The sequence below is a fragment of the Achroia grisella genome, unplaced genomic scaffold, assembly GCF_030625045.1.
Source record: "Achroia grisella isolate CSIRO2021 unplaced genomic scaffold, CSIRO_AGI_Agris_v1 utg515, whole genome shotgun sequence".
Classification (NCBI taxonomy): Eukaryota; Metazoa; Arthropoda; class Insecta; order Lepidoptera; family Pyralidae; genus Achroia; species Achroia grisella.
The window spans coordinates 1409358-1536701 of record NW_026712908.1 but is presented as its reverse complement, the minus strand read 5'-3'; the positions used below and the strand labels follow the sequence as shown (position 1 = coordinate 1536701).

The window sequence follows — 127344 nt, the reverse complement described above, 5'->3', positions numbered from 1 at the left end:
AACATGACCATCACTGTCTAGATAACAAAAAGGAAGTAAAAAAAGTAAATTATTGCGCACGTAGGACACCCGAGTAATTAGCTGCTCTTGCGTCCCGAGCTCCCATTAGTGAGATTACCTTCACAGAAAGCTAATATTTTATGAAAGCGTCTCTCATTCCGCTCTCCCGAGTCGGATGCATTAGTTATGGCGCGAGATATTATATTAGGTACCTACGTATCTTATTTTCATTTCAAGCAACTTAAAAAAGTGAGTTAGTTATTTATGTAGGTATTACTAAGTAGATTACCCCGTCATCTATAACTCATTTCAATCCATTTAATTATACAAAATTACGAGCTTTCTATTTTTTTTTATATTCAGCTAAATTTTAGAGTTCTCTCTTTTTATTGTTGCTGTGTTAGTCTTAGTATAAATCGTTACCGCTTGGTTGATAATAAATAACATGGTGCTCCCTCATGCACTGACAGCATTATTGGAACATGATTACATAAGAATAAAGTCAGATCAGTTAGTACACTTCAGGAATTTAATAAAGAACTAAGTACAAAGGTTTTCAAACAGCTACATGGATGTCGTTTAAACACAGAAAGTTGCTATCAATATCAGAAGTTTTCCTTAATAACAAACAAAAGGGGAAAGTGAATTGTTAGTGACGAGGACTAGTGGAATCATTACATTGTACCTTGTTAGGTCTACCTCCACGAACTCTTGGAAACCTGTTGAATTCGCTACCTCGCTGGACTTAACATCATCCTGTTATCCTCCACGGATGTCCTACTAGTGAATACCACAGAGCACAGGTGGTTACACCATTCACTAATTATCCGTAAAAAATAAAATAACTAACCTTTCAACAGTATATTTTATTTGACCTATTTCAAATTTAATAATTGTATTAATCGCCTCTGCACTCAACCGATGATTTACTATTTTCTTAATTGGAAGCATTTTACGGCACAAAAGTTTATAGTTAGCAGCATAGTGCCATAAAGAACACGGACTGAAGTTTACGAGGCTTTTACGATTTTGTTACCGTACAATTTGTGGAATGTATCCACGAGTACCTACTGAAATGTAGATATGCATTCGCTTATTGCCTTGAGAATACTTAAATTTTCCGTATTAGGGTACGGTGTAATCTGTCAAAATTGCATACGTTTCGATATGAATATGTAGCCAATTCTTTGATTGTATAATTAACCAGAACCGCAGAACAGAACTTATTGATGATAATTAAAAGACAATGAACAATGAATATCATTTATATGCCGCCATATATTCTATTCATAAATTTAATAATTTTATTATTTAAGCCTTATTAAATTAATAAATTATATTAAATATTTTTTTTAATATCTTCCCAATTCCTGATCCATTTTTATGAGAAAGCTTACGTACAGATACATGTAGTATTTGCCACGTCACAAATTGACAATTTTATTACATATAAATAATTATAGGAGGATTTCTTACTCACAAGAAGTTTTTAAACAATATTTCAAGACATTTAAGTTCAATATCCATTACGATATCGCTTCGTCATCATTAGGGCGTAAATGTATATAAATGTCTACGGCTAGGCTTTATTTTCTTTATGACTAGATACCAAATGAGATAATTAAGCGAATGCTTCGCGAAAGTAAATTTACGCTTCTGATTTATCGGTCAGGTAAATCTTAATTTAGTTTAATTCTTACCAAAATATATAAATCTATATATTATATAAACTATAATATACATATTTAAACTAATAAATATTAATAACTAATTTTCATAATTTATTTATTCACATACGATACAATCAAGACTGCAGTGCCTACTAGTGAGTGACAGAAAATTATTTACAGCATCTTATAGAATATCTGGATATATATAACTTTGCCATAAGCACTTCCATTACTTTTTATTTATATATATTTTTTTCCCTTTTATTTGTTTCACAGTTTTTTTAACGTATATATTTTGATTTATTTTAATTCTTAGGCTCCCGCTGCGATTTGATACAGGGGAAGTTTTTAATAGAAGTTTTCACTGGAGGGATATATATTATATTATACTATTTTCATAATTAAACATATATTATACATAAAATATTATATTATTTATATTTATTTAGTTGCGATTACTAAAATGTGCTATTTTAACAACCAGTAAGTAGGTCCCTATTTACCTAATTCTAAATTGAATAGGTCTTTATATAATAGGTGATAAATCTTGATAAGGAATAATCAAAACAAAATAATGCATACAACCTTCCTACTACGCGTTTTATTTAAGCACAAATGTCATACAAATATGTACATTAAACCCGCTACATAATTTCGTAGTGTGTATTGAATTTTTAACAAAAGTAAAGGAGACAAGATAAATTTAGACAGATGCCAACTGAACGAAATAAAAATAGGTATAGGTAAAACACGAGAGAGCTAATATTTTATAGTTCGTAGCACCGCTCCACGAAAAAGGTTCTATTTCGCGCAGAAAGGGTAAGTAATCATTTTGTCTTTATCAGAAGCCATTGCTACGTTTAATTATGATTTCGGTTCGGATCAGAGTATTTGTGATCGGATACAATGTTGCTGGGATTATACATATAACGGAATACAATAACATATTATATCTATGTATTGGTGTTTATTCAAATTCACTACTTTCTTCTTTTGTTTACTTTTATTTGATTAATGCCAACGTATTTTGATTAGTGATATAAATTTTTCAATTTTGGTTCACGCATTATTTATCTGGTTATTTTCTCGTTATTTATTCATAGTTTTATAAATTCCTAGAAACCAGTCCCGCGAAGAAATATCACGGATACAATATTTTCAGTGTGGTTAAATTTCAGTATAATATTTATTAGAACTAAACAAAATTATAAATATAGGTTACATAGATACTTTAAAATTCTCTCTTTAAATTTACCTAAGTTGGTAAATATCGCGAAAGAGAGAATTTTAAAGTAAGGTACGAGATCAATATCATAAATAACAAATTTTATTAAATATCTGTTTATTACTACATAATTATAATTATAATTAACATAATAATAATAATAATGGACATCCTTATTACTCATGATAATTAAAGAGAAAATAAAAAATAAAACACTTGATTTTTAAACGGGCGTCCCATGTCAAACAAATAAAGGTTTTCATAACTTCGAATACGAATTTTCGTGACAGGCGGGACTAAATTATTTGCATAACATGTGAATTTTAATTTCGTTTTTAAGTGAGAAAATTTTGAATCCCTTCCTACCACAGAATACTTAAATGAGCTCGACCCGACAGGGTACATAGTTAGGAATGGTAGTACTAGTGGATACGAGATGGGAGTGTAGGAATGGTAACAATCTCTACCCTCAACCAACCGTAATCTAATGATTACGGTTGGTTGTGTAATACACAAGGTCCGTTTGCCAATAACTATACACTACTAAATTAAGTCTCAAAAAAAAGATAAATGCTAACAATATGCCGTATTTATTTCCACAGTAAACAAAACAAAGGGGTAGAGGTTCATCTACCAAGTATACCTACTGAATTATATAGCCTTAACAAAAAAAAAGATAAGATACATTTATGTGTAGTGGCACTGATATATTAGTCATAGTTTTTTTAATGAGCTTTTCTTAATGTTTTGACTATTTAATGGCAGAATATATTAACCACTATTTCGGTAAGTCCTTATATCTGAAGAATAAGAATATTTAGAAGAAGGTTCAACTGTGTGGATGGAAATCTGCAGATAAATATAACATATTAACTGCTTTTTGGGCTATAGGGCATTAAGTGTGTGTGTCTGTGGATACAAATCGACAGATAAATATGACATATTTACTATAATAGGTCATTATTTCTGTTTTTATATAGGTACAGGTGTAGCAAGGTCTACAAAGTAGGCTATCATTGATTTTACACGTAATTACAGGTTCTTTATACAGTTATAATATATATGGAAGTAAAGGAAAAATTATTTTTAAGTAAATTATCACGTTAAAACAAAACATTTTTATTATTTTTATAATATTTTGGCAGTTGTAGGTACTAAGAAAAAGTCATAAAATTCATGCTATGGTGATTAGAGCTATTATGGCGGTCGGTCATATGAGATGTGCTTCTGTTGAAACTACGAGTATATGCAAGTTATGACGACGCAGTACATACAGTACACAGTTATTTACTAACTTGCAACATTGCTAACAATTTTATATGAAATAGTTGCTGTGCCCTCGACATTGTCCTACAAAAAGTTAATTCTCCATAACCTGTGTGATTATTATAACCCATAAATTAATTAAAAAATGGAATAATAAGAGTATACACAAAATGCTTAGGCAGTCTTGATTTATTTTTTAAGCAGACTTTTTATTAAAAAAATTTTAGATACCATAAGATACGTAATTTTAAAAAGTATGGTCATATGATATTAAACTAGGTTATTTACTAAACCTCAATGCTAATGAATCAACAAAGTATAATAAAAACAGAGTTATAAATGCCTTTTTAAGTAAAGTAAAAAGGAAAAGAAAAAAAAGTTCAAACATATTGCATAGGTATCATTGCTTAGGTGTTTAGGTGTAATCATAGTAAATATCAAACATTAAAATTTTCAGTAAATTTTTCTTTCAAAGAGAGCTAAATTTGAGGTAACCACTTAAACTGGCTTTAGGTTCGTATAAAAATTTTAAGCTCATAGAAGTTTCAGTGCTAATTTTCAACTCTCGTTAAAAAGTTGGCCGTTTGATTTTGTAAATATAAAGTTTTTATGCGGTAAGTCGACTGAACTTCAGACTGTGCTCAGTGAGAATACTTTTGTAATATGCCTGTTCAAATGAGCCTTACGAAGAACATTATGTCGATAACGACCGCCCTTAAATCTTTATAGAGTTTCACTTTTAATAAGTAAAGTTATTCCACATTTACTCTGGTACATACAGCATTATTAATATTGAACGAAGCATAGGCAGATTCATAAATATATTAGGCAAAATATACAAAATAACATGTTTCATACGTGTTATTTTGTATATTTTGCCTAATATATTTATGAATCTCATAATATATTTATGATTAAATTTCAATTTTCGACTTTAAAATGAGAACTTATAAAATATTGTCACATAACAATAATAATTACATATATTGTATACAAATCGGTGTAGAACATACATGAATACTCCATGAAATGAACATCTATTGTATATTTGCCTTAGATTCAGTACAACAGTAAACAAGTCAACACAGAAAAAGGATAATAATAATCATATTTTTTTTTCCAAATGTATTGACATGATTTACAGTGTTGTGATGACGACTCTTCATTGTTCTTCTTGTGATACTGCTACACTCTAGTAGGGTCACTATGCGATGACAGCGATGTTGGTTGATGGTTGAGTGAAACACTTGTGTATTCAAATTCTTACATTTTGTTACTCTGCTTTAGTTTTAATTAGGTATTACAGCTATACATCTATATGACTTTAGACAATATCTAACGTAAACTTGACACATTCCATGATGTTTAGTGTGGTTATTTACCTAGCATATCACAGTGTAACAAAGTCTGGACTTGTAAAGTACACGACAAACAAAAATTTGTGAAGAACTAGTGACTATACTAGGTATCTGAAGAACTTATGTCATGGGTCACCAGATCGCCATTATATCTTACATAATTAAGATATAATAGCGAAGAAGTAACATAAATAATGAAAAAATACTAGCTACTATACATGAGACATCAGAAGATTAGGCTAATGTAAATAATATATGTATGGTAATAAATATAATATTATCCAATTGAGAGAGAAATCTGTATATCTGTATCTTACCTTAGTCTTACATATTATGTTATCTGTGGTCTTACCATATGATACATTTTCGGATCGGTGAAACAAGGGTAAACAAAAAGTAGGGTTATTAATTACTTACTAAAAAATGTTAGTTCTTCGGCTAGGGTTAGGTAGAATATGTTTTATATAGATATACTTGTCTGTTTTTTAGATTGGTGTGTTGTAATATCACAAGACTTAAATGGGCTCCAATATTGACCCTGATTTTAGTGTCGTGTGTAGACCGTTTTAGTCTTGCGACGTACTGGGATTTAAAAGGAGTGTGTGACTATAATTCTCCAACATGCTATCTACATGAATATAAGAAAGAGATTAGTTCATTATTACTACGCCCTCAGCGCGAAATGCCTATCAAACTCAACAGTGCAGATACATACGAAATAAAATGTACATAGATATAGTGTACGTATATAGGTATTATGTAGATTATGCTTTAAAAGTAGATTGGCCAACTCTTATAATGTAATTCTCGGGACTAAATGGATAAACAATGAGTCGCCTTTAATATTATTTTTCATAGTTGATCGTCTCCGACTCTATGCTTCTTGAGCTAGGTTTTATTGATGATGTGATGAGACGAGATGTGAGTGCTACTAAGAACGGATATTGCAGAAATCCCTAAAACAGTTTGCGTCCTGTCAGTCCTTTCTACAGATCACGGACACAGGTGTTTGAAAACGGGATTAAACCGGATTATCCTGATTAAATCGGAACAGTTTGCAACCCTACTCACGACATACAATATAGAATCAGTATCAATCAATATATAAGTATACATGAACCAAATATATAATATATCTACTTCGACCAATTTAATCGGATTACGAACCAATTTCACTTAAGGTCGGAGACGAGTCTTAACAGGTATTATAAAAAAATTACATATATACTTAACAATGAATATGGTCATACCACGACAGTTTTATTACTAAGAGATATTAAGACTATACTGTTCTTTATTACACGGATAATAAATTTCAAAAATTTTTCGACTTGTAATAGCAGGTAACTTTGTTGTATTATGTGCATTTTATTTTCTTCACATTGACAACTTGTATTAAAAAATAATAAACATATTATAATCATAGTACCAGTTATCATATTTACAAAGTTGGTATGTGCACTATAAATTATTATCTTTTTATTAAAAAAAGATAGCTTCATTTTGTAATTGTACATGACGCGCTAAACTACAGAGCAGTATCTTTGCAAGATATTTGTTATTGCTTGTACCTATGTCAATACACTTTACATTCGTATACATATTATATTATTACATAAATTAATTACATAATTATTACTGCGCTATAATTTTTTTTTAACTTTTCAGGAAAATATAGCTCTTTTAATTTTGACTTTCCATTTTATTGTACCACACCTATATTATTGGAACCAAATATCCCATTGTTTTTTCTCCGTAATGCTTTGATAGCTTTCGGTAAAATTTATTATTATTTACAATTTACTATAGGATAGTTATCTAAGTAAGTACAAAAATTAACTAATTTTTTAAATTAATAGCTATAATCCTTTACACTGATATTAGCGGTGTGAAGACTGATTTTAATTTTAGTAGTAGGTACCTGATAAGAGCCAATACCACATTATTTCCCGAAGGGCCAGATTGACAGGATAAGCTCCGAGCCACAGCATCCCGAGGGAATGTACCGAGTTCTTTAATAAAGCGTAAAAAAGGTTTTATTAGGGTAGGCAAATAACATGCCTCAGATATTCATGATGTTTACATGTTTTTTACAACTGCAGTTTATGGTAAAAATCACCTTCAATTAATTATTATTATTTATCACACACAATTAAAGCTGTGTGTTTGAAATAACAAAGAATACTAACTGAACTAACAATATAGTTTGTTAAAAATTGAATTGTATCAGTTTGTTTTAACGGCTATTATAATACCACTGTTTTGTATATTGTTCCTGTGCACCAGAAAATGGAAGGAATAATTAAGAGACTAGTCGTGGCTCTTTACAAATATATATTTTTTGAAGTATTTACAGATGGCGGTTTTGTGAATTTGTACATATTATTAATTTGAAATATACCTAATTGAAGAAGAAAGGTTTCGGTCCATAATGGCAGTTTTGTTGATTCTTGACCTCAGCATCGTAACTAGCCAATGGTAGCACCGTGCGACGGAACTAAGTTCGCCACAAATGAAAATGTAATGGTGCTCCCATTTCAGTAACGTTATACGTTGTTGGAACATCAATGTAAGATGAAGTCATAGCAGTTAGTCCTTCGTAGTCAATTCGCCAAGAATTCACTACGTTGCGTTGGTGTAAATGTCAATCGTGCATTTCAATGAGACTAATATTACTATTCGCCATTACTAACAATCCCTTCCTCTACGTTATACGTTCTTAATGTGTAATTAATCTATTTTAACTCAGTATCAAAATAAACTTACGAGATAAACGTGCGAGACCACAGAATACAGCTAGTGAATAATATCTCTTTAATAACAATATTTTTTTGTAATCTTACCTGGTAATGCGGTACCAGGATAGCATATCCAACAAGTAGCTCGTTAAAAAAGACACGCCGCTTTGTCTTTGTAAAGACCATATTCTGTGGAGTTCCACATGAAACGAGTATATACATTATTCACTACTAGTCCGCGCACGTCGCTGCCGTCATTTAGGGCAGCCACATACTAGTACATCGTAATACTTTACGTGATATGTTTTAATGGAAGCCCAGAATTGCCACTTGAAACTGCGCTTTGTTCGCGACATTGGTAGATAATGCAATCTAAAGATTAAAGACACTAGTGATAGTAAAATATTGCTTCTGACTCTGTGCTGCTTTGTCTCGTCGCTCCATTTTCTGTTGGACACCCGAAGGTTTCTAATTTATGTTTATATGTGAAGTATTTTATATGTCGTTCTGTTATAAAGTAGTTTTACATATAATTATAATAAATAAATAGTAAAATCATTACGATATAAAATCTGCATGTTCGTTAGTTAAGGTTTAATAGAAAAACGTCTAGTATTAAATTTTCATTGAACATGTTGATAAATACTTCCGAGGGGGCGAAATCATTAGTTTTGTTATTCTTTTCAATACGGCACCTAATATTATATTAATTAATTTATTAGTAAAATAGATGACATCTTGTAGATATATTTTTTAACTATCGTTGTTTGATTATTATGAACTAGCGATCTGTCCCGGCTTCGCACACCCGTGCGTTATTGTTGTATGCGTGTATTACAAATCTTTGAATTTCTGGACATATTCTATACTATAATATGCATGTATTATACATTTAAAACTTTCTCTAGAATCTATCTATTACATATTTTAAAAGATATAAGCAATACAGACAGGCGGCGGTTTTATACTATGTGTGTCTACGATGTATTTTGTATTTATGATGGCTAGTCATGTACGAGTAACAACTAGGTTATGTAATAGAAATTCCATTATTTTATAAACAATTGGATTAAATTTAATATATTAGCGGATAATCGATAAATGGGAACTCTGCCAGTTCGCCAGACGTTCGTTAGTTATACTTTTAGTTGTGGTTTAATTTTCTTTTTTTTTATTACACGTTGATGATGATGTAGTTTTTATTTTTGCACACGTAAAAAACGTGTGCAAAAATAAAAACTACATCATTTTCTTTAAAAATTTAAGTAAGATACTTACTTAAACAATTTCCATTGCAGTGCAACTAAATCGTTTTTAAACTAACTTGCACTTCAGAAGAAGACGGCAACAGGTTGCATGCTTTAAAGACAATTGTTTTTACAAATAATATAGATAAGTGTTGTTGGAAATGAAACTGAAATAAGAATTTACCGGCGACGCAACTGAAGCTTGTAGCGCTTTTAAGTTTCATTTTATAAGTCTTATTTGTGCAATTTAAAATTGACTGAATAAATTAAATGGACTAAAGTTCTCATAAAACGGTCTTATTCGTAACGATTTATTTTCTTTTGTTATCTGTACGTACTTTGGGACACCACCAGACATGGTGGTCCCACTGAAAATCAGCGCTGTGGTATAACTTGGTTATGTTACAGTATGAATACTTAGGGAGAGAGAATTTCAGTGTTACCAGTATGGTTTAACTTTTAAGTTACATAATATATAAATATATATAGCACAAACATTATTCTACTGATACTTATGTAGTGCTGTATAAATGTCTTTATTATTATTAATAAAAAAAAAATTCAAAGATACATTTTAGTTATTATGTTTTATTCACAATGTGGCAATAATCTATACAAAAGAGGACAGAGCTTAGGTATAACGACACGGCTTCGTTTCCCTGAAGATGCACTTATAGACGGCTTTATCTGGAATATAATATAATTGTTATATGTCAGAGTTTGTACTGGCACCCTTACTTTTTAGCCTTCAGTTGGGAACCAATCTTTTCATAGTTTCAGTATATCTACAATGCAGCTACTACTGTATTTAATAACCGTAAGAACATACGAGCAACAAAATTGGACTACTGAAATTCTACATATACATCTTTTTTTTAATATAGATATTTAATAATTAACGTATGTTTTATATACATATGTCTATTCGCTTATTGAAGTTTGTAATAAAAAGTCTCCGTTTTTATTACAAACTTCAATAAGCGAATAGACATTTTTACTCCTTTGTAAGTAAAGTGTAAAGAGGAAACCCAAAGTTAGAAAACTCTAATACAAAATTAGTCTAAGAAAAAAAATTTTTTTTATATAGTCTTATAAGTAGCCATGGATGCCATATTATACTTATAGTAGAGAAAAAAATGATGATTCCAATACAAGACTCACATTTTTTACAACTGACATAAGAAATTGAGGTATAAGAATTTGAGGTGGGGTATTTTAAAAAAATGTCTGAAAATCATTAAAGTGAACAACTATTTTCGGTTTTACAAGAATTTTTAATAATATATACAAGAATAATTCTATAAGAATCAATTTAGTCTGCAGTATTCCTTTAAAAAAACAACATTGCGTGCTTTATTATGTATTGTATATACGTTATTAAAATATATAATATAATTATAGGTGCACTTTTTAAAGAGATGATGTAATTTGTAAATTATATTAATTTCGTTTATTCTACCTTTTAGGTTAGCTCAAATTATTATCTTCCCAAGTGGAGTCTTAGTTCTTATCTCTTAACACAAGTCCCATTTTACCGAGTTTATTAATTAAATTAATTAAAATTCCCTCAGGCTGCGAGCAGTTTGTTGAACTTGGAGTACGTAAGGGTTAAGTTGACGCAGCGTAACTTGTTGATACAAACGTGAGGTATGCATATATTTAATACGAAATACTTGACATCCTTTCCCAACCGACTTAAAAAAATAGTATCCTCAATTAGACTATATTCTTTGTCGTTACGAAATGTTTTGATTGTGTATTTGAAATGTTTACTATATTGATTTATGATCGCGCCCGAATTTGAGATATATAATATAATGAAGAGAATATATCTTTTAGGCTTGCAAAACGGAATTTGTAACAAAAATATTGTTTAATATTGTTACAAACAGTTCATTATTGTTGCTTTAAATTATAAAAAATGTGGAATGTCGTCTTATATTTTTTTTTATTAAAATATATTGTATATATTGTATATTTTATAAGGCACAAATATTAAATAAAAATATCAAAATTTAATATGACTGTTATCTTTAGACTATTTTCCAAAAATACCCACTTTATATATAACATAAAAGATAGGGGAAGACATTGTCGTTGAAAAAAGGATTAGTATTACTCTAGAATTTGTGTAAATATTGCTATAGTTATATACGTAAATGAATAATAACCATAAACATTATATTTAAACAAAATAATATTCTAGTTGTTTTAGAATTTGTTTGAAATTACAAGTGAACCATATCCAATCTCTCATGTTTGTAAGACGTGTACCTTCAGCTGCATTGGTGTCAGCATCAACACTCTATAGGTACCTATATATTCACACCTCATGTGTACTTACCTATTATTCTCGCTAACAAAGCGCTTCTCTACAAGAGGGCACACTTCCGAGCAACTCGCTTCCACTCCAAGTGCCCAAAGTAAAGCCAGAAACCCGATAGTGACATTATTATATGGCACCTAACGGACAAGTGTAGTAGAAGAGAGAATAGAGGTGAATTTCAAAAAGATACCAGACTATAGCTTTTACCAGCGACTTCGTATGCATATTTTTGGGATAAAACTTATTATACGGGTTTCCGTCTTTGTGATAAGTACAATCTATTGCATATATTTGTATATTTTCGTTAATTTATAATATAATAATAATAATAATTTATTTATTTCTCCTCACAAACATTGATGGCAACAAATACATGTAGTATTTTTGCATAAATTTACTATTACCACATATAAGATAATATTATATACAATCAATTGCAGTTAGAAGCTGTATAACCTGTAATACATATCACCACCAATTTATATCTTCGTTACATATATTATAAAGTACTTCTTTACTAGCAGGTTACCTAGATGTTTTATATTTATATCCGTTACCATACGGTTGTCTTAAAAAAATGCTTATAGCATATCATTGTATTTATACAAATATATAGATCAATGGTTAAGTGTACTTTTTATACAATAAATATGCAGATTTATTTTATTTATTTTGGATATAAATAGTTTTCTAAACGTTAGTTTAATTATTTATTATGTCTAATAGGGTTATCATAAATTTAAATGAGAATAATGCAAAAAAAAGTACATTATGTCTGTCTATCTCTAAAAATGTGGTTATGTTGCATATTCATAAATTAGTGTAGTTTATGCTGACAATTGACAAACATGGTGAAATATGGCGTAATATATATTATATCGGAAACCAATAATAGGGTGATGATAAATTTATTGATCTGAATTGTTTTCATACGCGTAGTAGGTTTTATGTTCTTTATAGGCTTCATAAGCTGATTAGATTGATTAATAACATGCTGCATATACAGAGTTTCAATTTCATATTAAAATTAAGGCAATTAACCTACTGTGAATACCTGACTCATAGATAAAAGTCTTTGCTTCAAAAGCATATGCTTAATTTTAAATTTATTTATTTAACAACACTTTAATGCATTAGATGTATATTACAATAAATATTTATATTTATTATATGAATATTCCGAATAACTAAGCCGTATTAGCAGGCACCTACCAGATTTGGCAGGGCAGGGAGAGAAACACGACCGGTAAAGTTGAGCACTGACACACACCGGGTCACAAGTCCTGGGAACTGCTCGGAGATTCCCTCTCTTCCATGGGATTGTACAGTAGGTTTTTCTACAGATAATGTTGGAATGAAGTTAGGACAGTTAGCCCATCGTAGCGAAATCATCAGAAATTAAACGTGACAATTTCCATGGGGACTGGGCGGATGTCGAGCGGAAATGTTAGCAATATAATAATAATAATAATAATGATAATAACTCACACATACATACACGCGCACACACACATACACACACTCTGCACTTACTTGGTTTCGGCCCGTAAGTGTGGAGAAAACCAGCAATGGCTGAGAAAAAATAAAGAATAATAATAATAATAATAAACTTTATTGGCCAATAAAACACTTTTACATTTAATACAAATTACGGCGAACCACACACTAGCATGCAAGTCTGTATCGTGTGGTTCAGAGGATATCTTTAGACAGAATTGATATGTTAGGTGCTCGGCTGTCTTAATGAAACAACTTAACAATATCATGCAACACTTATGGCGTTATTTTACGGGTTATATATAACGTTATATATGGGTCAATAATCCCAGTAGACGTACCTAACTACTAGATGTCATTGATAATTTAAAACGGGCTAGAAATACCTAGCAATTATCAGTGATAATTGCTAGTAGCTAATGATAATAATGATCACTTTTATGCTACCATGTATTTAATCTATACAAGCCCTATGTTTTTTCAAAGAAGTTAAGATAATGTTAATTACAGTTTTAGATATGTATGTAATAATATGGAAACTCCATTTAAAGGGTTCTGATTACCCTTATTTAACTGTTCTGGTTGTAATGATTTCCTCTTCAATTAATTTCTGTTCGCAGTCAAGATCTATTGTATCACAGTTCATTCTCCTAATAGATCTTCTTCTATCCTTATTTAAAAAATCTATATTTATATAAATTTAATTAGGATTCGGTCAAATGTTTTAATGAGAAAAGGAAACGAATAGGGTTATGTATAGACACTATTTCGCATCTCATCAAGTTAACTTCTACGCGGACGAAGTCGCAGGTTACAGCTAGTTAATACTATAATATTATGGGCAGGACACGGAATTTCGTTAGAAGGAATGAAACTCGTCACATCCTATCTATCGTATTGGGATGTTTTATGTATCAATAAAATAAATAATACTTGTGTATTATTTATTTTTGTATAAAAGTAGATATAGCATAGATATGTGATATGAGACGATAGACATCATCTTCGAGTGTATGATTGAATTCATATGTCAGTTATATGAAAGGGCTTTTCAACATGTCGGTATTTCTCACACGTTATATAAAATAGGATGTGACAAAATAAAACATTACTTCTATAGGTCTCATTACAAAACTAGTTGTTATCTGCGACTTTGTCTGTTTTTTAATATATAATAGCCCGTATTTGTGGTACAATCTCTCTTCACACCAAATTTCATTAAAATCCAGACAGACACACATTTATAGTATTAATGTGGTATTAGTAATAGAAAATAGGCAATTGTATTCTTAATATAGCATCTATAATTTATTAACCTATTTTTAGCCTGTCCTATTTCCCATTATGTCTCAGGCCACACAGTTTTAGGACTTATAGCAATTTATTAACTGATACAACAATATATATAGCTTGACCGTATATTGTTATATAGTTAGCTAATAACAATAATTAATTGATAATTAATAAATTCACCAAAAGTCTTATAAACTTTTTTTAGCTCTTCAACTGTTTTATCACATTCTTATTAAGTATTTCCTGCATTTGAAAAAAAAAGGAAAAAATCACTATAACAGTTTCAATAGGTTTTATTTTTAAGAAAAAGAAGAAATATTAAATCTCTTGTATACAAAATGACTTTTAAAATAAATATTTACAAGTTAAAATTTTCCTTAAAGTCACATCGGACAAGTAAGTACACATTGCTTTACTGAATCGCGATTGCAATCCGTTGACCCAAATATAGACCTGTCTTCTGGTCTTGAGACTCTTTTATCAGTAACGAGTTCAGTTATTGTAATACTATACAATTTTGAACTATGTAATATTAAAATTGACTTGTATATTTAGTTGTATGTGAATATATTGGTGTATATAAATATGTGTAATTATTTATTACAGTAGAATCCATTTATTATGTCTCCGCGTATATAGACCAACTGCTTATTAGAAGTAATTTATGTAATTACTTCGTGAAGTTTGGTTTTCATATAAAATTCTTTATAACTTGTCAGAATCTGTTCTTTTTTTCTCATTATAAGAGTCAGAAATGACTTCGCTTAGTGACATGTAGTGATATGTCACTTATTGTGACCCATTTTTAATAAATGGCGTCCAGTTATAGCAGTTATTGTGACCGACGTGATTCCTAACACCTTCGGTAGTGTGTGGGATGCCTGCACGTCTATTTTTGTTTTGAGTTTGAAGCTGCAAAATTGTTATCACGATTTGTTTATAGCAATAATATGAATTATAATTTAATGATCGCGATATCTTCGCGACGCGGACGTCCGCTTTGTATGACGTATTTGTTATTTCCCTACATTGTCATTATAAACGGATTCCACAGTACGTGAATAATAATGTTAAGTATTTGTGTATTTTTTTATACCACGTAGGTGGCAATGAAGCATAAAGCCCATCTGATGGTAAACGGTTACCGTAGCCTATGGGCACCTGAAACACCAGGGATGTCACATGCGCGTTGCCGACCCTTAAGAAAACTTAACCGTTCTTGAAAACCCTCATGCTGTAGTCTCTTATTATAATTATATTAAGAATTATATATGAATGACATTGGCTTGAACATAGATACACTTAAAAAAGTAAAGTATAAAAATACAATAAATAATAATAAATAAATGATCCTGGACAATTAACACAGCGCCATCTAGTCCCAAGGTAAGCAGAGCTTGGTACTAGGTAACTGATATAAATACTCAGATATTTTTTTTTGTAAATACATACATAATACAAATAAACAACCAGACCTATACAAACTATCATACTCATGAATACAACAGTTTGCACCGTAGGACAAAGCGAACCCGCGACCATCGGAAGTAAAGCGATATGCTAAACCGCTGGATCAGCAAGGCCGACAATAAACATTAGAAAGTAAAGTATAATAAACAGTAGAATATTATGAGTTGGCGACTACATTTAATTTGATTAATTCCCCATAAATGTACTTAGTAATAGCTTTTAGTACCACATGAACATTATCTATACAAAATTGGACATGACAAGATAAGATAGATCTACGTTCAATTAATTCTGTTGCCCATTCGATGTCGTATAAAGTTAAGTATACAAAAATGCAATAAAATTACGAGCGTCCTTCTTTCAAACCATGTAAATATATTGTATTTATTACAAGTCAAAATTTTCACGAGAGCGGCGCGAGCCGCGACATTAACGTATGAAATATTAAATTCATCACGTCTCAGTAATTTTACAGGGAATTTCACATTGAAAATACGCTAAATACCAAATCTGATTTATATACTGTTACAATATACCGGTTTTCGACATGATTTAATACAGAAAAAGGATGAACACACAATGGTTGAATTAAGATAGGCAGTTATAGAAACTTTTGAAATACTAGGCACATCTAGTGAGCATAGTGTTTCTATACTTTGGAAACGCATAATGGTATAAATATATACCGTTACGACTCAGGGTCAGAGACATTGTCAACGATATTGTGAAGAACGCAATATTTGATATTATTATTGACATTTCGCTGTATATTTGAATCTAAAGCGATTTTTTTGCGTTTCCTTCATTAGAAATTCAGTCAGTCAAAAATATAACATGACGTAGAACTTATTTTTATTTTGTGTCCGCTACATTTAAACTTACGATGTGTTGGATGTAATTGATAATAGTAAAGTTCAAGGTGAAATAGTAATAGTTATAATAATAATAACAAATAATATCTATGAAAATAACCTAGTTAAAATTTGCCAACGTCAAATGCTTGGTGTCAGGTATACAGGCTGATCAATCTTTTGACGGCATTCGGACCCGCATCCCTGAGTTAATTCGATTCCAATTACCACTACACCAACTCCAATTATCTTTTACTGGGATGAACACTATCCCTTTCAGTTTGTGATCAATCTATGATCATTTTCCATCCAATTAAGTAGATATTTAATTGACTTTAATACAAATGTCTATATTTACAAAATTTTATCTACCTATGAATTACAGGCGTTTTACCTTACAATAAAACGCTTATTAAACATACTTACCTTATTCGAAACCCAATAAAACATGAGAGTAGCATTTCCGTTTCCGCTTTCTGAGAATATAGTGCCTATCTCTTCTGACTAATATTTCTGTCCCTTTCTCTCTTTTCCCTACCACTGCCACCACCAGCGCCATCTAGCGAGCTAAGTTTAGAGGGAGCGATATTTTATTGTTCATTGGAGGCGAATGTTTTCCACCTGGCAGTATTTAAAAATATTGGGTTTCGAATAAGGTAAGTATGTTTAATAAGCGTTTTATTGTAAGGTAAAACGCCTGTATTAAACAACTTGACCGTTATTCGAAACCCAATAAAACATGAGAAGTGTCTGTTATCGCCTGGTGGTGGTATATGTAAACGCCAATGTGACTATGTATATATATATATATATATATATATATAAAGTTATACCTATTCATATAAAGTTACATTTCTTTAGATATATATATCTAAAGAAATGTAACTTTATATGAATAGGAATAAGAAACAATTGCAGGATCTAGGTGACCCAAAGTTCCAAGATTGAAGAATAAAATAAAAAATGATTTTATCATAGACATTTACTTAATGGAATTAACAATTACAACAAAATATTTATACTCATTTTAATTGATATAATCGAACCAAAATATAATCTTTCCAATCACTGCATTATTGTACTAAAATTTATTTATTTACTGGTCTGAATAAACGCGTAATCAACTGACTATTTCGTGATGAAATTATTTCTCGGCGGTAAAATTGTGTAAAGGTATTTTCTGATCGCCAGTTTCCTCGTGCAAGAATATCATCCATAGCAAAATTTTCTGCCCAGTTCTTAGAAGCTACAGCTGATCGGAAGCTTCCTGGGGTGGCGTCGATACCGGCTTTTTTCAGCAGCTTTTTTAGCCATCCCCCAATGACGGTGGTCGAAGCTGGTTTAGTTAATCTTGCTGTAGTAAGAAATAAATCGTTGTAATTAGTCGTATTTCTTCTTGTTGCCGAAAGCTTTATTAGTTGCTTTATCCAATGAACAGGATCCAGAGCCCTATTTTGTTGATTTGTCAGTAATTTCCAACCTGATTGTTGATAACTAACTGTATCCGTTTTGGAGCCATAGACGGGAATTAATATAACATCATCATCTGAAACTATGCAGTGTTCATTAGATATTCTTAACAATGTCAAATCATGAACGCGTCGTCCAGAGCATAGCAGCAAAATCGCTGCTGTTTGAGCAGATGTTTCATACAAGCTAATGGTATCAGGGTTCTGTTTCGCCAAGAAGTTGGTTAAGATATCGATATCCCATGTTGGAAGTTTAGTTGGTTTTGGTTTAGCTAAAGCTATTGCTTTTAATATTTGTTTCACAAGAAAGTGTGTGCTTAGTTTATCCCGCTTGTTTGGGCCGCAAAAAGTTGACACTACAGATTTGTGAACAAGTATAGTGCTATAGGCTAAGTTTTCTTTGTGATGTAGATCCGCTAGATATTTAGCCAAATCTGCACCTTGGTGTTTATTAAAGTCTATCTTATTAGCTTTTGACCATTTGAGCCATCTGTTCCATGCTGAGCGATACGTGTTTAGGGACGACGTGCGCCAACTAGAATTTAATAATGATATCTGTTCTTTCGTCCAGTCGTTGAGGTGTTGCGTCCACCCCCAAGTTTCCAGATCTCCAGACTCAGATCCTCTACATTTGGAGGTGGAAGGCCCGTAGAAACGTCGACTAGTATCTTGTTCAAATGTTTTATTGTGAACGGAGCTGCTAAGGCTCTGGATTTCAGATCTGGTCTGCCAGTACACTTTGTCCCACTTCGGTACTACCATAAGGTACAGTCCTCGAGCTCTGTTCAGATGTGTCAGGACTTTTGGGATGAGATAAGGAGGAGGAAATACCCATGCCAGAGGAAAGTCCCAATTCCGTCCCAATGCATTGTACATCTTCGCCTGACTGTCGTGTCTGTCGAGTGTGCAATAATTTTCTACGACATGAGCTGTCATTGACGCGAATAAATCTATTTGAGGTCTTCCCCATTTGGCAAAAACTATTTCTGTTAGTGCAGGCAATAGATGCCACTCTGGAGATACACGGTTCCGAGACAGTCGATCGGCGTCGCAGTTGTATCGCCCCGGTATATGATAGACTGTCATCTGAATATTGTGTTGATCCAATATTTGAAAAATATCGACCGTTATTTTCATCAAGGCTGATGACTTCGTCCCGCCTTCGTTGCGCAGATAGGACACAACTGTTTGATTGTCGCATTGTATCAGGAGACCGGTGTATCGAAGCTGATAGCCGTATTCGATTAGGACGTTCCGGACTAACATTTCTTTTTGATTGCAATGTAAATAAACCTGTTCTTTTGTCCAGGTCCCTGCTATACTTATTTCGTCTAATTTTGCACCCCATCTCGCATCGCTTGCATCCGTTGTTAGGTAATGCGAGGGAAGTTCGGTGTGAATGGGCGAACAATTGCAGCCACAGGGCTGCAATTGTTTTTCCACCATATTATTTCCATTAAGCTGTCTTGTGATAATGTAATTGTTCCCGTCTCGTCTAATTTCCAAAGCAGATTGAGTTGGGTTTGTAGGTGTCGGTAATTCAACCGACCCCTTGGTACCGCGAAGCTGGCAAAATTCAAGCTTCCGATCAATTTTTGAAGAGTCAAGATTGAAACTGTCTTTTTGGTTTCTGTTGCAGCCAATAGATTTCTTATTTTCGTGATTTGCCTGTCGGGTAAGTGTTTTATATTTAGTCGTGTGTTCCAATTGATTCCTAGAAACTCGACGGATTTTTGCGGATGGAGAATGCATTTGTCCTTGTTTACATACCACCCGAGTAGCTTTAATGTCTGTAGGGTTAATGCAATGTGCTTCTTTAAAGTTGCTGGATCCTGATGGGCAAGAAGAAAGTCGTCCAAATAAATCAACAGCCGTACTCCGTTTTCGCGTAAGTATTGACCTATCCAGTTTGTGACGGATGCAAATGTTCTCGGTGCTGAGCTTAGGCCAAACGGGAGGCAAGTCATTTCGTATAATTTTCCTTCGTACATCAAGCGGAGGAACCTTCTGTGACCCACTGAAACTGGTATGTGAAAATACGCTTGATGGATGTCTATTTTGGCTAAAAAATCTCGAGGTTGTAGAAAGTCCGGCACTCGAAACACGTTTATCAGTCTGAATTTGCCTGCGTGAACATACCGATTCAGATTTTTCAGATTGAAGATTGGACGGGGTGATCCGTCGCTTTTTAATCTCAGAAATATTGTGGAGATGAAGCTTGGTGAGTTTGGTACTGCTACAATTACACCTTGAGCCAATAATTTGTTTATGATGGCAGACATTTTGCTCGATGTTTGCGTAATGCAATCTTGGAGAGTTGGCATACAAAGTGGAGGCTTTTTCATGAAAGGAATGCCGTAACCTTTTATAATTTTTAAAACATGGGCAGGAGCACCGAGGTATTCCCATTGAAAAACGTGATGTTGTAGGCATCCGGCAAAAAAGGCATAGTCAGTATTTTCTTGGGTTGCTCCGATCCCGGTGGGATACTGGGGAGCGTGTTCGTTGCCCTCTATTGTGTGGTATCTCGCCTTGATGCCCACGGTAGGCAGTGCCTCTTCGGGACTGAAATGTGTATCTCCTTGATTTGGCTCCTCTATTAGCTGAGGTATTTTTTGTAGAGCTAAACTGCTTCACTGGTGGTTTTTGCGTTTGTATAGCGCGGTGGTCGCGATTGGAATAAGAATCGTTCTGCGGTGCAGAATTGCGATCCTTCTGATTGTTCCAGAAGATGCTCTTTGTACCTCCGGCCTTCTCTAGAACAGCGCTGAATTTTTCCGCTTCAAAGAGATTATCTATTGACGGCGGTATACGACGAAATGCGCTTTTATGAAAGGGATCTTTTACCGAGGCTAGGATCGTCTCTCTTCGTTGCTGAATTATTTCGGCCCTGTGACCGCAAACCAATTGTAATGCATCACTTGAGGCCTTCATATATTCTCCGTTGGAAAATATATTGTTGAGTTTCGAGTGTAGACTCATAATTAACGTTTTCGGTTTCGTGAACCCAGTTTAAGAATAAGTTTATCTCATTCTGTAACGCATCGCGCTGTTTCAATAGAGCATACGTTAAACCAGCAAATGCTCTTTCCATATTAGAGGCGGTCCGTGAAGTATCGTACCTGGTGATCTCGTCATTTGCTCGTAAGTTTACAAAGCCTGGTTGATGCACGTATTGTTTTTGCACATCCGCGTAACGAACATTCACCCATTCTTCGTTATTGAAACGCTGCAATAGCTTTAATTGTTCCACGTATGCAGGCGGTGCCTGTGGTACGTGAGGTTCCTTTGTTTTTGTTGTAAGCAATATGTTGAACTCTGTCCGGCTACCGTTGGTAAGCGCGGGTTCATTGGATATAGCTGTATCCGAAAGAGCGGTTGCACCAGTAAAGTTACCGCTGGATTCAGCATAATTGTCATCGCAATATAAATCTCCACTCACATTTGCGTCAATACCGTTATCACACTCGTTATGATAGATATTTTCTGCATTAGCAGTGTATGACTGGCTAACCTGTTGTTTAAGTTTAGAAATTTCGTTAAATAATTGATCGAACTTACGGTTTTTATTCTTCTTCCTTCGTTTTGTTTTGCGTGATTTCCGACCCTTACAATCACTGCATGACGAAGAAGAGCTCGAATCCTCTGATGAGGTGTTACTATCAGATGATTCAGATAATCTTTGTGTTTTTCTTTTATGTCTCGATTTACCATTCACAGGTGGTTCATTTGAAGCTTCTTCGTTACCTTTACTAGTGGATGGTATCGGATTATCCATTATAATATTTTATTTCGAACGGTAATACCGTTTAAGTCCCCTAGAAAAATAGATATATTAAATAAACCAAATTTACACAATTGTAATGATTAATACACCTAAACTAATAAAACTTGTGGGTAGGTACAGAATTGTAATAACCAGTACACGATTTACTGATTAATATATCTGAAATAAACCGTAACTGTGATTACAAAAATAATAATAAAATATGTGGGTAGATTCTTACTTATATTAAAGGTACACGATCCAATATTTCAACTGAGGCACTAACTGGAGTCGTCGAGCTATTAGTAGCTGCCGTCTGCACTCAACGGGAAACTTAACGCCAATGAACAATAAAATATCGCTCCCTCTAAACTTAGCTCGCTAGATGGCGCTGGTGGTGGCAGTGGTAGGGAAAAGAGAGAAAGGGACAGAAATATTAGTCAGAAGAGATAGGCACTATATTCTCAGAAAGCGGAAACGGAAATGCTACTCTCATGTTTTATTGGGTTTCGAATAACGGTCAAGTTGTTTAATAGTGATTCGCTCCGAATTTGCACGGGTTGAATTATTATACGTATTTCGAAGTTTTTATAATAAAATACCGATAATAATGTAGCTTCCTAAAGATTAAAGAAATTTAACAATTGGTTAACTATTTAATTGTGTTCAATTTATTGCAAACATCAAATAAAATCTTAAAAATGTATACAAGTACACAATATTAGACTAACGTTTGTTAACGATTTTCTCTAAATAAAATATATAGGAAGCGACCGCCTTCTATATATTCTCTTCTATAGAAGACTTTCTATAGACATTATCATTGCCTTTTTTATATATTTATAAGTTTTCCATGATTTTAGTTATTTTTATGATTTAGACATTAAATCAGGTAACTGGAATAATACCAGTGTTATTTACATAGTTAGAAGTAAAACATTGATAACTGAATAAATTTATGTGTTGGTAATTGAGTGTATCTACACAAAAGTAAACAACAACCACTGTAATTGCAGATCTACATTTCAGAGGTCTACTGCAATTTTGCAGTGAAAATAGTACTTGACATGCCCACATTGCTCTGATTATATTGTGTCTACACCTTGTTACTGGAAAATTGTTACCAAGTTGATCAAGAGTTTGGAATCATTTTTATTATAAATTTCACTAGGAACTACTCAATTCTACAATAAAAATTATCTAGTCGTTAAATTTTTAATATGAGAATTTTGTTTCATAACTGGTCTATTCTCACCTTTAAGTTGATCAAGAGTTTGGAATTCTTTTATTTTAGAATGAACTAGACTCAATTCTATAATAAAAATAACCGTTACTAAAGTATTTTGTATTATTGTAGTAAATTGCGATTTGCCAAGTACTTAATCAGCAATGGCAATTGATTTACCTGGCTATAAAGCAAAGGCATTGTACCCAACAATTTGCGGTAAACCACATAACGTCCAACTAGCAACACAATTGGTATTGTATACGTACCAACAAGAACATACATCTATAGCAGTCGCCTTAGTAAGTGTGCTATTCTGCATACATACGCTAAATTGCGAATTAATTTGCAGACATTCAGTACCCGCATTTTGCTTAGTGGTCTACAGTGAAATTATCGGTTTTGGGATGTGCTTCATAATTTGTTGGATCGTTTGTCCCAGTGCCAGTTCTGGGGTCCTTTGCCTACCCGAGATATTTTATTTCAAAATTATATAAGGACTTTGGCGTCATTCTTTTAATAGTTAATAGAGTTACATCTTATCGACTTATAAGATATACTTATATACATATCAACGTGAATATACTAGTTAAGTAGTTCGTAAATTAATTTTTATTTTCTATACATGATAATTTTTATCCAAGTATATTACGTTTCCATAAAAAAACAAATAGCGAAATCTCCTGTGCTAATATGATAGGTACTTTAGTCTCTAGGTACTCTAGCAGTTATCAGTGAAGAATGATAATTAAATCAAATACATATGAGGTAGTTTCTGACATAAGGGACAAGTCGCCAGGAATTGAACACAATAATTACTGTGTGGACTATTACGTAATGTATACTACCTGACATAGTGATAGTAATGGCACCAAGTATTTCCATTGTTATCAACTGCCTATAGAATAACATTAAGGCGTGCACTTCGAAAGCTGCTATTCTCTATGGCCTACACTCGTCACCAAAATCAGGGCAATATCGGAGCAGTGGTGAGCGGTATGAATTCGCTTTCTATATCGCTTCAAGTATAAAGAATAGCAATCTCTAGATCGATTTGTGTGTGCCAGCCGATGGAATTTTATCTGCACCACCCTTGCTCCGATATTTCTCATGATTTTAGTTTCGTGTGCAGGTCGTTTAAGTTGAAGACAATAAGGCAGCGCCGCTTGGCTAACAACATTACCTACGTAATGGCTTTCCACCGACGTAATTACGCTTCTACACTTTAGAGTAAGTACCCATCTTGCATCAATATATCCCAACTACGCATCTACATGTAAGGAGATACTTAAGATTGGGTGAACTAGCACTTAAAATAATTTAGTTCAAGGGTCTAAGGAGATTCGTGGCTACTTAGTACGAGACCTCTTTGTAATTGGATGTTGGCAACAGTGTATGACGTAGGGTTATGTATGGAACTAAGAGCTTCTTTAACTATGTCTATGTTGTACAATATACCATAACTTAAGTTCATCTATGTTTCAAATAGTATATGAGATAATGAAATAGATGCAGTGGTTCCAAATATAACGTTAATACACAAACTTAAAAGCATAGATTTCTCTAACCTAACTTTTTAGAGCCAGTTATCACAAAAATGATTTTGGAAATCTATTAAAGGTCATCCATTCTTTCAACAATTATTTTATTAGTATATAAAAGCTAAGATTCTTAAACATAAATAAATATTCTACTGTTATATTTTATACCCGTTCCGGTATCAGGTATGATATAAAAATCATCTTGCATTGTATCACAGAATTATTAGAATTCTCTTTTGAAAGATTACATTAAAATAATAACATCGTGCTTCCTTTTATTAATTCTGACGCGAAGCAAAGGAAACCGGGAACGTACTTTATTATTTTATAAAATAAACAAGTAAAATGAAAGCGTAATAAATTTTAAAACTTACAGCCTGTGAAACTTATCCTCATAATAATAGTGTAAAAGTGCGAGAATTACTCGCGTCTCGAGACTTCCGCTGCGCCATAGAGATTGTATAACAATTTTTTGTTTAACAAAGGTATTTGTCATCGTGCTAATATGTACTTATTATATAAATTACTAGTGATGGTAATAATTTAAATATGCGTGTACATTCTACTGATGGTTATCAAACGGTATATATAATAAATAAAGTATCTATAGTTCAATTACATATTTTATTGAATTAGTTAACAAAATTGCAGGCATATTAAAAGTTTTCACAAAGTTAATATTGCCCCCTTTGGAGGATATTTTTCTCAACTTTCTTTAGTTATAGACTAGTAAAAGTTGACTTTATTGGTTGACCCATATTTAGCTAAAACGGACAGTTTTCGAATCGTCACGATTTAACCATTTCATTATACATAGTAATAATTGTATATTAATAAATATATTATATGGGGGGAAGGGGATTGTTAGTAATGTGGACTAATGATCCCATGTACCGTGTCAGATCGACCTCCACGCGGTTTCCCCTGGAAACCATCGTGATTCCCGGTGAATTTGTCATGTTGGGTTAACTGATCTGTCTTCATGTTATCATCCTCCACTGGTGCCCCGCCAGCGTATACCGATAGCGCAGGTGGGAGCACCATTCCATTATCATCCTTTAAAAAAATATATTATATGTAAGGATAAAGATAAATTAGTCGTAAGTATTATTAGTGCCTGCTACCAAAATCTTGAGAAGTCTCTAAAAGCGGATTGAATAAATTGACTGAACATCAAAGCAAAATCATATTTAATGCAGTAAACGTTAACAGTAGATACGTTGTTTAATCTTCTTCTCAGCTGCGATGTGTGTTTATCTACTTAAATCATATCTCAGTAAATTCATGTGGGGCCTAATTTGGCGCGAATTTATGTTTATGGTTCGTTAAATCGGCAAAGATGAACGGTACAAAAACAGTGCATTATTATTCATAGTTATAAAACATATCTTGTATGTAATTTAGGAATGTAGTGTCTCAGATTATTTTACACTATATAATATGATATGAAACGAGGTACTAAAAGAACATTATAAAAGTGAGCTGGCAAAATCTTTTGTTTTAGTTAAGCTTTATTATTATTATAATGATAAGTATTGTTTAATACAAGGTACATATATGTATGTATTCTTATTATTTCTTATCTTTATAGGAACCGTACTGTAGAAAATATAAAATTATCAAAAACTAATGTCGTATACATGAATTATTTTTTTGGTATTGTATAGGTAATTCATTTTTAACGTAATAAGATATTATGCTAAGTGTTTATTGAAATAAAAATGGCATCGATTCGGCGTAAATCATATATTGATATTGATTAATTTTGATTGTGATCTTAGGAGTTTAATTATATTATTGCATTAATAAAAATCAATTATTAAATTAAATATTTTCTCATACCTATACCACATTTCTTTATATTTTAAGTATTTTGTGACCATGGATTTCCATTTACAGTCCAGATGTCTAATAAGTAAATAGGTACGTAGCAATTTAGCAATAATTAACATTTTACACCCCCGTTATTGTAATTGGACACGTTAAATCACGAGAAATGTGCACTTGAGTCGACACAGATTGCAAATTAACAGAATTTATTCGACCGTTTAAGTTCCCATCAAAATGGCGTATATCTCTACTTATACTAAGTTTCAGGAGTATACAGGTGACAGCAGATATTTTTAAACACATTATAAATACATATACATACATACATGAAAACTCATTGGACTCATATTTTACATTTTGCAAGTAGGTAAGCAAGCGCATAATTAATATTGTGTGAACTGTTACATTTTTTAATTATAAATGAGTTATAATGAAAAAATTAAGAGTTCATGAATTTGGCATATAGCTCTTTATATATATATCTTCGATAAAAATAAAATTTTACTTAAATTATTAGATTTTTTATTCTTTTTGAAGCCTTGTTAATCTAGTCTATATTTAAGATGAAGTGGTGACATATGTATTCAAACACCGTAAGTCACGTCGAAAAATATTTCAGTTTTTCAAGTCGACTAAACTTAACGTAATCGGCTTGCCTACTTCTCAACATTTCTCGCTCATCTTGAGTAGGGCCAAATTTCCTGGGAATACTTTGAGAAATCTCGACCAGACTATACTTACTGTGAATAGGAGTATGTAACTTATGTAAATTTCTTTTAGATAATTTAGGAATAGCATATACAGAAAATACGCAGGTTTACGATAGAGTTCTAGTAAGTTAGCAATATATAAGATAAATTGTATTATTAAAACAAGAGAAAGGAATGAATTAAATTGTATCCTTCAACTTCAAACATTCAGTATGTCAATTATTCATGGCGCGCTTCGAATATAAAATACAAGACGCTCTTAGTAGAGATATTGTTTCGAGGAATTAGAACGGAATAACAAATCATTTTCATTTGCTGAGTGTTATAAGCCGATATTATAATTTGGCTTTAGGTAAGTAGATAGACAAATACCTACTAAGTTATATAAAAAAATTTTTGGTTTTCACAATTTTTAACTAGCCAAAAAAGTGATAAAATGAGGTACTAAATATTATAAACAATATCAACTTTATTTAAACTGTATGTTTTTTATGCTACCATGGTGGCAATCAAGCATACGACACATGTTATGGCAAACAGTTAATATGGACGCCTGAAACGCCAGAGGTGTCACATATGCGTTGCCAACCCTTAAGAAACCAGTAGAAAACCCCATACTGTAGTCACTAAAGAAACCTTCGCTAGTAGTTCATTCCAAAATTTTAGTGTACGCGGGAGAAAACTCCTCTGAAACCATACTGTAAACGGGAGAAAGATCCTTAAGACACATTGTCTGACACCATTTAAGATCCAGCGCGTGTCCTGTCAAGTTCATCCCCACAAAACATTGATTCATTCTAAATACGAAATGACAATATGACATCTGTGGCATTACTCTTGTACGAGTATAAAGGCAACGATTCCCACTTTCCAAGTAGGCCGTCAGCATTTCCGATCTGAGGAAGCATAGTTTACTATGAACAACAAAGTTATTTCTATGACAGAAACAAAAGTTGTCTCGTTTGCGTAGCACCTAAGCAGACTTGTGTTCACGTCATGACTATAGCGATACATAGTATTCGGTAAATTATATATTAATTGAAAAGGAACAACAAACAGAGGAAATTCTAAAGCTACAAACTTCAACAGTCGACTAGGTCCTTCTGAGTGTTACTTACAGTTATTGCCAAAGTTAGCAAACCGCCCAATTCGAAGCTAAAGATTGAACTAAATTTCAATGTCGAGCCAATTGGTTGTGGCAAAACTTGAAATAGTTCGGAAACCGACAATGATCCATTTCAGACTATATAACAAGAACACTTAATGTCTTTGACCAATTTGATAGTAACTACCGACGATGAATATCATGGAAGTGGACATGAAGATAGTCGACACTATTTATTGTGCAAAATTAATTAACTTAGGAACAGCAGTTTTGTTGTTATTTGACGTTCACAAAGTTTTGTCTTAAGAGATGGTAATAGTTATCTGAATCGATACAATATGCACGTTGTTATTATATGTGTGAATACATAAGAGAAACGTTTTTTTATTAAAAAACATGATTGGTATTTAAAAAAAAAATTATTTTCTCAATTCTTCAAGTAATTTGTTAGTCTTAAAGTCGTTAACATTTTCGAACATGCTTCGTTTCCAACAAATGCTTATCAATCAGATAAATATTGAAGACCATCAAATCTATATACATGAGTAAATACTAGTACAAAACTAGTAAAACACAAAAATATCTAGATATTTGGATGTTCAATACTCAATAATAATTTAACGTACTTCAATGAATGGCCAACACAACTAAAATTAATTGACATTTACCCAAATGCAGATTTATTTTATTTTTAAATTATGCAGATTAATTAAAAATAGAAAAATACGATTATATTCTTGTATCCTAAATAATATCTCTTCGTGAAATGATTTCGAACTCTTATCCGTTATTATTGTACTATTATTATATCCGGAATTCCACTACGACTTTTGTAGATAAGCCTCTGGGGAGAACCGTCATAAAACTATCCAATGAACAAGGTACTTCGATTTCATGTTGTTTCAAGTTAGAATTTCACATAGTAACACAGCATTCTAAATATAATATTGTAGTACATTTATTTATCTTTGTTTCATCCTTATTTCACCATCGCTCTAGGACATCACGATATGAGGTGATGGCCGTAGTACCATTTGTGTTGCCGTGCTATTTTTAGAGTGGAAGTGATAATACTGAAGTGGAATTGATGATATTGTTTTCCCAATGGAGATCAATCTGATTATGAGCACATTGTTGTTAATGATGCCTATTGTCTTCATTTTGTTAATTGCTATTTTTTAATACTATATAGTATATCATGTGAGATGGAATGGGGATGAAATAGAACAATGTGCAAATGGCAACAAAGAGAGAATGGATTGAAAGTGTGTAAAGAAGTGGAAGTAAAATAAATTAAATTAAAATTACTTAAATAAATATAAAAAAGATTATTATTTTATCGCACCAAATTAATTAATACTTGACCTGTGACTAATATAATCATAAAATATGTATATTCAATCATAAAAGACATTTTTTTCTAATCTAATTGTTGTAAAGTGGCTCTCTGACGGACAACCGAAGGATTTCATATAACGCATGACAAATTTCAAAAACAAACCCTACAAAAGGGACAGACCAGTGAATTATGAATTTTCCGCTTTGAACATGATAAAATGTTTTCCTTCATACCACTCATGCGTGGTTGTTTGTCAGCATACCCTCGTTCTGCATAATTTATGCCGGTTGAGATTCGATCCTCAGCCGGACGGACAAATCACAGGTGCGTCCATTAATATATGACGTCTTCGATGGTTTCGTGGTTTAGCATACCGCCTTCCTTCCGATAGTCTCGGGTTCGAGTCTTTCACTATATAAACATTTGTCTAAATGAGTAACATTGTTAATATTTTTTAATGCCTAAATAGTACTTATAATGCACCCAGGGCATTATAAGTACTATTTAGGCATTAAAAAAAGGAAGTATTCCTATAAATAGTTTTAGGTTCCATATTACAAGATAATTTTTTACTAGATGACGCAATATGAATCGTACTATGTTACATCATTCCAACATATAGGTACCATAAATTCGAGTTGTAACCACAATTATTTAACTTCTGATTTCTGTGTGATAAACAGGGGATGCATAAACAGAGTGTCAGCTAGAGCACTAGCTTTACAATGTAGTATTAATGATGAATACGAAAAAAGGTGTCATCACTCCAAAGGTTTCATTGTTCAGAGTAATCATGTTTCTAAGCAATTTTTAAAAGTATCTAAAATCAGTGCTTGTAGACAGGTCTTACCTGTATTCATGTAATCATGCAATCGTGATCTTGTTTGTTGCCATTCCTGTATACTCTAAGTCTAAAACCTTTTTGTTTCACTGGCACACTTCGTTTTGTAAAAGTTTCACGTCACTCCAGTTAAAATAAAACCAAGTGCGATGCTGACATTCGCGTTAACGGTTCTGTGCTACATACGCAAAATGTATATGACGGACAATGGATCTATAATAGTTAAAAGGTCCCGTTATCACCCTTTAAAGGTACTTTTAATTTCAGTACTAATAGAGATCTCTCTATATATAAACGTTTATATAGAGAATATCTCTATATAAACGTATTGTTTACACCCCACTGTAGAATGCTAATATTTTTTTTTAGTTATGCATGGAAATTCCATTAAATCAATAAAAAAGATATAAATTCAAATATATACTCTCTTCTTTATTGTTAAAATTGAGAATAGATTAAAATTATTTGTCTATAAACTTACTTCATGTTAAATTAATTATAGTTGAATTTATAGTATTTCTAAATAAACTAATATAAATACCTCTTGAATATAGAATAGGATCAGGAATAACACATTACTACTGATGGACGTCCTATTCAATTGATAAAATGAGATTTGGAATGTAGTATCACTGACGCCGGAGATCTTAGATATCCTTTGTGACTTGTTAGGAGCCTACATCAGATCTAGTGTAATTTGATTCCTTATGTGTGTAGTCTTGTAATGCTTTATAGTCCAAATCTTTGTTTTCCTTTTTGTATTATTCGTCTCATGTATGTACATGATCAAAAAAAAATTCGTATGCGACCTTTCAACTCCTTATACACGTCTTTTTTATCACAATCCCTACCGATATGGTATTTATATATAAAATATTGTGAACTAAATATTAGACCTCATGCTTTTTAAACTAATATTAAAATAAACGCTTATTTTAAACTTAGTTTAAAAAGCATGAGATCTAAATTCTATTGCTTTCAATATGTTGTGTAGTTGATTTTATTTCAAGTGGAACAATAATTTATATTAATATTGTCATATTAGATCGTACAATCAATCTGTTAAACAATTGAGTAACGAAAATTATTTTCATGAAACTAATTCCGAAAGTTAGGATCGCAAAAATAGAGTTGCAGTAAAATCTAATGGAGATGACCTCAGCAGCGTAAAACTTTCGCGACGTTAGTTTACCTACATGTTAAAAGTAGATGCATGTCGCCAATTTTATTAGCAAGTTGCTCTCGGTATGAAGCTTTTGGTTTTGTACATTCATACAGTAAACTATTACCACTCATTTCAATGGCCAAAGTAATTACATTATAAACTTATAATAGAAGTATGTATGAAACCTTTCATTTAAGTAATTAATTTAACTGCTTGGAGTTTCCCTCTCTACCATTTCTCTTTATAGAATTAACTTAGGTTTGTAGTAATTGTTCATCTGTATAGTACTAGTACTATTACTAGTATTACTTTAGATGACAACAGAGACTACTTAGACTACATATAAGTCAAATGGTTGTTGTAATAATTTAATAAAAATTGCAAAAATCATTTATTTTGTAGGACATTTTAGTCTCTTATCTCAAGTCAAGTTTTTGTATTAATGTTTTTACCTCCAATCCTCTTCAGTCTACAGATATAATTGAGAAGAACTGCCAAAAAATTCAACTGTATATTTTTTTAAAGACTAATTTGTTAATATTATTAACTTCTTTAGGTTGTTCATGCACGGGATTTATATTTTATGTTAGAACATAAAATGACAAATCCCGTGCATGAACAATTATTGTAACGCATATTTGTCATAAGTAATCGTTCAGTGGGGGGCTTGGCTCAAGTGTTTTAACAGTAGTTTTAGATTTATATAAAGGTAATTCCAGAATATTATTTGATGTTTTATTGTACATTTTTGTACCTATTACTATAAAAGATCTGTTGACTTTTCGAAACTTTATATACAAAACTGGACTTTGGAATAATTTCTGTAAAATTGTGATTTGTCACAAGGTGGTACCGGAACCGAATTTTATAACGTCCGAAGTCGGAAACATTACGGAAATTCCCGTCTAACGTTAGGCAGTCACTGGAGGATTCTGGACTAGAGACAAATTTACTTTCATCTTTACATATTATAAAATGAAGTCACTTCTTCTGTCTGTTCGCTTAGACATTTTAAACTACACAATGGATTTTAATGCAGTTTTAGTAATATATAGAGTGATTTAATAGGAGATTTACATGTATAATACATGTACAACCGTGCGGAGACAGGGTGGGTAGCTAGTATAAAATAAAACAAGTTGTGTGCCTTTGGAAACGTTAATAATTCTAATATAATTACATTTGCGTGACAAGTTCAACAACTTAGTCTAACTTAAAATTTAATAATAAAGTAAATTATTACTTTATTAAAGTTGTGGAAATACATAAAGCAAGCCATAATGGTATTCTGGTTCTAATTTTAGCTGCTGTAATATTAGTCTTAGCATTATATATTCTGATTTACCCCAAGATATTTCGTAGTCTGGTACTCATATTAATAAAAGGTTTCCAAGTAGTCTTTAGTCAACATTACATATTAATAACTATAGAAGATTTATTACATTTTTTACTCGTTAGTTAATTTTGTGAATTATATTGTTAATTATATACACCTACACGTAGGTGTTCACGAATAAAATTAAGATACTATTTTTTATGTAATTACATACAAAATATAAAATAAATATTGTTGACTAAAAAACAATATTCTTATCTTTTTCTCCTTTTAACATTTCGAGCACAGGTTAGAATTCTACTAATATATTATATAAATGCTATAAAAATTTGTGAGGATGGACGTTTATTACTGTTTCATGAATAAATTAATAATCAATATCTAAACGGATTTCAATGAAATTTGGTAAACAGACGGTCGATTATATTGTTGACGAACATATGTGCTAGATATTACACATGTTCTTGATAAGCACTCTATATTTTTTTATTGTGCACCAACATTGATGCCATGAAAAAAAAAAATATGCTTTTTATCTGAATTAATAGATACAATGGCGCAGATTAAAGTTAGATATGTGTATTAATGTACAGTTAATTTTTCGTTCATTAAATTTCATCAAACTTAATATTTCTAGTAGTAGTTGTTACAACAAAAATTATTAATATATTTTAAATTACAAAATATACAGACATACAGTCTTACCATATGCAGTCTGTAAACAAAACCTATATGAACAAAGTAGGTGTCAAGTTCGGCAAGACGCTAACTTAACCGAAATTACGACGGTTAAACTTGTTTTAGTTTGATGCAAAAGCCATTAGGAAGTTTAAACGCTTGTCTTGAGTTGCTCTCGACATGAACGCGAAGTCTGCATTAAAATAATGATAGTAGTTGTTAGTGGTATGGAGGAGCGAGTATTCTGTAGACATATTGTGTCACTGAGTAAGATTAAGCTACTGTTTTGTCCTTTATAGCCATTGATGTATTATGTACTAACGTGCTTGAGATGACAAGACACTTAATGCAGACACGATGCGCCATTCGCGGGGAAATAGATGAAAATTTAGGGATTCCTTTACACTTTGTCGCTGAAATATGTTAATAATTAAAAAATATGTTGGGATATAAGTCCTTTTTGAAAATTGAACAGCAAATAAGCTGATGGCCCACCTGATGCCAAGTGGCAAATAGGTATGTACTCGAGAATAGAACCAAAAACATTATGTTATTATGTAACGCCCGTGGTAATGATCTTTTGTCTTGTTTGACAATTGACAACTAAGCTTACTTACTTACCTTACATTGTAATTTAATTTATATAACGATCTCAGTCCTTTACCGATTTAATATACTGCCTTCTTTCAGTGTCAAGGATTCTATCCCAGCTCAATACAAACATTTAACATTCAACAGCAGGTACCTATGTTTGTATTTCTTATGGAAATTTAGCATGAATGTAGAAAATAGTATATCTATTATTAAATTTGTACATAGAGTACAAGCTTTCTTTGTGCTTTATGTGGGATTTGATGGCGCTGTATAACATGAGAAGATAATGATTTTAATTTCATTTATTTCATAATTTCGGCCTGCATTTCTTTCTTAGAATGGCTATGATATAGATATCTGAATTAAATAATTTCCATACAGATAATAAATAAACTAATATAGCGAGTGACTAAGTGCGGCGATATAACCGCAATTATGGTATCTCTAGAAGATAGTGACCACAAAACAGTCTCTTTACTGTGATACCGACAATAATACGTAATGCCGTATTCTTTATAGCTAAGATATCCAGCCAAATTAGCTAAAGATGTACAGATATCCAATTACTTTAGCTAGTAGTAGATGATATTGCCTCGATATTGCTAGTTATTTTACGACCAATATTGATATGAGACACTTTAGTAAGCCATTTTATCTTTTATTTTATTTTTTCCGCACGTCATAAACAGTTTTATGGAGACAGATTGTGATAAGGTAAGATTGCTCGATTGATATAATGCGTTTAGAAATATTTCTTTTATCCACAATTTTTTTACTTACTGACCGAACTTTTGTAACATTACTTGCTTTTTCAATTATTACAGAATTATTGTTTTGTGCATATACATATAGTATAAAAGACAAAATTCAATATGGATACATATAGTGTTGATAGAATTTTATTCACTATGCCTACTTTGATACTTATACTCATACCAAAAACTTTGTATACCTACTCTTTGTGAGTTTATTACCCAACATTTTACCTTCAAATAAAAATAAAAATTAAAATTCAAAAATCATTTATTCATGTAGGACATATGAGCCGTTTATGAACGTCAAATTTTTTACATTATAATTTAATTTTTTTCCCTACCGTCCAGTTCGGTATATAGATCCAATTGAGAAAAACTGACAAGAGACTCAATTGAATAACTTTTTTTTTAAAAGCCAGTTTATTTATATAGGGGTCTATGTCTAAAATTAAATGAAAATCCCGTGCATGAACAACTATTACCATGCAGGCTCGTCATTCAAGTAATCGTTTAGTGAGTAATAGGCATTGCTCAGTAAATATGATTTAACAGATGTTTTGAATTTATTTAAGGGTAATTCCAATATATCCTTTGGTATCTTATTGTAAATTTTTATACCTATTCCCGTAAAAGACCTATTGACTTTTTCTAAACGATACTTGGGGACAGCAAGTTTGTCTTTAAATATAGTATTAATATTACCTTTATACTCTTCTAGCTGGTCCCGTGATGTAACCCGCGTGAAATTTATAGCCTATGTGTTATTCTGATGTATAAGCTATAAAGTGTCATTAAAACCCCTTCAGTCTGTTTTTGCGTGATAGAGTAACAAACATCCATCCCATCCATCCACTAAACATCCGCTTTTATAATATTAGTAAGATAATAAAGCTATATTTATTTACACTGCGGATTAAACCCCTACAGCTAGCTACATTGCTGAAAGCAAGCTTATTAAAAAATAGTAGTAGTTATTAAAAATATAAAAAACCAACTTCATTCAATATAGACATTCGAGCAATCGAATAGATGAATTGTACAATTCTGAAGCGCCCAATGTACCCACTCGTTCTGCGGCGATGGCAGATCCAATCACGGCGAGTGGCTGTTCACAGCGGCCTCTCGTAATCTCTGATCGAACGTAAACAACCCTCACCCGACATGCCGGGACATGTGGCAAGTGGCTATATTTAATGTTGTTGAGTTTTATTTGGAGTTTATTTATCGGTATTGGGCAACTCGAAACCAAATGGTGGAAACAAGTCGATTAACTAGCTAGTACTAATAGTATTTAGGCTAATGATTAATTATATTATCGTCTTAGGAAATAGAGCAGTTGTTGTTGTTGTTAGTACTGTAACGTTTATTTAATATCTTTTAATTTTAGTACAAATAATAAACACATGCCAGTTCAGTTGTAACTAAAATTGTGATACATTCAAGTTATGTATTTTATTATATTAGTAGCGAATAATACTAATTTTCTAATACCAAGCTGTTGCCCACCGGATAGAAAGCAATAATCATCGACTATAAACACAAACCACAGCACGAACATTGAAGAATATGTTGGGATATAGTTGCTTATTGAACTAATACAAACACAATACTCAATACAATACAATATATAGAGATACATCTACGTATGGGAATAATAAAATTATTCATGTTGTCCAGTTCGATTAATTTTGTGACATAGATATAATCTAATTAGATATAAATAAATCTAATTTTCAAATATTAATGTCAATTTATATTTCTAACTTTTTTATAACATTCCAGCAGATTACGGGTTGTAGTGATAGAATTGCCTTGAATTTATTGGGCGCAAATTTGTGAAATTTATGACCTATGTGTTATTCGGATGTATACATCCGAAGCTTATAAGCTATATTACTTTGAAATTGACATTTACCATTATATTTCCTCTGATTTACATATTATCTTTTTAATTTAAAGCCTATGCGTTAATCTGATTTAAGCTATATTACTTGTAAAGTTTAAACAAAATCCGTTCAGTAGTTTTTGCGTGAAAGAGTAACAACCATTCATTCATTCATTCATACTCATAAACTCTTGCGTTTATAATATTAGTACGAAGTGTTTAAAAAAATCGACAACCCTATTTCTTCTGTACTTACTTAACAAAGGACACTTTTATGACATACTACGATAGTCACCTCGTAAAATCTCAGTAGGATTTCAAAACCATGTGATATGTGCGTGTCTTTAAGTTGAATAACGATTTGAATCTCCTACCTATATGTTATGATACCGTATATATACTATAAAGCCCTTGTTTGCTTATTTTTATAGAAGTACCAACATCAAATATTTATATTAATTTAACTGGTAGGATCTATGCGTATGTTAAAAGCAAATAATAAATAAGTACTAAGTGTAGTACCAACATATATTTTATCGATTGTAGAAATAATCACAGAAGTCGATGTATACTTGTAGTCACTTAACACACAAATAAAAGAAGAAAAAAACAATAGAATTGCTAGATATTTTCTTACTAATTCCTGGTGGTAAGGTTTATGGTTGAAAATGCTTTATGGATTAAGTCCGCCATATGCACCTTTATTTTTAATTATTTTTAATAATATTAATAAAATTCCTAAAATAAAAGTATTCTAAGATACTCCTCATAGTATTAGCTATTTGCGAGTGAAACTCTTGTCAAATTCGTTCCAGCTATTCCATAGATTCACAAGAACAAATAGCCAAACAATTTTTTTTAAATTATTTTTTATTTATTTATCTGCTTTCATATGAAATTACAAACAGGTGCTTAAATTTTATTTATTTGTATAGATATACACAAAATCTCTGAGGCTTACCGTTTTATTAAATCCACGGACCGTACCTACTTGGTTCTAATTTTGCACTAATTACTACCCAATTTGGGGCGGCGCGGCGTTAAGTATATTTCCTGTTCAATTAGTGGATTCGTGTCACGTTATTACATGTACTAAATGGTTTTAATTATTAAGTAATAGGTTTACCTCGAGGTTAAGTGCAATATATTATATAGAGGTAAGCTGAAATATTTTAAACATATCACATACGTACATGCGGTATTAAGAATAATGTTAAAAAATTTTACGTCCTCGGTGGTCTATCAGTTTAGCACACCGCTTTACTTCCGATGGTCGCGGGTCCGATTACTTGTACGATTTAGATGTTTTTTTATGTATATTAGGTATGTATTTATAAAAAAAATTATCTAAGTATTTATAGTAGCTGTCTAGTAATATAGGCTAATTATGTAGCTATATTAATTGTTTAGGGTTATTTATTTATTTATTCAGTAGAGTTTCGGTATGTCTATTATTAGTAGAGGTTACAATAATGTTTGTACTATATATAGCTTTAAAGTTAAACCTACTAGTAACGCTGAATGTGACTCCCACACAGCATTTATGCTGAAGCATAATCATAGCGCTGATTTTCAACCATATTTGATATTATTACTAATTTTCTAGCAACCATAACACAAGCTCTGATTAGATTGGGATTAGATGGCGTTGTGTGAATTATGCTCAGTTATTGTTATGATAAATAGTTCGAACTTTGTGGGCTCACTAAATTTGGGGATATTATATTCATTTCAGAACATAACTATACTAATCAGATACTAATTGATTGTTGTATTTCCAACCAATTTTTCCCTAATATAAGTATAGTTAAAACAGATACAACAGATAATGGAATATATACTGGATAACTTAAAACAATTTTCGGATATGACTTACAAATTCTACTGTTATTTGATTCTCTTTATATTCTATGTGATGAAGTCAACGTTATACCTATGTACGTTAACTTCGTCACATATGTTGTAAAGAGAATTGTTCTACCTTTATGTGATTAGCTATATACATGTTGTTTGTGACAATAACAAAAGATATGATAAATTGTTATTTAATTATATCTTTGGTATGTATCTGAGTAGATACATGTGTATAGTTCAGAAAATAAAGAGAACTATAAATTTTAGAATGGTTTATTCAGATCTTTTAATGAATATATAAAATAAAACTAAAGCTCTAACACTTAACATAACGAAATATTCTCACTGTAAGCGTCTCTCTTACTATACGCATGATATGATTAAAATTTATTCCCAATATTAGAGTAACTAATTTTTAGAATTAGTAATTTATATTCATTACGATTTTAACCACAATTAGCACAGGGGAAAGTATCGTACCATATTCACTGATATATATAATTAATAAGTTAGTAATTATCTATTATACAAGTTCTATTTGACTGTTTGATCTCTGGGTAGTGGTAGTGGGCGTAGGTTTGGAATGATTTTTCCACATTTCCCTAGTCTTTGTATTTCCAAAAACCCAGAAAATTATAGAAATTGCGCAATGGTACATTGAGAAAATATTACTGATATTTATCACATATGATACATAATTTCTTAACAGTGCGACGTAAATGAATTTATATAAATCAATTACAAGCTGTTGGAAACAAAACATAACAATTAAAATTACCATTACTATTGTAATTCGGAAATTATTCTCGACTGAGCGGTTGTTGTTTAAAATCGATGAGAGAATCGATATTAGCATGACTCCATTCGCTGTTAAAAGTGGCCATTTAAGTAGCAATAAATACGCCATTTGTAGGTGTAAATCTACGTCAGGTTTGAAATAAACACAAAAGTACAATAAAACGGACGCGATCATTGGCGTTATCCACGCAATTAGCGATATTTTTATCACCTTCGGGGGTGTATCGGTGAAAACTCTCACCAAACATTCATACATGTGTACAGTAAACACAAACATCCATGTAACCATAACCATTTCTGAGTAGGTCTTCAATATAATGTCCACGTAAACACCACAATTCACTTCACATAGTTCGTTTAGAAATTTTATGTAAATGACGATAGTATAAAAAGTTCTCGCTAACATGAATTGAGTAAGTAACTGATTTTTGTAATTTCGCCTCCATTCGGCGAATACGATTGCTGTAAGTACTAGGAGTCCAAATGCAGCGATTGATAAAATCACCCCAATAGTGTTCAATACAACAACAAAGATTTCCAGAAATGTGGTTCCATTGTGTGGTAAATTTGTATGTTTATCATCAATTTCCTGTATAACATCCATTTTAATGTCATTTCAATGTTTATTTGACTTCATGATTTATTAATTAAATTGATTTATTTTTCTCTGCACCATATTACATTTAATTAACAATGACTGAATCATCTTTTGTCACTTCTCAATACACCACGTTTATTTTTAGGGATTATCTTTGGATTAATTATAATTAGATATCTCAAATAATTTTTTATACTTATCATGCTCTATGCTGAATAATTCGCGTGTTTCGAAAAAGTAACTACGATAGCTTTGGTCAATGTGGGAAATAATTCTGTACTAAAATTAATAGAAAACAAGATAGTATATTATCTGCATGCAGGGTGATAAGATTGTATATTACAATGTAATGTTTAGTTTATATGAGAGATATTACCGTTATTGGTATTTTGATTACCATAGCACTCTGGGTGGTCATAATATTTACTTATAGCGACAGAATATAAGTAATCTTCTATGTATATGAATTTGATTGTAACGCTCAAAAATTTAATTTCATAATAATTAAATTCGGTTAATCGAAAGGTATGTAATTGTGCACAATGTATATTATTTTTTTACCATTGTCAAAAGATGTATACGATTGTATTTGTTGGTCTGGATAAGGTCTATGCAAGGAGAAAGAGGATTGTTAGTAACTAATGACACCATTGCTTGCGGTCTCCCTGGAAACCATCGTAAAAAAATCCTGGTGAATTTGCCATGATGGCAAACTGACCTCTCTCGTGCTCACTTAGGCCATTATAATTCATTAAAAAAAGGCTATGCATATTATCATTTGTATCAGTTGTTTAGTACATGGATAGGCTTTGTTTAGTTACTGCATGGCTACATGATTTGTATTGTTCTGAGTTGTTATTATTAAATTCATAGCCCGTTTTCATTTGAAGTAAAAAGTCGACATTATAGGTTATAAATAAAAAACCAATTTAAGAAACACAGAGAATATATTTCCAGATATACCACGATAGGTCAAAAATAAAACTCACACAAGTGAGGATTAAGAAACGATAAATATATAAAACTCTATACAAATAGTTAACAAGGTGACAGTGTCTAATTATTATAATAACTTATTGCATAGCCAACTTGAAGACAAAACCTTTGATATGTTTGAATAAAATATGAATTATTGTTTAATTCTCATATGCACTTGTAATGAAACGTTTGATTTTGTATGAATATTAATCATTTTGAACTTCGTATTATATTCAAAAATTTTGCCTTCAAATACAAACATTGAATTCTCTTTTGATATTATCAATCATTTATCCTTCGACGTGTATGTAACTATTTTAGAAAAGTTTAGAAGCGTGTCTACCATGATCTTGTATCTAATTGTGTGTTGTGTTATTATCTTCTCCCACTAAGAGAATTCAATTTTAAACTATAGATACTTAGCTATAAGTAAGTGCAACTACTTATGAAATATTATTGCATTTTCTAGTTAACGTCTAATACCAACATTTAGTTAGAAACTCTACTCATTAACTTTTATATTTTCTTCTACAAGCAATTGTTTATATTAACATAATTTTAATTAAAACTATAATATATTGCAACATTAACATAATGTTTTGTAGTTCAAAAATATTCAACTTTGTACTTCTGGCAAATTATTTTACTTAAACTAAAAAATATCAGACATAGATTTAAATAGACGATGCACATGAAATCATTTTGTAATTTCAAGGGTCGGATGACTCTATGTTTACTGCTATAATCTTCGGAGTTTTATCAGTATCACTTTAAAACCAGAAAAACGATAATTAAGCCGAATGTAGGCAGGCTTAAGAGATACATAAAAAATCATTATAAATAGATTGTATTTTTGTATAGAATTCAATTTACTATAAATAAATGGCCTTGGTAATCAAGCCTGAGTATTAAATTGTTTCCATAAATCCTTTAAGATTTATGTGAATGTTTATAAAACCAATTTTAATACGAGTTACTGTATAATATATTTCTTTTTAACAAAAATGCTATAACATATGGCGGTGGTCACTACGTTCTCCGTAATTCAGTTCTTCTTAGCTTTTCGTGCTAAGCACTTCAAACTTATGGTAAATTTGGCATATGAAAAGTGTAATAGACCTAATCAATAAAGGTATTTTGATGAGATTGATAGTAACTCCCATTCAAAATTTAAAATGTGCAATGTTTATAATGTTACTTTCATTATGTAAATTGAGTTAAAATAGATGCAAATCATCTATTTATATCTATGTCTATGAAAATAAAATTAATGTGAGTCCAATATAGAGACAATAAAAATACAACAATTGATGTTTATCTAAAAACTACATACAGTCAAATATTGACCTATTATTTCAGTGTGTAACTTAGTAAAAAATCCTTCTAATTTTTCTATTTATTAATTATCATGAATACTACAGCTATAGACATATAAATATTGTAACGGTTGGATTATAAAAATATTATATAGTTTTATAACCTGATAGGTCGTAATATTGAAGTAATTTGTTCTAATGAATTTAACAAAAATTGTTTTTCTGAATTGCACCTATAAGTTACCTATATTTGTAAACAATGCACGTAAATAACTAAAGTGTTTTTTTAAACAAATCACGAATTAAATTGTATTCATAAATTTTAGTACATATACAAGAGGTTCGTTTTAATAACATCCAAAATGTTACATTATAAGATAAATTTTGTTACTATACTTTTTTTTGAAAATTGAATAGTGTCACCTAATGTATAAGCAATGTGGTAGATATACATGTGTATATATCTAAATTATATAAATTTATGATATTGAAATTATACAATATAAAGCAATATATTAAAACAGATTATTATTAGAATTAGGTAATTATGATATTAGTAATAATTCTAGTTAATCGTAAGGATATTGAATAATGCATGTACCTATGTAGAAGTCTTTATAAGGGATCACAGTTTGGAAAACACTAGTTCGATACATCGGGGACAATATATCTACAACTAATTTCTTTAAGAAGTACGTGTAATATTAATATTCTAATGTATAATAATTACAACTATACTTACAATTATTTTAGTGTAATATATATGTGTTAATAAATAATAAATACATGTTTGAAAAGCAAATAAAATATGATGAATGACTAGAAAAATAATGTAATAAAACCCGCCATTTATTTGTACCTATTCTTAATAATTCTTGAAAATTTATTATAAAAATGTTTGAATTCAATAATTCCTTTACAGAACTATGAATGTTTATTAAAAAAGATAGTGGTAAAGTTCAGGTAATTGATGGTATTGAGTCGCGTTATAATACAGCATTTATTGTACATACAGATGAAGTAACCATATTCTATTAAACATTAAGTTCTGTATGTTAGTCTATTTAATATATTTTGGTAGGTGAAGTAAACTAGACATTTTTTTTCAATGTATTTATACTTGAAATAGAATAATATTATCTTCATAGAGTTTCATTGAATACGACACTCAAAAGGTATTACGAAGATATTGTGTGATTTTCAGTACAGAGTTTAAATCGGCTTAGATCTCTATAATCGGTTTCTTTTGCCGCAACTCTAGTTTTACCCTTTATTTCTGAATTTGACAGTATCATGTCTCTGAATTATTTCATAGTTTGTGAGTTAAGCATTATAATATTGTATTCTATAAATTAAAATATCATTATGTATTCAGTGATAGTGGACAATGTTACTGAAGAAGCAAGGCGGAAAATATTTTTTTTAATATTCACATAAACTGCATGAATACGTGATCAATCGAATTTTTGTAAATTTCAAAAAACTAAGTATATATAATTTTCAGATTGATACTTAGTTTCTTGCTGAGTATTCTATTTATTCGGCTTTGTTATATTATAATAATATAACAATAACCGGCTAAATACCCCTGATTACCTCAAACGGAATTATAGTCGTTACTGTATTTTTAATTTGTTGTTTTATGTTTCCACAAAAAAATAAAAGGTTACAAATATATTGAATGATTACAAAGTAAAATTTAATACATCAGATTAAGTGCCATACTTATTTGTATTATTAATGTTGTAGTTAAGTAAGTACCTACACCATTACCGTACTATTAATTCTACTTAAGACTATTTAGAATATATCTATCTTAAATAAGAGTGAACAATATTACGGTAGACTAACATAAACAGGGACCAGTTTCTATATGTTATAAAATTATAAGTTTTAGCTTTTTTATTAATTTACTTATTAGCCACACACAACCACCCTTGCCCTCTTAATTATAGTAAAATAGATATTTGGAGAATAATTATTAACATTCCAAACATGTTCTTACTAGAGTAGAAACGTTACAATGTAAGATTTATAATAGAATTTGGATTAGATAGTCAGCCGTTGAACATGCACTAATTCGGTAATAGGTATTAATAACCTCAGCGAGAGGGGCTTATTAAACTAAGAGTTACACAAAGGAAATCTTATTATGATTCGCATTACTAGACCAAAACTTACTAAATAAATAACAAATGATTCTATTTGTAAATTTAATTACGATCCGCATGACATTTAAGAAAGAAAGTCATTCTTTCATCTGTACCGTTCTTTTTCCTGTCTTCAGGACACGAAAGGGTTTTATTAATGATATTTTAAATATTAAATATACAAACAGTGGCCTATTTTTGTTTGTTATTGTTAATACAGAAACATTAAGGCATAAACCGTAATGGATTATAACAGACTGTTTTTGCATATAAAAGATTATATATACGAATTGCATTGCAATTGTATGTGGTCAAAACCGCTATGTGATTTGTGTTGTAAAGATTAAATGAAAATATTTTTGGTGTACTTAAATTTTCTATTTATACTATATGCAGTATCAATATATACTAGTTTACAAAAAATAAGTCTATTAACTAAGACCAAATTACGAATCCCCAACAAGAGATTGTACACAAAATGTAGAACATTTTTAAAGTGTAAAATAAAGCTTATCAATGAATATATAATATAGGATTCAAGGATGCTCTTCCCAATTGAATCGGCCTTGATGGTAAAGTTAAAAAATAATATAAAATAGTTACGTCCTTCGGGTGATTGAAAGGTCCATTGTGAATTAATACTTTTTAGTTTAACCTTCAATAAATAATTGTATGTTATTAATGTATAGTAAAAGCAACGTACGTTAATGTCTTAGTATTTTCATAAACTATCATAGAATATTCATTAACGACAGTAGTTGTTATACTGGTACGTCAGTGGATGACAGGTGATCTAATTCGCAAGCTTTGACCTATATTTTCTTTCATTAAAACGTTTGAAATTATCGGCAAATGGAATTGTTTGCCATTTATAAAAACAAGGAAATAGACTATATTATATATTTGTATAAAATATATAGGTTACGGTTTTAACAATATATGGCAGATAATTTTATTATTGACCACAACAAAGTGGTACGATATGTATATATTGAGAATGTTAATGGATATCACAAAGAGGTGATTTTATAATTTATTATTTTGACATATAATTTCACTTACATTATATGCGAGCAATTAACCTATTTAAAAAGGTATTTTTTATTGAAATATGTAACATAATATTGCTCGTAATTATTAGCAAAAGTTTAATAGATATTATTAAAAATGAATCAGATTTACACGCCTAATTACTTTTAAATTCGTAAATAGATCTCTCAAAATATTAATTTTGATTTAGTTAGAATAATTTTAATGTTATTATTGAAATTACTTAGAAACTGGTTCCCTGAGAGTAGAAGCTACATCTAGAAGATCACATTGCGTATAGGCTGGAGATTTAAGAATACGTTTTAAGTATATATTTATAATCACATAGACATTCGAAACCTAAAGTTATGTATATAATGACCATTGTATACATTTATGTATAGATAAGTAAAGAATATAATGAAAAAAAAATATTCAGTAATTTTGTACTTCAAACAAAATAATTATAGATACAATCATGTAAGATAAAAAATCCATGTCTATTATTGTTATAAGAGAAGATAAAACATTTTGATATAAATTATACATTTACTAGAAAATTATTATAAAGGAGAACATGTTATATTTTAGAAATAAATTTAATATATATTAGATATAATAATTTGTAGGAATCGCAATAAAACAATCAGTAATTTTGAAACACAGTGATCGTTAGCAACTGAGATTAAATTTCGAAACGTTTCTTTATATGTACGTTTATTATTATGTTTTATTAAAATTATACAATACCTTCAACAAAATATACACAAAAGCGATCGATAAACCGATAAAAATAATAACGATAATTAATGCCTAAGCGATATTGAAACCCAATAGGATAATTTGAGACCCGCTCATTAAAATAATTAAACCTCATAAAATTTTACAATGCAGAGACAAAATATAAACGTGTTTTGCCGCGTAATCATTCTAGTGAAGTAGACGCCGCAAAATAATATTTTTACAATATCACGAGTAACATAATAAATTCAAATAAATATTTTTAATATTATTCATCTCTTCATTCCACCATGTGTTCTGTAAACGAAAAAGAAATAATCGGTAATAACGTATAACATTAATTTTAAAAAATATACAAGAGCATTGTTGTTAAAGAACTCACCTTGTTCTTCAACTGGTGTGTGTTCTTCATCTGAAGAATCGAACCTACTCTCAATTAGGGAGCTTTGTTTTGATAATGACTGCAAGAAATAAATAAAATAGTTATATAATACAGTTGAATATATTATTGTTTTTAATACATTTAAACACATACTTATAATATTTAAATGCTCATTGATTGTATACATACTTATGATGTTACTTATGTATCAGATATACATAAAAACATCGTAAGTATCTATGGACACTTCTTATATTTTTTCAATTAAGTAATTAATAAATGGAGAGTTATGTTAATAGAATTGCTAATTCATTTTGATAAAAATGAACTTTTACAATCGAAAAATTTATAATAAAATTTCTAATATTTTATATTTGTACCTACAAATATAAAATATTAGAATTTTGCCTAATAACATATAAATAGGTACAGGAAGATACTTAAATTTCTATAAATAGGTATTTAAACCTGAGAATAAGTTCGTAATTACAAAAGAATATACTCATATTACCTTGTTGGAGCGTCGTCTCGGTGGAGATATCTTATTCCACAAGGCTTCTAGTTGATCGAAGTGCTGTGATTGTGCTATTGCCGCTTCCTCCGGTCCCAAGCTTACCTTTTGTACAAATAACTTTATCTATAACTAGGATATCCGGCTTCACACAGGTGTTTATATTCATAGGCTCCCTAATATTTTTTATATGAAATATAACCTATACCTATAATTACTCGTTGATAATATAGTTTTCTAAAGATGGTGGAATTTTTAAAATGGTAAATTTATTCAATATTATTATTTTTACAATATTTGATTGTATGTTTTATCAAGAACGTGAGACTGTTATAACTTTATTATTATTTCATCTAAGGATAATAAGAATCTAAGTGACCCAAGGTAAGGTACCTAAATGGTAAATAATAGTAACGATAGCTCTATTGGTCGCTACAACACAAGTAAGGTAGGAAGAGAGATGGGATCCTTCCCTCTAATCTGATATCCAATGGCTATCAACTTTAATCACAGCTTATGATCTAACTCTGAGCATTCTCTCATCTATATGTTCATTTATAGTTATGAGTTTTTCGGATTCATCCTTGTGATTGCACTATTATGCATATAGAAGATCGTACAAAGTTACGATGTGACATATATACAGACAAACAAAGATACAAATTATAAATCTATGCATATATAAGAACTCTGTTTCAGTATTTGAAATTTCTAAATATAAAAGAAGTATATGTTTATAATTAGTAGTAAATTTCAGTTGGTTGAGGAATCACATGGAGTCCAGTCCCGAAAAAATGATTAGCTCAGGACGCCATGTTATTGTAACAGAATATGAGAAAATCTATATTTAGTAGTGAACTGTGATGTGCTAATATGATGACGGTGGTTGAAAATGGAATATGACCACCTACCTGTGACCCCAGATCCTTATTTTTCGCCTCTTGTATCTTTGAAATTTCCTCCATGGAAGCCGATACGGAGAATCTAGAAATACAATAGTAAATGGAATAAGGCAATTCCTAGAGGCATTGCCAACTTGCCAACAATACATTTTGTTCTAATTATTTGAATTCAACATTGCAGAAGGCGAGCCTCCTACCGTTTCTCGGATTAGTTTGGTTTATTATTGATTTTTTTCTCATCGGAGAGCCAGTAACAATTAAAAATTTACACTCAAAGGGTTTTGGTTTCAGCGAGAGGCTCACGAACTTTCGGCCTATATCGAGATAGTAAACATACAAATATTAAAAGAACGAAGTAGTAAAATTTGAACAGTATAACATAGCTTTATGGATGATGAAGATTCGTGTTATATTTGTGACATTGCTGTTTGTAGTTGTTTATACAATAACAATATAATCTGTGCCTAAAATTGTAAATACAAGATTATACACGTATACATACTAACATTTTTACTAATAACGACAATATTTACACTTTAAAATTATATAATATATATATATATATATATATAGTATATATATTGTTTTAAATAACATAAAATAAGTTTTATATAGCTGTCATTTCCGTTTTTAAATATTTTATAAATATTATTATTTTTGTATATGTATAAATACATAAATGGTTTTCTTATAGTATTTATATGGTACTAACAATAAATATAAATGAAAAACACAAAGTAACAATTGAAATAAATTAAACTAAATTTTGTACAATTTTTGCTTTTTTGATAAGGAAAAAAATGCTATAAATAATTAAATATATAAAACATTGTGTAATTACATACCTTCTCTTCAAACGTTCATCGACCTGCGCCATCATGGCAGCAGATGTTAGGTGACCATATTTCTTCTGCCACGTGTATGTATCCAATGACACTTCTTTCTTGAGGAGCCTCCTCATTGGTCTCTTTGGAGCCAACGGACGAAGTTCTGAATATAAAAGAGTCAGTTTCAGTGTAATGATTATATTGATTGACTGATTTTATATTATATTTGTCGAGAGATAATATTATTACCATCTGCAGCTTTCGTAGGTGCAGCATATGTTGGTATCTTGACGTATGTAGCAGGGGTATTGTGAAGGCATATAATTGGCAGGCAACCTGCAGAAATTAAAAACTATATGTAATTAACTACAAATCTATACATTAATACGTGAAGGAAATACGTTGTACCTCATTGTATGAGGTACTACTTACGTACTCAACTAATACAACTTAGAAAACAAGCTGTTAAGTAGCTTGTTTTGTAGGTAGTATGCAGTGTTAATGTATCGGAAAGAGCTATTACTGGATGTAATAATATAACTTACCTCTGTCCAAGAGATGTACAACAATACGAGCGCAATCACTTGTAATCTGGAAGCCCAGTATAGGCACGTGCAATGCAAGCGATGTCAACGCCAGGCCTCGTTTGGTCTCCCAGATTATGAGCGTCTTATCTTCCGCGCCTTCACAGAAACAATAGAGATTAAAATGTAATTACGACGTTATTTAATTAATTTTAAATTAAACGTTGAAATAATGTGCTGGAAACAATGTGATAAAATTCATATTGGAGAATTAAATTATGATGGGCGGTGAGCCAAACAAATCAGGAAATCAAATAAACTGCCCGGACAGATGAAATACGTGCGTGATGAGGTCAAGTTTAATACTAAATGTGATTTGTTTGTTTTTTTTTCTATTTTTATCACTCACAACGCACATGCAAGTGCTCATAAATCAATCCATTATTACTTGCAGTTGTGATAGGAATAGAATGTATTACGTTTAGAGATTTAAAGTCTCATTAATTTAATTATGAGATTGATTGCCACTCACACTAGAAGAAAAACTTACTACTATAATAAATATAGCGCAATCCATATTAATAATGTAAATTCCAGAGTGTATCTGTCTGTTATTACCTTTTCACGGCTGAACGCTTCAACGGATCTTAATGATATTTAATATGAAGATAGGTTCTATCACGAGGATATACATACTTTATCTTAAAAAAGCAGACAAAGTCGAAGGTAACACAATCCAGAGAGTACTTATTAAAATTAAACAAACAATAAACAAACATATTTTTAATGACTTGTACAAAGACTGATAAGTTTTAAATATATATCGATATAAACGGATATACATATACTATATTTTATCTTAAAACAGCAGACAAAGTATCAGGTAACACTTAGTAAATTATACACTGTAGTAATTGGAAAACAATTCAGAGAGTGATCATTGAAACTAAAAATATTCATGAATTGGAGAAACTAAGATTGATGACCTATAAAAACGCTCGATGTTTACGATAAATTCCTTCTACATTCGATTCTCTCTACCTTAGCTGTAAAGAATCTTGAATATGGCTTCATTATTATAATATCACTTACCTGATACAGCTATAGTGCCGTCACCTGTCACTTTAACGCACGTGACTTTCCCCAAGTGTCCAGACAGTAGATGCAGATCAGACCCCGTGTTGATGTCCCACACTATCAGGTTGCAGTCCCACGAACCCGATACCACTTGAGTCTTATTCGTGATAGAGACTGCAACGCATGTCACTATGTCTGAATGACCGACGAGAACCTTTAGGAAGAAAATGAATAGTAAATCAACATTGCCTTCTCTTTATTCCTTTATCATCTTCTTCTACCGGTACCGGCCTTCATAGCTAAGCTTAATCTCTTATATGTATATCAACTTTCATTCAGTCCATATATATTTTGTTCGGTCGTCCTCTCCCAGTTACATTCATCCGTGTTCAGTTTTATCCATATATGTATGCATCCATGACAATCTGTTACTTAGTAACTTTTCTCTAGTAAGTACATATACTATATAAATATATTATTCTATACTAAATATTACTTTTTACAGTTAATATGTAGTCTATGTGATTCATATATACTTATATATAGTTATGATATTATACCGTAGTAAAACTATAGACAGAATGACGACTACTCATATATATATAGACCTATATCCGTGCCATTTATACTATTAAATATTACGTGCACAGATGTCAGGCCTACACAAGTTTCCCAATGGAATAGACATAAGACTTATAATGTTCTATATTTCTATTTCAAAACGAACCTACGTAAAAAGAGTTGTCACGGTTAATGTGAAAAGGTCATTTGACCTGAAAAGGTCAAATGACCTTTTATTCACTTAGACCATTACTTCACTTGCTTTACTTCATTCATCTTCCTATACAAATCATCAAACTATTGTCCTAAGATGACGTAATGAAAAGTGAGATATGTAATCTCACTCTTCTCTTAATCATTACTTCTTTTTTCTTTCCACTTTTACGTCGTCTTTTAGGGACTAAAAATTAAGGCTATATTTTTTCAATCGCGATAATGATACATGAAGATTGAATCAACCTTTAGATGTTGTTCAAAACTACAAACCTGTGATAACTTGCCACCGTCCAGTTTCCAGACCTTGAGTGACATGTCCATAGATCCGGTGACAACATGTTGCGAGTCAGCTGTGAGGGCGAAACACGTGATTCTCTCAGCGTGGGAGACAGAGCGTTTGTCTTCTCCACTATCGCCGATTAGGGTCCAAATGCGTACCGAATTGTCACCATCGGATAGTACCTGTTAGTATGTTTAAAGTCTTAAAACAAAATAAATTCTCCTACTGTTTTTTTTTAAAAAGACGACCGATACAGCCGATAGAATCATTTAGATCATCATCTTTGAATTTGACCGTCATATAACTTCTTATATTCTGATTATAGTACTGTATTAGACGTTCCATCATAAGAAAATTATTTAGCTTGGCAATTACCATGTTGGCAAAAAATTTCGAGTAGAGATTAATTTTGTTTTTATTTTGGTTTGCCTATATTAATAATTTTACAGTTCTGTGTATTCCATTGTACAATTCTTTTATTGATTTAGTATTTTAATATTTTGTATTAAAAGTAACTACCTATTTAGCTTATCAAAGTGTTCAACCAAAAATAATTGACTGTATTTAACATAGATTTAATAATGAGTGTAAGGGAAGTTGAAGGTAATGATTTAAAGAATTTGATAAGCTACTTATACTATATTTATTAGAACAACATATACTTAAAAGAGAAACACGCAAGTTTCTTGCTTATTCTTCTTGTAATGAGTCTGCGGTCCGAACGAGTAGTAAAGAAAAAAAATATGACTATTCAATGTGCTTAAGTTTATTTAAATAAACTAACGTTTAATTTTAATAAATAAGGAACTTAACTAACTAAAATTTGACAGCCTCCGTGGTCTAGCAATTTAGCACCCTTACTTCCGATGAGCGCGGGTTCGATTCCCCGGATAATACAATTTGTAAGTATGATTTATATTGGTCTGGGTATTTTCTATGTACATTATGTTACAAAAAAATGTATTTATTTATATCAGTTGTCCAGTACCCACAACACAAACTCTGCTTAGCTTGGGGCTAGACGACGCTGTGAATTGTCCAAGCATAATATGATAATTATTTCTATTTCTATAAACTTACAGAGTATTTCATGTTTAGCGTAATGTCGAGACTGGCACTAGGACCAGTGGTGGAATGTAGGACTATGCCAGAGTCTACGAGCCATACATGTACGTTACGGGCACGGTCGCCGGACATAGCACGCCGCCCGTCGGACATCATCAAAAGGGACTGCAGTGCAGCCGAATGTCCCTATACGAAAACAAATAATAATATTTATAAATTTATTAAGCCACAATCATATATATGTCTTAAATATTTTTTATAAACAATTTGTTTTTCAGTTCCCAGCTTATACAATCAGTATAAGCTGGGAACTGAACTAAGTTTGATCAGAACTGACCCCTCGGTTGTGCGGTTCTACATAGGTTTTTAAAATAAGATACACTACACACATTACAATTTACAACACTTTACTTCATCTGTTTACATTTAAGATATAAACAAATGAAGTAAAGTGTTGTTTGGCCTTAACAACAACAATTATAAAATTTTCTTTGATTCATCATACACAAATTTCACTTCACTCATCGCTTCACTGAAGGCACTCGTATCACTTGTCAAATATAAAGTTCCTACGTAGATATCGAGTTTGCTTTTATTTCTAAAAAAATCATGTACCTGTTTTACCTCCATCCTGCCCTAGAGCGTGTGGCATTGTTGTCGCTATCGAGTTTTACAGAAAACCAATGTACAATCTCACCGCAGTTTCCGCTTTCGAATTCGTAAGTGATGCTTACAGAACAGATCTCACAACACGTGTCAAGTTATGAATCTAATGAACGAACTTGCAGTCAAAAGAAATGAAAATTTTACAATTCAAAAGTTCAGCGCTAAAAATTGACTATCTACACTATTGAATAGACTTAATGCTAAGGAAAGGTATATGACAAAATATAATGAAAAATTAAAAGTAAAAGATACAGGTAATGATTGAATTATGAACATAAAAATTACCTTATAAGTTAACGTGGGTGAATTATCAGCAAGCTGCCACACGACTACCTTTCGGTCTTCTGAACCACTGAGTACTAGCAGGTTATTTGGCGAAAAGGTAACACATGTTATGTGCCCCAAGTGGCCATTGAGGGTGGTCTGTAGTCTATGGGTTGAGAGTTGCCACACTCGGACTAGCCCCCGGGCGCATCCACTGGCAGCTAGTTGCCCATCTCGAGACACTTCCAAACAGCTGATTGGTATTAATTCACTTTGTTCAGCCTATGTAATAATCAAGATATTTTTATTAATTTTGAGACTTAGAGATGCATATTTCTGTAAAGTTATCCTACCTAAGTATTTGTTTACACAGTGACGAATTTAAAGGAATTGTTTTTATTACTGCATAATCAATTGTTTATATTATTCTTTCTAATGGATGATGTAAGTTTACTCACACTGCGCTAACGGGGCATCAGTGAAGGATTATAAGATGACCACGAGATCAGGTCAGTTAGCCCATCGTGATTGCGACGGTTTCTAGGGGGAACCGCGTGGGGGTCATCAACCGCGTGGGGGTCATCATTGTACATTGCTAAGGATCTGTCGTCCACATTACTAATAATACCCTTCCTCCTAATGTATATCATATTTATATTTGGGGAAAAATAAAGTCACAGAAATACCTGTTTTATCTGCAGGTGCTTTAAATACTGTCTACGCTTATTAAGTCCTGTATAAACATAGTATCCGTGATATTGAAAAGAGGGGCGATAGTAACAGACAAGGGGGCGATCCCCTCTTCTATTAATATAACTGTACGCTACAATTTCTACGACATACGATATATACGTAATGCATATAAAAAAAAGTAATTTAAAGTACCTATATATTTACCTGTAGTAGCGTGATGTTCGTTGTAGATTTCGTTTGCCGTCGCTTCACTTGTTTCGTGGGCCTAAAGTTTGTCAAGTTGTCCTCCGTGTGAAATGAATAGATAGTCACTCTATTGCCGCCTAAAAATAATGTCAATTATTATTTTCATTGTTATATTGTTATAAAGTGTCAGATGTGGTTGCTTGTACAACTATTTCATATTTATTATATTATTATTGTTAAATATGCTACTAGGGCCTGTATTTATATCCCGGTTTGTTATTATAATAAAATACTTTATTATAATAAAAGAAAATTGCAGTCATAAATAGTATAAATAATAGTATAAAATAATTATTAATTAGGAGTATAATATATATTAGGAGTATATACATTCAGTTCCATTATTCTTTTTCAAGTAGTGGTTTATGATTGGATTATCACCTATATATAATTACTCTGTAGTATATATATATTAATACGTAAAGCAAAAACGTTGTACCCCTGTTTACGAATATAGCACGTACTGTTGTTGATTATATAGAGAAAGAAGCGTGCCAAGATTTAATTTAATTAAAATACATTAACTCTTTAAAAAATTACAGCCCCTACCATGTATTTGATACACACGCGCATACTTACCTATTTGTTTTATTAAAGTCTGTGGTTAAATTGAGGATAGATTAATATTGTTTGTCTTGTCTAATATTGATAAAATTAGAGTAAAAATTAAACTATTGACGTTAATTTGAATGAAATATTACCAGCAGCTAATAGAAAGTGATCCCTGTCAGCAACAGCCAACGCAGCGAGATCGTGAGCAGCTGCCAACGTACGCAGAAGTTGTCCATCATGCAAACTGTACACGTAGATACGTTGGTCAGCGCAACCAACTGCTGCCCGGGATGAGTCGTGGGCCACGCAGAAACATTTTACCTACAATAAACCCAGAAAAATTCACATAACGTCATCTTGTCCCAAGCTAAGCAGAGTTTGCGTTATGGGTACAAGTCAACTAAAATGAATACTATTGTTTTTGTAAGTACATACATACATATGATACATAGGAAACACCAGACCAATACAAACAATCATACTTATTAATACTTATGTTTGTACTATGCGAGGAATAGAATCGACGACCCCCGGAAGTAAGGCGATATGGTAAATCGATAGATCACCGAAGCCGTCTATATAATAATGCATTATTGGAACTGAGTACAATATTTAAAACAAAGAGTATACACTCTTACTTACCACTATTTAGTATATACATACTAAATGGTGATAAGTTAAATAAACCACTGTGAATTTATTATGTTCATAACGGGTATTACAATTTTTTTTATATAATACAGTATATGATCCTGTTAATTCGTTGCTGTGGCTTAGGAGTCATAATATTGAGGTCAATAAAAAACTTACACAACATATATATAAATATCTATACTAATATTACAAAGAGAATGTTCAGAATAATTGCCGTTATCTAATTTTGAAAAATCTTTTAGAGTTGTGTTTTTTTAATTCTTTTTGTGCAGTAAGGGCTTATCCATTGTATCCAGAATGACTATAGGTTATAAAAGGACATGTTATATCCAATAAGAGCGCAACTGCAATGATAAATATTGCAAAAATGGAGAAAACGTGACGCAAAAGAAGTTTCGCGGGTCACTTATTATTATATAAAACTCTCTCGTAGCGTCTGGCTGTCTGGTCGCGATAATCTCGAAACCACTACTACTGAACTGATTTTCATGCGATTTTTATCCATCTTGCTTAGAAATCATTTATTAATTATAGTGATTCCTAACAAGATTAAGATGTACCTAAAGGACGATAAGGTTTTGTGTAAATTAATTGAAAAATGCGTGTTAAGCCGGATTGGGTCACAAGTCATCTAATAAGATCATTCGTAATCCCTATCCAGCTTTTATGACTCCACTGGTCTTTACACTCGTCTGAGTAGCCATGATTCAACGAGGTAAGAATTGGTAACTTCACCTTCTATCTTAACCTAATAGCCTTCTCCATTCCATTTCAAACCAATCGCCATGGAATTTGGCATGTACTCAAAATGCCAAATTTCTTGATAATTAGTTAAACCGTTCAGGCTAGGAAGCATGACAAACAAAATCATTATCCATTAGATAGGGCACATATTAGATAGGGCGATGATGATATTTATTTGATCCTATTTATATGTTAGTACTTAATGATGTGGCTTCAATAGCTGATTGGTACTCACTTTGCATGAATTGCACATTTTGAGACTTTGCTAAAACAGCATAGTCATGATCTGTTGAATTTTCATTATAATCAATATTCCCGTTAGGATTGTAGTTCTATGGAGTAATGTATATCTTCTCTTGATTATATCTCTTCCCCTTTATCTATGTATCCATTATATTTAATAATTTAATATAATTGTTTACAAGCAATACTTTTTTTATTACTTTCAACAAATCTACTTAATTGTTAATTACGTGTTTAGATATTTTCATAGTAATTATGGCGTTACTGCCTAATAATTTGGAATACCCTTGAGGCAGAAGTATAATTATGTTGAATTATTTTACAAAATAAATTAAAAAAATATAATGTCACCATATAACACAACTGGCCTAAAATATTTACAATACAACCAAGCACTATAAAAATGCAATCCCTTTCCAACATAAATATTTTAGCGATACCAACAAAAAAAATATTTATTATAATGTTCAGCATCTTATTTTAATAGAAAGTGTAAGTTATATATACAACATTTGACTTGGAACAGACTACAAAAAACCCGACGACAAAGCGAAATTAAAAGTAACTTTAGAAAACATTCGTGAACATTGTTTCCTTGAAAATGACAGAGAGTATGTTACAAAACTTTACCATCATGTTCGAACCACTTTCTAAACTAAAAACGTTATATCACTTCTGACAGCGGCAGTTAGAACAGTTTCCGATAAATGAAATAAGAAAAGGCGGGGTCTTCAAGCACTTACTGGAAATCGGTGGTAATTTATTTCTTCTAGTATCATATAAATAAGAGCTAAAGCAATTTACCGACCCCCAATTACTTCGACGAAAGGGTCGAGAAGTTATACCTTTTTAGTCACATTTCCTCTATTTGAAAGTATTAATTACAGTTCGTCAAAATGAATTTGGGCAAATATATTTTGTCAAAGAGTATTTAATGTCAAGAGAATTATTTCTTGGAATGTCCATTACAAATTACCAAGATATAAGATTAACGTGATTTTGTCGTAACTCAACATAAAGGCTGGCGGATAAACTTTTTGGAAAGTTATATTGGGTAATACCAATTCACCGATACTTGTATTTATATCAAACTAATTGTTTTATTACACTTCCGAAATGATACACAGTATATCCGAAGTTGTATTATAGTATACCGGTGGTGCCTAATATTTTATACACTTGTACGTCTATAGTCATCATCTTTAGACGATAATTAAATGACAACAATTAATAAGGCATACAATGCCGTATATTATATTAATTAATTAATTAATCATTCTTAATAACATTATAGACGCGAAAGTTTGTGAGTATGGATGGATAGATGGATGCATGATAATTATTCTTTCAAGTAATAACTACTAAACGGAATTTGATGAAACTTTACAGTAATAAAGTTTCTACATCGGTACCCATAACACATAGGTTATAAATTTCATGCGGGTGAAACCGCGGGCACACCTAGTATATGGCGTATTTAAAGTATAATAAGAAAATAAGGGAAAATTACTAATTTTATCCTCCGGAAAGTATTTTTCTAATTTTGCAACATTATTATTTGAAAGTTCATTCTATTACAATTACTACAATCGTTTTATCGTCAAATATTACTAACAGTATAAACGAGGAAGTTTGTGATTGTGGATGGCTGGATGGATGTTTGATACTTTTTCACGCAAAAACGTAGATTTTAATGAAACTTTACAATAATATACCTCATACATCAGATTAAGACATTGGATATAATAATATTAAATAATAAGAAAAACAATCAGTTTTTGCGGCGTCACGATTTTATGATTTAATTATATGTAAGGATAACAAACATAAAGATAATGGAATTTTATTAAAAGTGTTTGTAACTTTAATGTTGTAAATGGAATTAACAAGATTAATTTAATTTCATACAAGAATTCGGATTGTTGCGAGAAGGAATCTCCAGAATTTTGTAAGTACTTCAAAAGTTGAAATGATTTCATTTCCGGCATATCCGCTTTGTGATTTGATTATAAATCATATAAAATATAGGGGTTTGCATCTTAATTTTCATTACGTTGCTTACGTTAAAGTTTTATTTTAACAAAACCCAACATACAACCCAAAATAGGTTGAAATATGGTACCTATTAGGTAATATCACTATCGAAGACTAATTAGATAAAGTGGCGGGATTTGACTAGTTAAGAATAAACGTAAGAACCAAAAAAGTTTAACCATAATGAAAACACTATATACCTATAAATAGTGAACATGGCACATTTAATACTAACTTCATTTTGGGAAATCGCTTTTAATAATTTTAATTTTAAGTCGATTTTCCAATGTTTCTAATTTATAAGATAATAATACAGTTCCTTCTTTAATTAACTTGTTCGATCTAAACCTGAAGTTAAAATCATTTATGCGTAAATTTCAGTTTATTTTCTGCGTATGTTTCAATCAAAAGACTATGAATTCCACTTCGTTATCGAATAAACAGATGGTGATAAGTAGGTGTGTGTAATAAAATTCGAAAATGGCCGTATCTGGCAAGATTAAATAATTGGAAAAGAGACATGACATCGTAGACCTCTAATAGCTACGCATGAGTATTATCATGATATCACCCGTGCGTATCACATTATCATGTGATGCCCATATCCGTGATGTGATGTCTGTATTCTGTAGTATTGTACAAATATATGTATATATGCGGCAATTAAGGGGAAAGAATAATACTCTAGAGATTACAAATTCAATTGTATTATTAATTCCTTTTCGGAATTGCAAATTTCAATCTCTCTATGGTATACAGAGAGGTTCAGTTGTAATAATAAAGAGAATTTCTTTCGATTTTTGTTTTATGGTGTAACATTTCTTGCTTCTGAAAGATATAACTAATCATGTTTCGCGCATTTTACGCTTTTTTTAGTTCAACTGCTGCTTCAATACAGACTGACAGTTGTTCTAAGACAATATATAATGACTTTTTTTTAAATAATAACCCACAAAATATGCACCTTTTAAAACTTAGAAAACTTGTTCTACACATATTAAGTATATACATTATATTATACAACATTTGAAGCATATATAAGTTATTCGAAAAATACAATTTAAACAATTTAAGATTCTATCGCATTATTATTTCTAAAACATGCATCCTAAACTACCAGAGAATATACGATGTGATGATATTACTCTTTATTATTAAAATGTAATATTTTAATACATTTCTAAATGTTCTGTTATATTTGGCTTAATTTTAAAGCATTGAAAGTGATAAATAAAAACTTCATTCCTATTAAATTTGATATTTTATTGACATCATTAATTGCTTTTGGTGCTCACGGTACCTAGTTGTTCAACCTCAATATTGAATAGAATATACACAGGCAATACGAATATATTTGTAGTTTGAGTTAAGCGAATAATTCATTAATTTGTTTTGTCAGTGATGGATCGGATATATGGATAGAAGATGCCTCTTCTAATAATATTTATCACTATTAGTTTGTAGTTAGATATAACTTACTACTTTGTAATTTATGTATGTTTGTAATATTGAATGAATCATTACTTTAAAAACATTGCGATGCTCCTCTGTAGATGTTGTGCTTAAAAGTTTTGATCGTAATAATGTAATCGTGGTTTTATACCATTAAAACTGAGGTTTATACCATTAACACATATTTCAGGTGACAGTCGAATGAACCGTCCTGTCGACCTATTTGATTCACTTTAGATTATTTTTTTATTTATTGGAATGTCAAATAAGATGACGAGTCAGCTATGGTAAGCCGTCGTCTTTACACATGCACATTACTACGGACATCAGGTTATTATGTGTCACCCGAAATACCACTCATGCGTTGACATTCCAGTGGATTCAGATGTCATGCCTCTTATTCTGTAATATCACAGTCTACTCTTACCCCACGACCGATACACATATTACAAAGCAAGCTGCTCTAATCTGACTCTACAACCGAAACAAAGCATGCTTTTTGGTGGCTGAAATAGATGACACTGAGTGTTGCGAACTATTTTGTTATACCTTTTTAATTATCTATGTTTTATATAATATTATATTGTTTTTACATATATGACATAAGTCAAATACAATATTCTACGACCATAGGTGCGTACATATGTTTGCTCTTCGTCTTGGTCTCCATCACACTGAGGTACCCACAAAGACTACATTTTACAGTCTTCCTCTGGTATGCGCCAATCGAGCCGTGTGATCGGTACGATTCGTCCGGGCTGAACTTAATAATGCGAGTGCTAGTCGTAAACTAACAAGTACTTTGAATAAATAAACAACAGTTTTATTTGAGAGTAGGTATGAAAGTAAGATGTAACATTCTGTATTAAGATAAGCTGATTTATTAACTCTGCAAAACTCCTTAGCACGCCAGCTTCATTAATTCTAAAAAAGCCCCGTGAGATGTCTATTTTGCATTATCTCTAATTAAAAACAATGTTATCAGAACATTTAAATGACGTTCATTAAGAAACTTGGATGCTATTTTACATTTTCTAGGTAATAAAGAGCTTTTATTATTATATAAGTTATTAAAGAATCATCAGCTATTAATAATAAGCAGTTATAGTTATAAATTTAATGAGTTATTTTCTTTTAAATTATGTTGAGTCATAAATATAAGCGAAGTTTCTTTTACCAATTTTATAAAATTTTCCATATTCAGAGATCCACGACGAGTTTAAAAATTGTAATAAATATACTGTAGTAATCAATTCTTATATTGTCGCTTACTCTGTAATTTGGTTTATAAGTGTTGCTCGAGAATATTATACTTAGTAAAGTAAGTTCTTGTGGTAATTGAAATGCAACCTAGCTAAAACATTTATGATTATTATTCGAACCTCATGTATATATAAGGAAAAGAAAAGTGAGAACAAAGTGTAATACTTTTCACGACAAATATGTACAATTTAATAAAATTTCGTGAAATACAGTATGGCAATCTAATCAATGCTAATGTTACATATGGTGAAAAAAAAATCAATTAAAATTATGTCATTCTTGCATGTTTAATATTACAGTTTATTATTTACATTAATTAAAGGTCGAATTACAGATATTCTAATCAGATCATATAGTATTACATTTTTTCTACACATGCAACCTGTCATTCTAGCAAATGGTCCGACCATTGGCTGGAAATAAAAATAACATTGAATATGTTAATTCTCTTTTTAAATAAATAACTACAAAAATTTTTAATTTTGAATATAAAATAGACTTACATTTACTTCATGTCTCTCCATAACGTGCAAATATGTGCCAGTTAAGATAGTTCGAATATGGAATTTGTTTTTTAAAATTGAATACCTACAGTAATTTGAATTTGGAATATAATGATAGACTTACCTTAGCTTTATGTCTCTTCAAAACGTGCAAATATGTGCCAGTGATGAAAGTCCTAAGATGTAATTCGTTCTCCCCTTGTAGCGTCAGGAGGAATACGTTATCATCTGTGACCTCCATAGCGTGTATAGGAACGCCAGCAGTCACCGTGCTGAGCAATGTGAAATTTTCCACATTCCAAGTGCAGACGGTTCCGTCTTGTGATCCAGTAACGAGTATTTCGCCATCTTGAATCACTTTTACAGCTGTTACTGGACCGCGGTGATGATCTAATTTTGTTACCTGTTATTTTGATTTATATTTATTGTTAATTATATTAATATGATGTCTATAAGTAATTAAACTATTCTGTAAGCGTCGTGGCCTAGTCACCAAAACATCTTTGCTTGTCAATTTATATTTGATATTAACTCTCCGGTGATGGAAATATTGCTAACAATTCGCGAGTTGCTAGGGTCGCCTGTCACTAAGTTGGATTGAAATATACCCAATAAAACATACGCATATCAAGTGTTACGTTACCCATATTTAAAAAAATTGTACTTACCAAAACACCATCCACTAAAGATGTTACAATAACAGCAGAGTCCTCGCCTCCGCTGATTACTAAGGATCTTTTGACTATTGCAGCCACGCATAAAACAGGCGCTATATGCTCTCTGTACAAAAACAAAAAAAATATATATCATAAAGAGAAAAAAAATGTCTTTTTGTAATGGATGATCTAGAAAAATAAAACGAAATCTATAAATAGATACATTATAAGTAGTGATTTAGATTACATTCCATACAGAAAGCTCCTCGTAATATAGCTAGTATAATCTATACATATAAATAAAATTGGAGTGTCTGTTTGTAATATTGAAATAATTGTTTTTTACTACATGTATATGAATAAATAAGGTATAAGCATTAGAATAACATTGTTTACAATTTTTCTATGTCTGTCTGTTTGTTCCGGATAATCTTTGAAAAGGCTGGACTGATTTTGACGGATTTTTTTTGGCAGGTAGCTGATGTAATAATGAGTAATTTAGGCTACTTTTAGTTAAAAAAAATAAAGTTATAATCCACGCTGACGAAGTCTCGGAAACAGTTATTAATAAAATAAAAATGAAGTCAATATGTATTAAATACAAATACATAATAGTGAAGTATCTGTAAAGAGAAAAATGAATACAGAAAAGTTAAATTCAAGGATCTTATCTGTTGAAGAGCTTCTACCAGTAAACAAAACAGGAATACTGTTGTTCTCATGAGTACCTTTTATTTTTCAGTAAAAGCAATTTGTGTAACTTTATATATAGACAAAACAAATTAATCATTATTAATTATTTATTATTTATTTATTATTAATTAATTAGCAAATATATGAATATTAAAAAATAATACAAACTGATATGCAACAAGCAACATAGGTATATTATCAAAATCTGTTTGTAATTGGAAAAGATATAGCCATACAAAAAACTTTAATACAATGCTAAATTAGAACATTCTTCTTTTTATTCTTAATCTGCACTAATAGATCGTGTCTGGGATCCCTTCTGCTTATAAAACGCTTAAGGCGATGTAGGTGGATAAAGAAGCATGGTTTTAAAACATCCAGACGTTCACTACATACACACTCAAACAAACACACCACTCTCCGATCGATCCTCCGTCCAATCCAAAGAGGTATCGAAATTACGAATGCCCGACCCGAGCCGAAGTTCGAACCCCTGACGGTGTCCTCAGACTAAAGTAGTATGCTAGGCAGGAGTTGGTCATCAACGTCAGGTCTGGAGACCTAAGTTCTTGTACGGGTTTGCAAATTTAAAGGCCAGGTGCGGCCAACAGTGTTAGAGTAGTCAGAAAAAAACACATATATGCGTATGCAACGCACGCACAAACACTAGTTTCTGCATTTGCCTTTAAATTATACTACTAGACTGCAATGTATACTTACAATATTTTAGTTTTTACAGCTAAAGTATGGAGGTCCCACACAATGACAGTTGTGTCTTCCGATCCTGTGAGGAGGTACTGTGACTCCCGGGTCACGCACATGCACAGTATTCTACCGGAATGGCCTGAACAGTCATAAAATTGGATTTTATTACACAGCCCCTCGTAAATTCAATTTCATTGAATGGTCTAACTTTACCAATCGGATTTATATCGATTTGAGGAGAAATAAAAGGTAAAATATATCTTTTTTAATACGAGTTCAAGAACAGTTATAATCGACCATTTAGAGTGAAGAATGTTTTTATATGACGAAGGTAAAGAAGGTAAGAAAAAAATTTAATTGTGTATAATATCTGAAAATTAAAAAATATATTAGGTAAATTTGTATACAATTTTGTCATATGTAGCCCATTCTGTACTCGGCCGATTCCATATTATTTATGTTACATAGGGTAACTTAAAAAAAGAGTCGTGAAGATATTTTGAAAGATATGCAATGAGTACTCATATTATCCTTAACTTCACTGTATGATACAGGCCAAAAACATACGAATAAAATATTTTTAAATGCTGAAGATGAATTTTATCCTGTGGCCATGGCCACAGCTTGTGTGAATTTGGGTAAAAAAAATGTTTTATTCTAATCTTAATATTATTAGAATCCGTCTAAAAGTGTATTGCGTCATAGAGTAAGAAATACCCTCACAAACTTTCATGTTTATAATATTAGTAGGAAAATCAGGTAGCTTCTAAAAGTAAACAAACACAAAAATAATACTCTATTCAATATCAGTACAGTATTGTATCTACCATGACGCAGAAATTTCTACGTGCAGGTATATTTTCAAAACGAGCGCGAGATTCCATTTACGCCGAGCTGAACTCAGAATTGTGTTTTCTGTTGTTTCTCGTATAGTCTGCACGATTCCATTATTACACACACCTGCAGTCGCGTTCAGAATTGGTATATGTATCTACATTACTATTCTTTTTATTTAAGAGCGTAGTGACGTGTGGTGATGATTTAATGCTCTGTTTTAGACTGATTGTAGGTTGAGAGTTCAAATCTGATGAACACCAAAAAACTTTAACATCTCTAACAAACCATATTAATCCAAGAGAAGGTAACAAGCTCACCGCTTTCGGCATTGGTTTCAAATATGGTATACCCAGAAAAATGTGGGCATGTCGAGTGATATGTTTTTCACTATGTGGACAGTTGACAATACCTCTATCAAAGGTGAATCATATTCAGCTAAATGTTGTTATTTTTTTTTCCACCTAAAACAACTAGTAGCAACAAAGGAACAAACACTGGCATGTTAATTTAAAAAGAGTAAACCAATTTACGAAAAACCAATATCCGATATTAATTGCAATTGAACTGGAAAATTTCAATCTCTTATCTCGTTTGTTTTATTGGTCAATCTCTCCCATCTGGTACCATTTTGATTGTTTCGTGTAATATTATCTATGGAATGGTGCCCCCATGTTGATGTATTAATCTACGTGTGCTGGCAACTGCCAACTATCATTGAAGTAATTTAGTATAATAGGTATATTTAAGTAGTACAAAAAAGTAAATCGTTTATAAATTAGATATTTAGTACTTCGTAAACTTCGTTTTAGCAACTATATAACTCGTATATTACCTAGGGCTATGTTTGTCGTGTTACTACAAACGTTAACCCTTGTTTCACTAATATTTTGTTTATATAGCTGAAATAGAAACAGGGATAAAGTTGACCTTTCTAACGAGATATAAATAGAGGTAAGAAGAAATTAAGATAAATAAAAATATCACCATTCCTGAGGACAATAGTGTCATGCCTCTGTACCCAGTAATTTCACAGTCATACCTCACCCTTCAAACATATTGCTTACATAGCAAGCAGCTTGTTAGCAGAAATGAACAATGGAACAGTGGTACCCAAACTGATGACTTTTTAATCTGCTATAATAATAGTAGGTGTTTAAAAAATAATATAAACAGGAAATTACCTTTGAAAGTATGTACTCTTGAATTGGACATAACATGCCACAGCTGTGGGTCACCGGCAGATGGCGCCAACACGAGGTGTTGACCGGAAGGTGCAAGTTGCAGCAATCGTGCGCCAGCTCCTGGAGTGGATCCACCCACTGATACTACGCGAACCGTTGATGCTATCGGTGGTTGAAGCCTGTCAAATATCTCAAAGTTTGAATAAAGTAACATAAAAATTTATTCACGACTATTTGTACACGGCCGTTACATAAAAAAAGAGAGATGGGGATAGGGGACATCTGTTTTAGTGGATAATAATGATATGAGGCATCCGCCTGTATCTACGATGGTTCTATGATGAGAAAGAAGTCAGGTTAGTTTCGAAATCTATTCGCCACGTTAGCTCATCTAACTGACCTGCCTTGATTCTTATCCTATCATATGTTTAGCAGTAGTCAATTCAGTGGCTGAAATTAATATGAAAATTGTAATAAGTATTCATATTTTTTAATATAATTCAATCATAAATTAATGATTTACAATAATTAATAAACTTTTATTTGTATTTGCTATTTTGCTCGTTTATTTTATTATGTACAAGTTTAGGTACTTTTTCTAACTTTGTAAATCTTAATGGCTATGAGTTATGAGGTAGTAAAATTGATATATATATATAAACATCACGACACAATGTTTATATGGCATAAACCAAGAAACTACAAAGAACAACCAAACTATACTTTAGTTTGGTCGTTGTTTGTACTTTTTTGCTTTTTATGAAATAATTTGATCCACTTTAAAATACTCATTATACGGCAGCTTTTATTGACGTAATTGTTAAAAAGAAAAAGAATAATAGAAATACAGCTAGTTCTAAAACATTGATTTAATTTCAGAAAAGTCGAATTTCAGTTTATATACATCTATGGTTTGTATCCTATAATTATATAGTTACTGAAAGAAGTATACAATCGATTTGTGCACTGGACCGCGTAGCGTCCTGTACTTTCCTGTTTCACTCCAACGCTTCCCTGCACATTCATCACGGATAGAGATATCACGAGAAAGTTAATGGGACAGATAAACACAATGATTAGTTGCTTAATTAACACGAAATCCTATCGAATCCCTGGGAACGTTTAACGGATTATTTGCGGTTCCCGATACGTTGTATGTTTTATCTACGGTACGTGACTCTTTATTTATTGGTACTCTTTTCACTCGGTGTAGAATTGGATACGTTTTGTTTTGGATAAACGTTGTTTAATAATGGAGAAATTTCTTTTTGTAGTAATTTTATTTAATTTGGTTTTGCTAAAAATAGACGAGTACCTACTCGTATCCCGATTATAATGAAACAACCTCAAAATGTTACGGGGACATAAGTGACAATCATAAATTGTAATATGTAAACCGGAATTTTTTCAAAGATGTAATATATATTATTTGTTTCGTACGTCATATACATCTTATTTCTATTAATGCACCGCCAGAAATCTATTTCTGCACCACTCATGGTTGCCTGGTAGATAACGCCACAGATATTAAGTCCACTATATGTACGTTATGTGCATTACAGGTAAATAAATATGATTCGTAATAAACTTTTATATCCCTTTCACATTTTTTTAGGAAAAAATAAAGATTCAATTACGTATTTGCTACATACCAGTATCCAACGTGTCCAACATCCCTTTCCCTTCACTTCAAATTCTTTCACCGTTACAAGATTTCGAAGATTTGCAACGCTTGGCCGGTTAAACCAATAAATTCGTTTTTAAACGAAAGCTAACTCTATCTTCTCAATCCCAATTTAGAATAGGCACCGGATATTTTTTTACTAGTTTTATCCGATACTTTGTTTGATTAAAAGGGCTTAAATGTAATCAATGTTCCTACGCATATTACAGATAATTATAAAAAATACGAAGCAAAGAAATTCTATTATCTTATTTATAATTAATAATAATATTCTTTTCTTAAACACTGTAATATAGTGACTGTAATATTATACATAATACAATAATCTATATAGTAATACGTGAAGAAAAAACTTTGAACCCATTTCAACTTTAGTAATTGAACATTACATTAATATTTAAATTAAAGATGGCCGAATTTCTACCACTGAGTAACTACTAGTATTAATGATTAAAAAACAAACACTTAAAATTGTAACAAGTAAAACTTCAAGAAATAGATCAACAGTATTTATAACACAATCGATTCTTAGCAGGCATAAGTTCTGTACATGTTTTATGGAATTATTTTTGGATCATAATACTAGGCGCTGGGCGCAGCTAAAGTGAGAACCACAAGGTTTGCTAGAATATCTATTTATGTACGTAAAAACGAGAACCTGAAATAGTCAAGAGCAAATTAAAGACACAGACTTTACAGTGGAGGATTGGAGATATTTACAAACAGCAATTTTATATACTAGTTGTCGCCTAGTGGTCGAAATGCGGCCATAATTCATTTAAATTATAAGTTTAAACATTATTGTAGAACTTTAATAATGATGTGAGACTATAATTCTATAATAACAAACAAAATAGTATATATGGGCGTGTGTGTCAATTGCATGGTAGTGTGTGTCATGTTCTTTTATTGGTTTAATGTATATTTCATGCATAAAAAATATATTAGCATTCTGCTTTCTTTCTCAACATATTATATATAAAGTGTGCGAAATTTCATACATCTCCGTCAGCGCAATTTACGAAAAAAGGGGTACAAAGTTTTTGCTTCACTTATTAATATTATGATAATAAGTATTTAGTAGTGAAAGTAGTTCTGAACCAATTAATTGTGGACGTGAACACTGCAATGTAGCATACGTATAATTAAATTATTTGAATTTCTCAAAATTATGTTTATTTGCTTGCGCGTGAATATATATATGCTATAAAAATTAAAATTAAAATATTGGTTAGGAAGTTGATATACATATTGTTAAACACATAATTATAGTACAACGCAATAACACTAATGTTAAATATAAATTAAACTTTTTTATAGAATAATTAATATGTTAATGCACGAGAAAATGCATTGTATTTAATTAGAAATAGTACATATTTAACTACACATAATTAATTTAAGATTTCGTCCTATAATTTTAAGTTGAGAATTAATTTCTTTCTATTATTTTCATTCCTTACCACAATATATTTCTACTTTCAAACACACCATTGTCTAAGTTAAAACACCTAATACCATATTGCTATAAATCAATTAATGAATGAACAAACTGTAATCAATTAATTACTTCCAAACTGAAATACTTTACGCAATTGAGCACTTAATTATAATAGATCGACTTATAGACTTTTCCCAATTCCCACGTGAAGGTTAGGTAATTAGTTAAAGTATTAAACAGAGGTATTTACACTAGAGCAGGTGCGGCCAAAGTTGGTTTTCCCCGAGTGCCTGTAAGGTCGGCAAATTGAATAAAATTGAACAACAGGATTAACAATATTGATCCCTGCTTGAACTCGGCATTTGTTCACTTCGTGCACGCTAATTGATCAATTTGGCTGTTAGTTTAGATCGACGAGGGCAGATGGTCGTCGAGAAAACTGTTCCAAAAGTTTGTGTTGTAAGTGTTGTAAATACACATATTCTAAGACAAAACTAAGTCTCTTGTGTATTAGGTGTATTTACTATATATTCTAAATTAAATTTCATAGTTAATATTTAGTAATAATATTCAACAATTTATACAATATACTTATGTGTTTCAGCTATATATATATATATGTTTATATAGTATGAAAGTATACGCAGCGTCGTGGCACTTCGTCATGGCATATGCTGAGCGGAATCCTTTTTGACACCACACATTAGTGTTGCAATTGTGTTTAATAGACTTTCTTTTTTGTTTTTTATTATTGCATACGTGTAAGTAATAAACATATTTTTTTTTCTTTCTTTGCTAGTCTCTAAGATACTTTCAATTTAAATGTACAAACCGAAATGTGGATTTCTTAAGTATTGTGGTCAACGATCACAGTTTACAATTTCTCAGATGACCCCGTCTGGGATAGTATTCGTAAAAGGTGTATTATAATAGTTTACTTACCATCCATTAAGAGGAACGAGTAGTGGTTTGTCGTAGCCGTCACACCAGGCCATCGCGGATGTGACCAACGTGGCGAGTACACCACGCCGCGCCACAGCAGGTCGTAGCCAAGCTATTATCTGGATAATAATTATTTATATATTAACTTCAATGCACACGATATAAAATAATAATATTATATTGAACTACGCGGCTGTAACATGTCTGAACCAGGTGTGACTTTGTACCAAGTCTACGTATTCATCCAGTACCGCGTCATTCTTTATATGATCTTTGTTATTTTCATCTGCTACGATAAATACTTCTAATTCTGTATTCGATCTTTGTATAAAAAATTGGTTTAGAGTTACTTCACATTAGTATTTCAACGCAGACTATTCGAGTCAGTACTGCATGAGGTTTGAAACTCCCGTTTCAAGGCTTTCTCCATACAAAGAAAACATATCCTATCCTATATCATAGCAACATACCCTAGAAATGTTATCCTGTATATATATATCTAGGGATAACATTGAATGTTTAGTAGGTATATCCATATTTTTTATATTATTGTATGTTAGATTAAGTCAAATCAAAAATAATTTATTCATGAGAATTACTAACAGATGTATGCTTTAATACTGCGGCGTAGCATGTGCTACGCGACGCTAATATTGCGCGTATGTTCCAAATTTAAATGGGTTAATTAAATTTCAGTGGCTTAACGTTTAATTCAATTTAAAACACAGATACAATTTTAATTGTTAGGTTTTATCTACTGACTAGGCACATTGAAAATTTTAATATGTGAATGGTGTAATATATGTTCACATGTATATAGGAAACTGCAAATGAGCGTACATCAATCCACTCAATTGAAGGCTTTGAAGGTGCCTAAATTTCAGCAGTTCCCGACATTTTCATTGAACAAAAGCCTATTCAAACCCGTTAAAGACTTTATAGCATTTGCTGACATCGAAAGTCTTATTGATTGATATCGAGACTTAACTTGGTTTTATGAGAAATTGGATTTCACGGAGAGTGATTTCGTTTAGCAAAATATCGTTTCAAGTCTTAGATGTACAAGTAAATAACTTTGAATTATATAATAATGTAACGTTTTTTTTCTTTCATGTTCTTGCAAGGAAGCATTTGCTGTTATCTTTAGGAACTTATGTCAGTAAAACAGAAGTGAGATATTTCTAGATTTTTATCTAGTCGACTGACATTAATATACGTAGTGATAAATTAGAAATTTTTAATTCAATTAATTACGCTACGTAAATCTCTCTTTTTTTTAATATATTATATTTACTTCGAAATCTAAGAAATTCAAACTTGCGTCTGCGGTAGCTATAGTAAATCCTTTAATACTGTCTTTTAACTTTATTAATAGATCAATTCTAACTTTACAAGTACAGTATATATATTACAAGTAATGCAGTTTGCATGCAGTTTAGTCAGTACATTTAAATAGGTTTAATTGCACATATTGAAATTATATTATATTATTTATTATTATTAGATAATATATTTACGTCTACTTTTTAATGTAAGAAAACTTGGGTCTGCGGTAGCTGTAGTAAAAGAGACCATCTTTTGACTCTATCAATATATTAATTCTAACATTTACATTACAAGTAATACAGCCTGCTCAGTATATTCGGGTGATTGATATTCAATTACATTACGTATATTGAAATTATTATAAATATTTTATTACAAATGAAAGTGTAAAAGAAAAATAACAACAGTAAAATAAAAAATATATAGCTCTTAAAATATATATAAATAGGTTCAAGTTTCAACAATTACAGGGTTTATATATCTAAGTGTACTTTTCCAGTCAATTCCGATAATAAGAATGAGCTCAAAGTTACTTACAAGTTTAATTTTGTTTTGCGAAATAAAAGCCTGTAAAAATTTTGTATTGTGTAAGTAAATTGGTTGGGTAGATAATTTGTTGGTTACTGTTGATCTGAACTGTAAATATTGGTTTTCCTTTTTATACATTGTTTTGAAATGTTAATAAATGAATCATAATTATAGGTATTTTTAATATAAACCTCAAAGTTTTGGAAACAAAATTCTTCGTCGTTTTAATTCTCAGGATAGATCTTATTCTCAATACATGAGGCACAAGCGGCATAATATCTTCTTCTCCTTCTTAATCTACTTCTCAAGGCTGAGGGTCGCTGACCTCCACGAATGCTTATTCCAACTAATACTCTCCAGTCATCTCTATTTTGTGCCAAGTGGATCATTGACTGTATTTATAGCTTCACAGCCAATTGTGATGGCATCAGTCTATCGCGCAGGCCCTACCTGTACCCCTTCTCCGTACACTCGATTTACTATACATTTTTCCGAATTATATTTAATTATTTTACGATACTCAGTTATTCCAATATAGACGCATAATATATTGTGCGGTCAAAGTTTTTTTTTATACCAAAATAAAAATTAGCGTCACAGAAGCTTATTATGAATAAAATGAAGTCGCTCCGTTATCTATTCGCTCAGATTTTAAACTACGCAACAGAGAGAGTGTTTCAAAAGAATGGTATATTTGTATAATACATGTACACCCATGCGAAGTTCAGGCGGGTAGCTAGTATACTATAATACAAGCCTCATACATACGTATTTCTTAGGAATAAATTATTATGCCTCCAACTATTAGAATGACTGTCATGTCTCACCTTGAAGTCGGAACATAAATGATATAGAATAAAAGTATCTAAATAAACATAGCACCTACCTGAGCACCTAGTTGCATGGGATCCCTTGTTAGTATATCGCTGGCTTTCCTCACAGCGCCATACACCAGTTCCACATCACGATCTAAGATGTAACATCTCACATGCTCCAAAATGCATCGGAGATACGATATTGTTACAGTTTGGACCTGAGTACAATACAGATTAAACCAAAATTATTCTTAGATGCACCCTCGACATAGTTTTCTACTACTACTACTAGTAAACTCTCTCAAATGTATCCTGTGTATTTAATAAAAATGTAAGAATACCAAGACAAATCATACCATAATGCCATCTAGTCCGAAGCTAAGCAGAGCTTGTGTTTTGGGTACAAGACAACCGATGCAAATACATAGACACATTTTTTTAAAATACATACATAATATACATAGAAAAATACCCAGACTGATACAAACAATCATACAAATGAATTCAAATGTTTGTACTGTGCGAGGATCGAAGCCCCAACCATCGAAAGTAAAGCGGTATGCAAAACCGCTAGACTACGAGTCCGACGAGAATAACTGTACATTTGTAAAATTGGTGTCTATAATTATTCTTAGAACGCATATACTGGGGTACTATTGGTACCTATTTGGTATGAATATGGATATGTAAGAAGACAAATGTATAAAAATAACAGATAATAAATTAATAGAAATAAAAAAAATGTGCAAACTTATTGCAGCAATTTTTAATAAAGATATTAGTTCTATTTTATTAGTATTAAAAATTATAAACACCTCAAACTCCGCAATTGTAACAATGAACATAAAACTAAACAACGTTTTAATGTTAAATATTACCTTCCTATATGCAAGAGGTATTACATGAACAGATGTGATCATTTAGTGGTAGGTACAGCTACAATAATGGCCACGATCTATCACCGAGTGACAGTTCATAGTTCATATCGACAGGGAATTCACATCTAGCGTTAGGGTGAAACGTGAACAAATGACAGCTAAAACTTGTTACAGTATCTTTATCGATAAAAGTTTATTCATATAAACAAATAACGCTAATATAAGTAGAAATTAATTTAAGTTGAAATTTTTATTTTATATTTTTATCTTTCTGAATTGTAGTTAGGTAATAGTACATTCAGCACAGCTTTCATAGTTAAATATCAGTGTTTTACTCCTTTTGATATTCCCCATATAGAAATTTACACAGCGTTATCTAGTCCTAAGCTAAGCAGAGCTTGTGTTATTGGTACTTAACAGCTATTAGAAATATACAAAATTATATCTTTTGTGAATACATGCATAATATTAAGAAGAATTAAATAATATATTTAAACCCATATAAATTAAATTATATACAAAACATCTAGATCAATACAAACAATAATACAAAAGTTTGCATTGTGCGAGGAATTGAACCCGCAACCACTTGTCAAAACCTAGAGGTTCGTGTGTCTTAAATATTTTTTTAATTTAAGAAATTTTTAATTTCAGTTTATTGTTTGTATCTTATATTTATATAGTTAAACTTACCAATAAAATTTGGCTATTTAACATTAATAACATAACGTAGTTGACATACAATAAATCACTAAAAATTAAACTCAAAATGATTGAGCTCTATTTTCAAGAAATTAAATAGAAAAATCAGACTCTCTACAAAATATTAACATTCTTGGTAAATGATAAAATTATACACGAAATTTCGATCAAGTTGATAGAAAACAAAAATCCTTCAACAAATCTGTTCATCACTAAACACCAGGCTTTATACTCTCCATAATACTAAAGACGAACAAATAAGTGGCGTAATATCGTCAGATAGATGGTGATTTCGCTGGGGAATCACGACCCTCAGTAATGAAGAATACGACGCGAGGAAGTTTGATTTCTCAATAGAATATCCCAAATTTCGTCTTTATGAGCGTACAGTGACGGATTTTTATTATTATTAAGCCACCATTTTTTAGATTCGACTTGGTTTAGGTGAGTACGTATTGATAGACAGATATAATACATAGTATATTTCCTTGTCCATGATAAATTCTACGTATAACGTATATATATATGAATATAGTATTTATAGTTACTTAACCATAGGCATATCAGAATACTAAACGTTGTTTTTACTTGCAATTTATTTATAGTATATGTATCATTAAATACTGGGTAAAGGCTAAAGGACTTGGTTTAATTTATTAAGAATTTGGCATGAAGATGGATAATGATTGAATACCTATCTAATACTGAAATCCAAACAACAAAGTAATAAATATATTTAAAAATAACTTATATAACGATTTTATACGCTCGACATGGTATAAATTTCTATATGAAATATTTTCTATATCAGACTCTAGTAAGAAACACAACATGAACAAGCAAGATTTTAAACTACTACCTTTTTACAACTACAATACATAATTATATCAATGCACTTGAGTATTATACAGCTGTACAAAATAAGAATCGGAAAATAGTGCCAGAATCTAGATCACTTCTACTACACATTTTTAGGGTCATTGAATTTAAAACAGTTTTGCTCTATACCGTCTGAATTTTTCGTTACAAAAACCCTGTATACTCACTGATAACCCAGGAATTTAATAAGCATAAATTAAATAATGCTAAATTTATTGGCGTTGCATTGTTTTATTTTTAGAACTCTGTTCTTAAGCCTACTTCCTAGTTCCAACTTTATCAGTTCATTATCATAATATCCTATTGAAGACCGACTTACAGTGTACTCGTATGTAAAATTGCAGTTTGATAGAATGCCAGTGCTTGTAAAACAGATCAGCCACAAGTGAACTGGGATGACGCGTTTAATAATATCTATATACATACATAAACCTATGCCTGACTGTAGGTTATTAAAAAAAATGAAATGTGAAAACGGAAAGAGACAAAGTTTATTTGTGTCGTATAGTGTCTTCTAAAGACTATCAATTAGAAGGTTATAATGTAATATTAATGTTCGCTATTTTGTATACTAGGTAAGATTTTGTATCATTTCATTATTAATAAATATAACAGAAACAGCTAGATATAAATTTCTTGAGAAAAAAGGACTGAATTTAGTAACAGTATTAAAAATATATACGTAAAGTAATATTACTCCATTTGATTTAGAACCCAATTTACACGTCAAAATAGGTTTTCTGTTTCAGAAACAATCTCATTTGTTTTTAAAACGAAATCAAAGAACAAATCAATCTCGTAACACAACAATGAAATAAAATAAAACTAATTCCATTCGGAGAACGACTCAGTTTTTGTTGGCATTTGAATGGAAATGTTCAGTTTATTATTGTAATGTTATACACTAATTGGTTTTAATTCGAACTACTACAATGTTTCCTTTCATTTGCCAATACCAACAAAAACCGAGCCGTGCTCCAAATGGGGATATCTTCATTCCACTTTTTCCCTTATCTCGTTTTTCCTAACTTCTATTAGTGGTCCTCGTTACATCATTACATTTGTAGGATTTAGTGGATAACTAACAAAAACAAATGGCGACTGTTTCAAGATCCCCTTAATTGCAATTACAAATTAGCCGTGTAATAAATAGCCAGCGCTAAGAGGAGTATATTTTGATGAATTCTTTGCTTATGTACAGACCTCTTGTAATTAATTTTCAAGCAATTTGCGAAAAGAGGATATTGTTATTTCCTTTGTTTATTTTTGTATGTACATGTCACATGATAACGTAATTTTGTCAACAAATTTTTTAAGTTTATTTACGTTATTTATCCTGTACAGGATTCTTCGGTTTGTATCATGCAAGTAATATCATTTTTAAAAGTCTAATTTAAACAAAAATCAAACTATAGTTAATAATATATGTATTGCAACTTCTTCTTCTTCGTTTCAACGGCAACCAAATACATATATTTAAATATATTTTCCCCAGAACGCCGCGACAACCCTTGCGCACTCCGTCGCATCCCTTAGGTCCCCCCTTGTGCAGATTGCTGGGCACAAAGGACAAGCCAGCAGGTGTGCCATGGTCTGGGATGGCGCTCCGCAGTCACAAGCCTCCCTTGAAGCGGCACCCCACTTTACCAAGTTGTACCTGCAGCGGCCCATCTGGGTTCGTAGTCTGTTGAGCGATTTCCAAATGGGCCATTGCAGGTCGCTACCTGGGGGCAGGTGTTCGATTGGTTGAATAAAGTCCAAAGGAGCAGGATGATTCAACTTCCATAAGTTTACTTTGGCTTTATGTGGGTCGTTGGTCAAGGCACTTGTCCCTCTTAAAAAACTCTTCCTGCTTTTTAAGCGGACATCGGGAATAGTGTGGTTATGAAGTGGGTGGCGGGAATCGGTTTCTTGTCTCCTTTTTTCCATCTCGCACAACACCTGTCGTCGAACATCTGGTGGAGCAATTCCTGTGAGTGGATACAGCATATTTAGGGGTGTTGGTTTGAGGCAGCCCGTTATAATACGACATGTCTCATTGAGAGCAATGTCGACCTCTTTCGCGTGGGTGGACCGATGCCACACTGGACATGCATATTCACCCACGGAGAAAGCCAATGCCAGGCCAGACACACGTAGGACATGCGGCGCCGCGCCCCAGGACGTGGATGTTAAACACCGCAATAGATTGTTCCGTGTTCCTATCTTTTTTTTTGTGTTGAGGCAATGAGCTTTGTAGGTGAGGGACCTATCTAGGGTAACACCCAGGTACCTAGGGTTAGGAGAGTGTTCAATCGGTATGCCTCGCCATGAGATGCTCAGCTTACGGTTCGCTTGTCGGTTCCGCAGATGGAAAGCGCAGGACTGCGTTTTAGACGGATTGGGTCTGAGAGAATTGTCGTCATAATATTTGTCTAAACTTTGGAGAGCACCTTGCAACCTCCGTTCGGCTTCTTCGAAGGTTTTTGTTTGGGCCGCCAATGCTAGGTCGTCGGCATATAGGAAGTGCTTAGTGTCTGTTAATATTGGTTGGTCGTTTGTGTATATATTAAAGAGCAGTGGGGCCAGAACACTACCCTGGGGTAAGCCGTTTTTTTGGTAGCGCCACCTACTTTTATGGTGGTGTAGGTGAACTTGAAATCTACGGTTATTTAAAATTTCGCGCAAGAGTTTTGTGAAACCCCAGTCGTTAATTAAATTATTAACTTTGTGGAGTAGTCTTCTAATATTGACTGTATCGTACGCTGCTGATAAATCGACAAATACGACACCGGTTATTTGTCCTGTTTCAAAGCCATCTTCAATGTGCTGTGTGAGCTTTAGGGTTTGATTAGAACATGATTTACCGGGTCTGAATCCTGCCTGCTCTGGTATGAGTTTTGGGTCTAGGATAGGAGTAAGACGGTTGAGGAGCATTCTCTCAAAGAGTTTGAATGTGTGGCATAATAAGGATATAGGTCGGTAGCTTTTAGGTTCATTTGGGCATTTGCCGGGTTTAAGAAGTGCCACAACTTTAGCTTTACGCCATGATTTTGGAATATTACTTGTTAGCAAGCATTCGTTAAATAGGTCAAGTAACCATGCAAGTGCCATAGGCCCAAAGTGTTTTATTTGCTCAACTGTCATATCGTCAACCCCAGTAGCCTTTCCATTCTGCATGTTGCCAATGCAGTCGGTGATCTCTAATAAACTAAATGGGTCACTGATAACGTTACTAGCGGTGGGAGATTCGGTTAATTTAGTAGTTCTAGGCAGGCGGTGGAGAGGTTTGCTATTTAGCAAGAGTTGATGAGCAACCTGATTTGCTGTAACTAGTCCTGGATTTGTGGGTTCTGGAGGATCATCAGTCAGTTTTTTAGCTGTAATCCATGCCTTTTTGCTATTATGTATCATGTCCATTTCGGAAACAAGTTTCATCCATTTATTTTTTCGATTCTCTCCAATTTTCCGCATGAGCTCCTCACCAGTTAGCAAAGTTTCTTCTGAAAAGGGATCATTTTTATATAGAGAATGATAACGTGAGAGAAGCTTGGCCGACTCACCACTAACACCAGGGACGTATGATGTTCGACAGCCCCTTGGGATGCTCTGGCGTGAGCAAAACTGAACTATTTTCACAAACTCGTCATAATTATTTGATGTTGGGGTCAAATTTTGTAGTTTGGAGTCTATGCTCGAAGAGAATAATTCCCAGTTAGCCTTTGAAAAGTTAAATCTTGCAACTAACAGGGGTAAACACACTTATATTAATAGTATAGCTCTTAAAATATGATCTCATATGACAGAACAGAGATAACAGAATAACTATGCCCATACTTACAGCAGCAAGGAGGAAATCAAAGTTGCAGACAGTTAAGTCTTTCAGCTTTGAAAAGTCACCAGCCAGTAATAGATGAAGCCAGGATTCTTCCACGTGGCGCTGTGTGAACGCAGCGGCAGTTCTACTCCCCGAATGGAATGGAGTCGAGTCCAGCAGAGCATCGTCATCATCCACGCACCCTAGTATGTTAATTTTATAATATTAACCCAGGACATTTCACACAGTGCTATCTAGTCCCAAACTATGCAGAGCTTGTGTTGTGGTTACTAGACAACTGAGACTAGTGTGTCTCAGTGTACTCGACAAGTGCTTTTATTTTGTAAATACGTACATAATAGACATAGAAAACAACCAATCATACTTATGAATACAAATATTTGTACCGCGTGAAGATTCGAACCCGCGACCATCGGAAGTAAATTTAAATCGCTGCACCACCGAGGCCTTCGTTAATAATATGAAAAAGTACTGACCGGGTTCTTGCGTCTCGCTGTTGTCGGTATCGTCGCCATCTTGCAGAAAGCTGGCGAAGTGCAGCGCGGCGAGGTCGGAGTGCGCGTCACGCAGCGCGCTCTGCACGCGCACATAGCGGCGCCTAGCACGTGCACCCGCTGCTCCCGCACGCCACCGCCACGTGCTCCGCCCAGACACCACCATGCAGCTTATCAAGCCCTCTGAACATACATACACAATAATATATGTTATTATAAAATTATCGTGTCACAATGTTAGTTACCATACACCTCTGAAACGGATTGACCGATTTTTATGAATTTTTTATTCATATTTAGTACAAGAATCAGCAGGTCTAAGAATCAGCTACTATCTATTTTTCATACCCCTGAGTGATAAGGGTTGTCCACCCCTAACATTTGTTTTTTATTATTTGGGTAAAATTCTTATTTTTTTATAAGATCGTAATAAAAAACATACAACCCTAAATTTTCACCCGGTTATCACCAGCACCTATTTTTTAATAGTGATTTTAATTTATATGGCAAACAACGTTTGCCGGGACAGCTAGTTACGATATATGTAAATGCGTTATGATGGTTACAGGATATATATATAACATATATATAAGGCGGAATCAGCCCGTAATAGAACCGAGTATGTTAAATACGCCCGTATATCATGCGACGTTTTTCAACACGCTTGTGACGAAGCGGATTATAAAAAATCATGATTATTATGATTTTATCACAGTTGTCCTGAATAATCAAAATTAATAGCAACTCATAATATTTTTTGATAATTAGCAGAGTCAAATTAATAAAGTAGGTACATATTTTTTCGGAATTCATTAATGTTAAAAGAACATAAGAAGAGTTTCATTCCATGCTCTCTGAAATTGTCGATTTGTTGCATAATTACTAATTTATAACAGTATAATGTTAGTATTTTATAAAACAAAATGCCTAATGTAAAACATTGGCACGTGTGTAAAAAAAATTATATAGTACAACAATAATATTCATATGGTTATAATTAAACATTAAATGGAAACAATTGCAAGGTAATTTAAGAACTGAATAATAAAAAAACAAATTATTTTTATCAATCCGATATCAAATAAACGCGGATACTGTCTTTTTAATCTGTAGAGAGTAACTGACAAGCATTTGGAGCGGCGTAGATTAAATACTTTTAATTGTTTATATAACAACCCAGATTTAATAAACGTTGAGTTGATAATTAAATTCCATTTTATTTGTAATTCAATAAATAAGAATAATAATTTTGATTTAATTTACCTTTATCGAGGTGAATAAAGTCCTTTGCGTGATTACATGTCTTATTTTACTTCAGCTGCCAAATAGCATACTTTTTAATCGATAGAAAGGTAATACATATATGGAAGAAAAATTAAAGGTATTTTAGTCCTTAGGAATGGCAACGCATGAGGAGTATTACAGCCGCCACTTCTGTAACACTATTCCTGTAGGGCAATGGTTACCACTTACAGTCAGATGGGTTATAGCTAGATTGCCATTTCAGTATCATTATAAAAATAAATAGGTGTTTAAGCTTAAGTAATATATAATACTTACTCATCATATATTTGGCGACACATAAAGTAGAAAAGTTGAAGTTGGCATCTTTTAGAGTTATGACGGCCTCGCTATTACTGGTTGGCATCAATAGTTCCAACAGCTCAAGTTCAGTGAGGCCGAATTCTGAACAAGTTATGTAACCTAAAAATATCCAAGACAAAATTATACTTGCAATTTTTTCATATTACAAATCATAATAATGTTGAAAATAGTTGCGTGGAAGTATTAAACCACAACTTTGTAACATGGAGTTAGAGGTTTATACATATATTTCATACAATTTTAGCATAGTGTATCTTCTTTAGAAGATATGGTGATTATCAGTTTTGAATTTTATAAAAAGCATTAAAGTAATACATACTTGCTAATTTACTAAAGGCTTTAGAACCGAAAAAGACTTCTAAGTTATCGAAGGCACCATCAATATAGTCTCCATAGCTATGATTCTCCGGCGTTTCCTCAATAGCGTCTAATAGATAATAACTGTTTTGAACTTTAAATTTCTCCTTTTGAGCCGGAGTCAACTGCAGTTGATCGAGCGATACCGCACTAGTGCACACTAGGAAAACATTCCTTGGAAGGGACATGGGTAACCATGATAACCCTGTCACAATATCACATTCTAAAGGATTAACTCTATGAACATTATCAATAAAAATCAACAATATCTCATTTTCCATATCCTCGCATCTCCTCAGCAGACTTTGGAACCAATTATTTATATACAAAGGATCGAAACTTGCATCTTTTGGCAAGTAGCCCTCGGGAATGTTCAAGATAATTGATATCTGTTGGCACATAACTCTTAAAAGTTCTAAATTGTAGGCCGATCTTGGAGTGGAAGCGGAAAACCTTATTACTCTCAGTACCGGTTTACCAAAGATTTCTTCGCTCTTAAAATATATATCCGTGAGTAAAGTACTCTTTCCTGAAGCGTCAGGACCGTATATTAAAACTGGTGGATGTCGAGTTCTATTTTCATAATTGTCCTTAGCATTATTTAATATATTCTTAGCGATATCTTCAATTTGTTTTATAGTTACTTTATACATATGATTATGTTCTATACATATCCTAAGATGAGTTATGTGCTCCAGAAATACTTCCTGAAAGAATAAACGTGACATTTCTAAACAACTGTGGCTAGAAAAGACAATCAGATTATATTTATTACATAATTCGATAAGTTGTCTTCTGCAGTCTTAATACATATTAATATTAAACAACTTGCAGAATGCTAAACAAACAGATGCATTTTGTAGCTTGAATTTAGAATAATAACAGCTTAAAAGTATATAGTAAAACATTTCATTATAACTCAAGGTGTGTTGCAAAATCACGATTTAAAAGATTCAGCCTGTAATTTACCTGTACAGTCTTTTTTCTTCCCTTCCCCTGATCGGGTTCGGTACTGAGGCTATCGTCCACCAGCGAACAAATCACAGTTTGCACCTGTTGCCTAAATGGACTTAGTTTTTCATCGTTGTCTGACGGCGCATCTGTTCTTGAAGACTCCGCTGATTGTGATCTAATAACATATAAAAAAATTATTCATTAGTTTTAATTATTCAACTTTGTGAATCATAGTATATAAAGATCTCATAAACCTAATTACCAAAATACATACATACATATATCACAAAAGCACAAATCCATGTAAAATCACACCGCAATTATTATTTAGAGCCTAAAATTGTGTAAACGGCCAAAAATTTTACCTAATTTGCTACAATATATAAAATATGCCTAATAGTATATATATAATATATAGGTGCTATTAGGTATCATTTTATAAGCCGACACAAATACTATATATAATATTGATGTTACTTGGAGTTTGTAATTTAATCGATAAATAATTAAGGTTGATTATTAAATAATCAACCTTAATTACTTATATATATATACATCATATTTTTACGTATAAAAATATAGAAAATTATAATCAACAATAAAAAACCTAGCTATTGCCGCAATTCATATTTACTGTTCCGGTTGAAAAAGTTGTATAACGAAAAACTCTACATTTTGACTGACCTGCACAATATTGCATTGTGTGATACAATACGGAAAAATTACTCATGCAAACTTAGTAAACAGGCAGGAATATTTTTGTTGAAAAATATATGAAAGAATATGTATATTTCAATATACTTTTCACCATTTAATGTGTTTACATATGTAATGTGGAACACGAAAAAAAAAATTAATTGGTAAAATATCACTGTTGCTGACGTAATGGCTATATTGTTTTATACTTCATTGTATTTTCTATTAAGAATTTTATTATATACTACCTGTACTCGCGGTTTCACCCGCGTGAAATTTATAGCCTATATGTTATTCTGATGTATAAGCTATATTACGGTAAAATTTCATCAAAATCCATTCAGTAGTTTTTGCGAAAGAGTAAGAAACATCAATCCATACTCACAAACTTTCGTGTTTATAATATTAAAATAAGATTTTTGTATACCGAATGATTTAGTGTCTAATAAATTATTGAGAGAGACAACAACAATCACAATAATAATTCAAATAGTTGAACGTAACAATACATAGATAGGTAAACTAAATAAGTACTCACTCAAGTTGAACGATATGAGTATCAGGCAACACGTCTTCTAGTTTCTTCTTCAATGCTTTTAATCTAGTATACGCTAAAGCAGATAGCCTTGAGTCGCAAGCCTCTGGTTCTATGATATCTCTGTAGGCTACAATCATTCCTTTTGGATGATTGCCGGTATTCAATAGTTCTGTAAAGTGTATCCGGCGTTATTATCACGAAATTATTTATTAAAATATTCCTGTACGTAGACTTGAAGCAATGTTTATTATGATAAAATATAAATATTCCCCTAATTCTATTAAATTATTAGGTATACGCACAGTTGAGTGATATACATATTTTTTGTAGTTGGTTCGTGATATTGTCTGGTGTTTGGACCTGTAGCACTGCGATCTACATACCTATTGTGCTTGCCCTTCTAAATTAAGAAGATATGCACATTTTAGAAATATAGCTTTTATATTATTTTAGTAGAACTACTGAAAGTTGACTTTATTTGACGAGTCGTTGAAATGAATTATTGGTCACTCTAATTGTATTTTAATGTGTATGAATATAGAGAAGTGAGTTAAATTCATAATACTATTTTCTAGTGAGTCACACTGGAATATCTAGTTTTATATAGTTATGTTATAATTTAAATTATCCAGATTTCAATTACAAAATTCCAATTAAGAAAATATCTTGGAAATATCTTTTATCTATTGGTGCAATCTAAATTAAATTAAACACACCAATTTGAACACTTAAATTAGGTTATATAAAATAATAATGGTAATATTACACGGGGAGAAGATTATTAATCTCTGGTGAAAATATTTCAAATGCTGAAAAGCTTTTGCTTTAATAAAGTAAAGCGGATATAAAAATAAATTAATCTAATATTCAATATAATAATGGATGCTAATATAAAAATATTGAACTGCAAATAGAAAGTTCATCGACATAAGGACTGGACTATTGGAAACGTAAAACTTTTATTAAAGTCATAAAATTATTATCTACGGATATCAGTCATTCCATGTCATAACTTTTATAATAAAAAATAAGGGTCCTCTAACAGATACTTAAAACAAAATAAATTAAATTGGAAAACACATTGTTTACGTTCCATTACTATAACCTCTAATTAAGTTAGTTATAACAGATAATGTAGAGCTATTTGAACTCTTTTGTCATTTACTTTCAAGATACTTCTAACAAAACACTGTAATAGTTGCAAAAGGTATATATTTTCTTATTATCAATAATAACTCTTTATTGCGCACAGATAAACAGAAATAGAAAAAGAATTTTAATATAGATTTATAACCGTTCTTATATATAAGTCTTACCCAATGCTAATTCACACTGGTATTCAACAGGACTTCGTAATAAATCAGCGACATCGGCACCGTTATCCAACGCTTCGAGAGTTAAGCTGTTGAACACTTTCTGAAGTTCATTAAGACGGTTTCTTTCCGCATCCCTCTCGAGCAAGTCACTGAACCTGACAATAATGATTTTAGTTTTAAAAATAGTTTTATTAACGAATCCGTATTTTCTTACGTATTAGACCTCGGTGGTCTAGCAGTTTAGTACACTGCGTTACTTCTGTTGGTCGCGAGTTCGATTTCATGTACGGAACAAACATTTATATTCATAAGTATAATACTTATGAATATAAATGTTTGTTCCGTTTGTTTGTTTATTTGTTTGTATCAGTCTGGTCAATTACAAAATAATGTATTACCTGTCTGCTTACCTTGGGAGATGGCATTGTGTGAATTATCCAGGGGTATTAATAATATTATTATTTTACAGAGGTAGAATTTGCAGAAAGCTGCTGCGTTTATTTACAGTTGTGATCCATATCCATATCCATTTACATCCATTTACATCCATATCTCACTCTTCATAGTATGAAGGGTGAGATATGGATGTAAAAGTATAGATCACGAAGTCATTTTAGTCCATAGGAATGATACATGATTAGTATACCACGGGCTTCCGAATTACCTATTACCTTAACTTAACCTATTTTTTTAAAGACCCGTCGATAGGCGGTAAACACCATTTTTCTTATGGTGGAGATCAGCTTGTGTACAATTGCAGCTAATTATCAAAATGCAATTACATATTATCAACATGGCTCTTGTTACAAGAGCCATGTTAATAGTCATGTTACAGAATTACCCCTAGGCAAATAATTAAAAATAATTATTATATATAAAAATAATATTAATAATTTCGAAAATATATGTAAATTTATGATACTTTCTTGCACTAGACAATTATTTATTACTTAAGTATCCTTAACTTATTTCCAGAAGTATCAAGTTGTGTATTTAAATTTACTTGTAAATTACGTTAAAATTCATTTACAACGATTTACAAAAGTTAAGAGAAAATTGTTATATCCGTAACACATTTAACTAAATGTTTCACGGATATAAGAATTTTCTTTTAACACAGATGTGTTAAAAGAAAATTCTGGCTAGATAGCCAGATGTGTTACGGATATGACTGCTTACTAAGTAGAAAAATTTACAGGCAGTCGAAATTCTACGCAAATTTCTATGCCTTTTATACTAAGGATAACCTTTCGAAATATAATTTATTTACTTATGTATAAGGAAAGAATAGAATAAATTACAAGAAAGGTTTTAATATATATTACAATTATAAACTAAATGCATACTAATGTTTTAAAAGCGAAAATATGAATAATCTCATCATCATCATAAAATATCTAGTCCAAAAAATGTAAAAAGAGACTTTTTACATTTTTTGGACTAGATATTTTAAAGAATTACCATAAATATAAGTAAGTGCATATAACACGATGAACATAGGCTATCTTTTACATCAAAAGAAACCGACGAAGTCAGGCTTAGTAGCTAGTAAAGGTATATTTAAACAGAAACATGCCGCAGCAATTACTTTACGTAGAATCTGGGCAGTTGTTTGAGCAAGTATAATACGCGGTATGCGAAATTTAAATAAAAGTGGATCTACAAATATAAAAGTTAGCGAATAGACTCTTGTTTAGTTAGTAGATGGAAAAATCTTTAAAAATATAGTTGTCAACGATTTTACACTATTTTCTACATGCAATTGTACTTATAATATATATTGTGGGATAAATAAAAAATAGGGTATTTTTTATACAACTGGCATGATGGCAAACATACTGACGGTGGGGCTGATGATAACTAGTAAACATTGCCTATATACCTACATCAAGAAAACCATGGATACCGTCACGGATATCATATGGTGTCCGTAATTCAAGTCAACCTTTGCCATTTCGACATCATGTAATTTTAGTGCTTATCTTACCCTTCAACCGAAATACATTACAAAACAAGCCGCTTGGATGCTGAAATAGGAATTCAATGTAAACGGTAATACCTATATTGAATGTAAACTAGAATATGAGCGTTCCCGTTTGGATCCCTTGTTGTTGTAATAAAAGATTAAGTACAGGTTCTTCAGGTACCTCTAGCCGTGTGAAAGGAATCCCTAGAGAGCTCGATAAATTATTTATTTTACGGTCCCACTGAGTAATCGGCCTGTACTCGTAGGGAGGAACGGTCGTAAATTCTTATAGCCTAATAGATAGGACGAATAAGTATGATCAAAGTCTTCTTCAAGTATTATTGGATAGTAACAGGTGAACCAGAAACTAATAAAAAGGATATCCATCTAAAGAAAATGATTAAGTCGTTCAGAGCGGCGAGCCTATCAGAAGATACGTATTTATAAACTTATGGAGTACGAATTATTAACGAAGAATATTCAATGCAGTTTCACCGTGCTTTACGAATATGTATGTAGAATATATTTTTAACGATGTTTTTTTAGAAATACCAAGTAGTCTAAATTAAAATTATATATTTATATACTATGTACTTGTATATAAATATATAATTTTAAACTTCTATCTTTAATATCCGTTATACACAATTATGTCTAATGATACCTACTTATTGTGATTTTATAGTCCTAAATACTGAAACACTACTGGCATCATGTAAGTAACATGATGCCAGTAGTGTTTCAGTATTTAGGACTATAAAATCATTATATTAATAATCATGCTTAATTAAAAAAATGTAATGTAATTTATTTTTTGACAATTCATACAGCGCCGTATAGTCCATGGTAAGCAGAGCTTGTGTTACGAGTACCAGACAATTGATGTAAATACATAGATATATTTTTTTATATACACATACATAATATACATAGAAAACATTCAAACCGATACAATCATACTCATGAATACATTTACAACGAGAAATCGAACTCACGACCATCGGAAATAAACCGCTAGATCAAATTGAATAGCATGAAGTTTTGTAACTTTGCCATGGATAGTAAGTAACTATCCATATAGTAATCCATAAGTAACATCCAAGTAAATATACAAAGTTACAAAACCCATGAACAATATTAGTAGATTTATAACAATAATCTTACCATGTATCGTCACCTTCTAGATGATAAGCCCCATCATCACTCAATCTATAGTGGCCCCGGATGAGCTTCGTTTGCGCAGTATCATTCTTGATGAGTTGTTCAAACTTGTCGCTTGGGATAGATAGTGGTAGCATTGGTTGGTAAGATGCTGTGTCGCCGCCCAGAAAGCACTACGAGAAACATAATTAGTTTACAGGTTATTTATAATTATATAATACTAGCTGACCCTCCGAACTCCGTTCTGCCTCAAAATTAAATAGGTCAAAGGTTTCTTGAAGTTTAGTTATTTATCAGCCATGTGTATGGGAAAATATAATTGTTGTTTTTACTATTTTACATGCAATTTCTTCATATTTTATCACCAGTCAGGTTTAGAACCTTCCCTGGACTTTCACGAATATTTCAAGACTAAAATTGACCAAATCGGTTTAGCTGTTCTCGAGTTTTAGCGAGATTAACGAGCTGCAATTCATTTTTATATATATAGATTTTTATTACCTTCTAAGGTTATATTGCATAGTTAAGTTGTACATAACAGTGCAACTACGTTTGAACATACATATATAATAGTACCACTTGAACTATTATAGAATTATACTGTATCTCAGATATCACATTACTACCCAGGGTTCATCATTTGCCATTTATTACCATTTGTGTCAAATAAACAATAAAAACCACAAAACCAGTAAAACTTAAGTAAATCATTATTTACCGATTACCTATCTATCTTTTTTATTATTATTATTATCTCTCTTCTTATAACTGGAAGAAAGATTTCATTATTGTCCCTTCTATCTATCCTTATATTATATGTTCTTCTAATCTGTGATTTTAAATACTAATGTTATTTTGTATTTATTTAGCCACAAGAATATTCTAAAAATCTGGACCACAGGTGTAAAAAAAGTCTCGTTCTAAAATCTTATAGACGTTAATTTACAAACAGCAATATTATTATCAGCTTTATATTAGTAATGATCAAATTCAAATCCTTACTAACAGTATAAATGCGAAAGTAGATGTTTGTTACGGTTACATGAAAAAATTACTGAACCGATTATCTTGAAATTTTCTACACATGTTCTTGGAGGTAGTAGAATAAACATAAGATACTTTTTATTTAAAAAAAAAACATTTTTTTTTCTTATAAATAACAAAAACATATAATACCAATATTTGCTACTTTGCATCATCTAGCAGCAAATAATGAAGTTATGCGAGCAAAGCCGCGGCTAAAAGCTAGTAAATTATAATATTTGTAATTTATTATAAACTAGTTATATATGACAATAAAATAAATAAAATTCCTAAAATAAAAGTAACCTAATTAACTCCTTATAACATTAGCTATCTGAAAGTCTATAGTTAATCTATAGTTCTAGAAAAATGTTACATCAGAAACGAATTTTTGAATTAAGTACCGTATCTGCTTTCATATAAACAAAACGCCGTTAATTTAATATTGTAAACAGACACTTCAATTTTGTTTATTTATATATACATATATAAATTATAATTACTATTATAATGACTAGAGTATATAATACGACGGCTTTCAGACTTAACCATTGTTACTTGTTATATTATTTATTCCTTTCGAAGTAAGTAAGAAACACAACAACTCTGTGAAGACAAAGCCTTGGCTTCCCTTTATTTAACTTTACAAAATAGAGTAGTCATCAGTTAGCGTAGTAAAAACAAAGTTAAACCATTTAAACCACAATAGTACGACGTTAAATGGTTTGTCTCGTTCATAATGTAGGAAGTAGGTTGTTCTCATTTTATATTGCACCCATAAGAAATGTCGCTGGACAAAGAAAATATTAGTTTGTATAGTTATATTTTAAATTTAAAAGTTAATATGTGGTCCGTGGTAATTGCTGGCCGTATTTAACCAGCACAAGCCATTACCTAATTCCATTGTCCAAAAAAAAACTGATATTATGACTTGAAAACATTATACATAGTTTCTTCTATTTGAATTTGAATTCATGTTGAAGTCTTTTATTTATTAATCTAATGTGGTTTACTTCTCAACAAATAAGAAAGGAGGAGATTCCTAATACTTAACCTCTGATATGTTTTAAATATTAGTAATCGGTCCTTTTAACAAAACATAACAATTTGTTAAAAAGAACAAAGAGTTCTAAATTCAAAATCAGTTAGAACATTTCCGTTATAACATTTGCGCATAAAAATGCCGTAACTTTTCTACGTCCAAGTTCTAACGACTTTTGTATGGAAAATAGATTCATGTTCAACTTTTAAGAACCCATAAAACTTGTTTATTTTCATCTCAAATATACTGTGATATTATACATAATTTACATTGATGTTGTCATTCTATTGATTAGATTTCTTAGTTTACAGTAATAATTATGGTAAAAGTTATTCATTGTTCAAAATGTTACTAATAATTTACAACCTAAATAAGTACGTACCTATTTTTACATAAAGTAACAAGAGTATATATAAAATTTGCACTAACTATAACAAAAAGACTGCAGAAAAGTATAATTATTAAAAGGGGAGAGTGAAATATGCAAGATTATGTGAGGTAATTTCCGGAACCACTGTACCTATTTCAAAAATTGTTTCATAATTTGAAAGATACCTTATGCCAAATCGTTGTACTCTATAATTATTGTATAGTTACGTATGAATAGAAGCTAATAATTATGTACTTTTAATATATAAAAAATTCGTGTCAATGTTTTTTTTTAACTTCTCCGGAACTGCTTGACCGTTTTTATGATTTTTTTGGTGTATATTTGGTAAGTCTGAGAATAGGTTGTAGGCTATTTTTAAACCCCTAAGTAGTTACAGTGGCCATATTGATAAATAATTTATTTTTACATTGGCAACAATGTTTACCGAGTCAGTTAATTAACATGTTATTAAATAAATAACGACTGGAACTTTAATATAAATATATATTACAAATTAATTATTTCAGCTTAATAATTTTATAGTAAAATATAATTTATTTAATACTTTTATAGTATTCTGATATTGTAATTCCGGATAAAACATTGTAATATTTACGTAACCCATGTGGAAATTAAAAATAAAATAAGAAACTTACTCCAAAAAGGAAGTTTCAGCAACTTTACAAAATTACTTTTGTTTTTATCTAAACAAAGGAAAATTGTTTTCTTTCAGTATCCGAATAAAAGAGGTTCCGTTTAGATGTTTCGTGCGTATAAGAGAAAATGATAAATGAATAAAGTTAAAATTGTTTCATATTAGGATATATAATCCTATTAGGATACATACAAGTCTTACACTAAACTACATTTATAGATTCTTACTTATTATTATTATTATTATTAGTATATAAAGTTAAAGTTTGTTGAACGTTGGAACTATTAGTTATGTTTAAAAAAATATATCTTTTATTATTCCTCTAATTCAGAATTTGAGAAAGGTGTACGCTATAACCTTTAGGAGTCGAAAAGAAACAAGTCTGTGGAAATTAAGTAGCGACGACTAACTAATTTATGATTTACTATACCTAATTTAATTTCAATAATATATAATTTATATAACCATCACGTCTGTGAATTATAGAGAATTTTTTATATAATAAATATAAAATTTATAATAATACTTATCTAATTGTTAGAATAAACAAATTTTACTTACAAGAAAATATCCCGCTTTAGATGTTTGGTTACAGCAACGAATCTCGTCAAGGTAGTACCGGTGGAGTGCTGGATTTGTTTCATCTCCCCCGTCGGTGCCGTAGTGCATATCCACAAATTCGATCTGGACATAATTGGAAGGTAAATTACTAATAACTGTTAAATGGTTATTCTAGACTGTGTTGATTGTTTGTTAAATATAAGAACAGCTGTTGGTATATTTAAAAAAATATTGTAATATTTTATTATACTATTTGTATACCGGCCAAAAATTTAGAATCTAAGTAATTTACTCTATCATATACGACCCTGTATATTCATAAAGTTCCTGTTTTTTAGTACACAGTCACATAATTTTAATAGTCGTAGTTTAGTAGTAGTAATAGTAGTTATATCAGTCATTATTGTTTTTAATAACAAATAAATTGAAAATGGACTACATGTAACTATTGTATTTAATAATTAAGACGGACTCGTTGTTTCAAGAAGTGCGTATTAATACTAGTAACTTGACTATTTTGGTAGGTGAAGCGAAAGAAATACTATAAACACAAAATATTATGTATGAAGTTTGCTACACTACAGCAGTGAAAACTGTTTTTACATCAGTTAAGTTAGCTAAGATAGATGTGAGATTAGTGCACAAGCTCACACAATTAGAAAAAAAAAATAAACACTGTAGTGCGTTTTTTTGACAATGTAACAGTAGGAGGTGAGTTTTTGTGACATATTGTTGCTATAATTTTATTTCAAGTTACATTCAATTATTAGTATTGTAAATAAGTATAATTTTAATTTCATATTACTTTTCGTAAAATTATTGTATATAATAAAATCACGAAATTTTATGAAAACAAAGGTATAGTCAAGCAAATATTAAAAAAAATATACAAATTATTTTGAGCGCTTTACTTGACTAACGTGCGGAAAATTTGCTCATTGTATTTTGTGAGCATTGTTTTCCGCCCTCCTTTCGCCTAGTAGGTCTGTACGTTGACTCAACAAATTACATTTAATATAAGTATACCTAATGTTTTTATTTTATTTGTGAATCCGCGAAACAAGAATAAAAATCTAAGACATTTGAATAATTTTTATTATTTAAAATTCAGATGAAATGTATATATTTTAACCATAGATGTAATACAGTTATAGATTACATACTATAAAGTTTCGAGTGTGTATGAATAAATTTGCTATTGATTTATTTCATCACCAGGTTTATTTTCTATTGGTAGATAGATAACAAAAGTGTTTAGTAGACTACTGTGTACTTTTTGTAGAAATCCAAAAGATACATATACCCATACCAATACATAGATAGAATCCGTATAATCCAATCCAAATTTGACAATGATGTTGTATATTACTGTTACTTAAAGCAAAATATTTCACAATAGGGATATCTAATCAGATAAATGGATTCCCAGTAAAGGTTTTATAATCTAATGGAACAGAATTGTGTTACATGAATTAAATAGCCCCATAATTGTATAAGAGCCGTGCAGCTTCCAACATTAGTTCCTGCCGACTTTAGAAGGTAATCATATCATCCTATTACTACGAGCGTGGAGTAAATACCGACGGGATTTTGCAAATCCCATAGAAACGACAAATTCTTATTGAGTTCAATATTGTACGAAAGGAAAGTATCTACTTAAATGTATTCAATATTGGAAATTGATACCTTTCTCAGTTATATAGATATGAGTGCATTGTTTGTTAGGCGTATACATATATATATTATATGTAGATTGAATAGATCGATCTATATTAATGTCGATAGACTAGTAAGTTCATTTTGTCATCATTTTGATCATTGTGATGAATTTACACAATTGTTTAAAAAAGAATCATATTCTAATTACCTACGAGAATTTTCATACATTTCATTCTATTACGGTATTATTAATAGCTGGACGTAAAGGACAGGTATAATAAAATTAAATAATAATATAATGGTTTTAAAATTGGGTAAGTCGCATTGAAAAGAAATTCAATCCCCACAACACGAGTGGGTTATACACATACCGCCACGACTGTTATCCGAGATGGGGTAGTGTAGGAGGCATTGTAACCTGTTGAGGTCATGGCAAACGCAACAATTGATAAGCACAAGTTTCGCTTATACTTTGGATATTTTTTTAATTCAACATTACAGGAGCCAGAAATAGAATTTACAGGATTTTTAATGATAACCTGATTTGAGATCACGACCTTAGGCGTAATTCAGAGTGCTAAATCACTACGACGGACGGTATCTATAGGTTATAGAGCATCAAATTATTAAGTAAGGTTCGTAATGATTAAAATAAGGTTGGTCATTTGGATTAGTGTAATCCTAATGACCAAAGTTATTAACGTAATTTTGTTGTGTATTAATAGGAATTAATACTTAAATAACTTAAAATAAAAATAGTCGTTATATTTTTTCAACACATCTTCTAGTTTTTTCTGTATTTGTAGTTCAGAATTAAGTAGAACAATGTTTGAACTACCTTAAGATATGAATTGGGTACATAACGAAAAGGAACATGTCTTAGAAAACAAAAAGTATAGCATATAGCAGAGTGTATGAAAAATAAGAAATGAATATGCTGGTGTCACGCGATATTTTTCACGAAGACATTGAGAAACTAGTAATTATTAGATACTATTTATGATCCTACAATTAAAATAACAAGAGAAAATACTACAACGGGTCTGTATGTGACACGCATATACAATATCTCATTTAAATTTACAATTTCCTTGTAAAGTATGAAAGACACGTCTATTTGACCGTTATATTATTACTACTATTCATGATTGTAGATGCTACGAAATATAATTATTTTTCTATTGTAAGGATTTATTCACAAATTTGTCTGCTAGTGACTGCAATAAATATATTGATGTAGGTGTTTTTGTACTTTTCATTTTGTTATATATGTATATATATTTATATATATATTTTTGTTATTTGAAATTTAATAATAATAAATCCTGATCCCGACCCGACATGATTCATTGATACAATGAAGCCACTCACACGTATTGCTATCAATCTTCCCCCCACCTCCTTCAGTCTATATGTTTGTACATACCTACTTAAGTTCACGACATAAATTAAAACAATGTTAGATGTTAACTCCAACTACAATGCTTCCAAGTTATAATAAACCATCCGGAATACTAAAACTCAAAGTTGTCGCATATCACATAACTTAGGAACTTGTCCCTTTTCGTGCCAGATGTGTAAATGTCATACAAAGTTAGCTGACTGAAGAGTATCTAATACTTTATTGCTTAACGAATACCTCAGTTTATAGGTATATTAAAATAATATTATAGGTCAAAATAATAAGACAACGACACTACGCTAGCAATTTTTAGTCATTTCTTTGTCCATCTTAAAAAAACCTGCTGTAAATATATACAACTTGATGCTTTGATGATTGAATGTGGTTGTACGAATTTCAATGTAATTTAGCATATGTACAAAACAAATTATCTATCTTTGAGGATATAGAAGACAGTTTTTTAAGCTAGATTTACATAATTTGAAGTACCTACTACTTATTCTAAATGAATACTATCAGTATTATTCGGCGCTGCTTACTTGAAATGACTTGAATTCATCTATCTAGGTTATGATCAATCTGTGTATCTTTTTGCTAAAGTGTGATTCAATTACAAACATCTTTACAACATAAGTTTTCACATTGCCTATATTAAGAGCATTACACCTACTAACAGAATATAATTGAATACAAAAACTAAACGAAATTTTATAAAAAAGCAAAGATACCCATTGTAACAAAAACGATTACTGCGCAGCTGTGCATAGATAAATTTGAGGCGGTCTCCCCAAAGTAGCGTTGTCTGTGCAAGCTTTTATCTCTGTATACCATGTTACCGCAAATTGAGTAAATTATGATGGAGCAATTTAACCGCAAACGCAACTAGATTTATGAAGCTAACTATAAAAGTATATCCACTTTCACCCATCCGTTTAATAAATAAGTAATGATGTCTATGTAAATATATTTTAAGAAAGATGTTACAAATGAATGTGGATGGTTATAAGGGCAGAGGAAGGCCGAAAAAGAGATGGATGGACTGTGTGAAAGATGATATAGTAAGAAAGGAAGTAAATAACGCGATGACTGCGAACAGGGATGAATGCAAACGTTTAATATTACGCCGACCCCAAATAAATGGGATAAGGAAGAAGCAGATGATGATGATGATGATGTCTATGTATATAAATATATTGTAACTGACTACAACTGACTACCTGGCTTAGCACAGGAGCAATGGGTGCATTTCATAAAAAAATTACAGCTCACATTCCTTGCCAACAATGTAGTTTCCTATAGGTAAAATTATTTTTAAAATTGTATGTTTTATATATTATAAACAATTTGATATTTTATTACATTCGTTACTTATTAATTGTTATATTATTGCTCGAAAAGTTATGGCACGGTTTCTTGCTGATCTTCGATTTTTATGGAACATTGTTATTTATAATTGTTAGTAATAAATAGTGTCAATAATAGTAATATTTACCAACACTATTTAAGTTTCTAAATTATATACTTTATTTAGTTTTCATAGATACATGGTCACTAATATGTCTCTGAGATGTATAAAGTAGTATTTATAAATACCTATACATATTTTACAAAAATGTATTACTTATCTTAAATCACAATTTTGTTGATGATATATTTTTTTTTATACACTATGTATTAGCATTGTGTAGTTTAAACGGATTAGTTTATTGACGCGAATCCTGAATTCCTGAATCGCGCTCCCTATGTCATTATATAAAATATATTATATGTAAAGTAAAAAATACTAGCAAAATAGTCTCCGAACGTTTGCGAACAATCTGCTTTTCTCCATTCGAGATGAGAAACGAACTAAAAGCACAATAAATCGTATAAAAGCCATGAAGCTAAGCGTTCCAATACGCAAGTTTAGAATACAGCTACGTAATTTAATTTCCCGCCAAATTGTTACTAGTTTAACAGAACACAGATTATAAGTTTTTATTAGTGGCCAGTATTAATTGTGCTGCACAAAGGGTGGAAATATAATATTATTAAAAAAATAAGATCTTATTCTTTGAACCTTGTGTGTAAAAATGAGATAAATATTTTGTTTTATTTCATTAATAATTATAATTTCTGTGTGTATTTTTAGTGTATTTCTGTGTGTATTGTTTTTGGTAATTAAAAATATAAAACGTAAAAATGGGAATAAAATACCTCAATATAGCGATCATCGTATGTTGATTGCAACTCTGGCCCCACCATCTCCAGAATTTGCCGCCTTTCTTCTCGAAAGTCTGAAAATGAACTGAAGTATAAGCTCCGAATATATATAGTTGCATATTTATAGGCTGGCATCACTAGTAGCAAAAATTTATTTTTTATGAATATGTTCAGTCAAAATTTAAAGCCAAATATTAATAAACAAAGTAAAATATATAAAACAATAAATACATAATTGGGTACGTGATTCCAAGTGTGCTAAAAATTTAAGCAAAATACAATTTTTGAAAATAGAATCGTTTCATCCATTTGAAATGTCAACACAATGAGCAAGTAATCACTACGTTTAAGTAATTAGGTCACATGCGACGGTTAATCGCTACAATGGAACTGCCTACAGATTTTTTTTCGTTTGGCTTTAGCTTTTACATTTCCATAAACTGCAATAATAAATCAAACGTAATAAAAAATATCATGAAAAATGTAAAATTTTCTACTACAATACGTAATAATTTATTGTTCTACATTTCGAACTGTAGAGTGCAATGTAAAGTGCAAAATAATTAGATTTATAGCGTAGCCCAGTTATTGCGAGCTGTGCTCAATTAAGGTGATGTAGGTATACAAACTTTATTAATTTTAAATTTATTCTATTAAATTGGATCTGGAACATTATTACATACAAGTTCATTTCAGATACCTTTAATTATTTACCTTGTACCTTTAGGTATTTATTTTAAAATAGCGAAAAATTTAATACTAAACTTGATCACAGAATTGATACCTAATTATAAAAAGCAACATCTATAAAGAACTGGGTATATCTGCTGAAAAGTATTAGATATTTACTCGTTGAACTGTAGGATATTTTTTCAGTAGGTAAATCCTCTTCCACCTGTATAAATAAATAATTACTTAGCGCTAGCAGTATTGAAGATTCCATCGACAATGTGTCTACAATCAAATGTACGAGTAAATCAGCAATTAAGCGCTGAAGAGCTCACGTACCATTGTAGACAGATGCTACGTATATCTTGACAGCGCGAGGCCCTGGCCACTTGTCGCTTAGTTGGGTGTAGCCCTGCAGCGCTTGAAGCACTGAAGGCTCCGGTGCGCTCATAGCGCCCACCCGCTACCTCACCCCGCACTCGTTTTTCCACGCCACGGAACCATTCTGTGGACAAAAATATATAAAATGAGGAGACTACACTTCAGTATGCATTCTACGCACGTTTGTAATAAATGATGTGTTGTACTTTGGGCCTACAATGTTGGCCTATCTTTTTTTTTAAGTAACGAAATACCAGAGGCACATAAATATATCGAATAGATAGTTTTACATAGAATGTATAGTCTAGAAGATATATATTGTAATATGACAAATGAACATACAGTTAGTGATGGAAAGTATTGAATGTTTACAGTAAAATGTGGAATTAATGTATTACTTAACTACTGAACTACTTGCATAAGTTTATGACTGTAATTAGGAGAAGCCTATCAATTAATTTACATTCAACCTTAATCCCCATGTATTTGGACAAAAAATACATATTAATCTAACATATAAACATATGTTAGATTAATATGTATTTTTACTAAGCAAACAAAACTGTTTGCTTAGTTACGTATTTGTTAAGCCCTAATTCATATATTTTTATTAATAATAATATGTTAGGACATTTCATACAGCACCATAGTCATAAGCTAAGCAGAGCTTGTGTTATTTGTATTAGATAACTTATACAAATACATAGATACGTTTTTTTAAATACTCACAGAAACCATCCAGACCGATAAAATAAATGTTAGTACCATATGAAGAATCGAATCCGTGACCATTGGAACTTCCACTTCTATTTGATAATGGTTATTATCGCTTATTTTACAGGTATTATTTTTTTAACAAATATAATATATTGAACGGTTTTTCTTTAATTTTTATTTTTAGACATGTTGGACACCATAATAAAAACTTGTACAAGAAAAGCCAAGTACGCTTACAAAAGCTGTTTCTAATCAAAAGCAACTGGAGGGTGTCCATTATTCGCATTTTATGGCTGCGCACTTACATCAGAGGGCTTGTGAAGATTTATCAGAGGTTCTTAACGCCGTAATGGTGGTAAAACATACGTATTTAGCAGGTATCGTGATAGATTGATGAGGGAGATAACTCCTGATAATGGTAGGGTATAAATGTAGATACTAAATGTAGATCAAGTAAGGAATTAATCTTTTGGAAAACGAACAACTTTATAGTGTTAGTTTAAATATAGTAAAATTAGGGTATTTAGAGGAAATTAAATCTAAAGACGCGTCCCTGATATAAAATATATAATTAAAAGCCTATTTTTTACCATTAGTATTTATTTATACTAGCTGTGATGAATATTTCAAACTACGCCATCAATGGAGTGGGTACCTACTATCAAAATGTAAATCACATTGTAAATATAATCTACGTCATTCTTATGGGTTATTAAGTTATCAAATATGTAAGATCGTATGTGTACAGACATATCTACTCATTTACGAATCTATTGACTGTACTAAATATTTCTTAATAGATTGTAAAGTTAAGTAATAATTTTATTGACATCATATTTGTATCAACCGTGTATTTATAATTATAATTTACATAAATGATCTTTAAATAATTCAAAGTTGTGGTAATAATAACTACTACAAAGCTCATTAATAAGGGAAAATTAATAGTTATTTATTAAAGTCATTATATAACTATCCAACATTCTATTAATTTTAATTTTAATTAGTCAAATCATTATTTAAACAAGAAATTCTCGCATTTTATAATTTAAAATCCTCACTGTTATGAAAGTAACTTGCAGATAATTAAAACTTCAGTACTTACCAATCTACTTCTTCAAATGAGTTAGTTTTAAAACAATTTACTTGCCCTTTCTTTAGCTACTTTTATTAGAAAACATAAACTTGGAAGCTTCTATTTAAAAAAAAAATAACATTCACTGGTGTACCGATAGTGTACATCATTAGCACAAGATGGATCGCTGTTTCATTATTATCTACGAAAAAAAGCTATTTATTTGTATCGCATTCCAAAATCCTGTTTTAGAAATTCGCATTCCAAGTTCCTGTTAGACTTTATAAGTCTAAACTAGAATTATTTTTTTCTTAGATTTGAATAAAAGATGTAGGTACTACAGAAGTGTCATCATCAAATATCAAGTCGTTTGCGTCCTCTGAAATCAGTGAAATTCTGTTATTTCTGTCATGCCTCTTATCATGTGTTAAGATCGTAATCCTCTCAAATAACAACGAAGTGATAACACGAGCGTAATATGATAACGTGATGTCCGTATTGCTGTTCATGAATTTAGGCGACAGTTATCACTTACCAGTTGAAAGGCCGTCAGATTGTTAGCAATTCAAATTACATAAAATAATAATTACATAAGAAATTATGAAAAAATAAAAATGACGGATAAGTTGTTATATTGATAGTAATAGAGGTTAATTAATTATACAAATATGTTTGTATACATATAGCTTTTATTAAAAGCACTCGTCGTTAACAATATTTATGAACTCGTTTAGATTTGAACATAGAATGGCTTTTAATGTAAATCCACAAATAACTCATTCTGCTAAGTTCGCTATTCAGTCTAAATAATTTTAGCTCTAAAGAGCTAATATTAGTTAGTTTACTATCTTTTTTATTAAAATACTAAATTAAGATAAAAACAAGAAAAAACAAAAAGAAAAAATGTACTGATTTTTAATCAATTTCTTTTTTATAGTGGGTATATATATTTATTGGTCTCAAAATTACCAAAGGTATTTTTAATACACATATTTTCATGTTCTTAATAGATTTTCGGCAAGAAGCATACGATGATTACCATTTGATGTTTTGAAATTGTATTTAATATTGTAAAATAACTCAATTTTCCATAGAAATCCGCATTGCTTATAGACGATTAATAGCCGGAATTATCGTAGGGACGTGAATGGAATTAGAATAGTGTCGACATTAGATATTGGGTGTGAATTATTCACCGTCCAAAATTGAGCTCGATAAATTCATGGTCGTAGACTTGGGTTTGGGGGAGACCGAATTACAACTGCTTACGTAGTCTTTTTACTCGACTAAGGAGGATCACGATTTTAGCTATATCTACGTAAGAGCTATTTCTGGGGACAGATTCATGCATCCCCTTATTTTTTTACGTAAAGACGTAATCTGTAGAGATTAAGAGTTTGTTAATAAAAACAGACTTATATAAGAGGTATAATATTAGACTAGGATTAAAATAAGAACGTAAAATTGTGGAATGTACTAGGTGATCACAAATAGCTAAGAATCACTGTCGATGTATGAATAAACCCCCGTGAAATAATTTTAAAGTAAAGATATATTTTAACAATTATATCTACATATGTAACAAATACATAAATAAATAACTCTGGACTATTAACACGGCGCCATCTAGTCCCACAGCAAGCAGAGCTTGTGTTATAGATAGATGATAATAGACAACTGATTAGAACCTAGTAGTCGCGTTTTTATTTTACTTTAATAATTTGGGTAATTGTATAAAATAAAGATTTTTCTGGCAACATGGAATAAACAGTAAAGTAACACCAAAGGCCTCGTAAGCTTTTAGTCTCATACAATAAGACTATTAGCTGCGTCATGCTGGCAAAATTAATAGAGCCAGGTTGGACACGCAACGCCGAGCTTAGCACCGTGTACTATACTTAATTAAATATAAAACATAGTCTTATGATTTGTCCTAATTCTAATGTATAAACATATGCAAAAAAATTTCGAATGTAAGCTATATATTCGAAAATTTGTTGCATATGTTTTGATACGAAAGTTTTAATTTCTTAGATTTATTAAGAGGTAGACTAGAAGTAGACTGTAAAAATTCATCTGCGTGGGTCTATCAGTCTCACATATCTCAGTGGCCAAGCGGCTTCCTTTGTAAGATGCGTAACAGTTGTAGGGTTCGTTTAAACAGTGCAATTCTATAATTTTGTCATGTCTCTGTAACTAATGACATCTTAGTCCTCTGGAATCTGGCAGGAAATGTGTGGTATCACGAATGTGACATGGTAATGTGATATCTATAGTTCCTAGTGTTCTTTATGTAATATATATTACCGCTTACCATCTGGCCGTCAGCTAATTTGCCATTTAAAATACATGAAAAATGGACTTTTATCAAAAAATAATAATGCTAACCTCGTACCATAATCCCAGAGTTAAATCGTCTACTATTGTAAAATGTATATTGAGCTGAACGGTAGGTAGAATACTCATAAAACTGAGTTACTTTCAGTACGGAACAATATGGTAACTACAAAAATAAATAATTCATTTTTCATAATAAATTGATTACGTTAAAGAGTATTTTAAGTACATGAAGGTTTTATAAAAATATGTTCATTTTGCTACTGCTTTACGTTGACTCAGTATTTTCAATACTTTCGATTTGACACCTATATAATTAAAGAAATCTTTTTGTAGAGATAACACAGAATTAGACACAAGAATTCTTTGTTCTTGTATTACGATTAATGTGGTAAGTATGAGTAATGTAATAAATGTTTATTACTACTCATATTTAAACCAATTCAGTACCCATAATTTTTATACATGCTTAAAGATTGTTGTCATTATATCAGTAAGTTCGTAGTATAGTATATTCTGCTAACTGTAGAGAAATACATATATAAGTTACATTTGTTCCAGGCCAATTATAATTCATGGACAAGCAGTAAAAGTCACAGGTTGAAGTTAGTATTTCATAATCAATATTTGAAATGAAAATAGCAGCGTATTTTTATCACGGATGCAGACACATAATATAAATACATCTAAATATATCCCCGTTCCAGACAAGTATGCATTTGAGCGAATAAAATTATGAAAGTTGACGAAGCGAGGGAAATACCTACGTATACGTAATTACGGATATGGGTCGTTAGGATTCGGTTCTTTCTGTCTTGTCTTCTTCATATGAGACGTTAGACGTCGACGATTTATTATAATATATACACAGAATAATTCGTATAAAATTGTTTATTATGATTGATAATAAATAATACTTTAAGTATGTACATTAAGTTCATTTATATTAAAAAAAATACTGAAGCACGAGTTAAGTGTTTTCTTTCAGTTCTTTCCAGCAAACCTGGAATTGATGAAGAATAAAGAAAGACTCTGCTCTAGTGCATTTTATTTAGTTTAGATTCTAGCTGACGTTATATAGTAATGTAAAATGAGGGCCCTACTGCTATCAAGGTACCATGTCAGATTACTTCTTTGCGGTTCGCCCTAGAAACTATCGTGATAAATCACGGTGAATTTGCCACGAAGGGCTAACCTAATCTCTTGCTCATCTTATCATCCTTCACTAGTGCCCCGCCAGCATAAACTGTTAGCGCAGGCGGATGCACCACACCATTATTATCCATTAAAAATATAGATATATTGCATAACGTCAGCAATATGATGAACTTATTTAGATTTATTTCTAAGGCGATTTGTTTAGTATTACTAAATTTATGATCTATCTACGCAAAACAGGTAAGGGAATGAGTAATGCCATAAAATCCATTAAACAGCCCGTCCTTGCGTCGTTTCGTAAATATACAATCGTATACAATTATCTCCTGAATAATTCATTATTCAGTTAGAATAAAGCTTTTATTAGATACGATATCTCTGGGTCGCTATTGGTGTGCTGTATACATAGTCCATAATCGAATATTTATGACTGTTTGATTATATTTTTGATTAAAATATTCCTATAATACAAGTTTTTAATAATCTGAATGAAGGTAAAAACTAAGTCGTTGCTGTTAATTTTGATTTCCTTTTACTAATATGGGATGAGATTAATTTATCTAATCAAGTTGTATCACATTGCTGGTAAAGCCATGGCATTGTCCATTAGCAGCTTCTCAAAATTACATTAAAATCAGTTCATGCAATATGCGCGACTAGGCCATGGCGACCCAATTAGATATGCTTTATCATCATCATAGTACATTGCTATTTCGATGGCCCAATTTAAATTACATAGCAAAAAACATTTGTTCAATAAATAAAGTGTCTACAATACTATGACTAGCATACTAACATGACTTAGATTAGTTTACTGTTAATTTATATTAGTTTCTACAAACGAATCGTTTTCTTTTTTAATAATAATGTGACCACCCCATAATACTGTAAAAAACATTGCTGTCTGATTCGACTGTGATAGGTATAAAAAACGTTTAGTGAGTTGACCAGACCATTTTTGATATTCTGTGAATTATTTTTATTATTAGTGCGTAATATAGTTCTAATCTTATAATTGTGGTATATGATATTATGGTGGGAACATAGAAATAGGTATATAGGTATTATTATAGTCGATACCAATTTTAATCACTTTGAAATAAATTGTTTAAAGGTAGTTAGACTACTTTTAAAAGTTTCATCATATTTCAAATTGATTAAAACATATAAATATACAGTAATTGCAATATATAATATACAAGCTACGTTATTATATATACTAGGGATTACTATAACCTAGATGTATTCAGCGTTAAGTAATTTCCTATTACAGCCCACACTGCAAACGCGAAACGCGAAGGAAGTGACGTAGAACAAACGCACCTGTAGCGTTTCTAAGCTTATCGATCGACTTGCGTGAACCTATTTGCTTTACACATGGAATAATAGGATATTATGTAGTTTCTACATACCTATAGGAGAGGCGGCGTCAAGAGGAATGGAATAGCTAACACCATTTACGAAGTATAGGGTGTCGTTAGAGGTGGCTAATATATTTGAGGTAAAGACGAATACATTCGACAGTTAAGTGTAAATACTTCACAGAACAAAACTAGTAAATACCTACTAATTGTGATAAAATTATTATTAAGCTAACATTGTCGATACATTTTAATCCCAAAAGAATCATTGACATTCGTTTAGTTTTTAAGAAGATGTCGAGTAGGTGTTTAAAATGAACGTTATTTTTACCGGCATATAGTTTATAAAACGTAGTCTTCATGAGTATCTAGAAATCATATATATCAATCGCTAAGTAGTTGACTTTACAAAATGTGTTTCGCTTGTAATTTGAGATAAAACAGTTAAATTACAGAATAAGAAGCATTACATCTTAGTACTCCGGAAAAAAAACACATGAGTTGTATTACTGTTATCACAAGACAATATGAAGTTCTTAGTAGGTATATAGCCATATATATATAGTGGTGGTAAATTAATTAATTTATACTACTTATTTCATTAAATACAGACAATAATAAAATAATAAATCTATATGAATTGATGTAAAAGGTGATCCGTCAGGAAGGTTGTTTGCTTTTACAGTTAGATAAAAAAATGTACCAGATAAATAAATTAGCAGCTTTTGCCATATACATATAATAGAGGTTATAACAGACGAGTTATGCAGTAATGTTTCTGGTATAAAATTATTATCATATTGTTACATGACATTATCATTCTCACGAAGTACATGAACATATTTTAACTTTCTACCTCATTCTTCATATAAAAAAGAGATATTAAAAATAAAATAAAATAAGTGTAAAAGTAATTAACCAATTAGGTGTGTCAAATGCAAGACGTAATTACACCTACGTAATAAGCCACATCTGAAACAATACAGGAAGCTTGGTACAGGGAATATAGGTCAGGGGTTCACTGTGATGTAATATGCCTACTGCGTAATAATAATATGAAAATACCCATTTCAAGTCGGGGACAGTGTATCTTTGACGTTACTATTAACAATACGCATTTCGAATATAAAAACACAAATGTACACTCTACCTTTGTGTTTTTATATTCAAAATACGAACACAACGTTTAAAGGAAAAATATTCTTTACTAAACCTATTATTTTCTTATGTTTTTATAAATTTTGTACTCTGTTACAATTCCGAATTAGAAATCTTGTAACTCTATTGGAGGGAAAGGGATTGTTAGTAATGTAAACTAATTACTCCATCGCTAACAATGTATCATGCCAGATTGGCCTCCAATCGGCTCCTGGAAACCATCGTGATAAACTCCTGTTGAATTTATCACGATGTGCCAACTAACCTGACCTCGTGCTCATCCTATCATTCTCCACTGGTGACTGGGCGTAAACTGTTAGCGCTGGCGGGTGCAAAATAAGAAATTCATCAAAAAAAAAATCTATGATATTTTATTGGTAGATGTAGATTTTGTAAATTGTTGTCCGCCTGATATCTATTTGCCTCACCTCTTATAGCCGTCAAGCAGCTCGCATTATAATATGTGTTTCAGTTGAAGAATAAGATAAAGCAGTGATATTACATGGCATAGAGGCAAAACATCTTACTTCTTTGTAATAATAAATAATGCATGACTACCTGGAGTACCACAGACGTCACATGATGTCTGTAGCTCAGTTCTTGTATATAGGCGGCAGTCATCACTTAGCATCAGCGAGCTGATGTTCGATCCCTTAGCAACTAAGTTTCTGTCAGGCAGGAGTTGGCCTTCAGCCGCTTCAAAAGCCCTTCTGCGAGTTTGGTGTACCATCTGCACTGGCCCCCTACATTCGGTGAACAGCTACGGCCATTAATGTTGGAATAGTTCGAAAAAAATTGTGTTTAAAAATTAATATACACCATGAATAGATCAAGTTTCGGTATTAAACACTTTTAATTTTTGCTTTTATTAGAATAAATATGTCGCAGTGGGCTTGTTTTGTTAAAACAAGATGTTCTTGTTGTTTTATTATTAAAGTACAAATGGAAATCGATTTTTATTTCATGCTCACAATTTGTTGATGGAATCCAATACAATTCTCCATTACATTATTACATTCGAGTAAACATAATCGTACCCGTCACTTTTACTTCTTGCGTTATCAAAATTCAATAGAAAGTAATATGAATAGCGTCGACAGAGTAGTTTTATACAGTAGCTACTACTAAATACCTAGGTATATATACCGATGCTCTATTTACACATTATTCTATTGATACAAGCATTTGTAAATAGTAGAATTGTGGTTACATTTTAACACATATATTAGTATTATATGGTTGAACTATTTAATTATTTCTTTTTGTTATTATTTGTATTTGTAATTTTTATCTCCCTAACTCACGAGTACATCCCGAGGTTACATTATATGTAACACAATAGCTAATAATGCACGTATGAAAGTCTCTTTGTGATTGTGAATGCATTACTGACGATGAGTGAATGATGACAGTGACCGTTGCTAACCATACATTTCGGTTTCTTAGCTCTTGCTCTTCGGGCGAGCAGCCTAAAAGAGTAGGTCCGTATATTGATGACCTACCAATTTTTCTTTAATTTTAAATATAATTAATATTTCCCGAATTTATGCGTCTCGTTAGCCATATTCTAAAATAGTAAAGAAAGCTCGGGTGGTAATATTATTCTTACCTTCTTCGACTATTTGGATGAAATCACGGATAGCTACTAGTTATTATAAGTACATACATTATTGTTAGGTAAAACTAGTGATTTCAACATATTGGAACGACGGGGATTGTTAGTTACGATGACCTAGCTAATTTTTTATTAGATGACAGTGTTTGGTGTACCCGCTGGCATTAACGGTTTGCGCCGGCGAGACACTAGTGGAAGATGATTAGTACGATGTTTAATACGATGGTTTTCAGAGAGAACCCCGTGGAGGTCAACCTGATATATTAATGCACTGTTGGCAATGGAATTATTAATCCATATTACTAGCAATAGAATGCGTGAATCTTGTCTTAAAATAAAGAATATTTATATAGGGCAATATTCACTCGTTCTATCTAGAAACCATCGCATTTTTTCTAAAGTTCCCTAAAAATCTCGTAAATCGACATAGACTCTTTCTCGTACAATTTTTTTTATCCTTCACTGGTATTTATTATAGCAACAAACAAAGCAGGTATACAATAAATATATACCATTAGCGCAGATGAATAGCAGCATTCCATTATCACTCGTGAAACCTCCACTTAGTATCGGTACTTCTCCTATAATGTCGGACAAGTAATAGATATTTAAATCCATCAGAATTGGCTTATTTCTGAAGGACTTTTGATTGTTTCTTGGTTGACATGGTAACTTAATCTTAGAATATCTAATTTACGAATAAAAGTTAATACTTCATCTAAATCTTAGATTGTACTATAATTAATTAGATTTTAAGTACATATAAAAAATATTCTAGATTATACTTATTACGAAATCTTAGTGTAATTAAAACTAAGCGTATCTAATAACAAGTTTTTTAATTATCAAGAGTAATTAAACAAGAATTAGCCCGGACTTGGGCGATAGAAGGTTTTATCAGGTAAATATAATTCTTTTAGCGTTCAAGCGATCCCATAGGGAGGTTTAATTAAATTGTGTGTACAGGGGAAGTGAAAATGACGTCAGGCACGTGCGTCGGATTCTATCCTACAAGCCGATGCTGTCCATGTTGCATGAAACTAGGACAATTTGCTAATGAAAAAAAAAACTTCGTATTTGAAAACGTTTATCGGAAAAATAAAAATACTTCAGTCACAAGCGAATATTACCTTCTACAAATAAACTGACTTACAATAGTCTGAACATGATAATGGAAGCTATCCATTAGAAATCTTGACTTAAACACTGCAACGGCATTTGATATTAAAGACTTCTCTCTTGAACTCTCAACTGTTATATTTATTCATCATCCGGTCGAAGTCCCGTCGTTGTTCACCCGAACGCTCATATATTTGTTAGTTTTGTACATATTAACAAAATATATAGCATATGTTCTTTTTTGTAGTTGGAATTATTAACAGCCTGACTTTCCACCTGATGCTAAACAGTCCATATACATTAACAGGACTAGGGACATGACGTTATATACGTTGTTATTCCTGATATCATACCTTATTCTGTAATTTCACTGCCTTTTCTTTCCCTTGAAACATTGCTTACAAATAAGCTAAGGTATGACAAATAGGTACCTGCATAATCAATTCAGTGAGAGAATTGAACAAATCGGCGTAGTAGCCGGAAGTTTACTTTCTTCATTGTAAAATCCGCTATCCTCTCTTTGTATTTTTAGTATAGATTTGTTACTAAATTTTATTTTATACAGAATTATTTGAAGTCATCTAAAATTGATCGTAAAATCATACGTGACCACAACTGCACTCAAACTAGATTTCATATTTATGCACTCAATCCATTTCGGTGAGATTATAAAATACATTGTAAGGATAATCGGAGATGATAGCGTTGCCAACATTAATCAAAAGAGAACACGAAAACACTTTATTTATATATTATTGTGATATCGCGTGCTCCTACATAATGTTACAGCACGAAAACCATGACTAGTTTGCGAAATATTTACCCTGTCCGTAATGATTCACTCTAGGTAAAAACTTTGTGTTATTATAATAAAATATAATTTCATGACTACATGGTGTAGTTAGAGGCCACATCACAATGATCGTCATCTGTTTAACATTTACATCTTCATCACCAAAGACGCAGTCTGAAATATCAATCCAACTGTAGTATAAAAACCACACAGAAAATTGAGATAACGATAAAAATATGCAAGGATTTAGCTTATTATTATGTTGAGTGGCAGTTGAGATAAAAACTTAAACTAAATTAACAATTTCAAGATTTTAAGTTTGGGATTTGTTGTATATGTGTGGATTTTGTAATAGATTGCTGATAGCGATAAGACCGCCTTTTGTAAAACATTTATTTTCATTGTTTTGTACTTACTGTCCTATGTTTATGTATGCGCAATAAAGAGTTATTATTTTTTTTTTTTTCCAAATATTCTCATCTCCCCTCCTAAGAAGAGGAGATGGCAACATATCTCCGGTAGAAGCACAGTCGGCCGGGGTTCAGGGCCCCAGGGAGAGAAACCGGCGTACAATGCGGGCAGAATCTAACAGCACCGCTTTCTGCATCTTTCCCGGGAGTGAGCCGCCCCGGAATCCCAACCGTCTGAGATGTTGTTCCAGACTGGTTGGGATAAGACCGTTCACCGACATAACGATTGGAATGATTTCGGTGGACATCACCCCCCACATTTCGGTCACCTCGTGAGCCAGGTCGAGATATTTTCTCTTTTTCTCAGTTTCAGCTTTCACGAGGTTCTGGTCATGCGGTATGGTGATGTCCACCAAAAACACCCTCGAAAGTGCCCGATCCATCACCACGATATCAGGTTTGTTCGCAAGAACGGTCCTGTCCGTGATGATGGATCGGTCCCAGTCCCAGAGCTTGACGCTGTCGCTTTCGAGGACCGGCTGGGGCTCGTACTTATAGTACGGCAACCTCTCATTCGCGAGGCCGTACTTCAGAGCTAGCTGTGTCTGTGCTAGTACTCGGTGTTGGCAAGAGCTGAACAACCCGAAAGCACAGTCTGAGTGACTCTCCGGGATGGCGGCATGCCCGACAGATGTCCTCAGTCCTTCAGAATGTGCTTTCGGTAATTGTTCGTCTTAACCACCTGATCCTGTATTGCACAGACAAAACCCTCGGTCTCTCCGAAGAGATCACCGAACTGTAGCCAGTGCACGGAGGTCTTCATGTTGACGTACGACCCGTGAAGGGCTTTGAAGAACCTTTCGTGCAACTCCTTCTCTTTCCATACGGCCTCCCGCTGAGAGGTACCCAGGACTTCGGGTTTTCGCCAGTCCTCTTTAGCTAGAGAAAGAGGGGTAAATCCTTTGTCACATTCTATGACCTCTCTATGCAAACCCTCGTCTCTTTTCTCCCGAAAATATGTCTTGAGGCTGTCAATGTCGCGGTTATGCATGGTCTTAACGCTTAACAAGCCTCGACCACCAGCCTTCCGCGGGATGTACAGCCTCATGACTGACGATTTCGGGTGATGCATTCTATGGAATGGATTCTTTATTATTATTATTATTATTATTATTATGTGAGAAAGAGAAGGAAGTATTATGTTGTCTCTAGCGAATATTGATTTGAATACTGTATATCATACGGTTGAACTGTGAACGGTAATGTATGTCTGATAATCAATAATTAGGAAGTACAGGGGATATTTAAAGTTTATAAATCTTTCCCATAATTAGAATAAAAAAAATATAATATGTGCTGAAAACTTGTCGACTTTCTAACACATACAGACTCGTCAAACTTATAACTCCCGTCTTTTTTCATTGGTGTTTAAAACTGTACATATGCAAGTTTTTCTTATTTTCTGCTATCTATAAGATAAACTCTGCTCAGTTTGAGACTAGATGCCGCTGTGTGATTATTTATGGTCATTAAGTATTTTATATATTGGCATTATACCTAGTTTATCAGGTTAATTAATCGCAACACCGACCGGACGAACACCATTCTATGTATTTACAGTATGTACGCCATTAGGCTGGCTACACGTCAATGGCTTCCTGTTTCCGCTAACTTAATTCAAATTTCCGTCCACAATATATATATACATATATATACCTTGTGGATATATGTACAACATCTAAGAAAAATGTCTGTAGCACGGTTTTCTGGTCTTGAATAAGTTTAATTTATGTATGAAACTTAAACAAGTTGAGTAAATCACGTATGTAAGTTGGTAATGGTTGGTTGGTTATTATTTATATGTTATTTTTCATATGTAAAAGAATTTGCCGAAAGGAAGATTTTGTAAAAAGTAACCAGAATAAATACCTTTTGTATACCATTGTTTTCGGTTGAAGAGTGAGGAATTAAATTATCTGGATATAGATAAGAGGAAAAACATCTTAGTCCTCCGTAATGATAACGCATGATATCATGTGCGTCACATGATGATCATTACAACTTACCATCCGATGTCGTTCCAAATACAAAACAAACAGCCACTTTAGTGTGAAAATGTATTTTTAACAAATATTTTCTTAGACCGTTATCTGTACTTTGCGGACGGGAAGCACACGGGCCATCTGATTGTAAACGGCTTTTAAATATATCTGTACTCGTTGCCGACCCTAAACAATTGCACTCCCTATGACATAAATAAACAATCATATTTTTTTTATTCCTTATATCCCTACAATTATCATTTATTATCCCCTCAGAGTAGACGTTTTAATTACAAACAACGGGGTAATTAACCCCATTGTTTGTTTTTTACTTTGTAATATGTATGTCCCACTATTTTTTACTTTGTAATGTAGAAATAGGCGTGTAAATTTTATTGAAACAAACCAAAACATTTATCGTATTCTCTATCTATTTGTATCTATTTTCCGGGCTGCTACCTATGTGAATTTAGATAAAAGTATTATATATGTTAGTCTTGGATATGTTCTATGTGTAGCAAATTTTAATGCAATACGTCTAGTAATTTTAGCATCAGAGAGTACCTAACATTCGTCCATAAATTTATTCTCACAAACTTTCCCATTTGTAATATTAGTACGATTATCACCCACATATCTTTCACGGACCATTAAGAAAGCGTACCTACAGAACTTAACTACTTTTATAATATAGTTTGAGAGATATAAAGCGTAATCTACTGATACGAGAGGATCTCAAGTGTCACCGCGAAACGTTAATCCTGCGATGCGATAAACTACTGGTTATAAATCTTATACTTAAATGTTTCTCGTCATCTTGTAAAAACTTATTTCAAAGTAGTTACCACCATAAATTATATTAAAAATATACGTGCATGATCTTTATTCCAGATTAGGTAGTTAGACTGTTGACGTTATGATAAACGCAATACTTGACATGTCCATACTCAGTTCTATAAATTGATTTCAACGCAAGAGATAAGCCTGTCGTAATTTATCAGATGAATTTGGTTTCTTATCGGTGCACCATCACTAGAAAGCCAGTCAGAAATTTAAATTGAAGCGACCAAGGGACTCGAATAGCGGAATGGGCCTGTCCCTTGCGTGACATTTCTATTTGGCCTAAAAATTGGGTAATTTCGCCAAAAACGTGACATCTGGAAACGCTTAGCCCAAGTCTAACTCAAACGCGAGATTACTACTTAAAACAATACAGTTAAACAGTTAATAACATGATGTAGGAATTTGTGATTTTATCGAAACCAAGTTAGGAAATGAGAACTTATTAACACATTGCCCTAATTTGTACGGTTGCGTGACGAAATTGTGTACTAGCTACCGGTTTACCGTGAAATATGGCGGCTAATGAAACATCATGTTTGTGGTGCGGTAATAGAAGTTTACGGGTGTCATTACAGGCTGTACGGTGCTCGGTCTCCGACATTTTGGCTCGCATTTCAGCGCCACGCTAACCGATCGTTAATTGTGATACCTGTTCGTTTCCTTTCTTACACGAACAAAAAAGTTACTAGTTTTATTACATTTGTGACCGTCATTTCTTATTGTTTTTACAATATTTTACCTTTATTACTATTTGTTTATATACTATTTATTATCGGTACATATTTAGATAACCGGTTTAGAAATACTTGGACTAACATTAAGAAAATTAAGAATTATTATTAAGAATGTATTTAAAGTAATTAATATAAATTTAAACATTAATGGCAAATTAAATGGAAAAAAAAAATTAATAATAAAGAAATTTTAGGACTAACCACGAGATATTGGCATTATTAAGTTTCCGATATGAGTACTGACTGAGTTTCGGTAGTAGAATATTGTCGAAATTTTAGAAATTCATTCATATATAAATATTACGTATAAATTACAATGGCGTATAAAAAGTCTGAGACTTAATCTTAATTATCAAAGAATTATTTCATTATAAAAGGCTTACGTTGCGTTATAACCTACCATGTGGCCAAGGGTTGCTAATCCAAATTTTATTAATTTCAATTACTGAAATATTTTACTCATTTAAGTAAGGTTCAACCCTTCGAAATTTGAGGTTCCGCCGCAAATTATTGTTGATTACATGTGACACATGGAGGTTACTAGGTTGTTTACGTTGAGAAACTACGCACATACCTATCGCAAAGTTTCAAACTAATGCTAGTAGTCTGAAAGATATCAAAATCAGACTTATCTCTTACTATCATCTCAGTATTATTTTCTTCGATCAGTGTAGATAAATTATACTGGTAATAGTCTCAATTTTATTTCTTATTTATCTTATAACGACAGCAGTTAATAAAATCATTTTATTCGATTTGTGTTATGATTTTTCCATAACCTTAGCCCGAGACTCGATCTATTAAATTATAGTGCTTTGATATTGGACCCTTAACGTGAAGCCATTAAACTCTACTGAATATTATAGATGATTGATAATCTCTTTAATTAACTATAGCTAAAAGAATAAAAAAGATGCAAGAACCATCTAGGTAGTTTTACAAGACGTTTTTTTTCTCAACTAATTGGGATCGATCAATTGAATTGTCTCAACCAATTCCGAAGATCAACATTGAGCATACTATTTCGCACCTTTTTACAATATAAGAAACTAGCTGTACCCACTGTATCACCCACGTGAAATTTATATCCTATGTGTTATTCTGATGTATAATCTATATTATTGTAAAGTTTAATTATAATTTATTCAGTAGTTCTAGCGTGTAAGAGTAAAAAATATCCATCCATTCACGTAAGATTGTATATTAGAAACGAATTAGTATCATATTTTGTGATCTTTTGATTAAGTGACTGAGATTGACTTTTGTTTAGATTGATTGTATAATGATTTGTGTGATTGTATAAAAAAACGTTATGCTATTGAAATTATTACTATGCTTAGACTCGCTAGCATGAAATTAGATACCCTCATGGGAGAGAAATATTATACAAAGTCGAGTGTCTCGCACTCTTCTTTTTACTTGAATTTACATAAAACATAATAATGTCCCAGTTCGAAGAATATCTATATATTCATAGTAATCTGTCTTTGTAGTATTGAAGGGATCCAAGTCAGGTACTTGGTATAGCAATATAATTGCTTGGTAATAATAACACTACTCGCCAATACCACAGATAACATCCAATACTAACTGTCCCTCTCTCAGTATTCTGTATATTAACAACAACAGGATACTGTACCTTAAATCTATACTATATAGGTTAGCTGTCGGTAAGCTATCCAATCATCCAAAAATAGTACTGCTGAAAATTGGTAGATTGTAAAAAGTTGGTCTTCGTCGATACTTCATTACTACTACATATTTGTACTACATACTATATGATACTTGTTTCGGGTGTGTTTAGGCAGTGAATTTATAGATAGGAGGTATGACATCTTAGTTCTTCAGAATGGACATCCGTGATATAACGGGTATCATGATAACGTGATCTGTAACGTGTTATTCGCTGTTCAATGTTGTTGTGTTACCACTTACTATAAGCATGTTTGACATTGTAATTAAAAAAAAAATAGCTAGGTATATTATATGTATATAAAAGGTCGTTCCCAATTAAATTTTGTTCTAGACTTAGTTTCATTTAACCCTTCAAAGTATTAAATTACGAAAGTCATAACGGTTATTTAGGCCTGCCAAAACCAAACATTTGATATTCTGTTATCATCATTGGAAATAATGAATGGTAGAGGTTTTGAACTTTAAACATAGTTTCTAACACGAGTAATTAGTTTAATCTGAACTTTGCTAGAGTTGAGTGATAGGTATGACGTCAAAGCGGTTGGATGTAATGCTGGGCTTGAAGATAGATTATTGTACCGGGATACTGAGAGATTATGTCCTGTTCATGTGGTTAATCTTAGACAGTTACCTTTGGATATCGTTTATTTTTCCGTGATTTTCAATAAATATACGATTAGATACCTAATCTATATAATTTATTCCAACACATTGTTCAGGAAATGAAAATAATTACATATAAAAATGTACCAGTATTATCAATATTTGACTCATGTTGATTATTTCGGTATAAAAATTTAAGTCTGTATGAAGTATATAAGAAAAATATAGATATACATTTCATTGTTTCAAACATGATCAAAGTAGGACCATATTTCTATTTTATAATTAAATATACAATATACAAAAGTCAAATTTAAGCGATATATTAATATTATATGTATGTATCAGCATTATTTGTAGCACACCGCTTTACTACCATTGGTCGCGCGTTCGATCCGCTATCACGGTACAAACACTGGTCTGGACTGTATTTACAAAAAATAAAACTATGTATAAAACAGTTGTCCTGTAACACAAGTTCAGCTTAGCTTGAGACTAGATGGCACTGTGTGAATTGTCTAGGGCTACTATTATTATCATTTACCATTTTTCACTACGTCTTATAAACTTATTATGCCTCCTCGCGTATCAAATACCGTACTCCCATTATAGGATACACATTTTGCAATAAAGTACACATTTTTTGTAATAAAATCCCTTCTAAACATAACAGGAGTCATTACAAAAGTGTTAAGGAACAGGCAGGCACACCTGTTGCGGGAGACTATCGATCGGGGCTCTTAAGCTCTGTTTTATGCTTTTTCGCTGTCTCTACATAACCCGGATATTTTTCTGCTATAAAATGGAATACATTTTGTTTGTGTTGTTGAAATTAAATTAACTACTCTTTGCTTTAGGCCGTACATTATTAACACAGAGTGCGTGAAAAGGGTTTTTTATTTTTATTTAGGCATTCATTATAGTATTATATTATTGTTATTATAATAATTATGTAATTTTTCGACTGTTACCCCAGATAAAGTATTAAAAGGCATGGTCTGCTGTTGACAAGTAAAGGAGGTTAACCATAAAGCAAATGTGGGTGTATTACTAAACTAAAAAGAGTGGTAATCTAGTATACATCCTGAGGTAGAAAATAAGTCCACAAAGGTTTAATTAAGTGGTTACCATACTATAATATAAACACATATGCCAGCTGTTACCCGCAACGTCATCTGTACAAACTTCCATATCTATTTCATCCCTTTTCAGATTGCTATTTGAGATAAAAGATAGCTTATGTCCGTCCTCTTCATGCAATCTATCTTCAGGGCAAATTTAATTAAGATCTGTCCAGCCGTTTACTCGTGAAAAAGTAAACAAACAGATACACTTTCGAATTTACAATAGTAGTATGGATGGGATTATCATCATCTAAATCAAATTATTACGTCATCAATACACTTATCAATACACATCAATAAAGAATTTTACTATAAATATTCTATTTTATCTTTAAAGGCTTTTCTTTATCCCAACGGATTAACCTGCTTTGCCAGTAAGATAAAGTTGCATTTTTGGAACCTTTCCATCTATATATATAATTTGTAGGATTTTTTATAATAATAAACTATATCTTTGACATGTTTTGTTTTAATATATAAAAATATTGTAGATTTGTACGTGTATTTGTCACCTAACTCCTCCGAAACTGCTGGACCAATTTGTATAAAATTTTATGTGTTCATATATTTCAAGACAAGTATAATAGTTGGTCATCAGTGGCCAACAAAGTTGGTCATTATCGAACTTAAATACTTTGAAGAATAAATAAAGGTGTAAACATTTATTTCGCATAAATATTTATATAAACAACTTATTACCATCGTAATCTGTACCATGGTATTTGCTTTATAAATAAATGGCGACATTAAGAACAAGTTGGAATACGACTGGTAATAAAAATGATATATTTTATTAGTCACCTAATAAAAGTTTTTGGGATATTTACCCACACAATATGAAGTATAACCCTGGAGTAAAGTCGCTACATTTTACTAAATAGTAATGAGATATATAAGTAGATAATACTATGTTTTAAAATTTATTTACCTTAAAAGTTAAATAAGAGCAAAACATAAATTGGGTACATTAGAAATGTGTTGCCAAGAATATTTGTAATAATATGTTTCTTTGTCTGTTCTTGAACTTATAATACAAATGAACTATTTTGTATCTACATTTATTAAAATTTATGAAAGTTTAATATTATAGTTTGCGTTGTGCTTTTTTTATAACTGTATTATGTTTTGTTGGTAATGATAAAATTTATAAAGTGTTTTTATTAAATACAGTGTAATACTGAAACTATATAAACAAATAAACGACAATCAAAACTTATAAATTGAAATAAGATATAAATAAAAAGTATAAGCTTATATCTACTGGATAACTTTGTAAATAAATGAAAACAAAGTTTTCGGTAATTTACAATCATGGAGAGCATATAACAGCCAGTGTACATAAATAATTTCTACAAGTAGGCATATACTGAGCGTCATGAAGTTTACGAACTTTCTCGCGTTGGGGACATAAAATAAACACATAGATATAAAAGTTCCAGGTACCGTCCTTGGGAGGGTGGGAAAGGATTCCATAAATTATGTTTAACGTTAAAATATGTGGAAACGTACATCCCTTTTAGAGAGTTGAGTAAAATTTGTGAAGTACTAGTTTAACGATGTTGAATGACTGGTTAATATTGATTCGCGATGTAGACCTTGTTTTCCTATTTTAGTACCTTCAAAATATATAAAATTTGTAATCTATACTAATATTATAAAGCTGACGAGTTTGTTTGTTTTGAACGCGCTAATCTCAGGAACTAGTGGTTCGAACTGAAAAACTATGTTTGTGTCGACAAATGGACTATCTAAGTCCATTTGTCGAGGGAGGCTTTAAGTTATAAATCATTACGCTACGACCAACAGGAGCGGAGCTGCAATGAAAAATATTGCAAAAGGAAGGGAAATGAAACGCAGACGAAACTGTGCGGGTCAGCTAGTATAATATTTAAAACATTATATGGATTCACTAAAACAATTACACGCATAGATTGCGGAAATGCAAACATTGCTGTACTCAGTATATGTTAAAACTCGGATGGTACTATGAGTGTTGACGTTGTGGGAAAGTACATTGTAAGATTTACTGTATTCATTAATAAAAATCTCCCACAATCTCATAACAAGGTTAATTATACAGAAAATATTGAACTGCTGGGAGAAGTAATTGGATATGCCAAGAAAGTGATATTCTCTGGCTTTCACCTTGTTTTAATGACTAGAGGATAATAAGTAATACCGGATAAAATCTTACTGGATAAGAAGACTGGCTCCTCATTATAGCAAACCCCGCTACGTTAACTAACCGGGATAAAAAATATTGTTTTCTATCTATATATATATATATATATTCTATAAATGTTACTATATTTATTTTTTTATAATATACCTTTGACCTTTCATATTTAATTATCAATACAGCCACTACTTTATTAATATTATAAACGCGAAAATTTGTGAGTATGGATGGATAGATGGATGAATGCATGTTTATTACTATTTCACGCAAAAACTAATAAACGGATTTTGATTAAATTTTACAGAAACATGGCTAATTCATCAGAATAACACACAAGTTTTAAATTTGATGCGAGCGAAACCACGGGCATAGCTAGTAATACTATTAAAGCATTAAAACAATTTTATTTTCTCAGAAAATAATATTACATGAATTAAGGTTAATAATCTAGGGATGATCATTAGAAGATGATCATGTTTTTATCATACAATTGTATATATCTACGCATATGTTATGAAATGTAATTTTGTATCTGTATCTTTTGATATAAATAAAGATATACATATATATCTAGTGATTCCCCAAACAACCCGCTTCCTATTAGTTACAATACAAGCGCTAATACCCATGTAATACTACTCGACACGGCTGAGTGCACCAACTGCATTAACGAGCACTAATTGCCAAAAGCTACCATGAAACTACTAATACCAGTTTCTGATAGCGGTAGGTAATTAGTAAAACCAGTATTTACGTTTTCCTAAACGTTATAATGAAACCTCATCAACTCCGAGGATACCATAAAGATTTTTAAAGTCTATTTACTAACTAAGCGTATACTACGGTGCTACTCGCGGTAAATACAGTCATTTTATTACCTTTTTATATGTAAAAGAATTTTTGAAATTGGGCAAGTATTTCTGAGTTGAGTGTAGGCAGATATTAAAATTTGTAGTGACTGTATCACTGCAAATTTTAATATCTGCCTATTTTCTTTAAATTGGATGATAATGGAATAGTTCACCCGCCTGCGCTAACGTTGATGATAATAAGATGATCATGAAGTTAGGCCAGTTAGCACATAGTAACGGATTCATCAGGAATTTACCACGATGGTTCCCAGGTCGATATCCACGCGGTCCCCGCGTGGATATCGACCTGGCATGGTACAAATAAATGCCTATTAAGACTACGAATTTGTTACATTGCTACATTATAGTACATTATAAATCATGTAAACAATTCCTTTGATCCAAAAGTGTTACCGGATTAATCTAGGGCTAAGTTGGTAGGTAAACACCTGCATGCAACAAAACATTAAGATAAAGAATTAAGTACAATCCAATGTTCGACACGACAGAATAGAAACTAGCTCTTAGATATCTGCGCCGATAGTATTCCCCAGACCCCAGGCTAAGTATAACTTAACTATAACACTTAACTTGAATATATCTTCAACACCATTTAGCGGTAAAAGCAATTGAGAAAAGAAAATTGCTATTTTATTAATGTTAAATAAATTATAAATTCCTTCAGTGTTTAGTTTATTTCTATTTCTATTATTAAAAAATATGGTGATTATATTATAAGTTTTTAAAAGGTTATAATTTTAGATAATTACAATTCTATGTGTGACAATTTATATTTTTGGCTAACGCCGCTGAAGGAAACAATGATAATAATGAAATAATATTCTAAGAGATAGCCTAGCAAAATGTGGGTATCTGAAGTGTTGCGTTTACAAAATCGACTTGTTGCTATATATATATATATATATATATATATATATATATATATATTATATGTATTCGTGTGTAAGTTTATTTATTTATACTTATAAAATGTATGTTTACCTATAGGTGTATAATAAGTATAGTGACTAGTACACATCCTACTTTCTCTCTATATGTAAATACTCTCTGTTAACATTAGGTTGTCTGTAAGATATTGCTAATAACGATAAGACAGCCTTATGTTAAATATTTTTTTTTATTGCACTGCACTTATTGATTTCTGTTTATGTGTGCGCAATAAAGAGTTATTATTATTATAATAGTCAAAAGATCTAACTCGGATAACAGTAGTGTTGGTATAAGTAATATGTTTTTATTAAATAATTGGCTGCAAAACAATTACTGTATTCCTCTATTAATTCACTTAAACAATACTTACACTAATGATAAATTAATTGAATCCTTACATCATCAATAATCTTGTTAACAATACAAGAGTGTAATTTACTGGTGCTCGTGTATTTGAAGCAAAATATATAGCACAAAGGAATCTTCGTTTTCCTTCTATGTATCGATACCGTATCCCGAATCCCAAACACAAGTTTCTCACAATCTGGGGTATAAACAACACGTTGCGTTCCCTTGAATAATGTCCTCAATCAGTCGTGAAACTTGGCTAGTAGGACGACTGTGATCAGGGCCGTTTCAGCGCGTATACACAGGGCGTATACACCGGCTAAAGGGTGTTCAGAAATTACGGCACACAAATTTCGTAATTATTTACTCCGCCCGTCCTTGATACATTTTTGGGCTCCCACCTCCCATGTGTGTCACATTTTTAAATTTAAATTTGTTCTTATATGTTAATAGTTTAAATTTCGTGTTTTAATACTTAAATATATTAGATAATAAAATTTAAAATCAAGAATTTATTGACTTTTGCTATGTTCTTGTAACACAATGTTAATGGTACACTTTTTCAATTAATGTAACATTTGATAAAATTTTATTATAATATATTTGATGTTTTTACCTTGTTACTTTAGTCAAAATCCATATGATTATATCGTGGCTGTTATTCTGTATTAACATTAAATTTTGTTTAATTTTACTTATCTTATTTTACACATTACTTTGTTGGCATAAATTATAGACACTTCTATGTTTGTTACCTCAGTGCCCTTGCTCTAAGCTCAGGTGCACCGCATCCATTTCACTCCCGAGTAGATACGGCCCTGGCTATGATCTCTAAAGAGATTGGGAGTTTCGGGTACGTAGAGGCGAAACTGAACGTGTTTGTATCGTATTCATATCGTGAATTCTATGACGTCGGTCTGGTCCTTGAGATGATGAGGTATATATTTGACTTATTTTCGATGTTTATAAAAATAACACTTCTTTCAGAATCGACAAAGAATAATGTCTATTATCTTTTAACTAAATCCGAATTATTTCCTGTGCCATCTACATATTCTCTAACAAAGCTGAGTTTGTACTATGTGTAATTAAACGACTGATAAAAGTAATTAGTATATTTTTTTGTAAATACAGATACAGGAAATATCAACTAAAGGAATATATAGAATAAACAAATTAAAATACACTCAAATTGGGCACATGATACGATCGATAACAGGGAAAAATTTCTTTTAACTTTAAACACGTTGAGCGGTTCAATCAATACCATTCTTTTTCCGGCGAATTTTAAAATAGTAACATTGACCTCAAAAACGTGTTATGGCTGCCAGTATTTAGGCCAATTACAGCTAATTATAAACAAGTTCAGTTATTACAAAAAACTTGATCTAAACACGTGCATCCCGACACCTATGGTGAACAGTGAATCATAAACAGTGTAACTATAAAAACTGAAATAGTTTTGTGTTTCTCGCATGTAAACGACGCTTATTGTTTGGCAGCATGTAGTTTGTTACTACAATCCGCAATATATTCCGAGATTTTTTTTCTAAGTTAAAAAAAACGATAAATACTGATAATTTATCAATAATAAGAGATTATCGTAACATAAAATACATAGCTATTCGTACGAGATGTTCATCGGTTGTACGGGATATCCACCTGGATTAGGTGGATCTTACCTATATTAAATTTTGCTCAGATTTTTTTTATGTAACACTTTCACACTATTTTTTATATATCTTAAATTAATTCTGTATACTTTTTACAGTTCATGTTTTTAATTAGAATAAATAATTTAGAACTACTTATACACCTTAAAACATTACATTTCATAGTTATAATGAACTTTTATAAATAAGTCACAACAGAGACAAGGTAATTGTGTACATTGCGTTTTTGTTTAAACTAAAATACACCAATATCGATCATGAAAATCAAATATTCTTTAAATGAAATTCAATAATTGTTACTAATATTATACTTAGGCGTAGTTACAAATCAATCTAGGTAAGTACAATATTAAAACTTTAGTGTAGGCAGTGAACTCTGTTCACAGGGTACCCCTGGACCTTTCAAGTGTAACTTGCAAAGGGACTGTTGAATTTAATCTAATTACACCAAAGTAAAGGGTTCAGCCCGCATGGTTACTGATCAGTGAGGCAGAAGAGCTTGTGACGGGCGCTGCATGCAAACAAAGGACCGTAATGTTGCAACTCCGACGTTTTCACAATATGAATTTAAGGTTAATGGAGGAATCACGGGTACAATAAGAATATTGTAAGAACAAATGTTTTAACAATTAGGTATTATTAATACATAATTTAGTATTTTCTTGCTCTATAAACGTTAATACGTTTATTATTAATATTTGTGCTATCTACCTAATCAATACATAGTTTTTATTTATTTCAATAGATACATGTATCTATATACAATATTGTACTGTTAATATAATAAAGTAAAAGTTGCAATATTTTTTGCAATACTTTTAAAGAATTCAGTACCTCTGTACTGAATTATGATAATAAAAATGTTCGGTTACGAAAACGAAAAAAGCAACGAGATCTAAAACCCGATATGTAAATATTTTGACTTTTATTTTGATTTACTGATATAGTTTTAGAATAGTAGTATTTTATATATTGACTCGTATTGACATAATAATCATGACAAAAAAATACAATTACACACATTACAAAACAGTCAATGTGGGTGGACCACATTGACCACAACTCGGCATAATGATTAAAAAATCATTTCCAGCGCTTATTTTCTTCCAACCAAAACGTTTAGTATCATTACGATAAAATTTATTTATATATTAACTTATGTATATGTACATACATGAAGAGAGATATACCATGTTATAGGATATAATACATATTACTATATATTACTCGTACATTGTAACGCCAAGGGTATAAAACATCTGAAACCCAGCGATAATATTCATGAAGCTGTATCACTCTTCGCAAGGTATATGCGTGGAGATGTGAAAATATATTTTGATTATTTTGGACCTCACGGATTTCATACTAAATCCAGTTCCAAACATAATATATTCAGAAATATTAGAGATTTCAGAGATTGGTTGTAAAAAGTAGTTGCGTGGGTACCTCAGTCTTAACTATTTCAGCTACCTTACAAAGCAATCTGCTTCCTTTATAAGCTGTGTTGGTGCGCTACAACCAACTACACCTTACAAAGGAGGTATTAGGCAGTGAAAGTACATACATCATAAGAAGCATAATATTTTAATCTTCAGGAAAGTTAACGCATGTATCACTGGTGTGACATCATAACGTGATATCCTAGTGCCGTTCATGTGTGAGTTATATACTCACACATTTTTCAAAATTGATATTATTAAAATATATTATTAATTTAAAAAAGATCTGCGCTAACGGTTTTCGCTGTCAAGATACCAATGGAGGATGATATGATGAGAATGAGCAAGCTAAGATAGGTCAGTTAATCTATTGTGACAAATTCACCAGGAATTTATCACGATGGTTTCCAGGACAAAGCGTGTGTCAATCGTTAGTCCCCATTACTAACAATCCCCTCCCTTATTCAAGTATTGTATTGACAAGTATGTCTCAATTCAATGGACAATATATAGAGGTGAATCCGCTATTCTGGATTAAAATAGAACGAATGTGTTTCCAACTGTCTGTTGATCATTTGCTAAGACATTAAAACGATTTAAGGTTTGGGAAGACCTTGATGTTTATGTCAGAATCGAAGTCGAAGTTACGTACATTGTTTCGTGTTGCTCAGAAAATATAATTTTCCACTGAATTCAATTGATTATAATAGCAATATACCTTCACAGCTGCAATTCTAGATGGGGTAGGCAGGGGTATTATTAACTGTCGATGTCTTAGTAAACACAATACTTGACATTCTCACGTTTCACTGAGTATATTTGAATCTAACGTGACAGAGGTCAATATATAAACATACCCACCTCACCTCAAATTAATTTAGTTCATTATCAATATATCCATGCATGTGACAATCAAACACAAATATAAATTAACACACAAATATTATATATAGCATTAATTATACGTTAAATTTAGTGACATATATGAGTTTGTTCAAAGCTTTTTTATATTGATTTGACAGTAAGGTGATTTTATTATAGAATATTTATTTTGGTTCTGCTTTAGAAAATAATACAAATTGTTGTGTTATTTTATTTACGGTCTACTGCTCGGAGTGGCTCGGCTGATGTGAGCTGCTGTTTTGTTTAGACAACCATAAGTAATTTGATTAGATGCGGCTCAAAAGAGGTTGAATCAATTGACCTCTTACAGTTAATTTCAATATATAAGTTTTTAATGCAAAAATAATTAAACAGTACAATTTTATCTTCGTTTATAATTATATTACAATTAGGTTTAGTACTTTTTATAGTTATATTTGTTATTTTATAGCCACATATGAAAAATAAAAGTAACAGAGAGAATAGGCAATAAACCTGATCGATTATTACTATTTTACAAAATAAAAAAAATATATATTTCAATAGAAACTACCAAATAGTTCAACATTAAATAATATAGGTGTCACGTGCACATATCTTATTCATAGCCGGTTGCCTATAGGGTGGTGGTGGTTATCTTATCAGTTAATTAAAAAAAACAGAAACGAATTCCCATATCTCTGTGGACTTTTCGATTGCGTAATCAATCATCTATTATAAATGTTTTTATTTGTTTACCCAGTTCGCTTCAGACGGAGTGATTGACATGCATATATTGGGCATTTTATTTACGTGCCGCATTTGAATGTGTATCATAATAACAATACATTTTATTTTGCTTTGCGAAAATTGTCATGATAATTTTTTTTTTCATTCCAAGAAATTTTCTCAGTGAAACTTGGACAATTATTGCTTCCATGCGACACCGACATTTTATAAAGACTGACTATCCTCCATATAGGAATATGGGATTATACGTCGTGAACATAGTATCATTATAATAATAATAACCCTGGACAATATTGACAGCGCCATCTAGTTTCAAGCAGAGCTTGTGTTAAGATACAAATATATTTTGTTTTATAAATACATACACACGTAACATGCATAGAAAATACCCAGACCGATACAAATAATCATACTCATAAATACAAATATTTGCACCGTGCGAGGAATCGAACCCGTGACCAACGGAAGTAAAGTAGTGTACTATACCACTTGACCACCGAGGCCGTATTACTTCAATAGATTCAGTACCGTAGATCATAAGAAGACAAATACACTGGAAGAAGTATTGAAAATTAAGATCTGCGCATGATTTATTTCACGCTAAATATAAGCATAGATTGCAAATGTTTGCTTGTCTGTCACTAATAAGTGGGTAAGATGTATGTAAACTAAGTAGTATGCGACTTTATTAGCACTATGAGATAATAGAGACACTTTTAGATATTCTTCATATTCATGCTGATAAAATCTGCAAATAAAGTACTGTATGTAATATTTACATATTGTATCTTATACTGTTACAAGATTAACATTTTCTCACTAACCTCGTAGTTGGACTAATATAATATGATTACTTACTTAATTTCCTATGACTATTTTAAATACTGTACTAATGATATATGATGTTTTAAAAAAAAACTTCTCGAAATGAATTTATAATTATATATAACAAATAATTGTGTTTTATTGTGTATATCTATCTCATAGAACCACAAAAACAAAATAGAAAAATCAAAATAAGATCAAAATATTTTGTCGAAGAAGTCAAATAATTAAACTTCTCGTTTTTA

General features: G+C 31.4%; 2 protein-coding genes across 2 annotated transcripts; both read right to left on the bottom strand.

Annotated features, from left to right (window-relative positions):
- Positions 1–20861: 20861 nt before the first annotated feature.
- Positions 20862–22651, bottom strand: LOC131846944 (uncharacterized). The gene is made up of 3 exons (XM_059196361.1): positions 22418–22651; positions 21479–22228; positions 20862–21300 (listed from the first exon to the last, which is right to left on the bottom strand). The coding sequence occupies exons 2-3, from the start codon at positions 22186–22188 to the stop codon at positions 20862–20864; spliced, it is 1149 nt and encodes a 382-aa protein (XP_059052344.1). The 5' UTR covers positions 22189–22228; positions 22418–22651.
- Positions 22652–46916: 24265 nt separating this feature from the next.
- On the bottom strand, positions 46917–98508 carry LOC131846943 (protein qui-1). The gene is made up of 29 exons (XM_059196360.1): positions 98397–98508; positions 97383–97462; positions 92126–92248; positions 88478–88647; positions 85348–85502; positions 84032–84200; positions 82813–82972; positions 81806–82550; positions 81442–81585; positions 79864–80064; positions 79391–79569; positions 73183–73329; positions 70443–70561; positions 66376–66554; positions 64373–64496; positions 62972–63083; positions 62428–62706; positions 55560–55731; positions 54817–54935; positions 53941–54201; positions 53005–53175; positions 51915–52106; positions 50883–51081; positions 49812–49949; positions 49516–49602; positions 49285–49429; positions 48449–48521; positions 47538–47642; positions 46917–47105 (listed from the first exon to the last, which is right to left on the bottom strand). Exons 1-29 carry the CDS (start codon positions 98506–98508, stop codon positions 46917–46919), a joined length of 5049 nt encoding a protein of 1682 aa, XP_059052343.1.
- Between the last annotated feature and the right edge of the window lie 28836 nt (positions 98509–127344).

Excerpts from the sequence above, each read along its gene's own strand:
- LOC131846943 (XM_059196360.1), bottom strand. The coding sequence starts at position 98,508 with ATGAGCGCACCGGAGCCTTCAGTGCTTCAAGCGCTGCAGGGCTACACC. Across the intron at positions 97,463-98,396 it reads CGTAGCATCTGTCTACAATG|ACTTTCGAGAAGAAAGGCGG; the intron begins GTACGTGAGCTC and ends GTTCATTTTCAG. Across the intron at positions 82,551-82,812 it reads GAAGAAAAAAGACTGTACAG|GAAGTATTTCTGGAGCACAT; the intron begins GTAAATTACAGG and ends TTATTCTTTCAG.
- LOC131846944 (XM_059196361.1), bottom strand. The coding sequence starts at position 22,188 with ATGGATAATCCGATACCATCCACTAGTAAAGGTAACGAAGAAGCTTCA. Across the intron at positions 21,301-21,478 it reads AGAGCATTTGCTGGTTTAAC|GGCCGAAATAATTCAGCAAC; the intron begins GTATGCTCTATT and ends TTGCGGTCACAG.